Here is a 144,179-nt window from a genome sequence, read left to right as displayed (position 1 = left end):
AAAGTGACCAGTGTTGGGCAAGTTACTTTCTAAAAGTAACTAGTTACATATTACATATTATTTTCAACTGAACTATTTAGTTACAGTTACATATTACCCATAAAATATAAAGTAACTATAGTAATATTACATATTATATTACTTTGTGTCCACAGCCTTAAGCTGTCATGTGTGAAACTACCACTTTATCACGTGACATGATTGCATTGTTGGACAACGTGCAAATCTTGGTTATAAGTAAGAAGCTGGTGAATAAGCTTCATTCAGTAGGCTTCATTACTTTGTTGTGGCTAGGCGTTACTCAGTGGATTACTAACGAGATTAGTAACTTCGTTACTTGTTGTAATAATATTACATAATATTAGATTCGTTACAGTAACTATATTACTTAGGTAACGCGTTACATTTGTAGGTAAAGTAACTTGAGTTATATTACCTGTTTTTATAGTGTATTTCGTTATATTACTTAGTCACCACAAAAGTAATACTTTTTACGTAACGCGTTACATAAGTAGCGCGTTACTCCCAACACTGAAAGTGACATTCATACAGTTCACTAACACATGTAGTACACTTTACCAGTTATTATTTCCTGAGGCTCTTATAGTAGCTGCCTCTTGTAGGTGTTTACTAATTGCCATGGTGATGACTTGTAAGCATAGCCCCTCCTCCATCACCATACTCTACAACAGGTAACCATGACAACACATTACTATAGCAATTATCACTACACTACACTTCACAGGTCTACCAATAATGTACAGGGCAGACTCACATGCGAGACAGACAGACGTACAGACAAATATATGGGACAGCCATACTCACCATTATAAGGTTAAGGGCAGCAAGATGTACACTATAGCTGAGGTCATCAGCTTCATCTGATACAAAATCATTAACATCACTAATCCATGTCTCCACCTGTGAGGTTATGTGATGTCATATTACATCAAATGATGTCACAATAACACATAGTAGGTTATTATCTTGACAGAGCCTGTGAAAACAGGACATGTGGCTGTCTACTTGTTAAACTTTCATAACTCACAATCTTTTAGTGACATCACTGAATGGCTATGTAATTTTCAACAATTATTAGGTAACTGGCTGTATAATATAAGTTACAGAAGACAAGTATTCTAGTCAAACAAAGCAATTCTTAGTGTGGAAATTTGTAATGAGTATTATGGTGTTAGCGAACTCTTTCTGTGCACAGTTACAAAGTAATAAGGATTATACAAGCCAATGTGTTTGCATCCATTATTTCAAAGGGCTAAATGTACTGTGCATATACACACATATTTTCAGATCATTTATTATGTTTGGTGGACAAAGTGGTACATGTAATAGTTTTAATACAGGCATGAGGGCTTTGCCTGATATGTATGCCTGACCAAGGGCATCAGAGTAGGTGAGACCAGTGAGGCCAGAACCTCACCACTTTTTGGCTGAAATAAAAATATAAAAAAACTTTTAAACTTGATGAAGCCAAAACTAAAAGTACAGTAGTTAGCAAACAATACTTGGCATTCATGTGATGGCAACAATGGACAAAAACAACACTTATCTAACCTCTCTTTCACTTAAAACAGCTTCATATAGACTTCGTTTGCATTAAGCGCCTCTAGAAATAATTACAATTGTACTAGCTTTGGCTTTGTTTCTTTTTGTAGCTGCTTTGGAAGTATTCCTAGAGTCTATCTCTTAGTTAATAAACTCAAATGATAAGGTTTTAACTCGAGGTACTTTTTGGCCAGTCTCCAATTTTATCATTGAACAACTATCAGGTAGCTACGTAGCTAGCTAGCTAACTAACACTTGCATACAGTAGTGACAGTACTACAGCCCAAAGAGTGCCTCCAAATAGCATCTCAAAATGTGTAATTTTAAAATTTTCCTGGGGGCATGCCCCCAGAATGAGTGAGCCATACCACTTTCACTTTTACTTTGATGCCCCTGTGCCCAACTGCCCAGGGCTGCAGGCCTGAGGGCAAAGGGCACACACATCAGACAAAGCATGAATGTCCGTGTAACTGTGTTACAGCTATATAATATGTAACACTTATTAGGCTGATAGTCTGTACAGGGTGATCAATCACCCAAGCCAATACAAATGCAGCCACTGGATGTATTATATATGCATACCTAAAATTTTTGATTATGGGTTAACAGCTAGTACGTTCTGGTTACGTTTGGTTATGATAAACGGACATATCCTAGAGATATCACAGAAATTTCAGTTACGCGAATTTAAAGCTTTAAGCAGTGCTATCGAATCGTTTATAGAAAAATTAAGAACTTCACTAAAGGTCCAGACAGCTTCTAGAGTGGTTACTACATGCAGAGTAGATGCTTTGCAATGGGGGAATGTCTGTATTTGAAAACGAGCGGAAACAATCAATAAATAAGTTATATCACTAGTTTTCACCATTTTTCAACTCGTAGGATGGCGAGGATAACAAAACGCTTTCCATCTGAATGGTTTTAGTGGCAAAATCCAAGTTGTGCATCCTAATCATGTGAGTATTAATCGATCCCCACAATCAGCTTCGGCCTCGACGTCTATATAATTACTGCCCAGTTGTGCCCAATCTACATTTTGTATGTAGCCCGGCTAGCTAGGCTACATACAACATGTAGCCCAGGCGGCTCCTATGATCTGAGGTGTGAAAATGTTACATGGAAAACACAATCATGACATCACATGACATCACACAAAATCACATGACATCATACAGGATCACATGATATCCCAAATGATCACATGACATCACATGATCACCTGTTGTTCAGTTGGTTGCATGTAGCTGACCAGCAGGTGTATGAGGTCATTCATCACCGTGGCAACCAGCTTGTGTAGTTTCTTATGTTCAAAGCAGGCCAGTGTCTCAATAAACTTAAACACAGCAAATAAGACTTGCTCCATCCCACGACACTCTCCTAATATGGATTACATGTGTGTAGTGTGAACACAGTGAATTCTTTAACAACTCTATTAAGACAATACACAATGGGGTAATATAAGTGTTGGTATTGATATTGTGATATTGGTGAAATGTTGATTTTTAAAGCAGATACACTGTATTTAACTCAATTAGTTCAAGTATCAATTTTTAAAAAGAGAACGCCAGAAAAATAAACTTGTGCAAAAGTGGTATTAAGGTCATGTGCACAGGAAGTGAAAAAACCTTTATATTCACTGACAGATGTAACTCACTACTACAAATATCGGGCTCAGTAATTGTGTAGTCAATTATCAGTTATCAGAATATTGACAAATTTCCATATTGGTACACCTCAGTGTAGAATAAAGACTTGGTGTTCCAAAGACAACATACGGGTTATGTGAAAAATAAACACACTTATCTGAATGAACACTGGTTTGTATTTTATATTATTGTTATCATCAGGAGTGCATCAAATCCTACAGGGATGGACAAGGGATGGACAAGGGATGGACAAGGACAAGGGAGCATGTAACTTTGTAAAGAACAAAATTCAAACATGGCTGACGTATACTATAATAAATAACTTTTAAAATTTCCTAATTAGGATATTATGTGAAGGAGCATGCTCAAATACATCACATCTCCGCTGCAACGAAGCAAAGTTATGGAAACAAAGTTCAATGGCATGACGGAGGAATAGTAGCACAGGCTTGGCAGGACAGTCTTTCTACAGTCGATAATCACGCAAAATTACTCCACTTGACTATTCCAAGCTTTACTTTTGACTTGACGATCTTCCTATCAAAGCAGCTTTACTACCTTCACACTAGATGATGGAGCAGCAGCCCATTCAGTGTATCCCTGTTGCGTGTAAGAATGATGTAACCAATTATGTACAAAGTAACACTGGACGCCATGTTTGAATTTCGCCTGTAGTATTTATTGGTAGTGTGCGGAGTTACATGCTCCCTTGTCAATAGGATTCGATGTGTTCCTGTTATCATACAGTATGATAGTACTGTATATTAGCAAGAGTGTATAATAGTAACCAAGAGTATCGAATGGGTGATTCAGCCACTAAACCAAGTGAAACATGATAGTGTTAAAGGGAATTGGCTAATATTAAAGTTCTGGCACTGCCAAGCAGATCTCTGAAGGTGTGGCAACACGCTTGTTTGTGCAACCATTGTTTTAGCGAGCTGGAGTTATCTTGGGTCCTTACTACACTTTCCTTGTACAATAACTGTTGATTACTTTGTTGAATAAGATGGAAAAACTGGTGTACAAAGACCCGTTGCCATGTACGCATTTCAAATTATCATTTCGCATAAACGAACAATTACTGAAATATCCATGTTACTTTATGCAATCATTAATCACGAGCTAATACACTGTTCGACACTCTTGGTTTCTATTATATAATCTTGATATTAGGATCACGAAGGTTTGGGCTTTTCTGGCCAAAACTATCACCCTAAAACCAGCCTCACAATACACCTTGGCAGTATTGGTTAGGCATAACCAAGCCCAAAAGTGCCTTCAGTATGATCTGAAACACTTCCAAAAAGTTGCTACAAGTTTTAATTTAGTGAAACTTTCTACTGACTGATACCTTCAGACAAGTGTAACTCAATAATGGCTAAGGACAGGCTTGATTTTTTTCACTATTTGACATCGCTTTGGCCCAATAGATACCTTTTAGCTACCGCAGTATGTCATCATTTACTCCTTTGTATCCCATTTCTGTTTGCTCATGTGTCGATTTGCAGTAGCTCAATGACTTACTGTGTTTGTATACAATCCAATTGACTCAGATGTTTTACTATCACACAATACTTCGACTCCATCTTAAAGATTCAAACTGTGTTCACGTGTATCTACCGGAGTTGCGAAAGGGACTTCCCTTAAATACATCACGCGATCTCTATCAATTGCATGCTTTGTCAGTATGTAACTAGAGATGGGCAATAGCAAAATTTTCACAAGACAATTGATAGTAATGAATACAAGTATTTCAAAAAAAATTAGAATTTTTAGGGACCATAGCACATCGATAAAAAGTACTGAAACAAGCTGGAGTAGTGCATGATATTAAATCGCAGTAAAACAATACAAAGCGTTATATCCCTACTGTGTTCCAAGGTACCATAATGGAAATGCACAGTAGGGATATAACACTTCTTATTGTTTTACTGTGATTTAATATCATGCACTACTCCAGCTTGTTTCAGTACTTTTTATAGATGTGCTATGGTCCCTACTCTAGTTGAAAATTCCAAATTTTTTGAAATACTTGTTTGTTAACTTTTTGTAAATAATATCATGATGATTAGTGAACCCATGCATACTGCATTTGAAATGGCATCACATGCCCCAGCTACGTATATCGTCTGAAAAGTGAAGTTTCCATTACGCTTTGTTGTCAGCTATGTTCAACCCGTTACACAGCAGTATTCAAAAAGCACCTCTGCAACCCAAAAGAAAGGGTTGTGTTGGTGACGCGCACCCCACTTATATAAATTATCGTCTGAAAGGAAAGCATCCATTACGCATTACGATTCGTTGTTGGCTATGTTCAACCTGTTACACAGCAGTATGAATCAAAAACTGTTCAAAAAGCACCTCTGCAATCAAAGTAACCACTATGAAAAATACGGATGATTTCCATTACAAAGGGAAGCCATCACGTGCTACCACCAAATCGTAGGCCTGAGCCTATTATGCTTTTGAAATTGCCTATTATGCTTTTGAGCATTGCTCCAGAATTTCCCCTATTATGCTCCAATTATGCCCAGTTGTGTTCCATTATGCTCCAAATATGCTCATATAAAATTTTGTCTTGACTGCTCTATTAGAGTACCAAATGCATCTGTGAACGTTCTATTAGAATATTCATTATGTGGTGACTGTTCTATTAGAGTATATTGATCTTTAACTAAACTTTTCTTCACAACGTATCTGTAAATCTGATTTTTACCATGTTTGCACACTATCCCATTCTGCATCATGCAAAATAGGCAGATTTTCAGCTTCTCTGATAACCAATGCACAAAAATTTTGCCCATTATGCTGGCATTATGCTGATGCTTTTGGTTGCCTATTATGCCCCAAATTATGCTGGCATAATCGGCGCAGGCCTACCAAATCGACACCAGCAAAAATGAACAAAGGAGGACACTGGTAAGTCCATGAAGAATGCATTGTGCGTACTGCGGTATGCCAAAAGGCACCTGTCGGGCCGAAGCGACGTCAAACAGTGAAAAAGTCAAGCCTGTAGGCATAGCCGTTATCAAGTTATGCTTGTCTGAAGGCATCAGTCAGTTACTTAACTTAGTCAGTAGAAAATTCCGTTAAATAAATTATTTTTAAAATTCCATAGCAACTTGTTGAAAGCGTTTCGGGTCGATCTGAAAGCTTTTTTGGGCTTAGTTTTACCTAACCAATACTGCCTCATTGTTGTCAGGGAAAATTTGAGACTGTTTTTTGGGTGATTTTATTACATGGGCCACGCCTACTCCTTTGTGGTCCCTACTATACAGTACTATCATAGTGTATGATATCACGATAACGATATGTATCACAATAGTATCTAAATGACAGATCAGTAGTTAGCTGATAGTACATTAGAGAAGTTTGTGAACAAATTTACTAATTTAGACATTGTTTACACCTAATCATTGCAAGACAAGAATATGGTTCATGAATAGAACTGCACTGTACTTTAGGCCACTCCAAGTCATATCTTATAGTATGTTCACGTTGAGCTGAATCCTGAAAAACAGCTAAAAATTAGAAATGGATTTTTCTCAACAGAGTTAACATTTCAGCTAACTAGATGATTATTAGTAACAGCAAAGTTGTCAACAACAGACATGTACAGTTTGGCTCCATTACAAGTTCAGGAAAGGGCCGTAATGGACACTGTACTTATATGGCTTCCCCATAGGAAATGTATTGTGAAAATTTTGATTGGCTGTAAATATAATGTCAAACATTTGAACAAAAAGATTTTGAAATATTTTTAGTGGGTCAAGCAGTACTACAAATGAGCCAAATTTCAAGATCGTGTGTAATTGCACCCATGAGTTATTAAATGTTTTTGAGGATTCAGCTCAACGTGAACATACTATAGTTTCTGGTCACTTCCTAGCCAACAAATGGATGTGGGTGAGCGGATGATCAGGAGTTCAGGACTATAGATACATCAGTATTGTATACTGTGATGCCAAACTGTATTGATTTACTCAATTTAGCAAAATTTATGTTGATTATATTTTCAGTCAAGCCGTTAACCAACAGCACCAAGTAGTTATGCTTCTGGCTACAAAAATGCTCTATAGCTAAAAAATTTGTTGATGGATCATGGCTAGCTACGTACACTGCTTTAAAAAACTGATGTTAATTTATTATTATTACTGAGCAGCTAGCACTGCTGATGTGCTCAGGGAAAAATCATACATGTACATTACTACAATAATTAGAAACATTAACTGAGAATGAGTCAAAGTCATTTAAATCAATTAGGATGTATAGCTAAGTACTCACTGAAATGTCTTGCTCATCATAGCTATAGCTACTCATGTTTTCCAAGTGAAATGTCTCAATAGCTATATCAGGAAAGTATTAGCTACTATAATTAATTAGCTAAGTTGTTCAAATGATCCAAAATGAAATTAAACTACACATCAAAAACTCTTCATTCAAATGTGAAGTCTTAGCCCACTATACGTTTCCAGCCTTCTATTCAGTAAACATAACTGTCAAAGTTTTGGGTTATTGAGTAGTGTTCTTCAGTGATCATGACGTGGGAAAGTTAATGTTTTAAGTAAGGGTTTCTACTTGCCAATTCAATCTTGGACCATACAAATTTAGTCATGGAAAAGTTGAAGGTTGAGCTCACCAAACATTACCGACTTTCTATACCAGATAAGGAAGTCAAAGTTTAGAAGTCAGAGTTACTAAACTGATCATTAGAGGACCATTACTGTTAGGAACGTTAAAGCTATGGCCTATCTGATGTTATTAGGCTAGTGGTTAATGCTACTGAAATTACTTTTGCTACTGGTAACAGAAGCATTAATAATAAAAGCTATGTAATCAAGGACAAACCTAGTCAGAAACATTTTATTAGTGTGGCCTAAATACCTAACTGTTTTCTAATATTCAGGATAGTACGACTGCTCTATTAGAATCTCTGACTGCTCTATTAGAGTATCTCGATCTTTTGAAGTAAAAAATCAGTGTCTTGCTAGGTCACGTGCACTTAATCACCTGTAGTATTAATAACAGTCCTCATAAATTGGGGTTCCAGGTTTGCCATGTGGTTGGGTGACCAGAAACTAAAGTTTGACTTGGTGTGGCCTTAGTAGTCATTTAGAAGTGTTACATCCGACCATAAAGGAGTAGGCGTGGCCCACGAAATAACATAACCCAAAAACCAGCCTCAATTTTCCCTGACAATGATGAGGCAGTATTGTTTAGGTAGAACTAAGCCCAAATAAGTTTTCAGATAGTCCCAAATGCTTTCAACAAGTTGCTACGGAATTTTAAAAATTAATCACTTAACGGAATTTTCTACTGACTGACTGATGCCTTCAGACAAGCGCAACTTGATATGATAACAGCTAAGGCTACGGGCTTGATTTTTTTCACTGTTCAATGTCGCTTCAGCCTGAGAGGTGCCTTTTGGCATATACCACAGTACGTACAATGCATTCTTCATGGACTTACCAGTCTCCTCCTTTGTGTCCCATTCATCTTTGCTGACAGCAAAAAGTGTCGATCTGGTGGTAGCATGTAACAGAAATCGTCCGTATTTTTCAAAGTGGCTATTTCGATTGCAGAGGTGCTTTTTGAACAGTTCTAGATCCGAAATGCTGTGTAACGGGTTGAACATAGCTGACAACAAAGCTTAATGGATATTTTACTTTTCAGACGATAACTGATATAGCTGGGGCACGCAGCCCCATTTCAGATGCGGTATGCGAGGGTTCACCAGTCACAAAAAAGGGAACAAACAAGTACACAGAAAAATTTGGAATTTTCAACTAGAGTAGGGACTATAGCACATCGATAAAAAGTACTGAAACAAGCTGGAGTAGTGCATGATATTAAATTACAGTAAAACAATAAGAAGTGTTATACCCCTACTGTGTTCAAGATACCATAATGGAAATGCACAGTAGGTATGTAGCATTTCTTATTGTTTTACTGTGGTTTAATATCAGGCACTACTCCAACTCGTTTCAGTACTTTATATCGATGTGCTATGGTCCTTACTCTAGTTGAAAATTCCAAATTTTTCTGTGTACTTGTATTACAACTAATAAATGTTTTACCACTAACTATTGTGTTCACCAGTTTCTTTACTGTCACATGTTTATTACCATCTTTACTGATTGATTGTGGGTTTTGGTTAATTGGCTAATTTGTAACCAATACCGATATTCGAAAAATTAGCCAATATTGGTTGGTACCTACTGATCAATAATTATCGGTACAACACTAATACCCATGACTGAATTAGGGATTAAATGTCCACTAGTATATCGGTGACCCCTACTTTTTTCTATAATCCCTAACCGAACTTAAATTCCTAATATATACTTGTACAATAATAATGATATACATGTACCACATACATCTGATAATCACGTTCAACACAGACAGACACACAAACAGACTGACCATCAGAGTCCACCATTTGAGCTGACCCCATCAAACTGTTCACCTCACAACAGACATATCTAATGTTGCTAAGGAGACCAACAACACAACACTACTGTTGCCATGGATACTCATTAGTGCTACTAATCACAATATTCCAGATGGGTTGTAGCACAGTTGCTAGGTGACCAGCCATCATTTTGGGGAATTCCCTCAGTAAAGTGGTCAATGAACTAATAACCTCCTTGTGGATCACATGAGCCGTGTCATCATCATGTTGCCCTGAGGGTGTGCTCAACAACATAGCAAAAGTCTCCACATACTGGGGGATTACTGGGTTGAGTAGTTCTTTAGGGGCAGCCTGTAGTATGGGAACAGGGAATGGAGTATAGGAATGAATATAACAGCACGTGGTTGTATGAAATTGAAAATCAAATAATTGTTCAATTAGAATATTTTGAAAACACACTTACTGGGAACACATCACTCATAGTATAGATCAGTTCAGCACAACTTGTAAAGATGGTGATAGCCCTGCTCCTTGTACGACTACTATACACCTGTTGGTAAACCATCATCATGTGATCATCATGTGATTAACAATGTTATGTATACTGTCATAAAATGAAATTACGTGTATGTGCTAAATTAAAATCTTGTCAATATAATAGCAACATGACTATTTTTCTTTATCAATACGGGAGTACTGTTTAAGTAGTAGAGTGGCTAAGTAATAAATTTTGATGAAATTGTTCACATTGTGATAACAGCACCAAATTTTCTGTGGACGTTGAGTAAGATATACTAAATCATTTGAGATATGGTGCCACATGCCACGTCAAAATCATTACATTAGGAACTTTTAAATAAGAATATTTCTAGCTGATCAGGAAACCATACAAGTACATTAAGAATCTTGTTTGATAGCATGAACATTTTAAAAATATACAGGTGTAAATCTAAACACTTCTAATGGAGACAACACTTTAGTGGAAAAAGTACAGGCACAATGCAATATGAATAATATATTGCACATCTATGACTTTGCATACCTTAAGATTTTCCGTATTCTTTTAAAAAATCATCAAAACTTGAATTTTTGTCTGCCAGCCTACCTGCCTGACCACAGTCGCAAGGCTGGAGGCCAAACAAAGCAGCACAAAGCCACCATTTTATTAAACTCATCAGTGGTGTGTGCCTTACCAGTGCGTACATTGTCTTTCCTTTATCTTCAATCAGGCTGGTCCGTTGTCTTCTTTGTCCAATGAAACCATACCAAGGCATTAATTTTCTGTATCAACACTTTCCTTGAGCAGCATATTCAGATGCCACAAAATTATTTAAGGCACTTACCAAGTACTAACTGTAACATCACAATACATTTGAGATTACGCTCTTGGTTGACTAATAACAATTGGGTACGGAGACCTAGCAATCTATTTACTCGATCATGATGACCCCACCCCTCATTGTTGGTCTAGCTGTATTTTATAATGCTAGCATAGAAATAGCAACACATACACACACACACACACTCACTACACACACACACACACACACACACACACACACACACATACACACACACACACACACACATACTTAACTATGCACAAACCCTGCAGCAGGGTGTGCGCATGGTTATAAACAAAACATATAGGAATTTTAAACTAGAGTGGGCAGTAGGGACAATGTAATATCCAAATAAAAAGTCTGGATTAGAGTATTGTGTAATGTTCCCGCATTTCAATCTTCACAACACAGTAAGGATATGCTTCTTTTGTTGAAATTCCTAATTTTTACTTATACTTGCTATACATCCATCACCACATGAACTACACACAATAACTGACACAAGTGACATTCATACAGTTCACTAACACATGTAGTACACTTTACCAGTTATTATTTCCTGAGGCTCTTATAGTAGCTGTCTCTTGTAGATATATACTAATCGCCATGGTGATGGCTTGTAGGCATAGTGATGTCAGCCTTTCCTCCACCATACTCTACAACAGGTAACCATGACAACACAATGCTATAGCAATTACTACTACACTACATTTCACGGGTCTACCAAGAAGGAACACACACGTACAGGACAGACTCATACACGGGACAGACACACATACAGACAAATATATGGGACAGCCATACTCACCATTATAAGGTTAAGAACAGCAAGACATACACTATAGCTGAGGTCATCAGCTTCATCTGATACAAAATCATTGCCATCACTAATCTATGTCTCCACCTGTGAGGTCATGTGATGTCATATTACATCATAATAACATAGAACAGGATATTGTCAATTCACAATATGTGACAGCCTGTGAAAACAGGACATGTGGCTGTGTAACTTTCATAACTCACAACCTTTTGTGCCATCATTTAATGGCTATGTAATTTTCAACAATTATTAGGTAACTGGCTTTGTAATAAGTTACAGAAGTATTCTAGTCTAATACTGATATATGATCTGTTTTGTAATGAGGTATTAGTTTGTTCCCACATGACCTGTTTTTGTATACCCAGTCACACATATCCTACACCCAGAACAAGATGCAGATAGTAAAGATGATAATGTACACCGGTGGCCTAGCAGTAAAGATTTTCTCCAAACGAAGCAATGATTTTGTCAGGAATTTCATGGTGAGTATCATAAATTGTAAGGGTTTATATGTAGTTGTATCTATTATATTTGACATTGACTGTTAAAGGGTTAAATGTACTATGTGTATACACAAGTGTTCTTTGATTAGAGATTATAGAAAAACAGTAGGGAAACAATTTGCAAGGGAGGTCACCTACACCTGCAGATATACTAGTGGACTAGTTATCTGAAGGTGTAGGTATCCCAACTTTTTTTTTTCATGAATCCTTAAGGTTACGGTATAGTCACGGGCAATCATTCAAAATTTTGGATGCCTATCGATTCTTTTTTAGAAGCCTATAAAACCAGTCTAGCAGCGTGAAAAGTTTTAAATGAAGGTGAAGCCCTTCATATTTAATGTTTTTATGTAGCTACAGTGTAGTTTGAGGCAGGTGGAACACTACAATTTGTTGTAGTAACACAAGTAAGCTAGCCCTTACACTGCTCAGCTCCAGCTGTCACTACCATGATTTTCTGCCGCCAAATACAGCAAAAGCTGTAGGCTCTATTGGCTTTTCTGGGGCATAGTGATACTGTATATTACATTTATTAGGTCCTGTGGAAGCGTTTTTGGTGTGTGACTCAGATACAAGCCTTCAAAGCGCTTGTTTCACTCGAAAAAAACTACTAAAAGTTCAATAAAATGTCTATACAACCAGTAACTTAAAAAATCGCTTCCACAGGACCTAGATATTTAAATTGTTTAGCCACTTGTGTTGAAATTATAAGGATTCAGTAATCTGTTAGTCTGGTTTTTGGCGGCGCGTTTTTATAAAACATCGCTCTATTGTAGACCACACACCCAAGAACAGTCGTTGTTCTGTAGTAAAAACAAACAAGCACAATTAGTTGTATTGCTAACACAACACAGTTGTTGAAATTATTTATCCCTGCTTGGGTTAAAGCAGGTTTCGTAGTTTGTTCCGCCCACACATTTTAAACTTGGAATATAAATTCCTAATCTTTCCCTACACTTGTTTGTTCACTTATTTTGTATATAACTGAACCCACTCATACTGTATCAAAAGAAAGGATGGCACTGAAGTTAATGTTTTCGTCTGATCACGCACCCCAACTATCAATTATTGACTCAAAAGTGAAGTGGCCATTACACTCCACTTTCAGCCATGTCCAGACTGTTACACAATGTTACAAACAAAGACGCTTCTGCCAGTCTGGACAATTCCCATTAAAAATGGGAAGCCATGCATCCTGCTACCACCTTGGACAGTCAACAAAAAGAAACAAAGAAGGACAAAGGTAAGTCCATGATATGTGCATTTTATGTACTGCAGTATGCCAAAGGCACATCTAGGACAGTGAAAAAATCAAGCCTTTACCCTTAGCTGTTATTGAGCTACAGGCTTGTCTGAAGGCATCAGGCAGGCTGGCAGGCAGTTACTGTATAGCACGAAATTTTTGTACCATAAAATTTTTGTTAAATTGATATTGTAGTACATAAATATTTCATAGGAAACAATTTCATACACAGCTGCCATCACTACGCATGAGTTTCATTGATTCAGCACTACGAACTACCATGCCAACAGGATTCAGCTCTAACAATGGCTAGTTTACCTGGAGAATTAATTTAGTTCTTGTGTGAGAGGACACCACGTATATCAGGGCAGAAGATGGTTACTGCTATGAGATGAAATGCTGGCTTTCCAACATGAGACAGGTAATGCGTATGATCCATTTGCAGTTAAGGCAGTAACAACTAGAATTATCATAGGGCACATTACGAGAAAGATTAGCCGCTCTGCATGCTCTTTATTTTTGAGACATGGAGTAGTAACAACTATACAGTAGTCAGTCAGTAGAAAATTTCATTAAAAAATATGTCTTTTTAATTTTGTGGCTACCTATTGGAAGCATTTAGGGTCATACTGAAGGTACTTTTGGGCTTGGTTATACCAAACCAATATGCTAAGGCATCATCATGATGGTATTGTAGAGATGGGTTTTGGGTGATCTTTTTGGCTAGAAAAACTCAAATCTCCATGATCCCCAATATACAGTACTTCCACATTGTATGATAAACATTTAATAGTTTCAGATCAGAGGAGCCTCAGGTGCTACTTGAAAATATTACCTTAATTGCATAGTTTAATCACGTGAACCTCAATAGTCTAGTGATTGTAGGTAATCGCTGATGATTGCTAGATATTTTGGTTGAGTTTCGTGTGAGGATTAAAATGATGTATTTTGCTTTGTAAAAGTGCTTAGTTTTCTAGGCAAAACTGATGGAACAATATTTCACGCATAACAATACTAGCACTAGCAAGGTATTTATATTTTAAACCAAGCAATGATGCCACACTTTGTTACATTGTCCACTCAGAACCTGATCAGTTTTGCATAATTCATTTTAACGGCGCTTAAACCACTTCCATCTTCCTCTGGTTTCAGATCATTTCTTATGTTTGGTGGACAAAGTGACACATGGACAGAAATCATGACATCACACAGGATCACATTACTTCACACTGATCACAAGACATCACATGATCACCTGTTGTTCAGTTGGTTGCGTGCATGTACCTGGCCAGCAGGTGTACGAAGTCATTCATCACCGTGGCAACCGGTTTGTGTAGTTTCTTATATTCAGAGCAGGTCAGTGTCTCAAAAAACTCAAACACAGTAAATAAGACTTGCTCCATCCCAAGACACTCTCCTAACAGGGATTGCATGTGTGAAGTGTGAACACAAGATTGTTATTTAAAATATGTATATTGCATACAATCCACTGAGGTTAAATATATCAGTATTGATATTGTGATAATGGTAATATTGGATAATGCTACTTTTTAAAGCAGACATTTAACTCAGTTGTCCAGTGTTACTTCTGGTGGACTGTGCAGTTCAGTAGGTAAAACAAGAATTGTAAAACAAATTCAAAGCATATCATGGTGGTTAAGGGTTCAAGTATCAAGTTGGGACTATTTTCCTGTGAACACAACCTTAACACCACTTTTACTCAAGTCTATTTTTCCTGTTTACTCAAGCTTTTAGCCATATTTTACATTTTTGTAGTGTCCATACTAAAAACCTTTTATGTTCAGATGTAACTCATTACTACAAATATCAGAATCAGTAATTCTGTAGTCAATTTATCAGTTATCAGAATATTGACAATTCCCATATTGGTACACCTCTACACTGGGGACCAGGTGGTGTAGAACAAAGACTCCATGTTCCTGGTGTATGGGCTATTAGACTTGTTATGTGATAAATGAATACAGTTATCTAAATATTATACTTCGTAAGAACACTGATTTGTATTTCATAATAATTAATAGTACCACACACTTCTGACAACTACAACACACACACACACACACACACACACACACACACACACACACACACACACACAGACTGACCATCAGAGTCTACCATTTGAGCTGACCCCATCAAACTGTTCACCTCACAGTGGACATATCTAATGTTGCTAAGGAGACCAACAACACAGCACTACTGTTGCCATGGATACTTGTTAGTACTACTAATCACAACATTCCAGATGGGTTGCAGTACAGTTGCTAGGTGACCAGCCATCATTTTGGGGAATTCTCTTAGTAGAGTAGACAATGAACTAATGACTTCCTTGTGGATCACATGAGCCATGTCATCGTCATGCTGCCCTGAGGGTGTGCTCATCAACGCAGCAAAAGTCTCCACATACTGGGGGATTTACTGGGTTGAGTAGTTCTTTGGGGGCAGCCTGTAGTATGGGAACAGGGAATGGGGTATAGGAATGAACATAACAGCACACATGTACAGTGGCTTTAGGGCTATCTGAAATCGAAATTCAAATGACCATTCAATTAGAGTATTTTAAAACAAGTTGATGTTGTGCTACTTTCAAAAACCGGTGCTAGATATATAACTGGAAATATATTGTAATAATGCAATTATGCAGTTTTGTAATTTCAGATTTCGTAATTGGTGAATTATTTTGTAATTCTCTAATTACATTACTATGCATTGCAAAGGAAGCGAATTTCGAACAAACCACTTTCAACAACTTATTACACAGAGAAGTATCTCCTCAACCATTTTATACATATAGTGTTTTATCCCACAAATTTTCTCTACAAAACCTCAAGGCTACACTTCATTTTCGTATGCATACATATAGGGACACGCTCCATTTCAATTCGAAGAGATACACATTTCCTAGTAGCCTAAGAGACCTGCTATGGTGTTTTATGGTAGTTAAATACATGAAGAGCCAGTAGTTAAATACATGAAGAGCCAGTAGTTAAATACATGAAGAGCACAATGGGAAGGTAGTTTATGAAGTTTGTAGAGAATCTCCACACTTGTATTTCAAACCGGCAAAAAGAAACTGCCTCAGTGCAAACCTTGCCTATGCTCAAGTATAACACGGGCTTCATCTAGCGTACAATTTTCATAGGCTGACTGCTTTTACCACTAAAAGGATTTGCTCATGTGGGTGTGTACAAACAAACATAGATAGGTAGATAGATATATATACATAGGTAGACAGGTACACACATTTTTACAAAAACAATTTCAGTAAACCAGGCACGTACCCACAGCCCGCCTTTGGCTGGCTGTGGGCATGCGCCTGGTTTAAAAACACCTGTATGCATTATCGTACAGTACAACAGTAACCGTAGCATACATTAGGGATCATTGAGGATAGGGCTATCTTGCACTTTCCTTCACGACAGCTTGACAGTAATGGTTAGGCATGACCAAGCCTAAAAATGTCTTCAGACCAACTAAAAAACTAGTTTCTATAAATTTTATTTAAAAAATTCAACTGAATTTTCTACTAACTGATGGCCTGCCTGACTAACTGACTCCTCCAGTCAAACATACTCCACAAAGGATAAGGAAACAAACTTGATTTCTTCACTATTCGATGTTGCTTGCCCTGAGACATCCATTTTTTCAACCTCAGCCCGTACAATACACACACCACGGACTTACCTTTGTCCTCCTTTGTGTTCCAGGTCTTTTGGAAGGTATCGATTTATGATAGTGTGATATGGCTTCCTGTCTGTATCGACTAGCTATCATGCTAAATGCCCATATTTTCCATTGTAGAGACACTTCTCATAGTGTTCTTCATTTGTAATGTTGTGTAACAGGTGGAACACTGCCAAAAATGAAATGTAATGACCACTTCACTTATCAATAATTGATTGTTGGGGTACATGTTCAGATGCACAATTAATTTTTTGACGTGCTTGATGAAATTCTTTTTTAAAAGCAGTATGTGTAGGTTCATCAGTCATCACTAGGTTATAGTTTAAGCTAATCAAAAGAAAAACAGTAGTGAAACAAGAGAGGCTGTCTATGCCTGCAGACATACTAGTGGACATATAATCCCTACTTCAGTTCATGTATATAGACTAGACTAGGGATAAAATGTCTACTAGTATGTCTGCAGGTAAGGCAACCTAACTTGTTTCACTACTTTTTTTATCCTTTGACCCTTATGATATGTATGCCCTCAGCCCTCGGGCTGTCAGGCATACATACATATGTACATATGTACATACAGACAACACCATCATGTCCGTGTTACAAATATTACATATACACACTTACTGGGAACACATCACTCATAGTATAGATCAGTTCAGCACAAGTTGTAAAGATGGCGATAGCCCTGCTCCTTGTACGAATACTATACACCTGGTAGTAAACCATCATCATGTGATCATCATGTGATCAACAATATTGTGTATACTGCATCTTTTCTGTGCATCTACGTATCAGTTTCATGCAAATTTTTCCACAAACTCTCAAGGTCCCAGTTCACATTCAGTGACATCTAAAATATGCTGCTGAAAGAAAGGATTGATACAGAAAATTAATACCTTGATATGGTTTCGTTGGATGAAGAAGACAAGCAGCTTGAATGAAGATTAACGAAACAACAAGGCTTAGAGGGCCTACACTCATCAGAACCCCAAAAGGCACATCCCACTGGTGAGTTTGCTATTGTGGTGTAAAATAGTGGCCACGTGCTATTTTGTTTGGCTCTAGGCTTGCCCTTGTGGTCAGGCAGTGAGTGAGTGAGTGAGTCAGGCAGACCAAATTTCAAGTTTTGGTGAGTGCAATGAATAAATAGTGTTGAGCTAGCTACTACTTATATGATGGTTGGACAAAAGTTGGTGATGGTCGGGCAAGGAACTGTGACAGTTGGCACAGGCACATGCGCACATACCCACACACACGCAGACCATCAGAGTCCGCCATTTGAGCTGACTCCATCAAACCGTTCACCTCACAACAGACATATCTAATGTTGCTAAGGAGACCAACAACATAATGCTACTGTTGCCATGGATACTCGTTAGTACTACCATGACAACAATAATAATTACACACAATTACTTACCATTGTTACTGACATGACTTTGTTCATCACCTAACCCCTGAGGTAGTAGTTGACATGTTAGTGCTTTCACCTGTGAAACAAATAAGTGTACACAATTCACAGAGGAAGACTCAGTAAATAATTCTAAGCTATGAAGAGCTACACATGAAATTCAAATAATAATTAAGCAATTATAGTACGCAGTGTGCACACATGTCCTACCTCCTCTGGACAAGGTAATCATGGAGATAGACCTTATTGGATGAATGTTTATACATACCTTCTAAACTTCCTTAGAGACATAAGGACTGATTATCATGAGAGGTAATGGACTAGAGGTATATAGTGTTAGTTTAGTATGGCTTAGGCTACAGTTTAGTGCACACATGTAGTATTTTTTAGGCTACACTGTGTACTACATCATGTGATGTTGTTGTGTTAGTAAACAATGAACAGAAATTATGTGATAAATGTATACAGTCCAATATGACACTACAACATAACCACGATAACTACTGTGTCCGGCCATTACTCTCCTTTCCATCAATACTTTACAATGATCATGTATTTACCAACATGAAATGTATGTTTTGTGTGGTCAGGATGGTTTTCTGTGTTTGGGTGAGAAGAGTTCTCCCCACTCAATATGAAAGGGAAGTGGTCTACAGAGGTTACACAAAACTTGGCTTGCCATACCCCTCCCACATCACAGCCTGTACAGGATGTTATTCTTACTACAGGTATGGCTTCTGCTGCTGGAGTTTATTAGACACTTTATACCAGTGCTGCACCACAGATTGTTTTAGTACACAGGTCAACTATAGGGGTATTACCATGGTAACAGCACTATCACTACAAACACACAAAAGTTGTCACATAGATTAATTCATTGACTTGCACCCTCTCTATACAGTATGAAGGTGGATAAACTGTAAGTAATGTATAGAATGTTAATATTGAACAGTGTCATAATTCTAAACCAAATTCTTAGTATTTCATACAGGCATATGTGATTGTCTTGGCAAAATCCCAACTTGTTCACACAAGCAGAAAAATGAAACTTAAAAATAATTCATAAAATTACACATCCTACAAAGAAAAAAATGCAAGTTTTTATTGGACCATTACTCGAAGAAGGAAGACTCAAATTGATTAAACTATACACCATCTTATTCACCTGCTAATGGAGAGTTTGAAAATCTTTGTTTTGTTTCTGTAACTCAAATGGTATGTGTGTCACATGCATTTTGTTTACAATGCGGTAAACGTAAACAAAATTGTTATCATTTCTTCTACTACATCACCTTATACCCATATGTGTGAGTGCCTACAGGGCTAACACTGTACCTTGGCTGATGTGCTAATCCATGGTGAAAAATTTAAGCCAAATTGCAACGCTGTAGACTAATGCTTACAGAAGTTATGGCTGCAAATGTAAGCACTTGTAGTTTATTTTCAGTAGTATACATAATTGCTGTACAAATGGATTATCTTGTTCTTCCTACTGTCTAGCCAAAACTACTCACCTCAGAAGACTGAAACTTTGGTGATCCATTCCTTGGACACTGCAAATAATGTCGAGTAAATCAAACAAAAATCGAAATTGTGTAAACAAGTCGGGTTTTTGCTGCTATGCATCCCAATCAGGCAATTAAAGTTGTTATGGGATATAATCATTTCCAGCTTTAATATTAAACCACAGGCTATTATAAAACCTCATCTCTTGGATGAGGAATCATCGTTAAAACTCACCTCATGTCTACCACAAGCTCCATTATAACACTGTGATGCTTTAACACTTCCACACTTGTAACTCTCAGTATCTGGTGAACATAGGATTATATGGGAAGGGATTCACCAAATAAAATGGCTCCACAAGACAATAGAGTGGAACATCCTCACATAAAGGACCCTCTGGATAAAGGACACCGTATGTATCAAACAGTATGGTAGTACTGCTGAAGTAGGGATCACCCCTAAAGTGACAGGCACCTCCTTACAGGCTGCACTTAAAAATCATCCTAGAGACATCTTATGTAACAACGATAATCACCTTTATGGAATAATATTAGTCCATCTAACATCAAAATTAATAAGAAAACAATTACATGCAGTTGGGTTCTAGAATTTTTTTTAAAATCACCATAACTGGAATTTTGGTTGGTCGGTCGGGGCCAGCCAGCCAGCCAGCCAGCCAGCCTAATCACAGTCGCAAGGCTAGAGGCTAAACGAAGAATGCACAGGCACCGTTTTACGATCTTAACAGTGGGATATGTGTGCCCTCTGTGCCTTGTCTTTCCTTTTATCTTCAATCAGGCTGGTCATCTTCTTCATACAACAACATCATATCAAGACATTAACTTTCCATAATAAAACTTTCAGCATATTTAGACACCTCAAAATTATTAAAAGTACTTACACTACTATTAGGAGTATATACATGTACTGGACAGCCAGTAGATACCTGTAACTTCACAACAGGTTCAAGATCATGTCCATTAACAACCTTGGCTGATTATTAACAATCAAGAGTGGAGACCACACCTTTTAACAATCTAATCACTCGATCATGATGACCTCACCCCTTGGTAGGCGAAAAGCTAACTCAACATACACCGCACCCTAATACACAGTCATGTATGATATTCTAACTGAACAGTCACACATGTACAGTTGTATGCTAGCTCTCTTGTGTCACTACCTTTTAATTGCTTGGATCCATTTAAATTAATAATAATTACATCTAATAGTTTGCTTAGTAGCTCAGTGGGAAATCCCTACTTTGGCATAATTGCTATAACATGCAAATGTAAGGATTTTCTCACAGAGCTGTAGTACCATCATTCATCTCTTGTTTCACTACTTTTGTCGCTTGGATCCCTACTTAATTAAATATACCGTAATTTGCTTCTTCTTTTTTTTGTTGTAAAATAATTTTCATATGCAAATCTTGTACGAAAATTTCTTACACAAGATTCAACTACTTTAATAGAACAGTCATTCACGTAAATCATATGAAAACAAGTATTTCAAAAAATTTGGAATTTATAACTAGAGTAGAGACCATAGCACATCGATAAAAAGTACTGAAACAAGCTGGAGTAGTGCACAACGTTAAATCACAGTAAAACAATAAGAAGTGTTATATCCCTACTGTGCTCCAAGATACCATAATGGAAATGCACAGTAGGGATATAACACTTCTTATTGTTTTACTGTGATTTAACATCATGCACTACTCCAGCTTGTTTCAGTACTTTTTATTTCAGTACTTTAAAATATCAATGTGCTATGGTCCCTACTCTAGTTATAAATTCCAAAATTTTTTGAAATACTTGTTTGTTAACTTTTTTGTAAATAATATTATGATTGGTGACACATACTGCATTTGAAATGGCGCCATGCACCCCAGCTATGTCGTCTGAAAAGTGAAGTATCCATTACGCTTCATTGTCAGCTATGTTCAACCCGTTACACAGCAGTATGAATCAAGAACTGTTTGAAAAGCATCTCTGCAACCCACGCATACTGAAAGGGTTAGTGCCGCGCACCCCAGTTATATAAATTATCATCTGAATAGTGAGGTATCCATTATGCTTCGTTGTTGGCTATGTTCAACCCGTTACACAGCAGTACGAATCAAATACTGTTCTAAAAACACCTCTGCAATCGAAGTAGCCACTATGAAAAATACGGATGATTTTCGTTACGAAGGGAAGCCACCACGTGTTACCACCAAATCAACACTTTTGCTGTCAGCAAAGATGAATGGGATGTGAGGAGAACATTTAGGATGTGAAGCATAGGAGTTCCCTCCCCCCCTTGTATGTATTTTAAGGGATTACATGACATCAAGGGATCACATTACATCAAGGCATCACATTACGTCAAGGGATCACATTACATCAAAGGATCACATGATATCAAGGGATCACATTACATCAAGGGATCACATGATATCAAGGGATCATATTTAATGATTATAGAGAGACTAAAATTAATGTACACCCCATAGTACCGTAGTTCGCTTTATTTTCATACAAACGAAAAAAATTGTGATAAAAATTTTCATGTAAAATATCATACACTACAATAGTAGTGTATAGTAGGGACCACAAAGGAGTAGGCGTGGCCCACAAAATAACATCACCAGAAAAACAGCCTCAATTTTCCCAGATGACGATGAGGCAGCATTGGTTAGGTAAAACTAAGCCCAAACAAGCTTTCAGATCGACCCGAAACGCTTTCAACAAGTTGCTACGGATTTAAATTTTTTTTATTCAATGGAATTTTATACTGACTGCCTGATGCCTTCAGACAAGCATAACTCGATAATGGCTAAGGCTATGGGCTTGATTTTTTCACTGTTCGATGTCGCTTCAGCCTGAAAGGTGCCTTTTGGCATACCGCAGTACGCACAATGCATCCTTCATGGACTTACCAGTGTCCTCCTTTGTGTCCATGCTCCACTGAAAACATAGCAGAAGCCATAATATCCAAGATCCCAGCTGTACACATGTTGTGGATCGTTAGGTGTGTGCCTAGACTGCATGTTGCAGGGGATCAAATCACCACTGGGTGTGGGATTTTTTTCTGCATTCTTCATGTGTTTTGTTACATGTTCTGGCTCCCTGTATTTACAGACTACAGGCCGGTATTAACAGACCTTCCAACTCACCAACATTTAGGGCTTTTCACCCGCTCACCCACACAAATGTATTTGTCATGGACTGACTGTATATAGCGTAACGTAATGTAATATTATTAGTAAGATAGGCCTTATTTAGAATGTATGAGGTAATTGCTAGCATGTGTTTACTATACAATAAGATGGAGTTGTAGTGTGTTCCTTGCGGTCCGATGTATCCGTCTGAGACGAGACGATCCTTCCTGAGATTAACCCGGAACCTGTATATACTATTGGGCCACCCCTCATAATACTGGTGCTGTGAAGGAGTTATCCCATTACTGGTGCTGCGAAGGAGTTACCCCATTCAGCAACATTTGTAAACTGAGACGCAAACGCTGTGGTACCGTGGCATTGGACTTTCTACTAACGGTACCCAGAGAGGCAAGCACCCGCGTAACTAAGACAATTGTTTGCTGTTTGTATTTTTCAGTGGATTGACTGCCACGATGGAAGAATCGGCTCGCCTACGCACCTCACAGAAAGCATACCGCTCGCACGTGACTAGAATTCTGAACAAAGTAGAAGAGACACTAGCCAACGATATTGATGAACTGGCCCTGACCTATCTGAAGACCGCCATGACTCAGCTGGAGAAGAAGAAAGAGCAAATCGCTGCCATTGACCAACGGATCATTGAACTCACACAGGATGCTGATGAACTAGAAACAGCTATCCTAGACTCAGAGGAACTACAAGACGTGATTTTGGAGAAGATCAATGAGCTGAACCAACGAGTGGAGACACTATCGAGACAACCTCGTGTTAACACTACTCCAGTCGTATCAGAACACGAATCAGGGGAAGATGTAACCCCAGAAGCCTCCCAAGAGAATGCGAGTACCACAACAAGCACACCACAATCAATTAACACAACCCCCAGTGACACACCTGCAGTTTGTGCTAGTGCTGTAGCAGTTCATAACACTGCTCCAATCACTTCAACAACATTTGAACCAGTTGTTCCTAGTACATCATCACTCACAACCACATTGCTTGAGTCGGCCCCACTTTCAGTCTCATCAATTTCTCATCCATTAGTGACCTATTTACACAGCTTGGGACCTCCTCCATTGATACCAGCTTCTACAGATACCTCTATACTGTTCCCACAATTATCAAGCCTGAATCTTGGGGGTCAGCAGTTCACCGAGCCTTGCAAGAATACCTGCAGTAACTTCTCCATCATTATTGGGTACTAGAACCGCAGATCACAATCAGTTTGCCACAAGCAGATTACCAAAGTTGACCTTACCAACGTTTTCTGGAAACCCCCTCACCTGGTTAACCTTCTGGGATTCATTTCAGGCTGCAATTCACTTGAATCCTACACTCAGTGGGGTACAAAAGTTTAACTATTTGAAGGCTCAACTTCAGGAGGATGCTGCACGAACAATTGACGGAATTCCACTCAGTGATCACAACTACCTTCATGCAGTCACCTTACTGCAAGACCGATTTGGGCAAACCCATAAGTTAGTTGCTGCCCACATGCAAGCTTTGTTAGAGGTACTGACCACAAAAAACAATCTAGCTAGTTTGAGAAAATTCCACAACACAATTGAGAGTCATTCTCGTGGTTTATCCTCCCTTGGGAAATCCGATCAGACCTATGGTGACTTGTTAGTGCCGATTATTCTTGGCAAGCTACCCAAGGATATCAAACAGAACCTGGCAAGATATTCCCCAAGTGCAGAGTGGGAGTTCTCACAACTGATGTCGGCTATCCTCAGAGAAATTGAAATCCTAGAAACTGGTAGTAATAACTCGTACAGATCCCCATTTACAGCTGCATTTACGGTGAACTCCAAACCACCTGGAAATCACAAACTCCATGACAAGGGACCACAATCTTGTGTGTTTTGTAAGGAATCCCATTCAGCTAATCAGTGTACCACAACTGACCACCAACGAAGATTAGAGATTGTTAGAAAGAACCAACTTTGTTTCAATTGTCTGGGAAAACATAAGGTCAACACCTGCTCATCAAAACATCGCTGCTGTAAGTGCCATCGCAAACACCATGCCAGCCTTTGTAGTGAAGCCACCTCTTCTAAGAAAGAGGAAAATGCAAAGACAACCCCAGTCACCCAGGAAGGCTCTTTAAGTACAGTGGTCTCCCAACCAGTGACAACAGCTTCACTCCACTTGGCGAGTTACCAGACCTGTCTACTGAAGACTGCAGTAGCCACTATTTCAGCTGGTGGCACCTATGTGGAATCAAACATTCTTTTGATGAGGGATCGCAACGTTCCTTCCTGGCCAAGGGACTTGCAGACTGTGTTCAAGTGCAGCCACATGATACAGTACTATTGAACTGTCACTCTCAACCTTTGGCACTGGTACTAGTCATACTGACAAGTTTGATGTAGCCACAATCAATCTTCACACTATTTCTGGCAATTTGATACCGCTAACTGTTTTGATCGTACCAACCATTGCTGCACCGATACATACAGTGGATCAGAGGTCAATCACTAACCTCCCTATCTGAATGGACTACGTCTGGCTCATCCACTTTCTTCAGCAGAGCAGTTCTCCATTACCCTGCTGAATGGAGCAGATCAGTATTGGAAGATAGTAGAGGACCATGTGATCAGAGGCAATGGTCCAACTGCCGTAGGATCAAAACTTGGTTACTTACTCTCAGGTCCACTAGATACACCCACTCAAGGAAAGATGGTCACAAACATGTTTCATGTAGCAGCCCAGCCGGCTCCAACTCCTGATTTAGAACAGTTCTGGGATGTGGAGTCAGTGGGAATCATATCCAAGGATGAGTCAACAAACAGTTTTCTTGACTCCTATATCATGCAGAGTGTCGAATGCTTAAGTAATGGTTCCTGTTGTGCCCATTTTCCATGGAAGGACAGTCATCCTCCTCTACCAACGAACTTTTCTGTGCTCATCGTACCAGATCATTGGCTCGCAAACTGGCACTGAATCCTACATTGCTCACCAAGTACAGTGACATCTTGGTGGATCAGGAACACCGTGGTTTCATTGAGCAAGTGCAAGATCCAGTTAGTACCACAAGATGCCATTACATTCCACATCATGCTGTCCATAAGGACTCACCTACAACCCCAGTACGCATCGTGTATGACTGTAGTTCCCATCAAGCAAAGAACCAACCAAGTCTGAACAATTGTTTACTAACAGGCCAACCCCAACTCAATGATCTGTGCTGTATCATTTTAAGATTTAGGCTACACCCTGTTGGAATCTGTACAGACATCGAGAAGGCTTTTCTGCACATACAACTTCGTGAAGATGATAGGGACTACACCAGATTCCTCTGGTTAAGTGACCTACAGGATCCAGACAGTGAGTTTGCTACTTACAGATTTAGAGTCGTCTTGTTTGGTGCTGTGTGTTCCCCCTTTATGCTGAATACTGCCTTACACTGTCATCTAGCTCAATACAATTCACCAACTGCACAGAGCATGCTTGCAAACTTGTGTAACAATTGTTGCTGATACCAATAACTCACAACTCAACTGACTGACAAAAGCATGTGACCTACTTTTACATGTGCATGTGTGGCTATTTACAAAAGAGGTGTTGATCATCATACAATACTAATAGTATTTATATATCTATTACATCACTACATAGCTACATCATTACACTTGTACGTAGACAATGTAGTATCTGGGTGTCCATCAGAATCTGAAGCTATCAGTTATTACAATGAGGCTCGTTCCATAATGAATGGTGCCCACTTCAACCTTAGAAGTTGGGCCTCCAATAGTTCTCAACTTATGGACCAAGCAAGCAGAGACAAGATTTCAGATATCAACAATCCAGTCAACGTTTTAGGGCTACAATGGAACACAAAGGCAGATAAATTGTCACTTACATCTAAGTCTTCCATCCCCAGTATCACCTCACTGATCACCAAGAGAGAGGTCTTGAAGGAATCATCCAAGGTATTTGACCCCCTGGGACTACTTTCTCCAGTGTCCGTCAAGGCGAAGATCTTCATGCAGTCACTATGGCAACGTAACCTAGACTGGGATGAACTGTTATCTAATGAGGACCAACAACAATGGCTCAGTATAGCAGAGAACATCCAAGAGGCCAGGTGTCTACAGATTTCAAGACAGTACTTCCCTATAGTCAGTGCTTCAGAACAACCTGACACGTTACACATATTTGCTGATGCGAGTCTCACAGCTTATGGTGCCGTAGCCTTCCTTTGTAGTGGCAACAATACATCCTTTGTTATGGCAAAGTCCAGAGTAGCACCCCTCAAACCACTGACCTTGCCGAAGCTCGAACTGATGGGTGCACTCACAGCAGCAAGACTATGTGACTTCATTGTTCAAGCTCTACGTCCTCTCACTTTGCTCACTCATTTCTGGTCAGATAGCCAGATTACTCTTCATTGGATTAAGGGAGAGAAACGCACTGGCACCTTTGTCACTCATGGTGTCACCGAGATCCTCAACCTCTCAAGACCAGATCACTGGCAATACTATCCAACACAGGACAACCCTGCAGACCTTCTCACCAGAGGCATTACTTCTTCACAACTGAAGTCATCTACATTGTGGAAGCAGGGACCTCAATGGTTACCATCCAAGGACAATTGGCCCACTGAGCTTCTCGCCAACCATTGAAATGCAGGCACTGGCCGTCACCACAACCAGTTTTACCCCATCAGCTACCCAACAACCTTCAGGTACTATACACATCAACAATATTATTGACATAACTAGTTATAGCAGATTGTCCAGACTTTTGGCAGTTACTGCATATGTGTGTAGATTCATTACCAACTGTAAGAAGCCATTGCAGGAATGGGTAACTGGACCGCTAACACCAGCAGAGCAACACCACACTCTAATCATTTGGGTGAGGCAGTGTCAAGAAGAGATTACTCGAGATCACTAATCGTAATACAAAGTCTGCAAACAGATTACCACTTGTCCGCCAACTACGTTTGTTTTTGGATGCAGACCAGCTAATACGCTGCGGCGGAAGAATACACAATGCCCCCCTAAGTGATATGGCTAAGTTTCCACTATTACTTCCACCCAAGTATTCGCTGACATCGCTGATCATTCACAGTGTACACCTACGGTTGTTTCATGCTGGAACCAATGCTACGTTAACAGCAACAAGACAGAGGTTTTGGATACCTACTGGTAGACAACGGATCAGATCTCAACTACACCAATGCGTCATCTGCCGTAAACATAGTAAAAAACCGTACCAGATACCAGATCCTCCACCTCTACCATTGATTTGCACTTGTGCTTCAATTCCCTTTACCATTACAGGCATTGATTTTACTGGGGCTCTCTACGTATGCAACAATCACACTGAGGAGAAAGTGTACATTTGCTTGTTTATTTGTGCCACAGGCCATGCCATTCACCTTGAGGTCATTACTGATTTAACAGTGGACACATTCCTTCTGGAATTCAGGAGATTTGCTAGTCGTAGGTCACTCCCACAGATTATTGTATCAGATAATGCGACTACTTATCAGGCAGCTGCAGATGAACTTCAGCGGCTTCTACAATCAAAACATCTTACTGAGGCACTGGGAAGGCAAGGAGTACAGTGGCAGTTTATCCCAAAGCGCCCCCCCCCCCCCCCCCCTGGTATGGTGGAAGGTGGGAACATCTTATCGGTTTAACGAAGATGTCCTTGACGAAGGTTCTGGGAAGATCAAGAATTAGTTTAGTTGTGTTGCAGACACTAGTAGTGGAGGTAGAGGCCATCCTCAATGACAGGCCTCTCACACATGTTTCCTCAGACCTAGAAGATGCCGAGCTACTCACACCAGCACACCTTCTACATGGTCACCGCGTCACATCATTGTCCCACACAGTAGTGGATGAACAGGACTTGAATGATCCTACCTATGGTTGTATGACAGATGTTACCCAGAGAGCTCAACTGCAGGAATCAGTTTCAAGCACGTTGGAGATTTGAATACCTAACTTCCCTTAGAGAATATCACAGAACTACTGGAAACAACAGCCAGCAAGTCAAGCCAGGAGACATTGTTTTGGTGTACGATGATAGTCCAAGAAACACATGGAAGTTAGCAATTGTTGAAGAACTGATGACTGGGAAAGATGGACTAGTACGTGCAGCAAAGATCAAGACAACACAGGGGGACTAACCACCCCATAGCCAAGCTGATTCCATTGGAAGTATCAACACCAATTGTTCCAGAAACACATGGACCCAACAGCACTGCCCAGCAAGAGACACCGGGATACAGTGGAGAGACGACCACACAGGGCAGCTGCTCAGAGAAGTAGAGAGAGGGTCAAGAATTGGATAGAGCAGCTTGGCGGGCCCCCGGAAGATGTCATGGACTGACTGTATATAGCGTAACATAATGTAATAATATTAGTAATATAGGCCTTATTTAGAATGTATGAGGTAATTGCTAGCATGTGTTTACTATACAATAAGATGGAGTCGTAGCGTGTTCCTTGCGGTCCGATTGTATCCATCTGAGACGAGGCAATCCTTCCCGAGATTAACCCAGAACCTGTCTATACTATCGGGCCACCCCTCATAATAGTATTATCACCTGTATGCCAGCCAGAAACTCACTAGAGCCTTCCACTATAACACGAGAACATTCAGGACTTTCTGAAACTAGTAGATATCATGTGAAACACTATTATATGATTGTGGGTTTAAATTGTAATCACCTGTAAAGATTTTAAACAGTATGCCGATGGTGGGAGTAGTTTATGATGAAGATATTCGGCAGTTCACAGTACATGATAATGTGTAATAAGGATTAATACTGAGAGGAATTCTAAAAAAAGGAAAGTGCAGGTGTGAGCTATGACTATAGAGTCTCTGAAGCACTTTGTGTAAAAGCATAGCTGGAATATTACCTGGTGAGGGGAGTTGATAAAGGTGAAAGTCCAGTTGTATCTTCATCATGTGATGCAAACCGGACCGTCATGCAGGATGGAAAATGGGTATAATGATTGTAGTCAAGTTGTGCAGTAGTGAATCAGCTGCAGTTAACAGCAGTGTATAGGTTTAACTGGGGGTAATCAGGGTATTTGATAAGGCAATACGGTACTCCATTGGCCCAGTGTGAACACAAAATGACCCACACAACTCATGGCTACTGCTCCAATTTTCTCAGCACTAGTCCAGCTTTGTCACTAATACACATCAAACATAAGCTGATTGGCCCAGTGGTATACTACTGGTGGAGCAAAAGATATCTGGGTTGGGCCAGTTTGGCTCAGAGTTGAAATACGTACTTATCAAAAACTCTGGGGGCAATGCATTTTAGCCAACCAATTTGTGTATGAATACTTGTTTTAGAGCCCTCATCAATGTGGGCTCTGCATACACTTTGCTAAGTACAGGGAGCTGAGGGTAGATTCATCCACACAAAGTTTTTCAGCAGTTGAAAATTCTGGCTTTAAGGTTACGGTATAGTCACGGGCAATCATTCAAAATTTTGAATGCCTATCGATACTTTTTGAGAAGCCCATAAAACCAGTCTAGCAGCGTGAAAAGTTTTAAATGAAGGTGAAGCCCTTCATATTTAATGTTTTTATGTAGCTACAGTGTAGTTTGAGGCAGGTGGAACACTACAATTTGTTGTAGTAACACAAGTAAGCCAGCCCATACATCGCTCAGCTCCAGCTGTCACTACCATGTTTTTCCGCCACCAAATACAGCAAAAGCTGTAGGCTCTATTGGCATTTCTGAGGCATAGTGATGCTTTATTTTAAATTTATTAGGTCCTGTGGAAGCGTTTTTGGCGTGTTTCTTCCCAGGGACTCAGATACAAGCCTTCAAAGAGCTTGTTTCACTCCAAAAAACGACTAAAAGTTCAATAAAACGTCTATACAACCAGTAACTTAAAAAATCGCTTCCACAGGACCTAGATATTTTAGTTGTTTAGTCACCTGTGTTGAAATTATAAGGATTCAGTAATCTGTTAGTCTGGTTTTTGGCAGTCGTTGTTCTGTAGTAAAAACAAACAAGCACAATTAGTTGTATTACTAACACAACACAGTTGTTGAAATTATTTATCCCTGCTTGGTTTAAAGCAGGTTTCGTAGTTTGTTCCGCCCACGCATTTTAAACTTTTCCGTAACCTTAAGCCTTCTCACAGTGGCCTAACATTATATTCACAGAAAAATACCCATCACTCATACATATGTAATTATGTTTGTGTTACAATGTTATACGCTATTTTAAATAAACTTACTCCAATCAAATTTTCTGATTATTTTCAAATAAATGGTCTTCCAACCCGGTCTCACCCTTTGACAATTCGTTGTTTACCCTCCTCTATCAATGCTTTCCGCCATTTATTTTTTGTCAATTCGACATTTATATGGAATTCGATCCCTTTTGATGTGTTGACAAACTTCTGTTAATCATTTTAAGCTAAAACTGAAACATTTTTTTTAAATTCTGATTAATTTTCTGTAACTTTCATCTTATTGTTTGCGTGTGTATTTGTTTTTGTAGCTGTTTGTTTCGTATAGTTGTATGTTGTGTGTAATTTTTGTGGGGAAGCACCCTGTACAGGCTTATGCTTTTTGTGTGACCCCTGTCATTGACAATTAAAAATTGATAACGAATAAATAAAATAAATACGTACCGTGTGACTGATGAGGTCGATAGCAGGAACACCAATGTGTCATCACCATTCTTTGGATCTAACTGTACACCTTGTAATTTCTGGGACTGAGACGAGAGGACACATACTTCCAAATAATGCACATCAAAACCCTGGGTACAAAGCAAACGCATAACACTATACCTGGAAGCACCGTTTACAACAAGGATGAATATCAGTGTGCATTAAACATCTTCGCCGTACGTCACGTGCACTGTTTCAGTAAAGAAGGGTGGGGCACCTGGCACACAACGTATTGAATTACTGTTCACATGTTAGAATGGCTGAAGTGAGGATCAATGCAAGTGGTGAGTAAGTGTGACACTGTCATATAGACATTATCTATGATACCGTAGGTTGTGATCGTCCTGTATTGAAAGATTTACTAATTCACGTGATACCAAACGCTGCAGACCAGTGGTACGAGTTGGGACTGCTACTACTAGAGCCGAAATATGAAAATGATCTTAAAACAATTGAAAAAGATACAAAGAATGATGCCAGAACATGTTGTAGGAAAATGTTTGACAAATGGCTGACCACTAGTACTGATAAGCTAGCTAGTTGGGATAAAGTGATAGAAGCTCTTACACTTGTTGGACTGAACAATGTGGCCAGTAACATCCAACAGTTGCTAGGAGAAAGTGAGTTATAAATGAAAGCACTTGTAAAGTGCAGATACTCTCCAGTGTGGCTTAAATTGTGAACAAATAAAATTCTCTAGATCTAGCTGTTCCTGGCTGTCCATTGCCCACATCTGGTAGCATAGGCGGATCTGAGGGGGGGGGGGGGGGGGGGGGGGGCAAGGGGTGCTGTGCCCCCCCTGGCCCTTCTCTTGCCCCCCTTGGACTCACTGTACTATATTGATACCAGAAACTGGAATCATACATTCACACTGTATTCAGAAGTATAAAAAGCCAATGGGAAACTGAAATAGAAGAAAACAGTTATAAATGTACTTTAAAGTTATACTGTATGTTATAAAGAAAGTGAAGCAAATAATAAGTTTGAATTTTTGTGCTAAGATCGAGATACTCTAATAGAGCAGTCACTACTCTAATAGAGCAGTCACTACTCTAGTAGAACAGTCACAATTCTAATGTCATTATAACAACAATATCTACACCTTATTCTTGATTTAGTACACTTTACCATCAAACAGGTATTATCTCACTAATCTTTATATGCATTGCAAGCATACACTTCATTAGCTAAATGTTATCAAAAATGCTCCCAAATTCAAACCCAGGAGGTAAAATTTTTTAATTTTTTTTCTCTAACTACAGCCTTAAAACTGCATGTCTATCATTCATCCAACTATACTGAATGAAGTTATGCAACTGAATATAACTTGTGTAATAGAATTCCTCTTAGTGGAATACACACTGTTGTACACTAAAACTTCTTGCCCCCCCTTGGCCCCTCCTGACAATGCCTCCTAGATCCGCCTATGTCTGGTAGTGTAAAATTCATGTTTGTGCAACTTAAAAAGGAAAGTACATGCTTTTATCTTTTTATGGTTGTGTCAGGTATAGCTATAATGCCTTGAAAAGCTGCCAATTGGAAATGAATTGCCCGTCCACATACAAATGCCTGAGTCCAGGAAGAATTAATAGTGGACTAATTTACAAAATGAAATACTACAGTGACAGGTTGTTAGTAATGCTCAATATTGTGTAAGGCCATGTCACCAATAATGATCCTACAGTGGCATAGCTACCATTGAGGCAACCGAGGCAGCTGCCTCGGTAAAAAAATGATGACAGAGTAGTCATCGTAATATACTCTAATAGAGCATTCGGTACAGATTATAGCCACTGTTCTCATTACACTACTTGGTCTAAATCATTTACATTTATGTTAATTGTCTTTAAATTAATTACTTTTCAAAACTTCCAATGAGTTAACTGCATGGCATTGCATTGAGCTACTGAATTGATCACATCATGCATTAGCAGTTAAAATCAAAAAAATAGCTTCCACATGCCATTACAAAACATAAATAATTTTCTTTTCCTTGAGGGAGCATACCCTCATACTTCTAGTTTGACATGTAGCTTAATATCACATGAAAGAGATGATCTCTGACTTAAATATCACATCAGATCAATAAAAAGTATAGTGCACAGGGGCGTAGGAAGCTATTTGCTACTGGTCCGGTTCTGCCTGTGAGGGACCTGGGACAGGGTGGATGCTAGGGATGCTCTTTTCATTTGCTCTTTTCGTGCGTTCTGAATGCTTCAGTGGCATCTTTCCAGTTCGAAAAACCCTTGCTAATGAATGATAGATCCTTATTAGCAACTTTTAGCTTTCCTTCTGTCTCTGCTTTACGACATAAGAAACAAAATGCCAGGTCAGAAGCTTCGTCGTAATGCAGCCAGCTCCATCTTTCAAACCACGCAGCTCTAAACGCTCGTTTTACTGGGTTCTTATTACCAAACGTTCTGGTAGGGTAGTTAAAGCTTCTCGGTTGATGAGGCTTGTTCAAAGCTCTAAAAGGTTCACTGACAGCTGTCGACAAAGTCGCAGATTGAGTCGCCATATTAATGCCTAAAAACGTGTAATTATTAAGTGAGTTCATTATTAAGTCATGCGCATGCGCTTGTTGCTGGGCTGGGTAGCTAGATTATGAATGCATTTTTTTTTAAAAGCAGTGAAAAGTGGTCCGGCCAAAACCGGACCAGCCGGACCAATTCCTACGCCCCTGGTGCATGTGCATGACTATGACCTCCATTGCAGTCCATAGATGGCCTGACCTCTAAAAATATCTCTGGAGTAAGTCAGCTTTTTGTGCTGAGTGAAATTAAACTCAGTAGTCTAATAATTAAAGCTATAAAAGCATGGTATACTGTAGCATTAACTAAGCTGGAGCATTACTTATGACATGTAGAAAAACGCTCAGAGTCTTCTGAAACAGTTTCTTCTACCCAGCTAGTCAACCTGCAAATGCCAAACTGGAGAGTGTTTGTGAATCAGTTGAGTCAGACCTTCTTAATTATGTCAATGTATAAACTTTGCCATGGTAAAAATTTTTCCTGGCTACACCACTATCCTAGATATATAGCAATGAAACACTGCCTTCAGTAAAGCTCCATCACGCAACTGAAATATGTTTAATGAGTTACACCGAGTTTTTAACGTCATAATCATGTTTCATCACAGTCACATGATTATTCAGCTAGACAATTGGGTGTCACCTCCTGTGACCACACCACCCCCACCGAGAAAGAAAATACAAACACAGCTATGGTGTATGTATGAGTATAGCAGTGTCTGGAATTAGATGTAGTCCTCCATTGTTTAAAGTGTCCAGAATGTAAAAAGTACTCTACTACATGTACAGTGGCAGATTTTGTGTAAGGTCATACCAAACTAATCATAAGGTTTCATGGACTATTTTCCCTCTTGTAGTGACCTGACAGGTTGAAATTATACCATTTCACCTAAAACTGACTGTTTTAATAGAATATAATTATGTGATAGAGTATCTCAATAAATTTTATAGGTGAAGGTGTTGTAACTGTTCTTCATTTTAAGTATATAGGATTGCCTCCTTTCACCTCAAAGGCATTTGTTATTCCTGGTAGCAAGCAAGGCCAGATTTTCGTTGTTTTACACTTGTATAGCCCATTGTTTTACAAGTGGACTAACTTCAATAAGCCACCTCAAGGCTGGAAAGATAAACAATATACACACAGGTTTTTCAGCTAACAATTTCAGAAAGCCTGCACACCTAGCCTGGCTAAAAAATTATTCAACCTCATTAGCTAATTGCATGTATCAGAGTGGCAACACACATTACTTGTAGTTGGTGATCAAATACTACAATTCCATTTTATTATTTTCACCAGCTAACCATTCATCTACTGATGACTCAACTGATGAACCAGTAGCTACCGAGAAAGGAAGGAAGAAGACAAAGTCAAAGAAGGAAAAGAACAAAAGACCAGTCAGAACTCAATCAGGTAACAATAGAAATATTGGTACTCACTGATTCACAGTGTTAGGCAAGTTACTTTTTAAAAGTAACTAGTTACATATTACATATTACTTGCAACTGAACTATTTAGTTACAGTTACATATTACCCATAAAATAAAGTAACTATAATAATATTACGTAATATATTACTTTGTGTCCACAGCCTTAAGCTGTCACGTGTGAAACTATCACCTTATCACGTGATATGATTGCGTCGTTGGACAATGTGCAAATCTTGGTTATAAGTAAGAAGCTGGTGAATAAGCTTCATTCAGTAGGCTTCATTACTTTGTTGTGGCTAGGCATTACTCAGTGGATTTCTAACGAGATTAGTAACTTCGTCACTTGTAGTAATAACATTACATATTAGATTCGTTACAGTAACTATATTACTTAGGTAACGCGTTACATTTGTTAGTAAAGTAACTTGAGTTATATTACCTGTTTTTATAGCGTATTTCGTTATATTACTTAGTTACCACAGAAGTAATAATATTACATAACGTGTTACACATGTAACGCGTTACTCCCAACATTGCTGATTCAGTTTTCAAACATGCACAAGTTTATAACCATTAATCCTGCAAAGAATCGAACTTTCAGGGAATATGTGTTTGCATACATGGCAACATTAGGTCTCATAGCCTAACAATACACACTGATTATAAGTCTGTTTCACTAAGCTACTTGGAGAAGGTTACATAAATGAACACTGTAACTACAGTGGCTTCCGTACTTGTTATGAAGTGATGAGCAACTAGCAACTAGGAAGCCATAATAGTCCTCACCAATACTAGTTTCCAGTAAACATCACTTGTCATGTATTCACTGATGAACCTGTAAACATTAACATCACTTTACTTGTTGTTCATGTGTGTAGTGATGTGTGATACCACTGGCGGATACAGGGGGGTTGCAATGGTTTCAACTGAAACCCCATCACACAACTGGAATAGTTATGTTAATTTAAAAATGAAGTAGGGAGGAGATGAATGATGGTGTTACAGCATAGCTCGGTGGGAAAGTCCCTACTTTGGCATTGAGCAAAATTATAGCTAATGTGCCAAAGTAGGGATTTTCCCATTGAGCTATGCTGTTAATCCTTCATTCATCACTACTTTTTATTGCATAGATCCCTACTTCATTTTTATATTAACAATTTTTTTAAATACTAGTTTGTTTAGTTTTTGTTGTAGCACAGCTTGTTGCAGTGTAACTTGTGAGCTAGCTATTAAGTTCCTGTACAACTTATTAAAGTATGTACTGTGCCAAAATTGGAAACACATAGGCCTGTAGTAGCATGCATAGTTTACCTTTGATCGTAGTAGCAGTGGCACTCAGATCTATGACCTGTCTTAGTACGATGGTCTGTGTTCTATTCACCCAGGCCGGAAGTTGTTCGAATGAACAGGCCCTTTAAGTTGTCTGGAACTTAGTCTTGACTAACAGGATGAAGTAATACAATTTCCACTTGAGTACTATCTAATCACTTGCTGATCTCACCACCCAGCTGAGTCAGTGTGTTCAGAGGAACAAGCCATCGAGTATCAGTCCGTCAACAAATCTCTTTGTCGATTGCAGTCCAGGCAGTGGCAAAAGTTGAAGTGACAACTCAGCAGCCTTAATGTTTCACCATAGATTTCACATGCAGCACTTGAAATTATAAGCGCCCGCTCTTTCAGCAGCATAAGTGCTTTCTGAAATAATTTTGTGGTGTCTACAGAAAAGTGTTGATGCAGGAAATTAACACCTTGGTATGGTTTCGATGCTCGAAGAAGAAGACAACCAACCTGATTAAAGATAAAAGGAAAGACAAGGCGCACAGGGCGTACACATGTCAGAACCCCAAAAGGCATATCCCACCAGTGAGTTTATTATTGTGGCATAAAACGGTGACTGTGCGCTGCTTCATTTGGGCTCTAGGCTTGTGACTGTGGTCAGTGAGTGAGATGAAATTTAAAGTTTTAGAGGTTTTTAAAAAAAATTCTATATCTGTTCACCAGTAAGTGTTTTCTTGTTTATCGTGTTAGATGGACTAATATTTTTCTATAAAGATGATTTTCGTGGTGTAAGATGTCTGTAGGATGATTTTAAAGGTGGTATTTTAGGTGACGCATGTCATTTTCGCGGGAATCCCTACTTAAACAATACTACTGTACTGCCTGATACTTTTAATGAGTTTTTAACATCATAATCATGTTTCATCACACGTGATTATTCCGCTAGACAATTAGGTGTCAACTCCTGTGACCACACCACCCCCACCGAGAAAGAAAATGCAAACACAGTTATGGTGTATGTATGAGTATAGCAGTGTCTGGAATTAGATGTAGTCCGTTGTTTAAAGTGTCCAAAATGTAAAAAATACTCTATTGCATGTACAGTGGCAGATTTTGTGTAAGGTCGTACCAAACTAATCATAAGGCTTCATGGACTATTACCCTCTTGTAGTGACCTGACAGGTTGAAATTATACCATTTCACCTAAAACTGACTGTTTTAATAGAATATAATTATGTGATAGAGTATCTCAATCAATTTTTATAGGTGAAGGTGTTGTAACTGCTCTTCATTTTAAGTATATAGGATTGCCTCCTTTCACCTCAAAGGCATTTGTTATTCCTGGTAGCAAGTAAGGCCAGATTTTCGTTGTTTTACACTTATATAGCCCATTGTTTTACAATTGGACTAACTTCAATAAGCCACCTCAAGGCTGGAAAGATAAACAATATACACACAGGTTTTTCTGCTAACAATTTCAGAAAGCCTGCACACCTGCCTGGCTAAAAAAAGTATTCAACCTCATTAGCTAATTGCATGTATCAGAGTGGCAACACACACAGGGGCAGATCTAGAAATTTTCAGATGGGTTTCTGGTTCTCAGGAATTGCAACTTCAGCCTAGCTGCAAGTTGAAGACCAAAAAAAAAGGCCACTACATGCTTTTCAATGCTGTGAAGGTGATTTCAAAGGTAAAAGTATAAAATTTTGCCAATAAAAAAAGCCATAAAATGTATAACACTTTGTAATTTTTATCACCCAAGGGGCACGCGCTAGTTCAGAGGGGGTTTCCGGAAACCCCAGAAACCCCCCCTAAATCACCCCGGACACACATTACTTATAGTTGAATTATTACCACAATTCAATTTTTTTATTCTCACCAGTTGACCATTCATCATCTACTGATGACTCAACTAATGAACCAGTAGCTACTGAGAGAGGAAGGAAGAAGACAAAGTCTAAGAACAGGCCCGTAGCCAGGGGGGGTTCGGGGGGTTCTGAAGAACCGCCCTCTTGGAAAAAAGGTCCACAATTTCAGTAAAAGGTCCACAATTTTAGCAAAAAGGTCCACAATTTTAGTATACAAGTCCAAATTTTCAGGAGCAAAAGCCCATTAGCTACAGTTTACTAGATACCACTATAATAAGAGGCTAAAATAAGTGCTCCGAGTAACTCATTCAGTGCTTGCATTAAATGCAATGCAAGATCGAGATACTCTAATAGAGCAGTCAACCACTCTAATAGAACAACCACTCTAATAGAACAGTCACAATTACATTTTCTTTTAAAAGCTACTTAATTTACATGTAGATTGTCTAAGCCGAGCTTTCATTAAAATATAAGATTTTGGTGGACAAGCCCCTCCATGCAGAGCCCACGAATAGCATCCATGCTTCAACTCCATGCAATGTGTAAATTTCATTGTTTAAGACACCCTTTGTTCTGCTACACTGCCCCTGTTGATCATGGCAGAGTGCTCAATCTTTCCCATTCTTATTCATTGTGACATTCCAATATATTATATTTAGACACATGCATGTGCAGATGGTATAATTACAGTAGCAGTAGAGATATTTTTCCAGATATCATTCATACAGCTGGTCTTCAGTTTACCTAAAAAAAATTGTTATTTTTATTGACTGAAATGCCACTAAATTCAACCTTTTAGTATCTGTTTTCAAAAAATTTTCTGGGGGGGCATGCCCCCAGACCCCCTAGATTCAGTACCTTTATTAATCATCATGCAAGTAAAGGTCCACTTTTGGTCAAAAAGAACCCCCCTTTCAAAATTCCTGGCTACGGGCCTGAAGAAGGAAAAGAAGAACAGACCAGTCAGAGCTAAATCAGGTAACAATATATGTGACCGGATTTGCGAAAAGGTACCTTTTTCACACACAAAATTTGACCCATTTTTTGAACTTTGAAGTTTCATAACTATTGTATATTTGTATATAATTGCCGGAAATTTTCCATGAGTGCAGCTAAAGTATTTGGCTACATTTTGAAACTAAGAGCAAGTTAATCAGTATAAGGAGTCAAGCATTACATCATTTTGTTTGCTGGCATGTAAAATGTGTGGAAAAGGTACCTTTTCGCAAATCCGGTCACATATTATAATAGAAATATTGGTACTCTCTGATTCAGTTTAACCATTAAACCTGCAAAGAACTTTCAGGGAATATGTGTTGTATACATGACAACGTTAGGTCTCATAGCCTAACAATACACACTGATTATAAGTCTGTTTCACTAAGCTACTTGGAGAAGGTTACATAAATGAACACTGTAACTACAGTGGCTTCTGTACTTGTTACGAAGTGATGAGCAACTAGGAAGCCATAATAGTCCTCACCAATACTAGTTTCCAGTAAACATCACTTGTCATGTATTCACTGATGAACCTGTAAACATTAACATCACTTTACTTGTTGTTCATGTGTGTAGTGATGTGTGATACCACTGGTGGATACAGGGGGGTTGCAATGGTTTCAACTGAAACCCCATCACACAACCTAAATAGTTATGTTAATTTAAAAATGAAGTAGGGATCTATGAAATAAAAAGTAGTGGAACAAAAGATGAATGATGGTATTACAGCATAGGTCAGTGGAAAAGTCCCTACTTTGGCATTGAGCAAAATTATAGCTAATGTGCCAAAGTAGGGACTTTCCCATCGAGCTATGCTGTTATTCCATCATTCATCACTACTTTTTATTGCATAGACCCCTACTTCATTTTTATATTAACAATTTTTTTTAAATACTAGTTTGTTTAGTTTTTGTTGTAGCACAGCTTGTTGCAGTGTAACTTGTGAGCTAGCTATTAAGTTCCTGTACAGCTTATTAAAGTATGTACTGTGCCAAAATTGGAAGCACATAGGCCTGTAGTAGCATGCATAGTTTACCTTTGATCGCAGTAGCAGTGGCACTCAGATCTATGACCTGTCTTAGTACGATGGTCCATGTTCTATTCACCCAGGCCGGAAGTTGTTCGAATGAACAGGCCCTTTAAGTTGTCTGGAACTTAGTCTTGACTAACAGGATGAAGTAATACAATTTCCACTTGAGTACTATCCAATCACTTGCTGATCTCACCATCCAGCTGAGTCAGTGTGTTCAGAGGAACAAGCCATCGAGTATCAGTCCATCAACATATCTCTTTGTTGATTGCAGTCCAGGCGGTGGCAAAAGTCGAAGTGACAACTCAGCAGCCTTAATGTTTCACCATAGATTTCACATGCAACACTTGAAATTATAAGCAGATTAAGCACCCCGCTCTTTCAGCAGCATAAACGCTTTCTGAAATAATTTTGTGGTGTCTACAGAAAAGTGTTGATACAGAAAATTAATGCCTTGGTATGGTTTCAATGCTTGAAAAAGATGACAACCAACCTGATTGAAGATAAGGGAAAGACAAGGCACAGAAGGTGTTAGAACCCCAAAAGGAACATCCCACTGGTGAGTTTGTTGTCGTATAAAACGGTGACTATGCACTGCTTCGTTTGGGCTCTAGGCTTGCAACTGTGGTCAGTGAGTGAGACGAAATTTAAAGTTTTAGAGGTTTTTAAACAATTCTATATCTGGTCACCAGTAAGTGTTTTCTTGTTTTTAGTGTTTTCTTGTTTATCGTGTTAGATGGACTAATATTTTTCTATAAAGATGATTTTCGTGGTGTAAGATGTCTGTAGGATGATTTTAAAGGTGACATTTTAGGCGACGCATGTCATTTTCGCGGGAATCCCTACTTAAACAATACTACTGTACTGCCTGATACTTTTACTGAGTTTTTAACGTCATAATCATGTTTCATCACATGTGATTATTCCGCTAGACAATTAGGTGTCACCTCCTGTGACCACACCACCCCCACCGAGAAAGAAAATACAAACACAGCTATGGTGTATGTATGAGTATAGCAGTGTCTGGAATTAGATGTAGTCCGTTGTTTAAAGTGTCCAAAATGTTAAAAAATACTCTACTACATGTACAGAGACAGATTTTGTGTAAGGCCATACCAAACTAATCATAAGGCTTCATGGACTATTACCCTCTAGTAGTGACTGACAGGTTGAAATTATACCATTTCATCTAAAACTGACTGTTTTAATACAATATAACTATGTGATAGAGTATCTCAATAAATTTTATAGGTGAAGGTGTTGTAACTGTTCTTTATTTTAGGTATATAGTAATGCCTCCTTTCACCTCTAAGGCATTTGTTATTCCTGGTAGCAAACAAGACCAGGTTTTGGTTGCTTTACACTTGTATAGCCCATTGTTTTACAATTGAACTAACTTGATCTATTTTTTAATAAGCCACCTCAAGAGGGTAGAAAGATAAACAAAATACAATATACACACAGGTTTTTCAGCTAACAATTTCAGAAAGCTTGCACACCTGCCTGGCTAAAAAATTATTCAACCTCATTAGCTAATTGCATGTATCAGAGTGGAAACACACACATTACTTGTAGTTGGTGATCTATTACTACAATTCAATTTTTTTTTATTCTCACCAGTTGACCATTCATCATCTACTGATGACTCAACTGATGAACCAATAGCTACTGAGAGAGGAAGGAAGAAGACAAAGTCTAAAAAGGGAAAGAAAAATAGACCAGTCAGAAATCAATCAGGTAACAATATATTATAATAGAAATATTGGTACTCTCTGATTCAGTTTAACCATTAAACCTGCAAAGAACTTTCAGGGAATATGTGTTGCATGTATGGCAACATTAGGTCTCATGGCCTAACAATACACACTGATTATAAGTCTGTTTCACTAAGCTACTTGGAGAAGGTTACGTAAATGAACACTGTAACTACAGTGGCTTCCGTACTTGTTATGAAGTGATGAGCAACTAGGAAGCCATAATAGTCCTCATCAATACTAGTTTCCGGTACACCTCACTTGTCATGTATTCACTGATAAACATGTAAACATTAACATCACTTTACTTGTTGTTCATGTGTGTAGTGATGTGAGATACCAGTGGCGGGTACAGGATGGTTGTAATGATTTCAGCTGAACTCCCTCTGTAAACAGTGCACACACCTCAAATTTATTTATGGATCATGTGGGTAATAAAATTACCAAGAGCTTTACATTGTGTATTATATTGGACTTTTATACTACTGGCCAAACTTCATACTTTTGCCTTTGAAATCACTGAAAATGCCATTATGGCGTTTACGCATGTTAAGCGCCTCTAAAAATAACTATCGATTTAACAAGTAAAAGCGTTGTTTCGCTTCAAAACTTTCTCCGAATGCCTGGATTGGTAAGATTCAACTGTGAAACAATGTTGTGGAGTGACTTTTACTTATTCATTGCTAGCTAGTTTACACCACTGAGCAATCAAGTTAACATTCACCCCAGCTGGGATCACAAGTTATTGAAAACTTCCTGAACCTCAAACCTCCTCTGAAAATTTCTATACCCTCCACTGAAATATTGTGATACTCTAGTTGTATCATACCACAATTACTGATATGCATGCTCACATCTTGAATTTTGATTTTGTAATTATGGAAATGTATAAAGGTCTGTTTTTGTGCATGTAGAACAACAGTGTAGCTTGGTTGTTTACCAGTTTCCTAGACTCTTTAAGCTACTTATAACAATAACTATAGTACTAAACAATGAAACAATATTGGATGACAACACATCTAATATGAAGGTCTACATTATAACAGTGTAGCTGGGTTACTTACTACTTTCCTGGACTCTTTAAGCTTGTTATCCTGTAACAGTGCAATGGGCGTGAATAGGGTACTAGCTAGTACTTAGCTTTGGAAATGTGTTAGCAGCCCCTCACATTAAATGGCACTTAAAAGATGAATCATATCATATCAGCAACTATACACAGCTGTTACACTCTTTCAGGTATATCACACATCACTACATGATGTAGTACTAAACTCAAAACATACTACCATATTGTGGGATTGTCTTGTGGACAAGTTTTTGTGCGAAAGTAAACTTATATGACACTTATCTCATGAGGTGATAAATTCACAAGTTTAAATTCCTCTTACACATTTATTACTTGTACTAATAAGTGTTCACTACAAGATGAAAAGCTAATGAAATTTTTGAAAATAGACATGTTTCCCTGTAACTGTTGACGTGTATTTATTCAGGTACCTGAAGCTCATAGAGAAATAGGGTAGCAGGGTAGTTGCTTTGTACTGTTCAGTGATGTATAGTGAAGAAACACTTGTTGTATAGGGGAACGAGCAACTGATTGAATTGTTATGAATAATCAAAAAGCTGTTATGTACATAACAAACACCTGGTTTGTTGATGAATATTCCACCACAAAAGTTAAAAGCTTGCAACAAACAAAATTGTACACAAATATTAACTAGTGACAATTCAAACAAGGTGAATTGTCACAAATTCAACTTAACAAGGTGAACTTGGTGTCACTTGATCTTGGCACCAAATTCACCTAAGGCCACTCCAAATAAATTCTCTGTTTCCCGTCCTGGACTCAGGCATATTTGCATGCGAGCGGGCGGTCCATTTCCATTATTTCATTATAAATATTTGCAGCTGTTCAAACCATTATTTGCCTGGAAAAACCATAAAAAGCTGCATAAAAGCTTGTTCTTTCCTTTTTAAGTTGCAAAATAGTACAAACGTGAAGTCTGTGCAGACGTGATAACTCTGCTGACAAGTAAGCTGACACTGTTTCAAGTGAGTCTGTCAGTATGCAAAAATAACCGGAAAATAATGGAAGAATACGGAATGATGGAATAATTAATTTTAGAACTGAGAGTACCAGATGCGGGCGGTGGACGGGAAACAGAGAATTTATTTGGAGTGGCCTAAATTGTTGTTATTAAAGGTATTGTCACTAATCTACCAACACAGCTATGTCTTGGCCACCACATTGGATTTCACACCTTTTTTCATCTTGCCTTTTTTGGGGGCTGCATCATTTCTATACAGAGTAGTTGTTTTGGTATAGATTACATAATACATGTCCTGTACTATAACACTTCGTCTTAATGATGTCTGTACGTGCATAGGTCCTGTAGGAGGTGGTCAGTTACAACAGGTTACTGACAATATCAAGGCAAGGTACCGACGTAAAGGATTAGTGAAATCTTCAGCAGAACAAGACCCATGGCCTCCATTTCATGCTAAATCCTTCACCAACTTAGCCCTAGTACATCAGAAAATATTGCAGTTACAAACTAAACAAGACACAACAATAGCAGCTAGGATACGTACTAAGGGAGACATACACAAAATACCTGAACTAACATCATCAATTAAACTGGAAAATATCCATCAACTATTCACTCCTATCACTTCAGATGATCAATGTCTCAATAGTATCCTAATAGAGGGTCACCCTGGAATTGGGAAGACAACACTGGCTAAGGAGATCTGTTTACAATGGGCTAACAATAAACTGCTCACATCAGATAAACTGGTACTATTACTGATGTTAAGGGACCCCAATTTACAGAAGATCACTAGCACAGAAGAGCTAGTGAAATATACACTACCTGCAGATCAGGTACAACCTGTTTTGAGCTACTTACACACCACTAATGGAGCTGGAGTAACCTTCATCATTGATGGATTTGATGAACTCAGTAATAAACTACGCCACACATCTTTCTTTAGGAAACTCATTGAAGGGGACACTCTACCTAATGCCCGAGTAGTGGTGACATCAAGACCATCTGCTTCAGCTTGTCTACATCAACATGTTGACAGAAGAATAGAAGTTCTTGGATTTGAGAAATCTAGCAAGGAACAATACATTGATGATGCTTTGAAGACTTCTCCTTCTAAACTACAAACATTAAAGAGACATTTTCAACAATATCCCAACATTGATGCAATATGTTACATACCATTAAACATGACAATCATAGTATTCCTGTGTCTACTAGGATCCCTGCCACCAACTGCCACTGAAATGTTTGCAAGTTTCATCCTGCACACAGTCTGTCGTCATCTTAAGAGGACAGGGAAGATTGCTGAAGATGCGCACATCAACAAAATGGAACGCTTACCACAGCCAGTCCAACAAGTACTACAACAACTACAGAAAGTTGCATTTGATGGTCTTGTAGAGGACAAAATAGTATTCACAATGGATGACTTACCTGACATGTGCAGGGATGATCCCACTTGTTATGGACTATTACAATCTGTTGAATGTTATTGTTCAGATGAAATTGGTATTCCATCCAAATCCTTCAACTTCCTACACTTGGGAATACAAGAATATTTTGCTGCCAAATATGTAGCAACCTTACCAGAGGATGCAGTGTACACACTAATGAAGGAGTCATTTCTTGTTACTGATAATTATGACCCTGATCCTGATAGTAAGAGTGTCCGCCTCTCCAACATGTGGATCATGTATTGTGGTATAACCAGTGGACAGTGTAATTCTTTAAGACACTACCTGTCAAGTAATCATGACTATACTGATAGATATAGTTTATTATATAACGATAGAAATTACGACTTCTTACATGATAATGATTATGAAGACAATGACCAATATTATAGTATTGAAGAAAACACAACACAATCATCTGGTGATGATAACTCAACTACATCAGACCATCAGATCACTCCTACACATCATCCATCATCATCCATCACACCTGTGATGTCACACTGGTGTGATTCGCTACAAATATCATCCATTAGTTCCCCTTCACTGACTCCTCCAACCCAACCAGTCAGGTACCCACTAACATCATTAAGAGGTCAACACTTCACATCTTACCCTCAACCATTAATGGAACACCACAATGTGTATCATCCTTACCAACAACAACAACTGGGGTATCATCCTGTATCCAGTCATCATGATCCTAGCAACAGTGAACATGTTACTACTAATATTAACACACAAGTGGCCTCAGGAAAGATGGCTGCTCCATCCCAACAAGGATCAACTTCTGATCAGGAAATATCCAACATTCTAACTATCTCAAGAGACATCCTGAAGGACCCAGTAAAGGTCCTCTACTTGTTCCAGTGTTTCCAAGAGGCTCAGGGTGACAAGTTATGTGACATCTTATCCAAATCATTTGATAGTGGTAAGATTGACCTCCATGACTACAGGCTCCTCCCACACCAGGTGGTGTCCCTGGGATTCTTCCTATCAAGATCACACAGGAAATGGAAGGAACTAAATCTGGATGAGTGTCTGATTGGAGATCATGGCATCAACCTACTACATCACTACCTTTGTGGAGATAAAACAAACAAACAAGAAATAACAACAATTGATCTTAGTAGGAATAACCTCACTGTAGCATCATCACCTCTCATTGGTGACATCATCACTCACCTTCAACCACATACTCTGAAGTTAAATCAGAACAATATTACTAATGTGAGGGACATCTGCACTGCAGTAAAAAACACTAACACAGTCAAAGTGTTAGACATGACGAGTAATGACCTCACAGCACAAGAAGCATCAGCAATATCTGATATGATGACCTGTTTGGAGGAGTTGGACATCAGTAACAACAAACTTGGTGATGATGGAGCAGATATAATATCAAAAGGAATAACAAAAACCAACACACTGAGAGTATTGGACATCAGGAACGATAACATCACATCCACAGGAGCTATAGCAATTGCAAACAGTTTACTACACAACACCTCACTGGAGGGACTAAACATGAATTACAATGCTATAGGTCAAGATGAAGCCACAGCAATTACTCAAGCCATTACTAATAACAAGACACTAAAGAAACTGTTACTGTTTGGTGATGATATAGTAGATGAACAGTCAGCCATGATAATAATGAGGAGCCTACACCATAACAACTCTATCACTATGCTGTCGCTTCCTTTTACACTAGTGGAAAATGATAACGTGAAGACAGAAATTGAAGACATCAATAGTACAAGGAGGAAATGTAATATACAAGAATTACTATTAATTTATGCTCTAATTTGTAATCTAGGTACCAGTGTTGGGAGTAACGCGTTACATAAGTAACGTGTTACGTAATATTATTACTTTTGTGGTAACAAAGTAATATAACGAAATACGCTATGAAAACAGGTAATATAACGCAAGATACTTTACTTACAAACGTAACGCGTTACCTAAGTAATATAATTACTGTAACGAGTCTAATATGACGTAATATTATTACTAGAAGTAACGAAGTTACTAGTCTCGTTAGTTATCCTCTGAGTAACGCCTAACCACAATGGAGTAACGAGGCCTATTGAATGAAGCTTATTCACTAGCTTCTTACTTATAACCAAGATTTGTACATTGTCCAACAATGCAATCATGTCACGTGATAAGGTGGTAGTTTCACACGCGACAGCTTAAGGCTGTGGACACAAAGTAATATAATATGTAATATTATTACAGTTACTTTATTTTATGGGTAATATGTAACTGTAACTAAATAGTTCTGTTGCAAGTAATATGTAACTAGTTACTTTTACAAAGTAACTTGCCCAACACTGCTAGGTACCAACTGCTCTACAAAATCAACACATCACCATAGTAACCATTAACAAGTTATATTACACTTGTACAGATTTTTATTCTTCACACAATTATTAAATTTTTATTATTAATACATGTTAGCCATCATAATCTAATACAAATTTTACTTGTGAAAGTTTCTCATTTATAAAAACATGTTCCATACACAGGTCAAATTACAGTTAAGTTCATATTAACAATTTTATTACCATAATTTGTACCAATGGTCCAAACATTGTCAGTTCCAGTGTTCAGTAGACATTACTAGCTCTATCACAATTATTATCATACAGACTATCAATGATAACATGGTTATACAAGTTGTATTATATCAACATTCCATTACCAGATATTGTGTGACTGTTCTATTAGAGTAATCTTTGTTGTACTGACTACTAAAGGTAGTAAGTCACCTGACCTTGAACCTGAAATTAAGCAGTAATATTGTATTTAATATTTGAAATTGAAAATGAAGTGACAACAAAAATTTTTATAGTATATAGTGAACCTCTCTATCACAGACATTTTAGGATCCAGAATTTTTGGCCACTTTTTGCTGTAATATAGAGGTGTTCCTCTTCAAAGGCAAAAAATATATTAACCAGACCTGTTGGGACCAAAATTTTTGCCATTGTTTTTTTAATTTTTAGTGTCCTTAATTCAGGGAGTTTGTTAAGAGAGGTTTTATTGTACACCCAACAATGGGAGCTAACATCATAAATATAAGAAATGTTTTGTTTATAATTAATAGTAGTCTAACTATGTACAATATTATAATATATTATTCAAAAAAGAAAATTAAAAATATTATCTCCACTACATATTAACAGTTAATGCCAATAGTGATCAGTGTCTTCTGCTCCAGTGTTGTTAGTTGGGTAGGTCTATACTGGTACTCCAGAATGAGTTGGTGGAAGAAGTGCTCCAAATGAACCTGTAGACAACAATAATGATAGTAGCTAATAAAAATGTGACTGCCTCGCTGTGTTTTTGTTTTATTAGCATTATCTCTAGTGTCCAAGGAATATATGACCAGTTTCAGCCTATTGTGGTACAGTAGACCCTCACTTATCCGACCCTCGTTTATCCGTACCCTTGCTTAGCCAAAATTGTAAATGACTGTTCTATTAGAGTATTTTGAGTAAAAGTGTATGCTCTGTTAGAGTAATTCCAGAGGAGGAAGGGAACGAATTAGCACCACTAAAATGAATTATGCAAATGGTCGTTTTCTGGAATGAGGTAAAATATGTGAATGGCATCATCGCTAAGTTAAAGAATGGTTACCAGGCTAGTGTTAAAATATTATACGTGAACAATTGTTTATAGATTTCACATAGAAAACCAAGTGCTTTTACAAAACAAAATACATCACCATGTTGCTGACACAAAGCACAATCCGAATATCTAACAACCCCCTGCCATCCCCACCATTAGCTAGTTTTGCATTGCGACTACTGAGGCTCACGTGAAACTCTATACAAACTAAGCAATTAACGAAATAGTTTTAAGTAGCACTTATGAAGCATTTCCAACCTCCTCTGGAGGAATTCCACAGCAGAGCTCTGTATATAAATGTATGGGCTTCAGTTATCTGAACAATTCACTTATCTGAACACCTTTACCATTCTCTGAGATACATTGAGGTTTGGATAACTGAGGTATGATAGGTCATTTGTTTCAAAAATAAAATTTAACATTTGATATAAAAATTTTATTTAATATTTGATTTTGTACTACATTGTAATATTTGATATTGAACATTTGTTATTTGATATTTACTATTTAATATTTGATGTTAAACATTTGTTATTTGATTTTTATTATTTGATATTTAATATTTTGTTATTTGATATTGAATGTATTTGTGACTGAATTTGACAAAACAAGGCTTCGACGCACAAAGCTTTGTTAGGAGATATGGCGATTTTAAGGAATCATTGTGTAATAACTTCCCAGTGCCTACAGCTGTGCAAACAAAATTTGCACCAATTGTTCATCTGTTCACTAGCTATCACTGAGTGGGTGTATACATTTCTGATACCCAAAATTTGCCCTGTTTTGAGCAGCTTTTTTCGAGCGGGTAATAATATCACAGATGGCAGTAATAGGGTGGGAGGGTGGGGGTGGATGGTGGTCTTAATATACGGGTATAAAATGGAGTAAGAAGACGATTGGAATCCAGAGGCCAAGTTTGGGCTCTCCATGGCCCTCCATGGCCCTCAAATTACTCCAAATTGACTGAGAACACTATTGGCGAGCTCTCTGTGAAGTCCCAGCTCACTACACACCATTATCACAAAGCCATGGCCATTTAATGGTGCCAATCTCACACTCGTGGCTTTGACAGGGTCGGAAGAAAGCTGCTACAGAAACCAGACTTGTCAGTGCTGAAGGAGGTACAGTGTGAAATATGATAGTGTATTAGACCAGCAATCCATTTCTGGTAAAATCGTAAGTTTGATTTTGTGTGTGTGGAAGCCTGGTTTTGTGAAATCCGGTCACATTTGTTATTTGATTTTCCATATTTATTTGAATTTGATATCGTTATGGGTTATCGATATGGATACAGTATCAGTTTATATTATCGGTTTCTAGTAATCACGAGATCCGTCCAGTTCTTAAGATGCAGGTTAGGTGATCCCGGCACGGCATTTGTTCGCCAGGAAGCACGTGTAGTCAACTGGACCACCGCCGGGTGTTAATCACCCTCGATTGACAGCAAACACTATTACAGTCTTGTTAAATTCTCACCTCGGATAGAGCTTCATTATTATCCGCACTGCTCATGTTCACACCTGCACCTCGCGAATAACTGCCGTGCCGGGATCACCTGACCTGCATCTTAAGAACTGGACGGATCTCGTGATTACTAGAACCCGATAATATAAACTGATACTGTATCCATATTGATAACCCATAACGATATCAAATTCAAATAAATATGGAAAATCAAATAACAAAATATTAAGTATCAAATATCAAATAATAAAAATCAAATAACAAATATTTAACATCAAATATTAAATATCAAATAACAAATGTTCAATATCGAATATTAAAATGTAGTACAAAATCAAATATTAAATAAAATTTTTATATCAAATGTTAAATTTTATTTTTGAAACAAATGACCTACCATACTGAGGGTCCACTGTAATTAGTTTTGGAATTATACCATAGACAGTAGGAAATAGCAAAGTAATTGATGACTACACTGAACACAAGTTGATGTTATGCTGCTTATAAAAACCAGGCGCCCATGCAATAAATACTACTGTAATTCAGCATATTTCATAATTTATGAATTATTTTGCAATTTGGTAATTACATCGCTATTAGTGCTGTAAACCAGTGTCCAATTAACCAGTTATTAACTGGTGTTGTCTAGGTCAGCCAATAACTGGTGAAGAAACCTTTAAACCAGATATTGCCCACCCACTTGGTAAACCATAAATTACCCCTGCTGACAAGTGTTAACATCATAACATAACCTCAAAGTATGTGTAAATATGTGATTGTAATAACTGTTATTGCAAGACAGGATGTTGATGGTTAATTTGGCATGGGAGTGTAAATGGTGGAATACTGGAATGGTGGAATAGAATTTTTAAAAGTTTTTTACATCCAAATAAGTACAACTCCTCCCCTTAAGTAAGCAAATAAATAGGATTCCTTTTGAAGTCAGCTCTTTTAGCATACTTTTCCTCACCACAACACTTGTATGACTTACAACTCAATACTTTATTACTTGTCTGAAACTAACTGTCTTAATGAAGGTTCAGTTCAGTGTACAACGTGGCACTACCACAATGAACTTTGGCTTAAATTTTGTTTTTTTTGACATAATTGTGGAAATGGCTCATTGTAAACACTTACAAGATAGTCCCGTTTCACTTTTCCCAAAGATTTTCACTTAGGCTCCAAGGTTAGTGGTAAACACCTCATACAGGCTCTGCCCTTTGTGTTCGCCCTCAGTGCCTAACTGGTAAAGTTGATAATAAATAAACAAATACTTCATTATATAGTGCATGTACTTTTACAATGCACACATGTAATCAACTAGCTAGCTAATATTTATTGGGAACAAGGGTTAAGTCAGGAGTCTTCTTGGTATTCATAATAAACTGCTATTGTGCATGTTCATAACTGACATTACATCATTACATTGGTAAACTTTGTCTATAATGAGGTGAATTATGCTAAAAGAGCTGACTTCAAGGGAAATCCTATTAATTTGCTTACTTAAGGGGAGGAGTTGTACCAAGAGTTCATAATATATATAAGGAAGAGAGAGTGTCGAACGCTCAATAGACCCCATACAAACACACTGGGTAAAATATAACTCGTAAATTATCGTTAAACCCCGTTTTTTGTTATCACCTTACAGACTTGACAAAGGCTGTTGATAAGCGATGATAACGTTGAAGACCTTCTCTAGTGTATGGCTTTCGATAGCCGATACAGCATTCAGTGGAATTCCTTTTTACGATATGAGTGGTGAAGAAACTCTGACGCCTAGGCGGTTTGCTTCGGTCAGCAAGCGCCGTCGTTTGGCTGATAAGGAGGACCTAGTAAACAGTAACCAAGACAGCAACGCTGGGGTTAGTATCAATGTAATCGAAGAAGAAATGTATGCTCTGTTCTAATCACACAGCTCCGAGACACGTGCCGTGACTTCTCTGCCGCTCCACAGCACCACGAACAGTCAAATCCTGCGGTGTCGAGTTGTCAATCCCAGATACAGCCATTCGAGTGGCGGCCTTCAGTACCCAGTCAGCATCTACACGGATTTACTGGACCACAAGCTGAACAGATTTATTCAACAGAGGTAATGAATATTGATTTTAATGCACAGCCATCGCATTTTTACTATTATTTTTTCTGCTCATGTACAGACTTTCAGCACTGTTCAACCAACATTTCTGCTTCCCCCAAGTATTGCAGAAACCCCACAGCAATGGCCATGGTCAATGCCTGTTATAACAAAATTTCCACAACTTTTACAGAATGGTACTTCAAGTTGTCTGGGGTATGGACCATGTAGTCTGCAGCCTGACCCATCATCAGTTTCTACCCAACCTCCACATTTATCGAACGACACTGAACTAGTAGCCAATCAATCCAGCTTAGAGGAGTCAATGCAGTTACCTGATGCTTCAGAGAATGAACCAACAGAATTGTTGTGTTTAGAGAGTGCTGTCACCAAGGGCCAGGCCACTTATCCAGAGTTGTTTTTCTTGAAGAAAGATTATAACAGAAAAGTTAAATTGGAAGTGACACCCAAGAGAATGCACCATGTGTCTGGAAGTGGTCTTATATCAGTAGCCAGGATCACATTCAATCAAGTAGAGCCGTCTGGATTTACTTATGATTTACAAGTCCTCTTCTCATCAATAGAGACTGGAAGTGTTGCTAATTTGGACGAATTTATGTCAGTATGCAGCAAATTATCAACCGATGCTCAGTACAAATTCTGTCCTGGTTTAAATGAAAAGTTCTATTATGACACTTTCTTTGCTACTATTCGCTATCATATAAAAAGTGTGAGGATATGGGAAAAGCCTTTTAACCGGATTGACTCGAAGAATTGTTCCATGTGGCATCAGCTTTCAAAGAATCAGAGTAAAGAAGAAAAGAAATCGCTAGAAGTGTTGTGTGGCAGCTGTAAGCGTCTCTGTACCAACTTGGAATATCGAAAGCGCCAAACAGATGTTAGCCCAGCCCGGAAAGTTGCCCGGCAACAGTCATCATCTCACTTCAAATTGAAATATCTATCTCCTCTAAGTACAGCTGCAAGGAAGAAGGCTGCTCAAACAGAACGTTCAGCTGATAAGGCCAAATTAGCAAAGCATGAGGAGTTGGATGTACCACTAGATGATGACCAGTCTGATGAGCTTTGCGATGTAATAAAAAGGATTGAAGAGACATGTCCAAACGAATTGGACAAGATATTTCAAGAAGGAGATGACCATGCAGTGGGTGATCTTGTTCGCAACTCTTGGGAAGCAGACAAACTAAATGGCAAAAAAAGTTTTTTTAAGGACCAACACAAGAATGGTAAGTTCGGTGATTTTTTTTGTTGATTTTTGTTAGTGGATGAAAATTGTAGAAAATGGAAAGCGCTGTAATCGATGGAGTTTAGTTACAATTAGAGTAGGTAAGTAGTTGCTTGTCTCATGTGTATGTTATTAGCAAACCTTCTTATATGTAGCTCTAGCTGTATTTGTTCGCAGTCCTGCTGCCTATGAAGCTCTCAAGAGTTTCAATATTTTGCAGCTTCCATCAAGAGCAACTTTACAATCATACACAGGGGCATTTTTAGATGAAGCAGGAGCATACCGGGAGGCAATTGGAAAGCAAGTAGAGAAGTACGGAATATTCAAGGAAAGTTGTAAGGCTGAAGGGAAGTTGCTGCCAAAGTCTGATGGAGTAATAATCTTTGATGAAGTCAAGGTAGTATCTTCACTGATGTGGAACTCGCGAAACCACAAAATTATTGGCTTGGCTATGACAGAGGAAGATCAAGCATCGCTACATGATGTTTTTCAGTTATTCGACAAGGATCGTCGGATTAAGCAAACAAAATATATGCTCCAGTTTTTGTGGAGAGATGTTACATCTTCTTTTGATATTGTGGGGCCATATTTTTCCAGTGAAGATTCGATGAATGGGAAGTTCATTTGTTCATGTGTTTTGGAAACAATAAAGCTTTTCCATGTAAGTTGGTGACATATAATAATATTTGTACTGTATATATTAAATCTAGGTTCATGGGCTGCGGACAGGTCTCCTTATTTGTGATGGAGCTGCTACAAATCTGTCAGCATTAAAAGCCACACATGGACATTATGGTATGTATGGCACCGGGGATGGTCCAGACACTTACATGATCAAGCCTTGGTTTGTCAACCCATATGATCCTTTGCGTAACGTCTACTGGCTAATATGCCCTAGCCACCAGGTATGTTTAGTAAAGTTGTGTGATGGTTTTATATTTCATATATTAGTTGAAGAATATGATCAACGCTCTGTTCTCGTCCCAAGATGGAGGAACAAAGCGTTTTACCGATGAAAATGGTACTAATTTTGATTGGAAGACCATTTTAGACATGTACTCGCGAGAATGTTCCAGAAGAGATAATGGAAATGCCCGAATGGTACCCAGGTTACGTGAGGCTTACATACTTCGTGACTCATGGACAAAGCTCAATGTCATGCCTGCTAAGATTATGCAAGTAAGCACGAAGCAAAATTGTTTGGTTGTCATTCTCAAACCTCTAGCAAGAGAATGTTTTGTCAGAATTATACAGTTACACAATTCAAGACCCTCCACCTGCTGATGTTGAGAGTGTCAAAGCTACATTGCATTACTTGGAGGCCTGTCAGAAGTTGTTTGAAAAGGGGCTACTTAGTCATGAGAAAGTTTGTGATATCGACAGCAAGGTAGTGAAGTCGATTAAAGAAGGGTATTCATTCTTTGTGAACTGGCATACTAACCTCTCAAAGGACGGTAAGCTTTTGTATTCATGATAATTGCAACTATAGTGTTAGTCTAGCAGCACCCACCCTTTGCTAAAATCTGGTGACCATAGCATATGGTAGTTGAGTGACTGGATATTGTGTTTGCACGTCTCGTTAGACCCTTACTATTAGCAAAGGGGCACGCAATGCCATAGTGTGCTATTAACTACAAGAAACATTTCTGTTATGTATACAATTGGTTTCTGTTATATAGGTGAATTAAGTGCACAAGACAGAAGGTTTATTAGCTGGCAAAGTAAGCACATGATTTATCAAGTTTTGCTAGTGTCATGTTTTTAATCATGTATACAGCATTTGATCTTCTCAGGGTTTGTGTCTATGGGTTCATAGGCTACACAACCTGGTTTTTGGAGGAATATCCAGATCACTTTGTCAGCCCTGTAAGATTGTCAGGAAGTGCTGTTGAAACTCTCTTCAGCCAATTTAAACACACACGTGGAGGTAAACTGAGTGCCACTAACTACTCTACAGCAAGAGCTGCACATCTTGTGAAGCATTGTGTAACCTTCCATGATGGATCAAAAGGGTACAGAGATGTTCCATTGGAATTATCGGAGTGTATTCTGGAAAAAAAGAAGTACAAACGTAATGACAAATAATTCTTATTCATTCATTATTGTAATATTGCACTTCTAAATTTATCACAATTCCCCAAATATTTCCCATGTGAATTTTCATAAAAATTTAACTATACAGTAAGAAATAACACAGACAAAACACCTCAGTACAAATCAGTTATTTTATTTTAGTTTTAAGGTTTACATGATGGCTTAACAACAAGTCTCGTAAGTTCTGTCTTGCCAAAGTACCGCTTCCTTTACTGGAAGCTTCTGTTTGTTTGAAACTATCTAGATATTCTTGAACTCTGATATGACACAATTTACGAGTCAGTTCTTTAAACACTCCATCTAAGCAAGATGAGCTAACATCTCTCAACTCTGACACTTTTGACAACACAGAATTTACAAATAGCAACCAAAGATTGGAATCTTTCTCAATAGATACAGCCAGTGTGGTTAACAATTTTGATCCTTCACGTCTAAACATTTCATCTGTACAGCTCTTAGTAGTGGCAGTGTCAACAGCTTTCAAAAATGGCATCAGCTCTTCACACGGAAAATACATGTATCCACAATCCCTGTATTTCAAGTAGCTTGGAATGTGAATTTTCTCCTCAATTTTGTGTATGCTTAATTTCTGCAGAACACTAATCTCTAGAGATACTCTTTCCTTTAGTGATAATCCACAAGACTTTATTTGTGAGTACCTGTTGTGCAACATGCTTGATAGGGATGCCCCTCCAAAGCGATAATAAACATCATCACTATCTTCGAAACATGTTGGTGTAGGTTCCTGGTGAACTTCAATGGCTGAATGACAAGTACGGAGAAGCTCATCATAAACACAGCTGCAAAACAAAATTAAAAATTTCTTTGCATCATCTTTTGTCAAAGAATATAACATCACTACACGGTGCCACTGGGAGCGGACTGACACAACACAACATCAACTGCAATGGGGTCATCTGGGTGCAATCCGATCAGTGATAACTCACGATTGTAGTCTACGAGATAGTAACTGCAGTGCTGGTGCCATTGGAGTTGAAATTTTAAATATTTGTCTGCCAATGTTGAACAGTCACTGTACATTCTTACAAATTGCTTCTTTAATTGGTCTGCTAAACAGTGTAGTGAACTCAAAGGTACGGACGCACAAAACTGTTTGAGTTCTTCACTAGCGTTGAGTGGCAACTGATGTCCTACTGCTGTCATTGCAATGACAGAAAGCGTTCCACTACTGTAAGTTTTCACTTTCTCTGCGACGTTCGACTTTTCCGCTTTAGTCAAGATTCTTCGCTGACGAACCTTACTATTATCTTGATGATTTGCAGTCTCTTGAGCCGTTTCACCTCGCGCCATTTCACAACTGTCAACTCTGTCTTGTGCTCGGACTTCTTGTGTCTTGGCCGTCTTCGCGGATACTCTGGCTTGCTTTTTCTTCTTACTGGCCGTGGTGGTAGAAGGCGCTTTCCTCTTCGTTTTTCTAGTTTTCACACTCCCTGTTACTTCGCTCATTGTCAACGGGAATGAGTATGGTCTCGTGATTCAATCAGTATCGATATCAAGTTTTGGCTTTAAGCGCACTCCTACTGCGCTACGATAGAATTGTCATTTGCCGATGCTCCAGTGAAGTGTATTCGACACGTCAGAGGTGTTAAACGTCTACTTTACCCAGTGTGTTTGGTGGAATCAATACCCGTTCGACACTCTCTCTTCCTTATATATATTATGAACTCTTGGTTGTACTTATTTGGATGTAAAAAATAATATTGAACTTTAAAAAATTCCATTCCACCATTCCAGTATTCCATTCCACTCCACTGTTTATACACTCCCCTTTGGCACCACCCTAAACCTTCCAGCAGGCTTGTTGAGTCACATTGTCTGCCAATATACAAACAAACCAATTAACAGGTTATTGGCAATTATTGGTAGGCAATCAACCAGTGAGAAAAATTTTGTAGGTATACAGCACTAGTTGCTATGCACTGCTAAGGAAGCATCAATTAAAATAAACCACTTTAAACTGCAAATTACACACATGAAATATCTTCTCAACTACTGTATTTTATAGTGTGTCTATTGTTTTCTCGTGCGAATTGCATAGAGAAAGCCTCAAGGCTGCCCTTCATTTTCATCCACATAAGTACGGGTAACGTCCCCTTTTAAGTCAAAGGATACGCTACCTCTAGTAGCCTGAGGCCTTTAACATTGTTTTAAAGTTGTTAAACGTCCATAAAATAGAACGGGAAAACCATTACAGTACACACTACAGTACTTGATAATACTGTAATACTCTTCTTCTCCATGTTCTGCGAATAATTCTGAACAAATAGTAGACTAAGCAACGTATCTACTATACCTCTAGCCATTACTCTGCTTACTGGTCGAATAATTTTTTTGTGCATGGTGTAAGGACTTCAAGAAGAAACTGTTCCGCTGTTCTGCATTGCTCTTTCATCCCATGCTCTGGCTTTAAGGTACGTAGTTTAAACCATATACTAATAATTAGACACTGCGACCAATGGAAACTAAGTGATTTAGTAACCCCTCACAGGGATGTGCCCAGGTTTAGAATAGTGGTGGCTATAAAACAGACTTGAGGTTTAGGATGGCTATAATTACAAAAGTTAGTGGTGCATTTGTACTGAATGGTGAGTAATAGTGGTGGTTATTTTTGGTTGATTGGTGGCTATTTTATCTGAGTGGTGGTTGGTCCCGACCACTGCCGACCATTGTGGGCACATCCCTGCCCTCAGGCCCTTAGTAGTGCCCTCACTGCACTTGGGACGTTACAGCCTCAGGCCATCGAGGCTACTAAATTGTTTAGTTCCCTTGGTCTTGGTGTCTATTATGGAGTGCAATTAATCCCAATCACACTGGTAGTTTCTAAAATTGCACTGTTAATCTGACAGTATGGTGTGCTTCTATTGGAACCAAATGACGAGTGGTATTGCCATAGTAATAAATTCCCATAACAACAGAGTGATTGCTTAGCAACATTTGCTAGGTAACTGTTGCTAAGTGTGGGTACCTTTTGCCATGATTAATTTTCAAATTTCTGAGTAACAGTTGCTAACGTGGAAGGTGGTCACTATACGATTAGTAGGTAATCACACACATTTTCGTGCAATTAGGGAATAATTGTACTTGTGGCTGTTACTTGTACAATTATTCTCTAATTACACTCAAATGTGTGTGATTACCTATACTTAGTGTTTATAACTAATAAAAATAAATACATACAAAAAAAAAACAACAACAACAACTGGTCAGTAGATATGGCCCATCAATACCTGCTTTGAGTGGCCAATGTGCCGCTTTGGTCAGATATTGGCTAATGATCAACTGTTATATTGCACACTGCAGGGTGATATTATTGGCTGGAACACCCCAGTTCTACATGACCCCTACTATACAGTACTACTGTACTGTATGACCACTGTAAACTAACTGAATGTTCTATATACATATTAGACTATTTATGTTTATTAGTGTATCTTGATACTTTCTACTTTAGAACTATTACTCAACAATTTTAATCCTATTTCAACTAAACCACCATTAACCCTGAAACTTGCATAGTCCAGGATTTGATTTTAATGAAACCAACACACAATAATTTATGCCAATGGTTTCAAACAGCCATATCTGATCCAGTCCCTTAGAAATACAGATTTTATTAATTGGCAAGGAGCAAGATATCTGTGTATAAAGTTTTAACATACAAGAACCCACCCACTATGAAGTGTTGTTTTCTTTCACCTTCGTGTCGTTACTGCATGTTCTTGTCAGCAATTTTAATATATCAACTGAATTGCCACCACGTACCAAGCAACATGACGTCAAGAGAAAGTACATGGGATGGCCAAGTTGTGGCCTTTTGTCTATCGTTGTGTGAAGAAGAAAGATGTAGAAAACTTTTGTAATTCTAAGGCAGTGTGAAACTCTGGGTTGGAAGGATGCGATGAACAATGGGACAAAATTTAAAGATGAGTTAAGGGGTAACTGTAGGTTTTAGATACGTAGCTTCAACAGTTCTTATACTATGAGAGTTTGTTTTAATCCTTAAACCTGCATAACCCATAAAACTGGATTTTAACCTTATAAATATGTGCACCTTGCACAAAACGCTGTATCTTTAAAAGCATCTGTCCTAAGGCTACGCAATTTATGTCATTCTACTTGTGATGCAACAAGGATTAAAATGATACCTAGGGTTTTACCCACTAAATGGTGGGGGCCAAACTAGCCATGTCAATACGATTTTGTAAGGAAACACACAAATGTTTATAAAGTGGTTCATGACTCAATGGTGGCTGCTTTTATCACCTTGTAACAAGTTCCCTTGATCCTCCATTAAAGTTTCTATCATGCCATATCTATATATGACTCACACAAGTAAACCCACAATCGAAAGTAAACACACAACAAGAATTTTAAACATGGAGATGTGACTTGTTGTTCATCAATAACAAGTAAACCAATGTAATTAACCTTCTCCAAGCCAAGCTGAGCCTTTGTCTGAAATAGTTTACCTGGTAGGCATGACAACAAACCATTTTTATGGTATACATAAAGAGGTATACATTTCCCCAGTGTAAGTATATTTACAGAGACAATTGTTCACCTTAACATCAATATGACTTATGGGGTCATCCTTAAACTGATCATCATCATCATAGTCATCATCACACATGTCAAACCCTACCATCATCATAGTTACAGAAGGTAATACCACACGACCTCACCAGGGAAGGAGCTAGCAGGAGCTAATAACTCAGTGATGTCATCATTGAGGTCTTCCCAACCATCCTCCTCCTAAAACAGTAGTGGGGAAGTGTTTAATGGTGTGACATGTGTACTGACAGGTATAGACCATGTGCACACTAAGGCGTGACACTTTATTACATCATCAAAATAACGCATCAGCCATTTTTGAGGGCAAAATAAGTATACATTCTATGTCTAGGAAACTTTTTAATGCTAATACGAAGGAATCATACTGAAAGATAGAGTAGCACTGGTATAAAGTAAGTTACTAGGTAAAAGTATATAACATACTTGCGGCATGACAAATTATTCTGCTTAGGGAAGGTTCTTGCAACAGAACACTCGATGCTTTTGCCCTTACTTTTCTCACAAACTATCGTGAAACTTGAAGCCATAGCAACTTTCCCCCCGTTTTTGCCTGACCACGCCTTAGGTCTATAGCACTAGATAGTAGGAAGATCACTTTGTACAACAACTCTACTGAAAATAAACATTGGTGGGTTTAGTGGTGTTTGTTTTTGTTTACATTTTAACTTCCGTTTGCATTAGTCTACAAGGTTAGGATTTGTCTTAAAGTGTTCACCTTGGATTGGCAAAACACAAGTGACTACAAGGCTAAAACTACAGTATACCTTGGTGGAATCCAATTCATGGTGAACATTTTAAGCCTAATTCCACTTTGTAGACTAATACAAGTGAAATTATGGCTGAAATTCAGTAGTACAAACAAGTATTAAGATATTTTATGTTAATGTCTACAACATAATAAACACACATCACATGTATACCATTGGGGCTATAGTAACAATACAAAAATATTCAAACTCCTCATGAGCAGGTGAATAAGATGATGTATAGTATTGAGTATATTTCCCTGAGAAATGGCTCAATTAAAAAGTTCCATATAATTCCTTTGTAGCATGTATATTTTGTTAAAATTTTTTTTAAGTATGCTGGTATGAGCTTTACTGAAATGTACTGGTTTACCTCAATATTTACTAGTTAGCTGACCTCAGAGCTATCATCACTCCCATCATCACCATTACCATGGTTACCAGTAGCCTGTGTAGCCTCTAGAGTATTCTCCAAGTCCTTCACTAACAACTTGAACAATTTTGATGGTAGTGGAATAGTAGTGTATTGAACTATATGGTAGAGAATAATCTATGGTTTAAGCTTGGTAGTCATGGTGATAACAAGTGAACTATACAAACTACTGTAGTAACAATAGTACATCCCAGTGTGTGGGAGTATCAAAGTGCCGCGCTGGGTTATAACTACCATACAGCTAGACAGAGCGGCGCTGCTCCTGTACGATATATTAGTTATCACCCAGTGATAACTAACTTATCACCCTGTTGCGGAGCCACTCAGTCTCTTTCGTGACATCATAATAACCGCGAATGGCATTGTTTACCAATGGAACAAAGAGCCAAATAAGAAAATATCCAAAACACACCAATACAGCTGATTACAGCACTTAAAACTAGCAAAATCTTACAAGAAAACTGTTAATCCTTACACAATAACACTACAAGTTACCAATATGATAGTTTAACAAATGTCAAGAATAGTCCGTGACGATTTTCGCTCCAGCAATCACTCCCAACGGTCACTATGGTGAAGAACTAACTTCCTCTAGCTTCATCGTTCTATCTCGGACTATGGTAACCACTTGTTGGTCTTTATTTTTCTCTTGCACACCACGCGACACCACCATACCAACGTCTGACGAAGGCGAATCGTACCTGGAACCGCTGCTTCATAACACCGCCCTTCACTACAGTTTGTAGGCAGTATGTAAGGTCTCTCTTGTAGCTACGAAGTAGAATCTCCACACAATTCGGACGAAATCTTGACAGGAACTCAAACCAGAACTTAATTTACTATCCGTAAACTTCTGCGCACTCCCGTGCACTGGGATATAAAATAGTTATATCCCGTATACTCGGATGATATCATTGTTATTACACTCGTCCTCGGCTCCACCTCGGACTCGTGTAATAACAATGATATCACCCTCGTACCGGGATATAACTATAACTAATTTATACTATAGCTAGTTGTACCAGTTATCTAGTCATAGTTAGATTATCATACTATACATGTGTGACCAGATCTACAAGAATCCCACATGTTAGTACAAGCCTAATTTTACAGTAAATGCAATAAATGCAATGGGTGAAGTGTTGACGAAATTGAAAAAGCTAACAATTTTGAGCTGTTGTTTAACGAATGAAGGTGATATCGGCACAATCCTTGGTAGCATCGTGATCACCAAAGCAACAAAATGTTTCATTCCTCTGGCTATTTAGATACAGAAAATGTAACAAAATGGAATTCTACAGTTATCAGGATTAGCTGATATTAGGCCTGAACCTGACGATAACTTCACCAGATATGTCTTATTTTAATAATCAGTAATTCATAACAACTTCACCTTGTGCTTTCTTTGATCTGGTTAAAACACCACCACCAAGACCATGTGATCTCACCTCCTCTCCCTCCACCATAATATTACACAGGTCCTTGTTGCCATTGGTAACACAGTATAGTAACAGTTGACACATAGCAACCATACTAGTGTGACACACATGGTAACACAACACCACCCCTCAGGGGTACAATAATAATGATCACCTTAGCTTGATATCATATTGTCCCATGAAATCATGGTGGGCGTGGCACCACTGGGTGAGCACAAATTGGAGTGATGAGTTACCAGTGATGTCAGGTATTCCACTGAGGAAGGTGATCACCTCCTCAAGATGACTGGACTGGAATAGGAAGATGAAGGTGAGAAGCAACGACTATTGGAAGGAGAAATATTTGTAGCATATTTCAACACATAATGAGCAAAAACTGTAAGGAAATTTTATATCTGATTAGGTACTTCACTAATAGCTCTGTACTTGACTGAAGTAGAGATTAAATGTCCACTAGTATAGCTGCAGGTGTAGATGACCACTCTTGTTTCATTGATTTTTGTTATATCATGTAAAAAGTTTTTAATTTTTCCTTACACTTGTTTGTTTAATATTTTTGCAGTAACACAATTCATCAAGCTAACCAATGATTCTCTTCTCATACGTAGTTATGAACAAGTTAACTGAGGCCAGGTAATCCTTACAGCATGCTGTGTTATCATGCAGTTAAAAGCCACACCGGAGACTACGCTTGAATGCCTGTCACGTTCAGTCATTCAAGAACATTCTTGGAAATAGTAAATCACTTACAACAACAACATGTTAACTGTGATGTAAGACTCTGTAACATTGTCTACTGTACAAGAAGAAAGAACTAGTGGATCATATAGGAAATGTTTGTAACACATGTATCATGATTCTGTCAACTATTTGATCAAATAAACCTTCATCAATCACACATTGACTGAGAAGACTCTCTGAAGTTTCTCATGTTCCTCCTTAGAAGTGCCTCAACTGGTTTAAAAATGCACTTAAGTTGGAATGGATTTGATACACAAAGTACTAGTGCCTTAACACAGTGTACACAGCACATAACAACTTAAAATAACAAAGTTACTGTTGTTGACTAACTAATGTCATGTGTATTATCAAATTCAAATCCCATTCACTCACTTGTACAATGGTTGGTGTTTGTACAGACTGGATCTTACTGAGTACTGCTCTGAGGATGGTCTCCAGGTGGGCACCTAATAGAGTACCCAACTGACAACAACATGAGGTGTGCACTTATTAGAACCACTAACTTGTTTGATTAGTGTTATAATTAATCGACCAACAAACGAAGCGGCGTATTCTGATTGGCTGGGAAGTAGAATGTGTAGTACCACGCTGACTGCACAGGCGAGACCTGATTGGCCAGATTGGTCATGCCTAAGGAGGTGTATACATGATTATATGACATAGTACAGCCACACCCACTAACCATTCCAGTAATTGTTGAGCTGCTACAGACAAGTAGTATTGTATACAAGTACCACCACTCTGTAGGGGAGTAATATGTGTGTGTCATAGTCAGTCAATCACATTTAATACTGTTAGACATAGTGTTAGAGAGTATGGTATGTAAGTATACAAAGTAGTTACTATTTAATAGTTATACCATGGCCATGAGGAATTAGCATGATACATATGCCCAAGCCTGAGGGCCACAGGCCCAGGCATATGTACAAGATGAATCCTGAATATACCACTAGGGTCTGCTCACCTAATAGGTGAAGGGAGACAAACCTGCATTCACCTCATTACTTTTACACAGAGGTTTGTAAACATTGATTGTGGGTTTAAATTATGGGCACAAAATGAAGGTTTCGCTGGTTGTAGTGATACCCTTTCTAACCAATATCTACCTTGTGGATACTTAAAGTTTATCAGTGTATATCTCAACTTATAGCACGTTCGCGTTGAGCTGAACCATAGACTCCACAATTACAGCTGTTTATTTGTACATACCATTATAGAATTTTCATAAAGATCAGGTATCATTTCTTCAGCTTTTTCTAGATACATTCTGCATTCCTCATCATGCCCAATAATATGAATCACACCACATAACTTTGAGTAGGTCATAAATGTCAAACGCTTAATCTCATGCATGCCCGTAACATGAGCTTACGAATAAATGCGTCATGAACATCATGTTTAAAGCCTTTGATCTTGTATGGCTCCTTAATCAACAACCCAGGATTCAGCTCAGCGCGAACGTACTATATTAGCAAGTACTTCGTGCAACATTTCAGTATTCGCTCAGCTGATTGCATGTGTGATACAATACAATACACTACACACACAACTCACACGCACGCACACACACACTACACGCACACCACACTACACACGCACCCACCCACCCACACACGCACGCACATACATACACACACACCCCCACACGCACACACACTACACAAACGCGCAACTACACTACACACACAACACACACGCACACCACACACGCACCCACACAACACACATGCACCCACACACACACACACCCACGCAAGCACACCCACACACCCACGCAAGCACACACACACACTACACTACACACACTACACACACGCACACAAAACACACTACATTCTACACACACACACACACACACCCACACACACACACACACCAACACACACTACACTACACACTTGTAATAAAGCAGAGTCATCACTTCTTAGTACAGCAGACACCACAGCAGGGTACAGGGTGGTCACATACACAGTTGGTAGAGGAGCTGGTAGTCCCTGTAGTATCTTACACAATATGTCCAGTACTGCCTGTAGTAGTTGATGACTATATCATATTATATTATTAGTGTAGTAGTCACTAACTGATACTGTGCCTAGTGGCATCTGAGAGGATTCTGTTGAACTGAGAATTGACATAGCTGTTGGTAGGAACTTCTCACTGAATTGCTGTGGAGACAACATGTGATCGCAGACATTTGGGTACTGCAGAGTTAATAAGCCTTTTCCATAATGATGACAGAGCAAAAAAATGGCAAGCTCTACTTGGGGAGTACTCTAATGTTTTCAAGTACAGGTGGAATTGGGTGACAAATGAAGATCAATTGTTTGTGTGATTCAGGAAGATCTCGAGCAGGTATGGGTATAACGCATTGGAATTAAATTGTTTAGTAGAAACAACATTCCTTCATATAGGTTGTAGTCATACCAGCTTCAATATCATGTTTATTAACAACTAAATGGTTCATGAAAAACTTGTTGTCATAGAAATCAATACTCGAAAATACAAGAGTACCCCAAATAGAAAATTGATGTGATGTCATTATGGAAAAGGCTTATTGACATTGAAGAGGTACCACAATGGTTTACAAAATACTTGGGACATAAGTAGATGTGTGTATGTTCTTGTAGTTCATGATTTTGTAAACCCACATATATACTGCATTAAAAGAAAGAATTGTGACAGGTTTGTTGTTTTCATCTCAACACATACCAACTATCAATCACTGAAATAGTAAAGTGTCTATTATACTTCATTTTCAGCTATGTTCAGCCTGTTATAGTGTTCAGCCTGTTACACAACATGTTCAGCCTGTTACACAACATGTTCAGCCTGTTACACAACATATTCAGCCTGTTACACAACATGTTCAGCCTGTTACACAACATGTTCAGCCTGTCACACAACATATTCAGCCTGTTATACACAACATTACAAATGTAGATCACTAGAAGAAGGACATTTGCAATCAATTCAGTCACACAGAAAATTCAAACAATTCCCATCACAAACGTAGGAAAGCCATCAAGTGATGCTACCACAAATTGACACCTTCCACTATACATTGTATGTACTGCGGTACAACCCGTATGTCAAATGGCACCTCTTAAGCTAAACCAACATCAAACAGTGAAAAATCAAGCCCGTACCTTAGTCATTATCGAGCTATGCTTGTCTGAAGGCATCAGCTGGACAGCAGCCAGTCCACTGAATATCTTAAATTGTAATAGAAACCTTTTGGAAGTGTTTCAAGTCTGAAGCTGGCTTCTGGTGAAGGTACAACCTCAATGATCCCTAATATACAGTACTACTGTACTGAATGATACTTGTATTACATAAATACAGCTACATTACACCATATCATGTAGCTTCTGAATTGTTACTACTAAAGATTCCCCAGACCCCTCTAAATAGACCATGTTGAGTGTGATTCACTCACTTGCTAATTGTGACCATCTCAGCGAAAACCTGTCTAGTTCACACAACCTTCCCCAGACCCCTCTAAATAGACCATGTTGAGTGTGATTCACTCACTTGCTAATTGTGACCATCTCAGCGAAAACCTGTCTAGTTCGCACAACTATCGATATTTTTTTTAAATTTCTCAGTATTATCTGCATTGTCCAAGGAATGGTTCACCAAAGTTTCAGCCTTCTGTGGGGAGTAGTTTTGGAATTACTGTGCTAGAAAGTAGGAAGAACAAGAAAATCGATTTGTGCAGTGACTATACTAAAAATAAATTACAGAGGCTTGTATTTGCAGCCATAACTTCCGTTAGGATTAGTCTACAAAGTTGGAATTTGGCTTACAATGTTCACCATGGATTGGCAGATCAACCAAGGTATAGTTTTAGCTCTGCAGTCACTTGCGCATAGGCGTATGAAGGCAGTTTTGTTGAATAAATGTCTACCACATTGTAAACAAACACACGTGACATGCAAACCATTGGGGTTACAGAAAGATTTTCGAACTCCCCATGAGTAGGCGAATAAGATGGTGTATCGTTTTAATTGATTTGAGTCTTCCTTCTTCGAGTACTGGCCCGATAAAAACTTTCGTATTTTTTCTTGTAGCATGCGTAATTTTATGAATTATTTTTAAATTTCAATTTTCTCAGAATTCATGCTTTTGCGAACTAGACGGGTTTTCGCTGAGACGGCCACAATTGTGAATAATCCACTTATGACGTAGACAAAAAAAAAGTAAACAAACAAGTACAAGGGAAAATTAGGAATAAGTTTGATTACAGATAAAAGCATAAAAAAAAAAACAGTACAACAAGGGAGGACATCTATCCATACACTACGTATGATTACACCTGAAGAATTAGGAGATTAAGTATTGTATATCTTCAGGTGTAGCCGTGTAGGTGACCTTCCCTGTTTAACTACTTTTATTTCTAATCAAACTTATTTTCCTTGTGCTTGTATGATTAATACATAAACATTGTGAAGCATACAAAACGTCAGGTAACTACAAGATCCTGGGTCTGGTCTCTTGTTTATATCAAACCCACTCCTTCCACAGTAGAACAACAACACTTAGTACAAGCTCACCATTTGACAAGAAGGAGTTGATGACAGAACTGCAAACAAATCCTCCACTATCGGAAACTGACCAGGATCTAAGGGGTGAAATCATGTCAACAAGGGGAAACCCCTTATTACATCATCACACACTTACCATGAGCATATTTGAGGAATAATGATATCGCTAATGGTGACAGGTGGGCTTCATATTTCCCACCAAGAAGTGGGTCAACCTGTGGACACGAGTATAAAACAACCAATCACAGTTCAGTATATTGTACTGGATCTTAACCACCAACTTATTTTATCAATTGGTGAACAGGTGATAGTCAACATGTGGTTATAACATATTACAGTAGGGTTTGAAATCCAACAAGTACACAAAATATATAATATTCTCAACTAGAGTAGGGACCATAGCACATCAATAAAAAGTACTGAAACAAGCTGGAGTAGTGCATGATATTATAATAAATCACAGTAAAACAATAAGGAGTGTTATATCCCTTCGTCCTCCTTAGTGTCCTATTTCTTTTGCTGATAGCCTAAGGTGTCAATTTGTGGTAGCACGATGGCTCCCTCAAGTCTGTAAAGGGATTTGTCCATATTTCCATGGTGACTGGATTGATTGCCAAGATACTTCTTGGAGTGTCATTTGTTTGTAACGCTGTGAAACAACCTGAACATAGCTGAAAGCAAGGCGTTATGGCCACTTCATTTACCAGTCAATAAATGCGTGTATTCACACAAAAACATTAGCTCTAGCACCATTCTTTCTTTTAGTATGCATGGGTTTACCAATCATGATAATGTTACAAACAAGTAATCAAACAAGTATAAGGTAAAAGAGGAATGCGATTTGCGATCATAGAAAAAAACATACGTAAATGAGGGAGCCACTTTTGATATTTACCCTGAACTTTTTACGGGACCCTTTATTCACAGCATAAATGATTTGGTCAGATTTTAAATAATGCCCACCTTCAATATCATGATCAGTGACTCCAGTGTGTAAGTTAACACATCTTCTGTAAACTGTGTTGCCATGGTGACTAGTCCTTGGGCCATGTGATCAACATATGGTGACAATAGTGCAGTATTATCAGCAGCTGTCAACTCCTTACAGAAACTATAGGACAAGGTGGAAGGACATTATTAAAATTTGAGGCTTATAAATAATAACAGATTAATAGAACAGAAAATAAACACCAAACACTCTACTCACTTGTAAGCTGCCATTGCTGCACACACCCTTACAATTGAGGACTGTGATTGGTTCAATCCACTGGAACAAGCTTGTAAACACCTACACACACAAGATCACATGATCACTGCTAACAAAAGGGTGTGACTCACTGTAGCAACACATCCTGCTGCAGGAAGCCTGCTAACTGCCCTGAGGCCCATAATGATCTGCCAACCAGCAGCACATGATCTGTGGTGAAGCCATATGACTCATAAACACACACACACACACACACACACACACACACACACACACACACACACACACACTATATGTAATATGATTACAAGTAAATTTAAGTACAAGTAGTTTAAGACTACACAAATATTCTACCGTATACGTACAAATTCTGAGGCACGTAATTTTTGTGGATCAACTGCTGTCAGGATTTACGCGGTTTTATTTTCAAGGATCACTCGTTTTTCACTGAGGCTACCATTACAAAGCATAGAGCTATCATTCATTTTCAAGGATGAAAATTATGCGGAAAGCCAAGCAGCCGTGAAATCCACGGAAATTACGTACCTCAAAAATTTATACATATACAACATCTGAAAGTGAGGGAGCACTACTAAAGTACAGTGGAGAAAGTTGACCACACACTGACCTGGAAAATCACTTATACACCGTCCCCAGGTGTAAAGATGATTTTACATTATTTGATATTACACTGGTCTCCAGATGTCCATATTACACTGGTCCCAAGGTGTCCATATCACACTGGTCCCAAGGTGTCCATATTACACTGGTCTCCAGATGTCCATATTACACTGGTCCCAAGGTGTCCATATTACACTGGTCCCAAGGTGTCCATATTACACTGGTCCCCAGGTGTCCATATTACACAGCCTTCATACCAATGAACAGTGTCCTGATTTTCCGGGTCAGTTTATGTACTAAGGGATACTTTGTGAATAAGTGTCTGGATTATGAAGGTGTCCTCAAGTGTCTACATTAACAGGTTCCAGTGTAGCACCCCATACCTGTACCACACTCCATACCCCATACCTGTACTACACAACATACCATTGGATGACATTCCTGGTAGCACGACAGTCTGCATGAAGCCAGCAACATCAAAAGAACACTTTCCACCCTTCAAGTAACCAACAAATGCCTTCAGTAGGAACATACAGGCTTCATGTAGCTTCCACCTGTGAAAGAGGAGGCAAAGAGATATTAGACACTTATTAAATACACAAATATTAGGAAAATTAAGAATTTTAAGTTTCATTAGGGATCATAGAAATAAAAAGTAGGGAAACAAGGGAGGTCACCTACACCTGGTGAACCCAAGCATACCACATCAAAAGAAAGGATGGCACCACAGTTAATGTTTTCGTATGAACGAGCGCTCCAGCCATGTATTACCAACTTGAAAGGGAAGTAGCGATTACGCTTCGTATAGGTAAAAGAGAAACATAATGGCCACCATTCAATTACGAGTAGTTTGGGCTTGGGAATGTCTCGAGGCAGCTACTAGAGAGGCAGGAGTACCTCTGCAATCAATATTGATTGCAGAAGTACTTTTCCAACTATTCTTCATTTGTAGCACTGTATAACAGGTTGAACATAGCTAACACAGTGTTACAAATGAATGAGAAGCATCTCCAGAATCAATCCAGTTGCTACAGAAAATACAGGTAAGATACCAACACAACCACAGGGAAGCTGCATTGCACTATTGCAAATCAACACCTTGTGTTGTTAGCGAAAAGAATAGAACACAAAAAGGACAAAGGAAAGTCCATGATGCATATATTGTACACACTGTGGTTGGCAAAAAGGCACATCTTGGGAAAAAGCAACATCGAACAGCGAAGAAATCAAGCCCGTAGCCATATCTGTTGTCGGCTGGAGGCATCAGTCAGTTACTTAGTTAGTTACAGGGATTTGCGAAGTTCTTGCAAATCTGTAATTTAAAACGTACGTACATGCGCATTACTTTACAGTTGAATTATTGGCACGAACACTGGTCTTTGTACGCGAATCGAGAATGGTATCTTGTGAAAGTAAACTATTGCATGCATATAGTGAAGACTTACGATGGCGAATCATTTGGCAGAAAGAAGCACTGGGATATGGTGATGCAGTAATCGCACAGAATTTAAACATTGATCAATCTACTGTTCGTAGGGTTTTACAACGATTTCTCAGCACTGGAACTGTAAGCAAACTTCAATATCCAACAGATAGAGCTTCTAAAAAGCTAACAGATCCCGCTCAGTTACTTACATTGCATCTTGCAATGGGAAGGCCAGGAATCAAATTACAAGAAATACAGGAGGAACTATTAAATTCATTGTCAGTAAACATTCACATTTCAAACTTATGTAGATTCTTGCAAGAGTGGATTTACAAAACAGAAGCTGAGGATCACTGCTACAAAAAGGGATGATTTTTTGAGGCAACAGTATATATCAGAGGTGTCCATTCACAGACCTGAAATGCTGATTTTTCTTGATGAGACTGGAACTGATCGAAGAAATACATTACGGCGCTATGGCTACAGCATGAGAGGAAAGCCAATTGTGAGTCATCAGCTTTTGATCAGAGGAGATCACCTATCTGGCATAGCTTTTATGTCTGTGAATGGTTTATTAGATGTGAAGGTTGTGCGAGGTGTAACCAATGGTGATGTCTTTTATAGCTTTGTTGAAAAACACCTTTTACCTTGCTTATTGCCTTATGATGGAAAAAATCCACACAGTGTGGTAATAATGGATAACTGTTCCATTCATCATCTAAGTAGTATAGTCAAGATGATTGAAGAAGTTGGTGCAATTGTGCACTTCCTTCCACCATATTCTCCTGGCTTTATGCCAATAGAATTGGCATTTTCTAAAGTGAAAACTTTGATAAAAGTAGATGAGCACACAAGCATGGATGTGGAGACTGCTTTATTAGCAGCTTTTGCAACTATCACACTACAAGATTGTCAAAACTGGATTTCTGAAAGTGGACTGTATAATTATAAATAAGTAATAGTTGTACATGATAACACCAAAAATTTGTCAAAAATTATTTATGTAGCTGAAATGTTTTCTATACACGCAGATCAAATGCTTATAGCTTCCTTAATGATGACAAAATACAAGTCTTTTGTTCTGAATACTCACTTTCATTGAGTATTCCATCTTCAAATAAACTTTGAAGATATCGTAGCTGTTTTAGGTTTTTCATCCGTAGTTGAACAGTTTTAACAGGAGATACACCCATCACAGTAGGAGTAGGCTCACAGTGCACTTCACTTGAACTCGCATCAGGTGCTCCAAATGTTTTCACAAGAGTAGCTGCTGCTCCTGTAATAGCATCTGCAAGTGACTCTTTACGTGGCTTTTTAACACTGGCTCCAAAAGCAGGAACATCTGGTGGTTTGTCCATGTCATCGTGTATGCCTGAACACACCATTCTTGAACATAGTCTCAGCTGTGGCACAGTGTACTTTTCGTTATGTTTAGACTTGAGATCTGCAAATACATTATCTACCTGGTCTTCTCTTTCTTGTTTCTGTTGACCTGCTGCTTCTAAGCCTCTCTTTCGACTGCCACGGTTATCTTCTATGCACACCATAGAATTATTTCACCATCTAGTTTGTATTTGGAATACATCAAGCTCAAATCATCTACATTAAACAGTGACATCTGGTGTTTACCATCAATGTAGCCAACATTGAACTTCACAGAATCTGGTACCTGATCATCGAATTCATCTATCATGCTCACTCGAATGGCAGTGACCGTCGAAAATCGAGAGTGGTGTCGGTGAAGCTGGCGCAATATGAAATCACTCTTTTTGTTGGGATTTATTATCCTAACTTTATAAGTATAAGGCACTTGAAATGGAAAAGAGACTCATTAGTGATTACATGAATTACTTTACCTGAACAGTCTTACCTTGTCACTGGCTACAGAGCCTCGTACTGAGTCACGGTTATTAGTAATTGGAACCCCGAGTGGAGTAGCCAAGGGAATAACACTGGCCTGGGAACCGGATGACGAAGATGAGCTCAAAGATGAGTGTAACACTTGTACTGTTACTGATGGTGCCGAAGATACATGTTGTTGGTTATTAGTACACTGATTCATCACTGATGCTTTCACTGGCATACGCACAAGCAGTTGGCCACCTTTACTGTTAGTTGGCGCCAATAATTCAACTGCAAAGTAATGCGCATGTGCGTACGTTTTAAATTACGGGTTTGCAAGAACTTCGCAAATCCCTGTAGTCAGTCAGCGTAAAATTCTGTTAAATAGAAAAATTTTAAAATTTCATAGAAATGTTTTGAAAGGACATTGGGGTTGGTCTGAAGACATTTTTGAGCCAATGCTGCCAAGCTGTGATGAAGGGAAATTAATCATGGTTTTAGGGTGATTTTTATTATTATTTTTTGCCAAAAAGCCCAGTTTCTTCACAATCCCTAATATACTGTATGATACACTAGTTCTTCAACTGGAATTCTATTACATTATGGTAGATGTGTTAATTTTATTGCTCATTTGAATTACTGGACAAGCTCACAAGACATTATCCAAACACATCCTTGGCTCTAGATTTTGAACCAAGATGTTTCCTTTGTTGGAATTCCTAATTTTAACTTATACTTACTATACATCTATTACCAAATGTGACCGGATTTCATACAATTTTATGAATTTGGAAGATCATAACTTAGTGTTCAAGAAAGATACAAACCTCCATCCAACAACCTATATATGTTGATATTGCTCACTACTGACCAAATTTCATGTCAATAACTTTTTCCCATCTCAAGTTATGAATAGTCAAAGTTTGTAAAGTGGATGTGTGTGGAAGACTCCTTTTCGCAAATCCGGTCACAAATTTCATGACACATTTACTACTACACACAATAGCTGACACAAGTGACATTCATACAGTTCACTAACACAGTAGTACACTTTACCAGTTATTATTTCCTGAGGCTCTTATAGTAGCTGCCTCTTGAAGGTGTTTACTAATCGCCATGGTGATGGCTTGTAGGCATAGTGAAGTCAACCCCTCCTCCATCACCATACTCTACAACAGGTAACCATGACAACACATCACTATAGCAACTACCACTATACTACACTTCAGTGACCAATAAGGAACACACATGTACAGGACAGACTCAATATGGGACACACACACAGGCGGACAGACAAATGGGACAGACATACCATTATAAGGTTAAGGGCAGCAAGACGTACACTATAGCTGAGGTCATCAGCTTCATCTGATACAAAATCATTAACATCACTAATCCATGTCTCCACCTGTGAGGTCAAATGATGTCATATTACATCACATGATGTCATAACAACATACATGACAAGTACAATATAACGGTCGGCCATTTTCCAACCAAGTGACGCTGTTGACCGATCAACGTAGCCATTGGTTGGCCATTTGTGCCAATCAAATTTTTACAACCGTAATTCTTTATTATTAGTCTTTATAACATGTATTATTATAGTTATTATTATTGTTGTATCGTTACCTTTCCTTACCGAAGCTATTTAATCGCTACATGAAGTCTCGATCCCGTTGAAGCAGCAACTTAATGCGCATACGTAAGCTAGAGCACTGCACCTCGTATTTATCCCAATTGTGGCACGTTCCAGGAGAAGAAAAGAAAGTAATGTTTGTGAAGTGGAGGTACGATATTAAGTATAAGATGGCCATTTCGTGGTTAGAATCTGTAGAGAATGCACTGGCTGGAGAAAGTGGAATGAAAGTCAGGTGATAAAAGTGTTCTGCACACGGAAAGTTCGAGAGTAAGTTATGATCTATTGCTATTCACAAGAGAAACTTTAGCAATAGCTAGTTGGATAGTTATAATATCAATCTGTGCTGACTCAACACCACTTATAACAAAGCATTTAGCCCAGCTAAGTCTACAAACTGGCTGTACAATATATACATTGATTCATAGTTTTTTTTTGTAAAATATGTATGCAGCAACACAAATTTTGTACATGTATTACTCAATAAACACAATTAATTCTCTGTAAAATCCATGTGCATAAAGTTCAGTGATAAGTAGCTGAAAGTGGTCTCAGATTCAATCTCAGAGTGATCCTTTTTCAAAAATTTCCTGGTGGGGCATGCCCTCAGACCCCCCTAGAAGGCTTGTGCTTCACACTGCAGGGTGTGCTTTGCACACCAGGATAGTACACCTCTATCTTATGGCCACGCAATTTTCAGAAATGGCTAATCAAATTTACTTTTGATCGGCCATTCTGTCCGAGCAATAATTTTCACTTATATTGTACACCGCATGACTCACAACCTTTTAGGGCCATCATTGGTAACTGGCTGTATAATACAAGTTACAGAAGACAAGTATTCTAGTCCAATACTGAGATATGATAGAGGTATAGTTTGTGCTCACATGACCTGTTTTTACATACCTGGTCACACATATCCTACACACACAACAAGATGAAGAGTGTCAGAGAGAAAAGATAATGTACACTGGCAGCCTAGCAGTGAAGATTATCTTTGAACAAAGCAATGCTTAGTGTGGAATTTCATAATGAGTATTATGGTGTTAGTGAACTCTTTCTGTGCACAGATACAAAGTAATAAGGATTATACAAGCCAATGTGTTTGTATCCATTATATTGCACTTTGTCAAAGGGCTAAATGTACTATGTGTAATATACAAAACATTTTCAGATCATATATTATGTTTGGTGGGCAAAGTGGTACATGGTAGGGCTGAGCGATACTACCGTTTTAGCGATATATCGCGATATTTTGAAAGTATCGATATCGCGATATTTTGTTATTAACTATCGTGATACCATGCCTGTACATTACTGTCATTAAAAAATCCATTTGTGATGCAGTACTAGGCTAAGAATCCTTGTAAATGATAAAGTCCACCCATCTGGTTTCCCCTGCAGAGAGGTGTGAACACCATAACAACCTCAAAGCATGTGTTACAATAACTGTTACTGTAAACAAGGATGATAGTGGCTAGTTTGCTATCACATATAAGGACTTCCTGCAGGAATGCTGAACAATATGCTATGTAGCACCAGCTATGATTGACTTATTTGTAAGTATCGTGAACTATTCAGTATCGTGAATAGTGGCTTTAGTATCGATCGTGATACTAAAATGGCAGTATCGCTCAGCCCTAGTACATGGACGGGTAAAATCATGACATCACACAAGATCACATGACATCACACAGGATCACATGACATCACATGATTACTTGTTGTTCAGTTGGCTGCATGTAGCTGACCAGCAAGTGTACAAGGTCGTTCATCACCGTGGCAACCAACTTGTGTAGTTTCTTATGTTCAGAGCAGGCCAGTGTCTCAATAAACTCAAACACAGCAAATAACACGTGCTCCATCCCAAGACACTCTCCTAATATGGATTACATGTGTGTAGTGTGAACACAGTGAATTCTTTAACAACTCTATTAGTACAATACACAATTGGGTAATATAATGATATTGGTGAAATGTTGATTTTTAAAGCAGATACACTGTATTTAACTCGATTAGTTCAAATATCAAATCGAGACAATTTTTAAAAAGAGAATGCCAAAAATATAGACTTGTGCAAAAGTGGTCACACGGTCATGTGCACAGGAAGCGAAAAAACCTTTCATGTTCAGATGTAACTCACTACTACAAATATCAGAATCAGTAATTCTGTAGTCAATTTATCAGTTATCAGAATATTGACAAATTTCCATATTGGTACACCTCAGTGTAGAATAAAGACTTGGTGTTCCAAAGACAACATACGGGTTATGTGAAAAATAAACACACTTATCTGAATGAACACTGGTTTGTATTTTATATTCCTTGTTATCATCAGGAGCGCATCAAATCCTACAGGGATGGACAAGGGATGGACAAGGACAAGGGAGCATGTAACTTCGTAAAGAACAAAGTTCAAACACGGCTGCCGTGTACTATAATAAGTAACTTTTAAAATTTCCTAATTAGGATATTATGTGGAGGAGCATGTTCAAATACATCACATTTCTGCTGCAATGAAGCGAAGCTATGGAAACGCATGACGGAGGAATAGTAGCACAGGCTTAGCAGGACAGTCTTTCTACAGTCGATAATCAAGCAAAATTACTCCACTTGACTATTCCAAGCTTTACCTTTGACTTGACGATCTTCCTATCAAAGCAGCTTTACTACCTTCACACTAGATGATGGAGTAGCAGCCCATTCAGTGTATCCCTGTTGCGTGTAAGAATGATGTAACCAATTATGTACATAGTCACACTGGACGCCATGTTTGAATTTCACCTGTAGTATTTATTGGTAGTGTAAAGAGTTACACGCTCCCTTGTCCATAGGATTCGATGTGTTCCTGTTATCATACAGTATGGTAGTATTGTATATTAGCAAGAGTGTATAATAGTAACCAAGAGTATCGAATGGGTGATTCAGCCACTAAACCAAGTGAAAACATGATAGTGTTAAAGGGAATTGGCTAATGTTAAAGTTCTGGCACTGCCAAGCGGATCCCTGAAGGCATGGGAACACGCTCATTTGTGCAATCATTGTTTTAGCGAGCTGGGGTTCTTACTACACCTTCCTTGTACAATAACTGTTGAATACTTGGTTGAATAAGATGAAAAAACTGGCGTACAAAGACCCGTTGCCATGTACGCATTTCAAATTACCATTTCGCGTAAACGAACAATTACTGAAATATCTGTGTTACTTTATGCAATCATTAATCACAAGCTAATACACTGTTCGACACTCTTGGCTTCTATTATATACTCTTGATATTAGTGATCATGAAGGTTTGGGCTTTTCTGGCCAAAACTATCACCCTAAAACCAGCCTCACAACTTGGCACTATTGGTTAGGTATAACCAAGCCCAAAAGTGCCTTCAGTATGATAATATCTAAGCTTTGTTGTACTTGTTCGTATTCATTGCTCAACAATGTGGTATGTGAGCTATCATAGACTGTTAAGGACTCGTTCATTTGCTGTCCAAATCTACTGCAGCAAATAACCAGTGTTGAGCTAGCTACTTATGATGGTTGACCGTTCATACCCACCCTTGGCTACTCCACAACTAATTGTGTGGACAGCTGATACATACACACAACCTGCTATAGCCTTGCAGCCATACTTTTCAGACAAACAAGCCTTAACAGTTATATTACATCTAATAAATATTTTACCCCTAACTAATGTGTTCACCAGTTTCTTTACTGTCACATGTTTATTACCATCTTTACTGATTGATTGTGGGTTTTGGTTAATTGGCTAATTTGTCTGCTTCATAGCCAATACCGATAGTTGCAAAATTAGCTAATATTGGCTGATACCTACCGATCAACGACTATCAGTACAACACTAATACCCATGAATGAATTAGGGATTGAATGTCCACTAGTATATCGGCGACCCCTACTTTTTTCCTAACTGAACTTAAAATTCCTAATTTTCCTTATACAGTGGAACCTGTCTATAATGGTCACCTTGGGACCAGATATATCTGGCCTTTATATACAGGTGGCTGTTATAGAGAAAACCTGCATAAGGTGGTCAGCAGCATTTTAGTGGCTATGGCCATTATAAATGAGCGATTATTATTAAGAGGCTCACGCCAACCACAATGCAGTAATATTTTTAGTACAGAAAGGACAAGGTGAGCTTGTTATGAATGTTGGTTGTAGCTATTGAATACGTTTAAGCAATGAAGCCTGATAGATTATATAGTATTCATTGAACGGCAGGAAATGTGATAATTGCGCATTAATTGAAACGGTGCCGTGGTGCCAGACAGTTGGCTTAACAAGCCACCATAAAAGGTAGCGACCGCTATATGAAGGAGAAAGTTATGTATACAGTGATTCATAGGCGAATTCTTGGTTGGCCGTTACGCGTTAGACAGGTTAATGCAGACAACAATGCATACATTTGTATGGGAAAATATTTGGGACTTCGTGTCCATGGCCGTTATATGCAGAGGACCGTTTAATCCAGGTGACCGTAACACAGGTTCCACTGTATATACTTGCACAATAGTAATGATATACATGTACCACACACATCTGATAGTCACATACAATAGACAGACACACAAACAGACTGACCATCAGAGTCCACCATTTGAGCTGACCCCATCAAACTGTTCACCTCACAACGGACATATCTAATGTTGCTAAGGAGACCAACAACACAACACTACTGTTGTCATGGATACTCGTTAGTGCTACTAATCACAACATTCCAGATGGGTTGCAACACAGTTGCTAGATGACCAGCCATCATTTTAGGGAATTCCCTCAGTAAAGTGGTCAATGAACTAATGACCTCTTTGTGGATCACATGAGCCATGTCATCATCATGTTGCCCTGAGGGTGTGCTCAACAACACAGCAAAGGTCTCCACATACTGGGGGATTACTGGGTTGAGTAGTTCTTTAGGGGCAGCCTGTAGTATGGGAACAGGGAATGGAGTATGGGAATGAACATAACACCAAACATATACAGTGGTGGTTATATGAAATTGAAAATCAAATAATTGTTCAATTAGAGTATTTTGAAAACACACTTACTGGGAACACATCACTCATAGTATAGATCAGTTCAGCACAAGTTGTAAAGATGGTGATAGCCCTGCTCCTTGTACGACTACTATACACCTGTTGGTAAACCATCATCATGTGATCAACATGTGATCAACAATGTTGTGTATACTGTCATAAAATGAAATTACGTGTATCTGCTAAATTAAAATCTTGTCAATATAATAGCAACATGACCATTTTTCTTTATCAAACAATACGGGAGTACAAGTAGTAGAGTGGCTAAGTAATAAATTTTGATGAAATAGTTCACATTGTGATAACAGCACCAAATTTTCTGTGGACGTTGAGAAGATCAAATTTAAACACTTCTTATGGAGCCAACATTTTAGTGTAAAAAGTACAGGCACAATGCAATAAGAATAATACACTGCACATCTATGACTTCGTACATCTTAAGATTTTTCATACTCTTAAAAAAATCACCAAAACTTGAATTTTCGTCTGCCAGCCTACCTGCCTGACCACAGTCGCAAGGCTGGAGGCTAAACAAAGCAGTGCACGGCCACCATTTTATTAAACTCATCAGTGGTGTGTGTGTCTTACCAGTGCACACCTTGTCTTTCCTTTATCTTCAATCAGGCTGGTCCGTTGTCTTCTTCATCCAATAAAACCATACCAAGGCATTATTTTCCATACCAACACTTTCCTTGAGCAGTATATTCAGATGCCACAAAATTATCTAAGGCGCTTACGAAGTACTGGACACCTAGTAGATAACTGTAACTTCACAATACATTCGAGATCACGCTCTCGGTTGATTAATAACAAACAAGTACACAGAAAAATTTGGAATTTTCAACTAGAGTAGGGAACATAACACATCGATAAAAAGTACTGAAACAAGTTGGAGTAGTGCACGATATCAAATCACAGTAAGAAGTGTTATATCCCTACTGTGCTCAAGATACCATAATGGAAATGCACAGTAGGGATATAACACTTCTTATTGTTTTACTGTGATTTAATATCATGGACTACTCCAACTTGTTTCAGTACTTTTTATCGATGTGCTATGGTTCCTACTCTAGTTGAAAATTCCAATTTTTTCTGTGTACTTGTTTGTTAACTTTTTTGTTAATAATTATTATGACTGGTGAACCAGCATACTGCATCTGAAATGACGTCGCACGCCCCAATTATCACCTGAAAAGTGAATTATCCATTACATTTCGTTGTCAGCTATGTTCACCCCATTACGCAACATTTTGAATCAAGAACTGTTCAAAAAGCACCTCTGCAATCCACGCATATCAAAAGAATAGTCTTGCCCCCAGACCCAGATAGGGGCTGGGGGCGAGACTATCAAAAGAAATGGTGACGTGCGCCCCAGTTATATCAATAATTATCGTCTGAAAAGTGGAGGTATCCATTACGTTTCGTTGTCGGCTATATTCAACCCATTACACAGCAGTACAAATCAAGAACTGTTTGAAAAGCGCCTCTGTTTTCAAAATAGCCACTATGACAAATATGGACGATTTCCATTACCAAGGGAAGCCATCACATGCTATTGCCAAATAAACACTTTTCGCTGTCAGCAAAGATGAATGGGACACAAAGGAGGACACAGGTAAATCCATGAAGAATGCATTGCACGTACTGCGGTATGTCATAAGGCACCTGTCAGGCCAAAGTGACGTTGAACAGTGAAAAAATCAAGCCCGTAGCCTTAGCCGTTATCGAGTTACGCTTGTCTGAAGGCATCAGTCAGTCAGTTACGCAGTCAGTAGAAAATTCCGTTAAACAAATTACTTTTTAAATTCCATAGCAGCTTGCTGAAAGCGTTTCGGGTCGATCTGAAAGCTTGTTTGGGCTTAGTTTTACCTACGTAACCAATACTGCCTCATCGTCATCAGGGAAAATTGCGTTGCTTTTTGGGTGATTTTATTTCGTGGGCCACACCTACTCCTTTGTGGTCCTACTATAATGATTGAGTACAGAGACCTAGCAATCTACCGTATAGCGGGAAATTTTCGAAAGGTTAAATTTTCAAAAAAATTCGAAAATAACTATGTGTTTTCGAAAATAGAAACTACATCCCAGCCTTGAAGTGACAATCAAAGAAAGTATAGCTAGGTACGAGAGCACGCATGCAGTTTCTACTAATATCAGTTAACTGTAGACCTAATGTATTATAGCTATAGGCACTGGGCCACACACAAGCCCACACAGGTAGCTAGCCATGGAGCTACCACGGGCACGCATATGAGCGAGCATGAACGACACCACGAGTCTTAGAAAGACTATAATTATCAGCAACATCTAGCTAACTATATGGGCTGAAAAACGCCATGAAATCTGCCAAACAACCTACAAAGGAAGACCCTAGGATAGCTAGATGAGATTCTATCAAATCCAGATTCAGCAGATTGGGCATTTATCTAGCTGAATAACCAAAGCAGCAAGTTCTAGCTATGCATGTGATCAACGCAACCACTGTTAGCTTCCTCCGTGAATTATCTATGGTGCGGTGCGGTAAAGAGGCATTGTTTCGAAAATATTTTTTCAAATTTCCAATCAAGCACTCTTTCGAAAATTTAGCCTTTCGAAAATTTCCCACTATACGGTATTTACTTGATCACGATGACCCCACCCCCTCATTATTGGTCTAGCTATATTTTATAATGCTAGTATAGAAATAGTGACACACACACACTGGTACGTAGATAAAAGGCTCCAATACAGAAGTCACCCTTATAGAACAGTCACACATATACAAAACATATTTAAAAATAAATGATGTAGTGTCTCAAGCGATAAAAAGTAGTAGAGATGAATGATGGTCTTACAGCATAGCTTGGTGGGAAAATCCCTACTTTGGCATTGAACAAAAGTAAAATGCCAATGTAGGGATTTTCTCACAGAACTATAATATCATCATTCATCTCCTGTGTCACTATTTTTTATCACTTGGATCATTTTTAAATTAAATGCACTAATTGATTCTTCCTTTTAATTGCTTAAGGTTACGGGATACCCGCTACTTACCGAATATAACAATAACACGATGGAAAATATTTTTTACGTAATTTGTGCGCAAATCTATATTTAGAGACACCACGTTGGCACTGTTTCAGTTCGAGGGTTCTGAAGAAGTTGATATTGTACAAGTAATAGTAATAAATAAAGTGATAACAAATAGATATTCTACGTGAATTAGTATGATTACAAGATTATATACTATTATGAATTAGTTTGCAGTGGAATACCGGCACACAAAGCCAACTTTCTATCCCAATCTACGGCTACGCAACGAATCTACGCCGGCAACACAGGAGTCGACCAACAGTTAAGAAGAGATACCCTCAACCATGCCCATCCAGTTGTCTTCGTCGTCTATCCATTCCTTGGGCTCCCGTATTGGCTGGCAAGAAAGGGTCAGTTCAGGCAGAATGGCACAGAAATAAAATCGCTTCAACTTCGGAATAACTTTGGAGCAGAACCCTTCGTCGTACTGGATCCTCTCACAGTGGCTGTCCTTGGCTCGAATGAAAATGTCACACCATTTCCTGCCCGTACAAAACATGGCGAACTGGATCTGGAAGTGATACTCGTGGCTGCGTTTCAGTGATAACGAGCCGTCGGCCTTCTCCAAACAGTTACAACGTTTGCAGTCTAACGCTTCTTGCAAGAGCAAATCCTTATAACTATAGGGATTTTTAAACTCAACCAAGCCTTCTGGTGGTGAGGCGGATGGATCCTTGACCCATGCGTCTGGTGTTGCAGCTAGCCATGAGTGAGTAGCTGATATGACTAAACCACAATTGCAGTTGATTGTAGCCCCAGCAGATCCACTTTGTTTCAGCCATTCCAAGTACTTGATAGAGCTGACTCTTTCCTGTGCTAAACCATACCGGGTGGCTGTGTTCCCCTTGAAGTTGCTGTAAAGCAGTCGCTGGACAAGTGGAGCAGAAGCAGTAGTTGATCTGCGTTGGTCAATATTCTTAACGTTTGAAGAGGTGATGTGTAGCCTCCTTTCAGCTTTCCAAATTGCCCTTGCAGTGTCATCATCTCCCTGTTGTGAGGTAAGTAGTTCAACTCTCTTCATGGCATTGGTGTCAATGAGTATCTTGCTTCTGTAGAATGCCAATGACAGTTCCTGCAATCGGGAGCATGGGAGGTGGCTGGGAACATCATCCACTTCAGTTTCACCATCATGTCTAGATGGTAAAGGATGGTATAAAAGGATTTGTGTAATATTTATGAAAAGTATAGAGAAAATGGACACTACAGGGTGGACATATTTTTGAAGGACAACTTCTATGCTATAAAGTGGGTGGTGTGTACAGTGCGTAAGCTTCTACACAATTTACAGCATGTCAGTTGGCAAATTTCATTGTGATTCTAATGCTATTCTGTATAATTTTAGTCACTATGCAGCAGAACCTCTATTTAATGGACACTTTGGGACCAACTGAAATTTTACTGCTATAAGGAGGTTGCTCTCTGTCCTCTTGATAAATTAAACATACAGTGTCCTCTACAGGGAGTATCCTTTAAGAGTGATTCTGCTGTAATACAACCAAAATTGTTTGCTGGTATGAAACTTAGGTAAAATGTGTGTTCCCTTTAACTGGTATGCATATTCTGCAATAACTAAACTTTTGTATTACCTGGAGTATGCTCTTCGTGAGCTTATACTGTTATCAACAGATGCTGTACAGTATTTTGCCCGTTTCCTCCTTTCTTTAGACTCATCAGTAGCCTTCCGCTTCCTATCCTTCTCACAGCATTGTACAGCATTCTGTCCAGAAGCCACGAAGACATCAGGTGGAGCGCCAATAGCCTTCTCCCATGCCAGTGGTCCCCAAGATGGTCCCAAGTTGCAGCGTAGTCCAGCTCCAGCACAACGGCCTTGCCAGGAGCCGCTCTGGACTCTATTGATTTGCTTCCCACCGTCAAACTTCGACCTGATATGCATCCAGCTTTCTGCCAGGTTGGTCGTAAAATTACCTGTAGTGTGTGCATACTGAATATTAATTCTCACAACTCATTTTAGCTTACCAATTAGCTGTGGAGCCTTGCTCACCAATCTACTAACAGCTCGCTGGATATCGCATATCATTCCCATGTCAATGTTTTGCAGATCTTCTTCTGGGATGTCTCTCACTTCGTCCAGACACTCATCACTTGTGGCATATATCCAGTGCTGTGCCTGTTCAGTCATCAGATCATCAAGGTCATCTGGACATTCATCAGGTGGATGGAGGCCAGAAGATGATGCTGAAGCTGACAATGTGGTAGGAAGCAAATCAAGTTGTGGAGTATTAGTACTGCTGTCTGATGGTGCTGGGCTAGTGGATGTAGTGGGCATATTAATAGCTGGAGTAGGGGTTGATATTGTGGGCATGTTAACAGCTACAATCGGGGGTGATACTGATGCAGCGGAAGTTGATGGTGAGTTGTTGGTGTTTGTGTTCTTATGCTTTTGTGCTGTTTTACAGAAATCTATGCTGCAGTTGGTGTGGCACCCAAAGCAGTGGAGAGGTCCATTCATGAGGTCTTGTTGCAGCTTGATAATGGCAGTTGTCCTGTCTGGCTCTTTGCTCCTCATCACGATTGCACAGCGAGCTGCTCTGGTGAGTCGTTTCTGCATTGCCTCCGTTAACTTTCCTCTACCTTTGTAACTAGGATTGTTGGAAACTAAATTCTCCAGTTGTGTGCGAAAGCACTTAACTGAGTGATTTGCACATTCCACTTTCTCAATGGCGAAACCCCAGGGAACTGCAGAAACCAGAGTTGACCAAACAGAGCTGTCACCATCACCTATGAACTTGCTGTACTTCACCCCATGTTGCTGTATACACTTCTGAAAGCCTTCAGCAATGATGCTTTGTAGAACCCCAGTAGTACCTCCTACTCGAAGCCCAGGTGGCCGCAGCCGAGCCTCCGGTTGACACACACAGTATATTATTTAATATTAGCAATCTTAATAAAATAATATAACTGAGTTCATTATCTATGATCCTAAGAAAAAGCAAACTGTCACTGAATAGAGTCGAGCTACAACTCCTGTTGGCCCTCTGCTCGACTGGCTCTTCCAAACACCTCACGTGAGCCTATCGACTGTCCATCACGTGACCTCTTACAACTTCCCCCTCCTTTAAAAGATTGCCCATCATGGCGATCTTCTATCAGTCTTGCTGGTCTTCTAACTGTCCGTCCTGATCTTGTTCTATAATCAATAGCACTGTCCTGCACATCAACTTGAGCAGACTTAGATTGGCGAGGTTTAGGTTTTCTTACAGTTCTTCTTTTTCTGAGTTTACCAGATTGGCCTAACCATGGTCTTGCTTTAGCCATTTGTACACTACATTTAGAAAGCCTTTGTCTAGACACAATCATCGTCTCACCATCTTCATCTCCCTTTACCTGTATGACAGCATTCGTATTAGTCAGTGACACAATTACAAAAGGTCCCTGAAACTGTTTGTCAAGTTTGAACTTTGGTTGTACCTTAAGCATTACCAAATCTCCAACCTTGAGATCACTGCCCTTTGCCTTCTTATCATAGTATTTCTTCTGTTGCTTTTGAGAAGTTTCCAGATTCTGTTTAGCAAGTGATCGGGCATACTTAAGCTCTTTTTCCAAAGCAACACCGTAATCTGTTTCTACCACAGGGAACTTAGTCACAGGTACATGAAAATTCATTGCTGTTGGGAGATTAGGCTCTCTGCCATACACCAAGTAGAATGGTGTTTCACCAGTTGATTGGTGTGGAGTACTCCTATAAGCAAACAAGACAGCTCCAAGCACTTTATCCCAATTACGGCCTCTTCTGGTCACTACTTTAGCCAACATTTGTTTTAAAGTTCTATTAAAACGTTCTACAAGACCGTTTGTTTGAGGGTGTCCACCAGAAGTAGGCAATTGAGTAATTCCCATTAAGTGAGCTGTTTCCTGCAACACATCTGATAGAAACTCTGGTGCCCTGTCATGTATAATTCTGTTGGGAACTCCATGCCGCCAAATCAGATCTATTAAACATTGAGCCACAGTCTCTGCTTTGTGATCAGACACAGCGTACACTTCAGGCCATTTAGTTAAATAGTCCTGAAAAACTAAAGCATATCTCTTCCCACTTTCACTTAAATCAAGCTCAACAAAATCCATACCAAGGCATTCAAATGGGCCTCCCACAGGAACACTAACTAGGAGTGGCTTACCCACAAAACTGCAACCCTGTACAGAAGCACAACTCACACAAGATTCACACTTTTTCAACACATCAGCATTCATACCTCTCCAGTAAAAGTAGCGTCCAATTCTCTTGCTCATTCTCTTCACAGAGAAATGACCTGCGAAGCTTCCATCGTGATGTTCATCCACAATCTTCTGGTGTAAGTGAGCTGGAACTACCAGTCGACGCTTGGCTGGAAATTCTCCTCCTTCATAGTAAAGAATTCCATCAACTAGAATAAAACCCTTCTTAGCTTGACCCACTACGTGTCTGGCAGCTTGTACATTATCAGGTAAGGACCTATCCTCTAAATAATTCATGAGCTGTACCAATTCCTGATCCTGTCTCTGTTCCTGATGAACAAGTTGTAACAGTGACTCATCACTCTCAGAAATCTGCAATACTGCGACCTCAGTAGCTGGTAGAGGAGCTCTGGAAAGACAATCAGCCACAACATTTGCTGATCCTGGTTTATATTCAATTTTCATCTTGGGCAAAAATCTAGATATTCTCAAGTACCATCTTGCGAGTAACCCTTTAGACTGGTTCTTCAAATGGGCAAGAAATGCACTGACCAGTGACTTGTGGTCAGTATACACAGTAAAGTCGTTACCCAACAGGTAAACCTCAAAATGCTCCACTGCATAAACAAGTGCAGCCACTTCTAGCTCAGTAGGGGCATAACTGGATTCAGCTACGTTAGTTTGTCTACTAGCATAGGCAATTGGATATCTTCTACCATCATCACTTTCTTGTTCTAATAAGGCTCCAAATCCTTTACCGCAAGCATCAGTCCACAAAAAGAAAGGTTTGTCTAAGTCAGGTGGATGTAAGAGGGGTGCTGAAACTAGCATCCTCTTGACTTCTTGGAAAGCTGACTCACACTGACTATCCCACACAAACGATACTGTTGACCCTGTCTCCTTATCTTTCCTTGTCAATGCAGTGAGTGGTCTCGCTACCACGGCAAGGTTTGATAGATGGCGTCGATAAAAGTTCACCAATCCAAGAAAGCTCTTCACTTCTTTACAACAGGTTGGTGTAGAAAACTCTTTCACAGCTCTCACCTTACTATCATTTGGTCTTACTCCTTGTGGTGATAGGGTATGGCCCAGATATTTGATCTCTGATTGTGCAAATGCACACTTCTGAGGTTTCAGTCGTAAGCCTGCTTCCTGTAACCGATGTAACACTTTCTCAACATGAACAAGATGTTCCTCAAATGATTGGGACACTATTAGAAGGTCATCAAGGTATACAAAAACAAAACTCCAGTCACGACCACTAAATAACTTATTCATTAACCTTTGAAAGGTTGCTGGAGCATTAGTCAAACCAAATGGCATCCTTCTGTATTGGAATAATCCCAAGTGACAAGTAAACGCAGTCTTATCTCTAGAATCAGGTGCCATCTTAATCTGGTGATATCCCTTCATTAGATCTAGTGTGGTAAAGATCTTTCCTTTACATCTACCAACAGCATCAATTAGGTCGTCAATTCTAGGGATCGGATATTGATCAGGTATTGTCTTCTTGTTAATTCCACGATAATCAACACAAACTCTTAGGGAATCATCCTTTTTCCTGACTAAAACCAATCCTGAAGCAAAAGAGCTTCCTGAGGATTCAATACAACCTGTATCTAGTAAATGTTGTAACTCACTCTCAAGCTCATTGCGTAGAGCATATGGCAGTCTTCTTGGTGGAGACTTAACTGGTGTAGTGTCGCTCATGTCTATGGAGTGCTCTACCAAATCAGTTTCTCCAAGTTCCTTGTCTGTTAAAGCGAACACATCAAGCTTCTTCTTCATCAAATTAATAATGGCTACTCTCTGGTCAGGTGTACAGTTTCTGCCAACAGTTAATTGTGTCTTAAGGAGATTCTCACGGTCACCATTACCCATGTTCACTACGGCAACAGTTCCAAAGGATTCATCTTTCCAAACATTGTCATCCATCTCAACTACAGAAACAGTATCAATAACTCCAATGACAGTACCTTTGGTGAGTACAACTGGCTCCACACCCCAATTAGTTACTGGAATGTTAAAATCACTCTCTCCAGTCCAGTATCCTTCCATAAAGTCACAGCAATCACTGGCCAATACAGACTCATCAGGAGTCACTACTCCTACTTGGCTGCTTACATCTTCATCATCATTGGCACTCAGCTCTACACGAGCTACTCTAGTCTGTTGTGGTCCTAATCTCAGGGTTTGAGATAAAACAACTTGTCTTACCACTGCTGACTCTGCGTGACTGCTTGACATCACTGGCTGTCCGACGCTGTCAATTATCTTGTAGCCCAAATCCTCCATGGCATTAGTACCAAGGATCAAACAACAGTTCTGCAGTTCGCCCCTCCAAATAGGCTTTGAAGAGTCTAGAATATAGCAGGGTACACATTTAGAAACATTAGTACCTTCAATTGTGACCTGTAAGGCCACAATACCCTTAGCACCCAGTGATTCACCACCAGCACCCAAAGGTTGTCCATCTAGTTTGAAATTTCTTTCTCTACACTGTTCTATGGACCAGTTACTCTTCTGCTTAATGTGAGGTAGTAACTGCTGTCGAGCCAAAGAAACTTGTGCACCACTGTCTAAAAGAGCTCTTGTCTTAATTCCGTCAACCACAATGTCTACCTTATAAGTTGGGCCTTTCAGTGCCACTTGTAATGCTACTGCTTGAGTATCAGATTCAGATAATATTGTACGCATCCACATTTCATCATCCTGATCTACTCTGGACTCAGATTCTTCCTCAGTCTCCGGACTATCAACGTCAACCCTTAAGGATGATTTGGTTTTAGACTCTGTACAGTTCCTGGCTATGTGCCCTGTTTTCTGACACTTAAAGCACTTGACACCCTTCATGAACATCTCTACTTGGTTCTTAGGCTTTGTTGGAGTACTATTGCTACTATTCTTGTCTTGAGAGACCTTGCCAAACTTGTTGTAGACAGTTTCACTCTGCCTTTCCTTCTTTGGAATTCTCTCACCTGAACCACCCCGTCTAGCTCTCTCTTGAATAACTATCTCGGCACGCAGCAGTCTCTGTAGAAGTTCTTGTACAGAACCAGCAGGAATCTCTCCCAACTCTTTTTGGAGCTCTAGTGGAACCTTATTCCACAAAATAGATTCCAGGGTTTCATCATTTAACTTACGAGGTGCCATGCGCTGGTAATCACGCATTGCGTCCAGCAGACCTTGAGCTGACCCAAACTGACTGTACTGTAGATCCTGGCATCTCTGATAGGCCGTGCGTGGGTCGAGGTGAACACCATACTGTCCACGATAGATCTCCACTATCTTTGACCATGAAGCCTTGTCGCGTTCCTTCACAGTATGTTGCCATGTCGCCTTCGCAGGACCAGTCAAAACCCATGAGAACCAACGGGCACGTTGCTGGTTACTCCACCCACAGTTGTTGGTTGCTTCAGTAAAGTCTAACAGCCATATCTCAAAATCATCGTCACCCCGTTTGCCACTAAACTTGTCTATTCTGCTAGTAAGAGAACGAAATCCCGGTGGATGAGGGTCACACTTTCTGCTCTGTCTATTCGGCAGATGACCTCTCTGATTGCTACCACTAGCATAGGAGGCATCACTGCTAGAATCACTGCCATCACTGTCGTGGCTACCTTCTGTCTGGGTCACTGGTAAACTTGTATCTTCAGTGGGTTTTTCTGACCTTACGACCTTGTCCACAACTGGTTGTAATTCTGCACCTGCAATTTCAGCAGACGATTTGCCCTTTCCCCGAAATGACACCATTTGTTTAGTGAGGACCTGTATCTCGCCTTCCAGACTTGTCTGTCTGGTAATGAGATCTTTCTTCTCATCACGTAGCTCCATAACTAGAGCATTAAGTTCGTCGACACGTTGCGCGCTGGCCAGCCGCTCTTCGTGTCTAGCATCTTGCGTACGTGCAAGCTCAAACTCTGACATATGCAAACGATTTGTAATCGTGCCCTTTGCTCGACAAGGGGTGCAAACATACAACACTGATTTAGACCGACACCCAACCAATGCATCATACAATTCATCGGTCAGCTTATCACTACGTTTTAAACAACCTACATGTTCCCACTTGTCGCAAAGGTCACACGCCATGGCCTTCTCTTCCTCCGTAACCTCTCTCTTACAGGATACGCAGGCGTCCATAGCTCCTTCACGTTCCTGTCTGCTTCTTCAGGATCTCGGTAGGACCTCCAAAGTTGTAGAACCCCAGTAGTACCTCCTACTCGAAGCCCAGGTGGCCGCAGCCGAGCCTCCGGTTGACACACAAAGTATATTATTTAATATTAGCAATCTTAATAAAATAATATAACTGAGTTCATTATCTATGATCCTAAGAAAAAGCAAACTGTCACTGAATAGAGTCGAGCTACAACTCCTGTTGGCCCTCTGCTCGACTGGCTCTTCCAAACACCTCACGTGAGCCTATCGACTGTCCATCACGTGACCTCTTACACTTGATTCCATGGCAGATGAAGAGCCATCCCAATTCTTGTAACAAGAATGTAGTGGAGGATCATCAGTATGACTACATATTGAGCAGTATTTGTTCCGGACACCCATGAACAATATCTTCTGTGTCTCTAATCCAATGATGACTCCCACCCCACTTTTCGCATTGTAAGAATGTTTATGGGCACGTTTACTCCACCCCCCATCTAAGATGACTGTGATGGCTGGGTCACCCAGACAAGTGCGATTCTTGGAAATTGCTATCTGCCGCTCTTCCTGGCCTGCCTGTCTCATGGAATCTTCAAGAAGAGTTGACCACCACTCTCCGATGCGTTTCTCAGCAGCAATAAAGGATCGCTTTGTCATGGTTGGGACTCCAAGAGTTGCCATAGACTCCTGTAATGGGGCATGACCACCACCCGTTGACATCTGGCCCCATACTGCAGCTAAATTACTCTCCCAGTACTGACCACCGGTTGGTCCACTGACTCTAACAGATGTGGAGAAGGAGAACTCGGTATGGCAACCAGCACAACGGGTGGTAAGAATTGATGCTAGTCCTTGTCTGCGTTCTTCCCTTACAGATATTATGTGGTCCTGCGGAGACTTCTGTTCACAGGGTGAGCAAGTTGCTACATGGTGAGCTATAATCTGTAAATGTTCCTGTAGCTGTTGTAGTTTAATTATTCTACTATCATTAACTGTCTCTGCTGTGCTGTTGTTAACTGTTGTGTTATCTTCTTTTCTAGCAGATACTCTCCTCTTACGATATATGCCACAGGAAATGTGTCTGTCAAGTTTGTTCCTTTTGTTAGCCGTTGTTCACACTACAACTGTAATTTAGATTTTTCATTTTAAAAATGTATGTATGTATAATAATATTACCTTCAAACACACTACAAGATGTAGACAAACTTTCGCGTAACGAAAATTGCAACACCAACACGTGTAGAGGCAGCTGGCTGCGTTATTAGTATAGTATCTATGCTTAGATATACCATAGATACACCGCGAAACTCTTGTACGCATGCGTGTTATCAGTCCTAATTTACATTAAGGTGGCTTGTGTGCTCGCGAACCAAAATTCTAGACATTTGCCACTCTCTGCTTAGTAAAGTAGACACCAACGGGTTAACAGATAAATTTAGCAGTGCAACACGGAGAGTTTTGTTTTGAAAAGGATACATGGACCCGGTTGTGGGGCAAAATTTTCGACAATTGTCGATTGAAAACATCGTAGTGATCATAAATTTTGCCGTCAGTTTGTATTCCTTGACGCGACTACTTCCTTACTTTCTGGAGACCTAAATACTATGAAATACAATGATATTATGTAAAAAGTACGTTTAAAATAAGTGCACTAAGATACAATATTTGGCACGCCGATTGTCGCACTTTCAAGGTTAATAGTGCAGTGTCTTCTAGAGTATCCTCCGTCACCGTCGTTCTTGTAAAAGACAATTATATATGTGATATGTTGACACTATAATTTATATTCAGCATGCGTAAATGGACGATTTTTTTGGCTTCAACCGTAGTAGTAGTATCCGGTATCCCGTAACCTTAAAATAAATTTCATTTAAATACATTTCTGCCCCTAATAACACTCCCTTCCACCCTCACGTCTCTAGCTACCTAACCTACAAATCACCACAGGATCATATTACAAGTTAAAGGTTACAGTAGTACATTTGACAAACTGTCTGTTACACATCTAGTGGTTATGTACTCACTTGTGGTTGAGTGATAACTTGTAGTAGCTGCGGGAAAATAATAGGAGCAACATGAGGCATCTGCTGATCCGTGACTTCTTGACAAAACTCTATGGTAACAATGACACAATGGGTTACATACACACAGAGGGGTCAACCAATCATATTACCAATTATTCCTTCTTTTTTTTCCCACCTGTAGTTAGTTCAGTTTCTTACTTTACAAAGAAGTCATTAGTAACTAGCTGATCTTAACACTTGTATATCATACAGTACAGCAGTGCTATATATTATTAGGGATCATGGGTTTTCTGGCCCAAATAAAATCACCCAACACAAGATCATCCTGACACCTGGTAGTATTGGATAGGTATAACCAAGCCCAAAAGTGCCTTCAGTATGACCCTAAATGCTTCCAATAAATTGTAACAATTTTTTTCCAATTGGAATTTTCTACTGACTGACTAACTGCATGCCTGCCTGATGCCTTCAGGCAAGTGTAACCTGATAAATGGCTAAGGTTACAGGCTTGATTTTTCACTGTTTCAGCTGGACAGGTGCCTTTTGGCATACCACAGTACATACAATGCACACATCATGAACTTGCCTTTGTCCTCCTTTGTGTGCAATTTCTTCTTGCTGACAGCCCAAGGTGTCAATTTGCAGCAGCATGATGGCTTCCCATAACAAAAATGGTCCATATTTTCCGTGGAGACTGGATTGATTGCAGAGACGCTTCTTCTACTGTTCTTTGCTTGTAACTCTGTGTAATGGGCTGAACATAGCTGAAAGCAAAGTATAATGGCCACTTCACTTTCCAGTTAGTAACTGATAGCTGGGACACACGTTCATACAAACCATTAACTCTGGTATTCTTCCTTTTGATGCAGTATACACATGTTCACCAGTCATAATAATGTTCAAAAAAGCAAACAAATAGTTTTATTAGGGATCATAGGAAAAAGTTGGGAAACAAATTTTGCTTATACCTGCAGATATACTAGTGGACATTTAATCTCTAATTCAAGTCATGGGTATAGACTGAATTAGGGATTAAATATCCACTACAAGTGCAGGTGACCTCCCTTGTTTCCCTACTTTTTTTCTATGATTAACTTAAATTCCTACTTTTTCCTTATACTTGTCACAATAAGGGATATCAGTTACACTTTTGAAGTATTGGCTGTGTCTATGTATTGGTAATAGAATAAATATCAGATATTGGATGTTATAATGTGGTATTAGTACTAGTGATGCCATGATATATCGTATATAGCAATAATCATAACACAAACATTTCATAATAATCATGACATTTCATGATAGAATTAACAAGTTGATGTTAGGGCGTCGCTATTCAGTGGACTGGAACACTGGACTGGAACACTGGACTGGACTACTGGACTGACATATTTTTGGTTTTTGCACATTCTATGGTTGGATTTATGGAGTCTTGCTAGTAAGAACCCTTTAGGCAGCTGCAGTCCACTTCTAAACACTGAAGACAAACAGTGGAATATGCGAAAACTGTCTCTTAATAATTTCGCTACTGTTCATTATGTCACTATACAACACTTATTCCTTACCTGGTGTGTAGTAATGCTGCAGGCAGTGCAGGGAATTGAATGTGACAGCAATAGTTAACCAGCAATCAACTAGCCAGTAGACAACATCCTTCAAGATATATCCTTAGAGCAAGCTTGAGGAGCAAGCTAGTATCACTACTCTTGCTCTCACTAGTCTCGCTGTTTCAGTGTAGGGGCTTATCAAATAAAGATTATAAGCGCCCATGCTGAAAAATCTCTAATTGGTAAGCTCCTGTCATGACTAGAGAGGTCTGGCCATGCTGGCAAGACTAGCTTACTCCTCAAGGATATCTCAAAAGATTGTCTACTGGCTAGTTGATCGCTGGTTAACTATTGCTGTCATATTCAGTTCCCTGCACTGCCTGCAGCATTACTACACACCAGGTAAGGAATAAGTGTTGTATAGCTAGTGGCATGATGAACAGTAGCGAAATTATTAAGAGACAGTTTTCGCATATTCCACTGTTTGTCTTCAGAGTTTAGAAGTGGGCTGCAGGTACCCAAAGGGTTCTTACTAGCAAGACTCAATAAAACCAACCTCAGAATGTGTAAAAACCAAAAATATGTCAGTCCAGTAGTCCAGTCCAGTAGTCCAGTCCAGTAGTCCAGTCCAGTAGTCCAGTCCAATAGTCCAGTCCACTGAATAGTAACCCCCTTGATGTTATGCTACTTCTAAAAACCAGGCAGCCATGTAGTTAATACTCTCCCATTCTAAGCAATTAACCAACCATGTATATTTTATTCGCTATTATTAATTCAGCTAGATAATTGGATTTGTAAACACTGTAATTTAGCACATTTCATAATTCATGAATTATTTTGCAATTCTGTAATTACGTTGCTATGTGCTGCTAATGAAGCGTAGCTATAACAAACCACTTTAAACAGCTAATTATGCACAGAAGTATCTTCTCATTGTTTTTCTCACAAATTATTTAGAGAAAGCCTTGAGGCTGCTCTTCATTTTCATTCGCACAAATACGGGTACACTATCTCTGGTAGCCTAAGAGGCCTTCAACATTATTGCTTTGGAGTTGTTAAACATCTATAAAACCAAAAAGGAAGACTGTTCACAAAGAGTCACCATACCCATATTTCAGACCATCAAGAAGAAACCACCGCAGAGGAAAGTTTAGTTCAATACAAACTTAATTTAGCTTTCAATTCTTACATTTTGGCTGCTTTTGACCATTAACAGTTTTCTCAAAATAACATTATATAAGAATTTGACTAGCTTACTGATTAAAGAATTTGTGTGATTGGCTTCTTATGATAAGATTACTTTTAGAAAGATATTCAGGAAAAACTAATGAGCCATAATCTTGTCCCCAGCCATCCACATGTTCAATCACACAAAGGTCATCTGATGACTTTGGTCCACTTTGTCAGACCTAGTGGAATATCAACAGCTAAATAGACATTTAGAAAACTACTACACTAGTTTTTCAGGCATATACTTTTATTAATGCACACTTTCTGGGCCAAGAAGTTGGACTATTACCAGACGACTTTCGCGTGATCACGCACGCAAGCAGTTACTGTGCTGATAAGGTCAAGTCCTTTATTATGATAACACACAACTGATGAGGTGTTAAGTTGAATGTATTCCATTAAGTACTCTACCTAACATTACAACTCTTGTTTTGTATTACAAACCTGTTAGAACTCTCATTGCTCCATGCACAAGGCATGGGTTGCCACTAGCAACAGCCTGGACTAACTGGTTAAACAAGTTTGGCCATTCATCCGGCCAATCCCACCGTGCCATCGCCGATATGGCATATGCCTGAAACACACATACCCTCACATTACCATAGCAACAATAACATTTACAACCAATCACTCACCACCATTGCTCTGACACGACTTTGTTCATCACCTAACCCCTGAGGGAGTAGTTGACGTATTAGTGCCTTTGCCTGTGGAACAAACATATTTAAAACACTTGCAATTGCTTAGTGTACAAAAAGTAAAACAATTTAATAATATTCACAGATGACTTAATTCAGTGATTAAATCTCTTCAATTAACCCTGTAAGATCCAAAGGCTAATATATTGCCAAAGATGTTTTTATGGGTGCCTTATATAAATGGACCCATAACTCCCTTACCCTAGGGGCTACAAAGCTCAAGTCATTTAGTGGGCCACTAAAGTTTAGCACAAAGTGATAAGAAGCACATATGGAACTATTAGCACTTATTAACACAAAAACATATTAAAAACAATTAAAATTTGATAACTTTTGCTGTGGGCATTGTACCATGTTCTAATTGGAATAAAACTCTCACGTGATGAGGATTCTAAATAATGGCCCACTTTTTTCTTCATTTTAAACCATGTGAGTTATGTGTTCTTATAAGGTGTTTTAAATGTTTGGGTAGAACGGAAGAGGGGTTTCGTATGTTATGTAGCTTTCTGTGTCAATTAACAAGTACACAGAAAAATTTAGAATTTTCAACTAGAGTAAGGACCATAGCACATCGATAAAAAGTACTGAAACAAGTTGGAGTAGTCCATGATATTAAATCACAGTAAAACAATAAGAAGTGTTATATCCCTACTGTGCTCAAGATACCATAATGGAAATACACAGAAGGGATATAACACTTCTTATTGATTTAATATCATGCACTACTCTAGCTTGTTTCAGTACTTTTTATCGATGTGCTATGGTCCCTACTCTAGTTGAAAATTCTAATTTTTTCTGTGTACTTGTTTGTTAACTTTTTTTGCAAATAATTATTATGACTGGTGAACCCACGTATACCGTATCTGAAATGGCACCACGCGCCCCAATTATCGTCTGAAAAGTGAAGTATCCATTACGCTTCGTTGTCAGCTTTGTGCGACCCGTTACGCAGCATTTCGAATCAAGAACTGTTTGAAAAGCACCTTTGCAATCCACGCATACTGAAAGAAATGGTGCCGCGCACCCCGGTTATATCAATTATCGTCTGAAAAGTGAAGTATCCATTACGCTTCGTTGTCGGCTATGTTCATCCCGTTACACAGTAGTATGAATCAAGAACTATTTGAAAAGCACCTCTGCTATCAAAATAGCCACTATGACAAATACGGACGATTTCCGTTACGCGGAAGGGAAGCCATCACGTGCTATCACCAAATCAACGCTTTTCGCTGTCAGCAAAGATGAATGGGACACAAAGGAGGACACTGGTAAGTCCATGAAGAATGCATTGCACGTACTGCGGTATGCCAAAAGGCATCTGTCAGGCCGAAGCGACGTCGAACAGTGAAAAAATCAAGCCCGTAGCCTTAGCCGTTACTGAGTTACGCTTGTCTGAAGGCATCAGTCAGTCAGTCATTAGAAAATTCCATTAAATAAATTATTTTTAAAAACTTGTTGAAAGCGTTTCGGGTCGATCTGAAAGCTTGTTTGGGCTTAGTTTTACCTAACCAATACTGCCTCATCGTCATCAGGGGAAATTGAGGCTGTTTTTTGGGTGATATTATTTTGTGGGCCACGCCTACTCCTTTGTGGTCCCTACTATACAGTTACTATCGTACTGTATGATGAGTGGGTCTACACGTATCACACAAACACCGCTCAAGATATAAAATACCTTGCAGTTTTACTGTGGAAAAAGAAGCTGTCTGTACCCAAACATAAAGCAGTCTGTATGGCCACACAAGACTTTAATGGGCTTGTCACCCCCCCAAGTGCAAGCATGACAAATTTATACATTTAAAATTTATATTACTTACCGCAGGTGGAGTTTCTGGCGGCTGAAATTTATTACAGCCACTATACCAATGTTGCTCCACATATTGTTTGAGTAGTACACCGGCCAACTGTGGAATGGGTGACAAGAACACACATCACATAAAGTGAAAACACTTTATATCATCACTAAAACAAGGATATCACAAGGTGCATATATGGGCTTGTGCAATACATACAGATTGAGAACTTCAAATTTCAATGGTGTAATTACAAAGACACAAAAAGGAGAAATGCCATGTTTACGAGGAACGTGTCTGAGAAGTGGAACATGGAAGTTTTATACCCCTTGTATTTTCCACATCTGGCGAGCAGCTACCACCACTTATAAACTTGTAGAAACAACTTTTAGCACTTTTCGCCTTGTAAAAAAATCATTTAAACTAAAAAAAAAATTCCGGATACAAGGAATGGTATCTGCCAACCCCCAAATGTTATTGTTGATGGTTGTGGTCTCATATTATATGCACAGATAATGCAGTGCTCGAGGATTAGAGAATCAGCGATGTGGAGTTGTCACAACTCCACTACCCATGGTAAGGAGGTGGTGGACACTAACTGGATAATAGTTACTCATCATTCGTAACTGTCAGCACAGGAGAATTAATATACAGTACCAAGGGGTGGGACTGACAATTGTCATACGTTTTCACAAAGAACACCAGTCACAGTGTTAGGGCATTTAGTTGTCAAACTACACTTGACACCCACCCCAGAGGCTCCAACCTTGGATCTCTCTTGGAGTGAGACTTTTGACAAAGGTGAACAATGGAGATGCAGTCCTTCAGCCGCACACATGCAATTCAACAGTTATATTATAACCAGCACTTCAGGATGTCATGACATTATAATAGAATGGCCTCCTTGTGCTAGTTATATTTGAAAGTGTTTGCACATAGTTACACCATTGAGAAATTGTCTTTTACTAACTACTAGTGTAAAATATTAATAACTGCAAGGTGTGTGTGTGTGTGTGTGTGTGCTAGCTACTGTACATTACATTACGATTCCATGACAACCACGTGATCCGCTGGAGTACACACTTCAATAATAATGTTCTGTGTCTACGAGATGTCTTGCCAGCTCAACAGCTATCTAGCTTCTAATCATGTCCACACAGGTTGTAGCTATCTTGCAGAAACAAAACCCCAGGAATAAAAATAAACAGAATCACTGAACTTCACGATTTATATCCCACCTGGATTCCCAATGAACTTTCAAAGTTCCAATACACTACTTGCACACTCAGTCGTTGTCTAAAAGGAATCAGTCAACCCGAACTGCCATTAAGAACTAAGACTGCCAAAAGAAAGTTTGAATGAGAGATCACGTGACTGCTGAAGCATTACTTACATAGATAACCTGGCACGCGCTGCAACATTCTTAGCTTCAGAAAGCTTTGAGTGAAGCAGTCAGCATCGGAAAATTTGGGGAGTGAGGATTACTTGTAGGCGTGAGAATACAAATTGAAGGCCAAATCGTGAGAGTCACACCTAGGGTGTGAGAGCTGGAGCCTCTGCCACCCTAGGGATGGAGTAATAGGTTGTGCATCATGCGGCAAACTGTACATGGCGCGTGTTGAAGGTCGTGCAAATAACAAAATGTACAAATATGAACTTTTATTGGAGCACAACTAACACTACACGTATCATACCTGTCTAGCGTGAGTAGGGTAATTCGTTGATATTGTAATGTTCGCTAGAATCACTCCAAATCCTTGACGACACACGAATGAGGTTCGTTTTTAACGCGCACCACACAACTAGAGCTTACCATCTGTGGCTTCAAGCGCCTTCAACTCCTGCTCGGCTTTGCTTCGTTCATCACCGACCCCTGTACTGGTGAATATTGAGTCAAAACAGCCTAGAATGGCCTGTCTGAGGTGGTCGCCCGCCAAGTCCATTATGTCATGCGCGCCAATTACTTCAAAGTTTTCCACATTGTGATATACGCATGCGTATTGGTACAAACAATATTTTATTACAAAAATCAATGAATTAAAAATCTGAGTCAAATAATAAATCAGGATTCTCTCTCTGCAAGTTGATAATCTCATGAAAATGTTCTCTTCAAATTCACTTTCAGAAATTCAGGCTTGTCTTTTTCAATGATCTCTTGTCTCTCACTCTGTAAGACAATGATAAAGGAGGTACAGTTTTTTTTGCATTTTCGTATATGCAAGACTGACTGGTTTTATAAGCAATTTATCTGGACCACAATGGTGGTGGATGCCCGTATCGTGCCTCAAACTGTTGTATACACAACAAATTTCTTTAACAAATGCGGTAGCATAGGTTATTTCATTTTGAGAATAACAAAACACAGCAGATACAGATGTGCAGCCACATCTATGCATTTCATACAAAATTGCAAGAAATGGTGAAAACCTCACAACACACATTTGACTTCTGAAATCAGGACACCTCACTAATAAGGACATCTTGAGACACTTGTCCATGGTCCCTTTGCATGGTATTAGTGTACACACATTTAGACCCCTGAAATCAGGACACTCACTAATAAGGACACCTTGATAATCAGGACACTTGTCCATGGTCCCATTTGTACAGTAGGATGCACACAATTGAGATGTTTCATGAACACTGTTCCAAGTGTATGTCATAAACCATTCATTGAAATATGGTCTTGTCATGAACATTCATGAACCGGTTAATTGACTAAAGTTGCATACACTGTATAGCCGCACAGCTGTTTAGAGTTCTGTTGCTTCTTTTCATACCATTACTTTGGCAGGACTAGAAACAACAGTCACTGTAGTTCATAAACACAAAGCGAGCAAGTAAGCCTTTATGTATGTTCATGAAATATTTAGTCCATGCTTACTCTTAACTGTGAACAAAAATAAATTCTCTAATGGTGACTGCTTTAGAGGTGAATACACACAATGATATCAGGACACCTCTCTATTAAGGACATCTCTCTAATAAGGACACTTGAACAAGGTGTAGTTCCACCATGTACACACAGCTCACCTCTTCAATGGCATCAGATCTTCTCTTGAGGTGCAGGGCCAACTCATTGTTAGGAGTGGATGATGAACGTGATGAGTTTTGTTGCTCCCTGATTGGACCAATCTGTCCTTCCGAATCCGGACGTCTCCTTCGTAGCACTCTCTCCAACTCTGATGGACCAGTGGATTGGAACCCTCTGTGTGTGAAGTGGAATGGGTACATACAAACACAGATAAAATACAGGATTCATGATCTCAGCCAGGTGGCTCATTTGAAGTAATTATGTTGGTTGCTGTTCTACTCCAGCTGTTAGCACTGTGGACATTTAATTCCTACTTCAGTTATGTGGCTACAATATTGAATGTCAACCAATATAGTTGCAGTAGGTGACCTCCCTTGTTTCAATTGCTTTTTATTTCTATGATCCCAAGTCAAATGTAAAACCATTTGTGGAACAATGCATAGACAGACAAAGTTCAATGTGGTTACACTCAAAATTTGTAACAGATTAGGGCCAGGAATAACATCTGGTCATTACCTGACAAAAAAATTCCTGAAGACAGGCAGAATACAGTAAGTTGGAGTGCAGAGTAGGGGGACAAGAAAACTGTCGTTTACTATTGATTATTTTGCAGTTCACACTGCTATGGTGTATGTCTTCTCCTACAGTCCATCTGGAACAAGATACTGTATAAGCTCGCTAATGTGCACAAGAAATGCTATAGACAGGATAGAAATACTACCAAATTTGGTCAGTTAGGTAAACAACTGCTATAGATTCACAAATAGTAATATTGGGACAACCATCATTTTGATAAAATTTCACTGCACACTGCACAACAGGCTCGTGCTATTATTATACACAAAACACAGGACAAACACAAATACACACATTTCTGCTTGTCTGGAGACCATCATCTCTTGAGATCACCATCTCTGACCAAACCTTCTATGGAAAGTACATTCATTCAGCCAGGGGACGCTGAATATCCCATTTACTAAATGTTAGGAGAGAGAACTCACCTAGCCAAGGGACGCCGAATAACCTACATGGGGTGTATATACAAGCTTTTGAAATTTAGACCAGCATAATGTCTTTAAAGCCCTCTAACACAAGGGGATCCCCTCAACCTACCTGGTCTTCACCACATGGATGTTGCCATTAACCACATCACCTACAAATGATGTGTTACCATGTCTGCCATACACGCACGCACACGCACACACACTACACGTACACACACACACACACGCACACACACACACCTAGCATTGTTAAATTTCAATTCCTTGTGGAGCTGTACATGAGCAATGGAAGCTCGGTGAGGATTGGGCAGTTTCTTTGGTTCTATCTGATGACAGTCCTAATACAATACATAACGCATCTTTCATTTCCACAAAGTATAGTTACTACACATGCAAAGACTGCCATAATTTCTATCAAAAGTACATCAATGCATTGTATTGATCTGTTGATGCACACATATCTTAAAATACCACAATGACAACTAGTAGACCATAGATTATGTGCTTCAATACTTTTACAAAGTTTTAGTACACGGAAGGTATGTATGTACTGTGCAGCTAATAGTTTTACAATCATTACAATGGAACTTGAATACTTGAAACACCAAAGATTAAGTATTCCCTCTGTGATCAATGCATACTTAAATACCATGACTGCTATCACATCACAATTAACAGTACTGCTATTCCACAGGGGAGTACTACAAGAAGGCTACTTGGGTCTACGATTCTATTTTGTATTCAATAGGTTTAATGTCAATAATCTGACTCTTTGTCTTCTATTGTATGTGATGAGCCCCACCTACCTCTGGAGTCTGTGATAGTCTGGTTAGGGGGAGTGAATGACGCTGCTGTACTTGCTGACCACTACCATGTGGTGTGTCAGTGTCGTTACTCCAGGAGGAGAACTGCTCTACGCTCTGACGTGTACTACTGCTTGAAACTCGTTGTTGGCTTTGCTGTAAATCACTGAATGCTGTAAGATTAGGATGAACATAGCGTACAGACATCAAACAGACACAGACAATTGCACAGCATCACACACACACACACAACACACACAAAGCAAAAAAAAGTAAAACTTTCAGGTGCAGTTACTTCTACCCAGTGAACCAGCACTGGGACACTTGTGCACTACTCAGGTGCTCTGAGACAGTGCAGAGAAATCCTCCTGGTACAGGACTAGTAACCCACAGGAGACACAAACACATACCAGGTGCTTCACTGACAATATGCCTCAATTCATCTAGAGTCACCCTCTACAACAAGGGGACACACAGTAAGACTTAAACATTATGACATAACAGCACCTTATTATCACCAGCATCAGATATTGACAACTGGTACAGTTCCTCTGAAAACTCTGGATCAACATATCGCTGTAATAGGATTATATAGTAGATTTGCATTTCATGACTATAGTTGAATTTCCCATACATAGCTGGCTAGTACCTATAATTGCAACTCTTTGTAGGGAATGGAGTGAAGCTTTCCAACAGGGATGCTTGATCTAGTATAGCAGCGTAGCCCCCAAAATTGGCAATATTGTGCACTTTTTCATAAAGCCATGAAACTTTCCACATAAATAGTACTCCTCAATACATGTATTTTTAGATATAGTGCCATCGCTGAGTTGATCTTTGGTGACCTTTACGGCCATTTTTGTACAGAAAATTGATCATTTTTGTCTTTAATTCCCTGAGGTAGTAATTAACTTGTTGAAACATGGTACCAAACAAAAGATCTTGCTGATAGTATCAACTTGGTTTTTATTTGAAGTCAATAGGTGATTTCATTACAAAGTTATAATCATTTTTACTAGCTACAAATTTTGATAAATTAATTTACCTGCCCTCGAGGTGTGAATCACCTGTAGGCAGATAAATTTATCAAATTTTACACCCAATAAAAATATTCATAACTTAAGAATGAATTCACCTATTGACTTCAAATAAAAACCAAGTTGTTACTATCAGCAAGATCTTTTGTTTGGCACCATGTTTTAACAAGTTAATTATTGCCTCAGGGAGTTAAAGACAAAAATGATCTATTTTCTGTACAAAAATGGCCGTAAAGGTCACCATAGGTCGAATCAGCAATGGTACTATATCTAAAAATACATGTATTGAGGAGTACTATTTATGTGGAAAGTTTCATGGCTTTATGAAAAAGTGCACAATTTTTGGTTGTGCCGCTATACTAATCCTATGGTATGTTCATGTTGAGCTGAATCCTCAAAAACATTTAATAACTCATGGATGATGCAATTACACACGATCTTGAAATTTGACTCATTTGTAGCACTGCTTGACCCGCTAAAAATATTTCAAAATCAATGTTTGACATAATATTTACGACCAATCAAAATTTTCACAATACATTTCCTATGGGGAAGCCATATAAGTATAGTGTCCATTAAAGCCCTTTCCCGAACTTGTAATGGAGCCAAACCGTATGTGTCTGTTGTTGACACCTTTGCTGTTACCAATAAACATCTGGTTGGCTGAAATGTTAACTCTGTTGAGAAAAAATCCACTTTTAATTTTAAGCTGTTTTTTCAGGATTCAGCTCAACGTGAACATACTATAGTCTGGCAGCATCCATCTCTTTGAATTATAGAGTAAGGGTTTGGTGACCATAGTATATGATAATTGTACTACTACCACTATTGTGGTAGAGCCAATCAAATCACAGTTTAAAAAAGTATTTGTGATGTAAACCGTGTAGTTTATGTCATGAATAAAACAATAACATAGTTGGAAAGCACTAAGCAGTTGATACTCTCAGAACGGGATTCTGAGATACACCCACTGTAAAGATCCAGCTCAACACGTACATACTATACCTGTTCTACCTTAGCGCAAAACTTCATGCTTCTCAACATACAGTAGTAAACATGATCATGAAATTTGACTCATTTCTAGCACTGTTTCAAATGGCTGACACAATTATATGGACCTTATCCACAATGACGTTACAGCCATAAAATGGCAGCGATAGTTGTGGGACTTTCGTAAAATTTGTATGGACAGCTTTGGGAAGAAAATTTTTAACGATCATATCTCAGCCAAATAAGAAGATATTGAGCTCTAACCCTCAGGTAATTATAAGACATTACAATCTAACAATAGATTATTATTCATTCAGTTGCCTTATAACCATACCTGCAGGTTAGAGTTCGATATCTTCTATCTTGGCTGAGATATCATCGTTCAGACTTTTTCCTCCCATATAATTTTATAAAAGTCCCACAACTATTGCAGCCATTTTTACATGTCTGACGTCATTGTGGATAAGGTCCATATTTACGGTCAGACTAATGTTCCACCAAATATTTCCTATGCAGAAGCCATAAAATGTAATAATGTTGTTACAACCTTTGTAATCACAGGTGACAGCAGTCACCACTGACCATCTGGTTAGCTAAAATGTGAGAAATTTTCATTTTAACTGTTTTTCAGAATCCAGCTCCAGCTACACATCAGGACACATTTGCATTCCATACTAAAGGGTCCAACACGTATGGAATCTAGGATAAAATCCTTTAAATTTCACGGGCTGCATAAATCTTCTTAGAATTTCCTGAAAATCTGTAAGATACTAAGAGCAGCCAACTGTAGCAGTCGTAACGAATATTCATTATGTTAAACAGATATTGAAGAAGAAAAGCTATATATAATGACATTCAGAATTCTTCAATTTAGAGATCTTGCATTGTCAATCTGTAAGTAGATAGTGTTATATTTCAAACCATTTGGAATACTTAAGTCCTGTTCAAAATCCCAAATCCCTGCTTAAATTTTGCTAGGACTTAATCTAAGGTCTTCTGTGTCAGACCCAAGGTCAGACCCCTCATTCCACACAGGATACATTTGCATTCCAGTACCATATACTATGGTCACCAGACTCTTACTCTATGTAAAGGGGAGGACTAGCACGACCCCAGGTTTAATTTGAAGAAGTTGAACATATTCTCCAAGTATCAGATCTTGTAAAACTTTTTGTGTCCAATTAGTAGGGTCTATACCCTTATAAGCTGGAAAGGCCGTTCCACAACAGCATACAGCTCACCTCCAGGTAACTACGCGGCACGTATCCATATTCTCCAGTCCTGAGTGAGTGTGCCGCCCACCAATTAAGGTCTGTCTTTGATGTCACCTCGAAGATATCCCCCTGTTGGAAGCTCAGTACATCGGCCCGTTCCTTCTCGTAGTCGTGTAATGCGATATACTGCTCCATGTAGCCTCAAAGGGTGCTAAACCAACAACATTAAATCGTAATGGATAAAGATTATATCTTAAGTGAGCCATTAGAGAAGTTTAGTGAAATTAAACACTAGGTGCTTTATAATTCACGGCTAAGGTCAACTCTTAATGCTCACCGTGTCTTGATCTCTTCTCGAAGGTACACCAAGACGTGTACTACACTACGCGTGGTGCAGCGTCAAACTACACTAAATCGTCTGCACAGCAATAAGGGACGCGTTCGCCCAAATGATTACTTCTGCTGCCGTAGTAACACACGCGCATGAAATAATTTAAATGATTCCAGCTAAAATACTAAAATACACATAAAATTAATGAAGATGTACATGAAATGCTTCTTCTTGTAAGTAAAATTGCAACAGCATAACTTAACATGGTGTGTCAGTGTGTATCTTCAGGATAGCCCAGCTTCCATTGTGTTCACTGGCTTGTACTCCTTCCTACGCTTACGCTTGTTCATGTATGTCGACACTGACTCCCTGATCTACAGTGATAAGTGACATATAACAACAACATCCTATCTGCATAATACAACCTTAATAACTGTGGGATGATTGCTACACTAAAGAATTATACTGGGCCAACACCTCAAGTACTTGATGGACAAATACGAACATCATAAGGGAATCAAAACACTTTACCCTCAGAGTGTTTTGTGTTTGGGTGTGTATTTACATTACCCACCAACAACTGTGCTACAATCCCACCTAGCATGGTATTCGGTGTAATTAAGGAGGAGTTAACATTGATAACCACTACATTACCCCTGTTTAGGCAACACTGTTATGTGTACAGTGACAATTCAGTGATGATAAGTAGCATAATAAAACAGAGTTTGTTTGTTATCATCGCTTCTCAGAGGGATTTAGCCATGACAAAATAACTATTTCACAGAAACTGGGGAAGCAAATGCTCAACTGTCCATGTCTCATACAACAGTTGAAGGTCTGTACAGCTCTGTGGTGTTGAATAAAGACCTGTGCTGTAATTTTCTTTTCATTTAAGCCAGTATTGATCTGAATGGCTCATAACTTGACCTAATTCATCCCTACACCTTCCTTTTCAATTTCTTAAAACAGCCTCTTGTCCTCCTTTCGGGTCCCCGCCTCCCTCCCTTTTGGAGCTCGCCTGATACAGTCAACCTTGGTTTAAAAATGGCGGGAAACTTAGCTGTTGGCTACTTGTACATGGAAAGTAAGGAAATGTGTAAAACATGTGAAAATTTGGTACACATAGCTTCAACCATTGGTGAGATAAAAAATTAAAACTGACATTTCTTGATATTTCTAAATCCAACTGGGTCACATGTTGTTGCATTGGTTTATTTCTTAAAACATACAAACATACCAACTGACCCGAGGCTAAAACAAACAACAGTAAGTTGACAAATCTGGAAAGCTCTACAACTAACAAGGCACCAACAAAACTAACGTACACCCCAGGTACCCTTCTTAATCATCACAAGTCAGATATCATTCTGATTACCCAATCATTTCAATACGTAAAAGAAATACTGAGAACTAAGATACACATCTACTATTTTTATACTAATCAGTGTATCACCACACAATTCATTTTAGTTTGTACTTGAAACAAGCAGACAAAATTGCTAAGCAGTGTCTGAACAAAACTATGGATGTGAATTTCTACCATCAGGGAGTCTGGCTAAAGTGGAACATGCTCGGGAGAACACCAATTTCGGTCAGCTGCCCTACCAATTATTTGAGAGCTTCCTATTATCAAATGATATGCTACACAAATGCTGCCTGAGATAACATACAATATACACCCCCAGTGTGTGCTGTGTGCATTATTCCCAACAACACAAAGTAGAACTACACAATTTTCACTTTTTTGTAAGTGTAAGTTTGCAACAACTCTCAGACATAGAGAAACACATAGTGTTTTGAAAACTTTGATCCTGACACAGTACACCTCTATGCCACACAAAAACAGCCAAGCTGTGAAAAAATGGTGCGGCCTTAAAAAGCTGGGTGAAAAAAGTTGACCTCTATACTATATACTTGACATGTCATAAGACTACACTTTGATAACCTAACATCATTACTAATCTAACACAATATTTCAATCACCATGAATACAAAGTTGGTTGGTAGATTTTATTAAGCCAGGAGCAACCCACAGCCAGGAGCTGGTTGTTAGCAATGCACATGCCTGAATTCTGGGAAATTTGTGTGTGTTCAGAGATATCCAAGCAAACTTCAAGCCACAGAAAGCAGATTACCCCTCGCTCCCTTTACAAACTTTTCTCCATTGTCGATAAGACCTAATCCATACCAGGTGGCCAAGGTTCTAGGAATAGATACAGTACTAAAAGCTATCATGTACACGTAAGCCTAAAGGCAGATGAACACCACATGGCAGCTATTAGCACATGTATATGACATCTTATAGGGCAGTGTGGTGAAGTCATCAATTGGCTATCAGTGATGACCACAAGAATGTGACACAGCCAACACACCTGCTGCTGTGTCATTGTGAGGTCATATAATATCTGTCACCTGCTAATCTAGTGGAGCCTGTCAATATAGTCAATTAAGAACACCTACAATGGACACTTGAGGACGGACACCTGGAGTTTAGACAGTAAATTTAGTATTCTTATTGTAAAGAGCTGCAAAGACAATATAAGTGCTTTTTTTCAGGTGTTGTTGTTCACTGAATAAGCCTTTTCCAAAATGATGTCACGCCAATTTCTATTTGGGATACTCTTATATTTTCGAGTACTATTTCCTATGACGCAAATGTTTTGATTCATTATTACCAGATTAATAAAACCTATATCAAGGTACAAAGATCAGGTATGGTAACTGTGTCATTAATAGAGTAAAACTTCCACTCTACTTAGAAAACTAGCCGAAAATTTTGTAAGTAGCAAAAGCGAATTCCGTTCATAGCATTATACTCATACCTGCAAGTTTTACCATGATATTTTGTTTCTGGATTACACAAACAATCGATCTTCATTTACCACCCATAGGATCCAATACTCAAAAATATTAGAGTACCCCAAATAGAGATCACTATTTTTAATTGTGACGTCATTATGGAAAAGGCTTATTCCTAGTCACTACACTCTAATAACTGCAATTGACCATGAAGTTTACAATACGGCCAGAACAAAGGTAAAATTTTACTCTCTGAAGCTTCTTGAAAGAACTACACAGAGATGTAAGATACATGGTAGAATACTTTTACATAATGTAATTTTCATCAGCAAAATCGTGTGCATCATGACCCCCTATACCTACACTTTTTTTCTTCTTCCTAATATTATAGGTAATATTGTCAAAGCGGGGATACTTAAAACCTGAACAGACCAAAGGTCCATTTGCCAAAAATTTACATCCTGTATAGCGCTTATACACTCCTGAACTTGTAACATTACAGGTTATTCCCGAAGAAGTTTAATTTTCGAACTATTCGAAGAGAAGTGGTTCTACGAAAATTTAACTATTCAAAAAATGCTGATTATGCACAATCAACTAGCTTAAACTTTTATGTAGCTAAGCTGGCCTGGAATTTGCTCACTACTATATGTGTGAAGTTGGAACTTGTGCTACAGAACTGTGTAACTGTTGAGCCAACATGTCACGGCTTTACATTGCTTAAAGCCTAGTAAGTGATGTCCCTCCACATGTGCCAGGACATGCACAATGATTCATGCTCTCATTATTTCAGTCTCATCTGCAAAACAAAATTCCCATAGCATATAGTAGTCCAACATTACATCCCCTTATCATTTGTATTGGTGTCCTTATCATTTGTATTGGTGTCCTTATCATTTGTATTGGTGTCCTTATCATTTGTATTGGTGTCCTTATCATTTGTATTGGTGCCCTTATCATTTGTATTGGTGGTACACGTGGTTGTTATCTCAATAAATGTGCACTACCAAATTTATTTTTGTTGGCACTACGTATGATGTCTTGCACCCCCGTTCACACTAGCCCAGTAGCATGGTTCGGAACGGTACAGCTCGATAAAAAGTGCAATGTGAACACCGTCCGCACCGGGCCCAACCGGACCGAGCCAGCCCACCCAATCGAACCAAGCCAGCACGGTACGGTACGATAATTACGTCACCAGGTGCACAAAATAATAAAATCATCCAATGAAGAAGGACCCAGAAACACTGTTCGACACGAAGTTCAGCACGAAAGAAAGTCTAGTGACAGTTATGAACTAATTGTTGTGCCAGTTACTGTTTCACTCACTTCCGATTCGTGACGCGATTTCTGCAGCTTTATATGGCCGCCTATCTATTGCTGTCTTGTTGAAATGAAAGAATCCCAGCACAAGACTTGAAGGGCAAGAGCTGTATCCAATTTTAGTAAGCAAACTAATAAATATTTAATTGTGCGCTTATGGAAACCGGATGTCTTAGCGAGCGAGACTGCGTAGTGTGAACAGAGGCAACAATGGGCCGTACCGAACCGAACTGAACCGTGCTAATGTGAACGGACTGTAAGCATTCGAAAATAAAACCTACAAAATTGATTTTACCAGCTTTTCTTCAAAAATTTCCCATTCAAAATTATACAGTAACAATGTAAGGTAGCAACTATGTCAAGAATGCAATCACGATGGTTGAACAATACAACTATCACTGTAGAACAAACAAACTACTTTACTACATAATCACTATGAGTTATACTTGCATATAACATACGAGTAGCTGCCCGAATTTATTAGAGTGTGCCATACAAAACTGGCATTAACATCACATAACAACATTATAATTTTGGGAATGGATAACTTGGATAACTAAATTAAATTATTCTAGGGTAGACTTCTAGAGTGGGGTTAACAAATTCGGGCAGCTACTCATGTGTGGTAGTTGTTATATGCAAGTACTGCTGCAGGAACAACTTGTAGTTTTGTAGTGATTATGTAGTAAATTTAAAATAGTAAACTTAAAGAATGTTCTACAGTGATAGTTTGTGTTGTTCAACCATCAAAATTGCACTCTCGGCAAAGTTGCTATCTTGGGTGAGTAGTGAATAAATGCTATAAAAGATATAAATATTATAAAAACGGAAGCTTGACAAATCAACTTTTGATCTGGGCTGCACTATGAAGCAGGTACCAATGCTACAACGGTATGTACAAATTCACGTCATTTGCTGTCAGCATTTTAAATGATTTTACATATATAGGACAGGTGCTACCAGCACCATTTGTACCTGTGTGGCAAACACTCTAGGTAGACACAATATGCTACATGAACCTTATTGGTATTACATTCTTTTCTGAATGTGTACCTTGAAGCATATCCATATGCTTAAAGTACTACAGGTGTAAGTGATGCTTTATACTTGGGTTTCCAATGCTGTGTAGGAATTTTTGTCACTAGATATAGCTACATGTACAGTGTACGTACATCACTCATTGTAAACAATCTGCACCGTAGGGCAGGTACCAGTGCTAGTAAATATTATAAAAACAGAAGCTTGATGAATCGACTTTTGATCTGTAAGGCATAGATAAAATGATTAACACTGCTCTTGCACAAATTCTATCAAACACTAGGAACCTAGAATAAAACTGACTTAGAAAAGCATCACAACTTTCACACTCAAATTCTCTTAACACTACACACACACAGGCAAACATACCTTCTTCCTGTTAAGTGAAGCAAGATATATACCAACTCCCAGGAACAAGATGAAGAGGAGCACAGCAGCAAAGTGCCAGTAGCTATAGCCATCATCATCATCATCATAATCATAGTCGACATCAGGTTTACCACCATCTTTACTGGCATCATCTTTATCAGCATCTTGACTCTCTTTATCAGCGTCTTGATCACCTTGACTAGTACCTTGATCTTGACTCTCTTTATCATCATCTTGATCACCTTGACTAATACCTTGATCTTGTCTCTCTTTATCAGCATCTTGGCCATCTTGACTAGTACCTTGATCTTGACTCTCTTTATCATCATCTTGATCACCTTGACTAATACCTTGATCTTGTCTCTCTTTATCAGCATCTTGGCCATCTTGACTAGTACCTCCATCAGTATTTGTTTCATCATCTAATCTTCTTGGAGGTGTGATGTCCGATTCTCCACCTTGACCATCAGTGTCACTGTGCACACTAGGACCAGTAGTTACATGAAATTGATTATTAAGTTTATCAGTAGTAGTAGTTTGCTTATAAGTTTCACTAGAGGTTGATTGTGAAGAATCTTGGTCTCCATCTGAACCAGTATCATTTGAAGGTAACGATGGTGTAACAAAACTTGGGGTTGGATCCTCTAGTCTTCCCATTTCTTCATTGCTCCTATTCTCCTGATCAGAATCATCCTTGTTCTCATCGTCAACTTTGCCACCATTAGTGTCATTGTTTTCACCTTCATGACCATCATCATTACTGCCGTTATTCTCAACTTCCACATCTTTGTGACCATCCTCACCTTCAGATTCCTGGGGAGTATCTGGCTTTTTGTCAAACAACGCCGTCAATTGCAAGTTAGGAGTAGGTGTACTAGTGGTAGCAACTGATTCAGTGGTGGGTGGTTGAGATGTAGGAGTGGGTGGTGTGTTCACGTGATGTTTCATAACAATGTTCACATACTCACCAAAAGCCCAACACAATTCGTTACTACCACTAGTGTCATTGCACATGTAGCCACAGTATTTGAGGATAAAGTTCGCTACTTCAATAATATTGCTGTGTCCATCAAACACATCAGAATCATTCGCTAGTATTAACACGTCAAACATTCTACCATCTTTACAGAAATTCTCACTAGGGATGTTGGCTAAGGAGTCAAAACTACACGAATCTTCACTCGCCATATTGAACACTTCAATAAACCCAATACACATCACATTAGCTGCTGTCTTGTTCACCATGGATTTGAAAGAGTCATTGTTCGTGAACATTTTCAACAAATTCTCGTCCACATCGCATCGCTGGTCTCCCACGAATTTTGAGAACGACGCACCGCCAAACACCTTAGGATCACACAGAGGACTTGTAGAATTGTCTTCTCCTATCGCACACCAGCAACTACCCAACAAGAAAACGAGCGAAAGCACACCTTTCCTCGCCATTTCCAATTTAAAATTCACGTGCGGTTAACATTACGTCGTTTTATCACAATCATTAAACAATATACGGTATAGTAACACGGAAACTACGTGCACGTTTAAACTATTTCCTAATAACCTGTACTGTTGTTTACTAGTAACGTTACACGGGAACTGGAATTGAGCAGGAAACCATAGCAACCCTGCAACTTCAGCTGATGAGAAATACCGCAGCCTTAGTTTGACCAGCGAGTCTGCAGACTTCTTTCCTCCAAGTAGGTATTCCCTGAATGCTTCTTCAAGGTTGCCATCACTATTACACTGTAACACAGATCCAGTTCCTTCTACATAGTGACCATATGCTTTGGTGAAGCAGCAACACTGGGTGGAGTCCTCTTGTACAATATCTAGTATACTAGCATAACGTAACAACACCTCTGGAGGTACAAGTAACTTGTCTTCTTCACTGCAAGACATTGGCTGAATAAAGTTACACAGTGGTGCCACACATGGCTCAGTTATACCATCAATACCATCTGGTAAGATGGTCATTGGTTTATCAGTGGTGGTGAAATGAAACTTTAGAGGTGTTAGTTTTGCTAATAGGTAATAACGCATTCGAGAATTTGGTATCCCAAATTGTGTAGGGGTCAATAAGAACTCCTGATAAGTGTACCTACATTTCATCAGTACTGTAATGAGGTGGTCTCTTGTTGCAGACACTTCAAATCCTTGTACATTCTCTATCAGAACATGTCCAGGCTTGTGAACTAGCTTTAGAAGGACGTCCAGAAGATGTAGAAAGCTGTTCGTGCGATTGTCCTTATCATCAGCCTTATTTCCCTGTCTTGTAAAAGGCTGGCACGGTGGAGACATCAAGAAAACGTCCCCTCGTAATTGTTCAATATACTCCACTGTTAATCCACAAATGTTTCGTTGACATAATGGAGTGCGCGGAAAATTTGAGCGGTAGACGTGATTAGCCGATGTGTTGATGTCAAACGCTGCTACTACACTCGCCTCAACTCCACTAGACATTAACGCGTAGTGCAGACCCCCTATCCCGCTGTAGAACTCTAGCACTCGTAGTGGGGAGTGCTCCATTTAGAATCAAAATCCCACAATGTATTGTTACAGGGAGTTTAAACTTGTGCTGTAATACAGGTACTTGTAAATATAAGTATAATTTTTTAGAAAAACAACTTTTCTGTTACAGTGATGTTTTGTTATAAAACCGAAATGAATTCTTTGAAGACAATGCACATAGTTACACAGTCTCATAGTCTTCATTCACTACAGTAACTGGTCTCCCATTGGCCACAACATATGCTAACGCTGCAGCAAATACTATTAGGGATAATATAGCAAGACGAACAGAGTCTTCTCCCAACACTGACTCATTGTATAGTGGACCAACAGATGCCTCATCATGAACTATGCCTGTCTCTTCAGAATCACCATCATAATATAAAGTATCCTGGGGCTTGTCATCATATGGTCCTGATTGTGTACTGGAAGAAATTGGCGGGTACAGGTCAGTAGCAAGCTCCTCAGTTGGATGGTCAAGTTTTTGACTGCTGGAGGGTACAGCCTGGTCTTCTCCATCTAATGGTGGAGTAGGATTATTTGAAAATGACGATGGTGTGCCATCACTCAAGGTTCGATCATCAAGTACTGTTGCTGAGGCCACGTCTGACATGTCTCCTTTGCTGACGATTTCTTGATTATTAACACCCTTATTCTCACCACTATCATGAACTTCAACACCAATTGTATCAGTTTCACCCCAGTTACTATTATCTATTATTATGTCAGCAACACCATCGTCATTCTTAATGTCCAGATTGTTTCCATCTTCAGACACTTTGGGAGACTCATGTTGCACATTGTCACTACTGAACATCGCCATAAAGTCAGGGGTAGGTGGAGGTGGGGTGGTGGTCACATGAAGTTTCTTAACTATCTTCACATACTCACCAAAAGCCCAACACAATTCATTACTACCAGTAGTGTCATTACACATGTAGTCACAGTATTTGAAGATAAAGTTCGCCACTTCAGTAACTTTGCTGTGTCCATCAAACACACCAGAATTATTCGCTAGTATTAACACATCAAGTATTTTATTATCCTTACAGAAATCCTCACTAGGGATGTGGGCTAAGGAGTCCCAACTACACGAATCTTCACTCGCCATATTGAACACTGCAATAAACCCGATACACATCACATTAGCAGCTGTCTTATTCACCATGGATTCGAAAGAGTCATCGTCCATGAACAGTTTCAAAATTTTCTCGTCAACATCGCATCTCTTTTCTGTCACGAATTGTGAGAACGACATACCGCCAAACACCGTAGGATCACAGAGAGTGCTCCTTTCTCCCAGCGCGCACCAGAAATTGGATAACAACACAAGGGAGATATATACACCGACCCCCCACATCTCTTACACCTAAGCTTTCAAAGTCACTGTACACCTCGCTGTACACAAAATTCCAAGCAAATTCTTGCATGTCTACACCGATTGTGGGTTTCGTAATTTAATTGAACAGACTTCACGTATGCACTAGTCACGGCGAGTTACGCGCCGTCGTGCTCCTAAAAAATTAGGGCAGGCTCCACCAAAGAACCATCCGCAACATCTGCCCAGGGGCGGATCCAGACTATTGGTTCCATTTTTGGAATTGCAACTTTAGCCTGGCTGTAAGTTGAAGACCAAAAAAAAAAGGTCATCACCTGCTGACAACAGCTGCCCCTCACCTTTACCAACTATATTTCCTTAATATTTACATAACTTGCTACACATTGACTCGTATAAATTTTCCTTTTTCCCCTCTGCAATTAAACTTTGGAACCCCCTCCCCCCCTATATAGTTAATTCCCCTTCCCTGGATAATTTTTGTAACAACTTAAGTAATTATATCTGTGCATTATAATCATTTGTGATTTCTGCACAGTAAAAACAAATAATAATAACTGCTCCCAAAAGACTACTGTGACTGCTCTATTAGAGTATCTCGAGTAAGAGAGGCTCTTTCAAAAAGGGGGTTCCATGGAACCCTTGGAACCCCCCCTGGATCCGCCCCTGCTGCCACTCTTATTCATAGGCGGCGGAAAGGGGGGGGGCTAGGGGGCTAAAGCCCCCCCTCGGTCTGCTGAGGGGGGGCTTAGCCCCCCCTCAGAATGATATCACACCGAAATTATCTTTCTTGGAGTGGGGCTGAAAACCGTGATAAAGATCGAGATACTCTAATAGAGCAGTCACTCTAATAAAGTAGTCAGTGTGTAGCGAGCTATGAAAGGATTTTTGTGTAGTTTATCAGCTAGAAATGGTAGCTGGTGAGGTGGAAAGCTCTTGTCAGTTGGTTGCGACCTTTTTTTTTTTTTTTTTTTTTTTGGTCTCACCTTACCAAACTATAGAAATAAGTCTGGGTCAGCCCAGCCCCCCCTCATATCAACTACTTCCTCCGCCGCTGCTCTTATTGATCATACCATTACTACTCCTAATGTTAAGGTCAATTCTGTTCATCAATCTGTTGGTATAAGTGACCATTTAGTGCAGTTCTTGGATGTGGACGTGTCGATTGTTGGGCCTACTGTTTATGCGGTCCGCCCATTCAGAACGTGTGATTGAGATGCTATTAGAACATGCCTTGCTTCTACTTAGAGACCCGCCGATTATGCTCATAATTTTACCTATTATGCTATGCTGCACTGCTCAAGAATTCACCTATTATGCTTAAATTAATGCTCAATATTTACCTATTATGCTCGATTATGCTCAATGTTCATGCCTTAGTTCATATGCTTTGCTACTAGTTTAACACTGTATAGAAAAAAAAAGGAGTGGCTGGAGCATAAATAATAAATTCTTGCTGCATATAAGAGAAAAGATCGATATACTCTAATAAAACAGTCAGTTTGATGATTGTTCTATTAGAGTTACTGACTGCTCTATTAGAGTATATCGATCTTATTTGCAATTGTCAGTTTTCCAGCAAGAATTTATACTATCGTACAAATATTTAACCTATTATGCTGGCATTATGCTCAATGCTTTTAGGTACCTATTATGCTCAAAATTATGCCTGCATAATCGGCGGGTCCCTACTTCTACTGAAACTCCTTGGCATATTATGCAGGGGAGTACAGAGGGGGTTTCCAGGGGTTTCAGGAAATCCCTTTGGATTTCACACACTACTTGAAACATTAAGAAATTGAAACTTCAGGTTTCCAGAATCTGAAATCTATCATGGAACAGGACATATTTTATTATGTTAGTTAAATAATAGTTTCTAACATGATAGCAACACTTATAGCATTGTTCTGAATTATGATTTTGGGGAAAAGATCGAGATACTCTAATCATAGGGTAGGGTATATACTATCTATGCTCTAATAGAGCAGTTATATATATAACAGTCACTTAGTTGTAGTGGAAACCCCTTTTCAAAATTCCTGCGTACGCCCCTGTTATGGATGTCTTTGACGATAAAGATGATATGTGGCACTTTTTCAAGTCCTGTCTGGTACGGTGTACTTGATCAATATGCTCCTCTCAAGGTAGTACCATTTCTCCTGATTCACTGAATGCATGAGTTTTTCCGTAATGTTGCAGTTTCTGAAGCTCACCAAACAGCATGCAGACCACTTTAAGACTCCATCTACTTCACCATCTACTGATCCCTTCAAATTTTCCACCATTTGCTCTGATTCTGTATACCATATGCTCCAACACCTTGATGTTCATAAATCTACTAGACCAGATGGTCTCTCAGCACGTTTTTTTAAAAAAGAAAGTTTCAATTATGATTACTGATCCTCTAACTAAACTATATAATGCATCCTTACGCTGTGGGTCTATCCCTAGTGATTGGAAAAAGAGTAATGTTACTGCTGTTCATAAATCCGATTGTAAGGATGATCCTTCAAACTTTATAGGCCAATTTCTGTTGTCCCTATTCTTGCTAAGATACTAGAGAAGCTGGTTGCCTCGCAACTAAGTATTTTGAGCAACACCAACTCCTGAGTCAACATCAGGGAGCTTATCGTACAGGTAGATATACTGAGCAGATTCTCTTATTTGCCATCACACAAGCCTTGGATGCTGGTCAAGTAGTATGTACTGTTTTTCTGGATCTCAGAAAGGCATTTGATTCACTGGATTATGTTATACTCTTGAAGCAGTTGTGCGCATTAGATGTTCATGACATCGAGCTGACCTGGTTCACCAACTATCTTTCACACCATATACAACATGTCCGACATAAGAACATGATGTTATCTTGGTCTCCTGTTAAGGGTGGCATCCCACAGGGTAGTGCACTTGGCCCATTGCTATTTCTTGTTTATATTAATGAGATGCCCTCCCTGCACGGTCATGCACAGTAGATTACTACAGTTTGCTGATGATACTACATTGATATGCTCTGGTGAAAGTCATGCATGCATGAAGTTGTTAAGGAAAAATTGTGTTTTGATCTACACAGAATCCAGACATGGATTGTATCAAACAGAATGAAGCTAAAGGTCAAGACGTCTAGTGTCATGTGGTTTGCTCAGAAACATGCATCTAATGTGGTTCATCCTGCAATCCTTATAGATGATCACCAGCTTAAGGAAGTGGATAAACAAAGGTATTTAGGAATTATTTTTGATAGACATTTACAATGGGGTCCTCAGTTGAGTAGCGTGTGTAGTTTAGTATCATACTTACTTAGCCTCCATTGGAAATCTTTAATTTTGATGTTCTTAAAATGTTGACTGAATCACTATTTTTTTTCTAGGATTGACTATGCTCTCTACCTGTGTGGGGTCCTCCTCTTAAGCAGTCCCAATTAGCATGTCTACAATGATTACAGAACAGGAGCATTCAAGTTACTAAATGTTTAAGGAAATGCGATCATGTTTCAGGACATGGTCAACAATTAAACTGGTTACCTGTGTGTGATCAAGTCAAGTTTAAATCTACTTGTGCTATGTTTCGTTAATATAACAGTAACAGTAAGCCCTGCTTAGTCCTTGATCCACCAATCCTATTTGGTCCCCAACATAATTACCACACACGTTGCAAGGACAGCTTTGCTAACCTACAAACTTGCAATTGCAAACTTGTTGTCTCTCCTCTACCAAAAAGTTTTTCCACTCGTCAGCCACTGCTAGGTGGAATTCTCTTACTGTAGCCACATGGGCTACTTTTAATTTACATCCTCTGTTAAGGACGTTTACCTGAACTTTACTCGTAGCTTATTTTGTATTATCAGTATGGTTGTATAGCTTGTAGTTGTGTTTTGTAGTAGTTGTGTTTATTGTTGTATGTGCTCTGGTAGGGAAGAACAGCTTTTGCCAACTACCATGAGGTTAAACAAAATAATCAATTGATCAATCAACTGTATGCCAGATCTGGGCTGCCTTCTGTGTTCACCCTTCAGTGTCTGATGATCATAGATATACTAACCCCAGGCACTATGGTCTGACTGGTAGTGCACCATGTATATCATGGAAGGTTATTTCTCTTATCCGGACTTGCTATCTGTATTATGTTGTTATTGTAAGTAAGTATCTAGGGGAAACACCCTTGAACTTTTTTCACAGCACTGCCGGTTTAAATTTTGATATGCTATACAAGTATAGATCCTTTACTAGTTTAAAGGATTTATGTTACAAGCAAACAAAGACAAAAAATAATGACTATAAATTGTAAGGATGGAGATGCTCCTTGTATACACAACAAGGTCAATCATTGAGGGGTCACGCCGGTGTCCAGGGGAGGAGCGGCAACTACACAAACACAAACTTGAACAGCTGAGCGCATTAAAGAAAATCCCATATGACATTGAAGCCAGCAATGCACATGACTGTAGGGTTTTCCCAGCTGAAAAGACAAACATGAATAGACTGAACCCTGTAGGCATACCTTAGTGTGTGAAGCATGAGTTTCTTCGAACAATTTTAATTCAACTGTTGTAGTAGAAGTGACTGCTCTGTTAGAACCAGGTATATCTTCAATTCTTCATCTGTTGATATTTATGGCAAACTCTTGACTATAAAGTTACTATTGTCCAACATAATATTATTACATGTCACCATACTGGTTTACCATTTTTTTTAAATGTGGAGGGCATTTTGCCATTTAAAATGCCATCATGCAGCCATTTAAAAGTATGATTTTAGCTGACTGCTTTTACTGTGTCAGTACAGGCAAGAGTTCATTATGAACTCTTGGTAGCTACAGGTATAAACTATAGTAGCTATTAAAATCAGTGTGACTATTCTATTAGGATAATTCAGTGACTGCATGCTCCATGTAAAGTATATGGATGAACCTTTGTGATTAATTGGCTGAATATATTTGACCAGTTTCTGGAAACCTGCAGAAACCCTACTGGATTTGCATCTATTATACAGCCTGTACAATAGTTCACACCTATATGTGCACCAAATTAAATTCAATAGTACATAGCTAGACAGGAACTTACCTTTGAAAATGCTAACAAACTCTGAATACTAAAAGGCTTATGTGTTTAACAGATTTTGGTGCTTATAGCTATAGTTATTTTGACAATCAAAGAAAAGTTTGTATTAAAGTATTGCATACATTTGTTTGATTATGTGACGCTTTCAGATATATCTGAAGGGGTCAAAAAAGGGACATGTGCCACTTTAATTTTTTTTAATTTTAATGGTCTGTTTTCATGATAGTCCAGCACATAAGCCACAAAACTGTTTCACTTTTTGATAAAAGCACCAAATTTCTTATGGGATTTGTAGCATGTGTACTAAGTGATTTTAGAAGGGGAGGCATGTAAATAGTCCTTTGGAACCCTACTTTTTGGACCTTGACAACAAAACTATTTGTTTACATGGAAAACAATCAGCTGGATCTAGTATTAGACCAGTACAAAGCCTACAGCTGCGAAATGATAGTCTATGCATTAAAATGCCACATGAAACAAATCGTTTTCTCAGCCTGGCAGTAAACAAAATGACTAGAAATGCTATTTTCAAGGGGTTCTATTAAAGTTTTGCATTTCCAATGCACACAGTTCTGTAGTATCATGTACAAGGATCATCCTGATGTGTATCATTTCTTTATCGAAGGTGTATAATAAAAGTTATTGAATGATGAAGTTTTAATTGGTTACAGGTGGACATAAAATTATTGAAATCCCTCTGTATATGCATAAATCAAGCAATTATCTCTGCAATGTTGATCAAATCTAATTAGTATTGTAGAAATACCTTGTTGTTTAGTGTATACTCTGATATTTCAATGATTTTGTGTCCACCTGTAACCAATTAAAACTTCATCATTCGATAACTTTTGTTATTCACCTTTGATAAAGAAATGATACACATCAGGATGATCTTTGTACGTATATGATACTACAGAGCTGTGTGCATTGGAAATGCAAAACTTTAATAGAACCCCTTGAAAATAGCATTTTCAGTCATTTTGTTTGCTACCCTGCTGAGAAAACAATTAGTTTCATGTGGCATTTTAATGGGCTATCATGTTGCAGCTGCAGGTTTTGTACTAGTCTAATACTAGATCCAGCCTTTAAACTTGATTGTTTTTCATGTAAACAAATAGTTTTGTTGTCAAGGTCCAAAAAATAGCTAGGGTTCCAAAGGACTTTTTACATGCCTAAAATCACTTAGTACATGTGCTACAAACCCCATAAGAAATTTGGTTCTTTTATCAAAAAGTGAACAATTATCTCATTTAGAGGGTCTTAGGCACTGCACTATGATGTGAATAATGTTATCACTAAGTAATTATAAACAACATGCAGATCAATCATGTCCCAAAATTTTGTATAATGTACTATATAGGTGGTCATCAAATGGCACTTATCCCCTTTTTCCGCTGGCACCTTCATAAATTTTATATACAGCACAATTGACATGCACACTAAAATGTTTGGAGGGGGGTTCAAAAGCCTCCTAAATCTGCAGTAGTGCATGAGTCATGCAGCCAAAAAACCAGCATGCCACACTGTGGGTATACTGACAGGAATGGTTTTCACACATATTTAGCTCCATGCTCCCTTCTCCAAACACAACACTGCAAACACCTTGCATCCATGCATTTCAACAAGGTTGCCTTATGCATTCTGCATGAGATATAAGTCGTTATAAAGTTTGGCATTTTTTCCTTGATCCTTTCATATACACAAAAACCATTACAAAAGCAATTGCATAACTTTATCACCTTGAAATTTATAAGGACATACTATGATTAATTCATGCAATAAGTTTAATTAGGATTGTTTTCTTAAAGAACAACATAGTTTGTCATAACTGCAGGGTAAGCCACTTATGGTAATAACTTGAAAATTGGTCTGTGCATATAGGTTGACCATCATACCTTAAAAACAAATTGCACAGACAGACTGCAGAGTACAGGGAGAAAACCAACCTAGTATAAGATCATGGGGTCGAAACACTCTAATAGAACAGTCACTGAGAATTTGAAATAAGGATAAAAGAAACTTGTCCAGGGTTCAAACCAGATTCCCAAACCCTTCACCACTGAACTGCTGATGTCAGCTGCAGCTGATTAGCTCAAACCTTATAAACAAAAATTACTGTGTATAGTAAAAATTTTAATTTCACAATAGAGATTGACATTCTACAATATGTGTGCTCTGTTAGAAGTTCCGGGAAAATGTGCACTCTATTATATAAGTCACTAAAGTAACTTCTATCTTTCACAATCATCATTATAGTACTCACAGTAGCAGCAGATATCCGTAGTCCGTAGATTAGAAGAAATTGGGTCCAAAGCCAGTTTATGATCATGCAAAATGACAAGCTATGAAAAAGACTTCAGCCTTCAAAAGTTTGGGTGCATGATGGCAGCCAAGTAATGGTTGCAATGATTCCAATGTTAATAAATAATGGCTGTATATATGCATTATATTTATTAACAGCCATTTCTTGTCTGCCATCATCCAAACTTTTAAAGGCCACGCCCTTTTTCATAGCTTGGATGTTTTTGCATGGCTTTAGGTATTAATTCAAACACTCCAAAATTATTAATAGGGTAAGGCCTACATACATATCACAAAACAAAAGGAGCAATTGTTCAAACTGAAGTCCAGCTTCAACAATATGTGCATAAGAGAGTGATTTGACTTAGCTGTGACCATGGTACTTTGTCTTTGAATGAGGTATGGTCAATGTTTAGGCAAACTCAAATAATAAAGAATTTTTTTCAAAAGAGTGGTAATACGGCTATAACTGTCATGGGTTTAGAAGAAAAGCAAAAGGAGAGGGAAGTGCTTGAAGTGCTTGCAATTGTCAAAATTGAGATACTCTAATACAGTGAGCAGACATATTACACACAGGTAATTAATACACCCTGAAATTTACATTTTAATTCATGAAACCTGATTATTGATTTATCAGCACAATATGGCAGAATCAAATATAAACACCCATAGCATCACTTTCTATATTGTCAGTTTTGTAACTTCTGTCAAATGTCTTAGTAGTCCTTGTACTAGCTTATATCCTGTAGTGGTCATGCTCTTAAGTGAACAAGAGCAGGGATACTAGAGGACACACAAAGAAGTTAGACCATAGGCGGCGGAAAGGGGGGGGCTAGGGGGCTAAAGCCCCCCCTAGGTCTGCTGAGGGGGGGGCTTAGCCCCCCCCTCAGAATGATATCACACCGAAATTATCTTTCTTGGAGTGGGGCTGAAAACCGTGATAAAGATCGAGATACTCTAATAGAGCAGTCACTCTAATAAAGTAGTCAGTGTATAGCGAGCTATGTAAGGATTTTTATGTAGTTTATCAGCTAGAAATGGTAGCTGGTGAGGTGGAAAGCTCTTGTGAGTTGGTTGTGACCTTTTTTTTTTTTTTTTTTTTGGTCTCACCTTACCAAACTATAGAAATAAGTCTGGGTCAGCTCAACGGAGCCCCCCCCTCATATCAACTACTTCCTCCGCCGCTGAGTTAGACCCACCACATCTAGACAAAATTTATTCAGCCACAGAGCTACTGTATAGCAGATTATTTCAAGGGGGAATTTTGTGGATTCCACTATCCAAAAATTTCAAGGTTGGAAATTTTCACTTCTTCATGATCTTTTATGTATAGCCGGTGGGATGTATAGCTAGTGGAATGGGATATTTTCACAAATTGGCAGCTATCCACAAAAACTTCTCCCTCAAAACTGTTTGCACAATGATATACAATATAGTAGATGAAGGTATCCACGCTAGCTAGCTATATACATCACAATAGTTTAATATTGGTGGTACAAACACACAATATAGTCTAGCTACTAAGAAAGTATCAGGTATGAGATGCAAATGATAAACTCTTTGTGGTACATTCTGGTATGTTAATGCAATCAGGCGTTAAATTAATTGCGTCATTAGATCTTAAGTCATGATTTTGAATTTTTGACATCAGTCACTATCAGCCATTTGTAACCTTAATACACATCCTGTTGACTTCTGCGTCCCTCACCTCCTGCCTAGGCCTGCATCAAATATACCAGCATAATAAAAAGCATAATAGGTTGAAGTGCTATGCCAGCATAATGCTAGTATATTAGGTGGATATTTCAAACTATGGAACTTAATTCCATGAAAATAGATCAATAATCACTAATAGAGCAGTCAGTGCAGAGCACTCAAATGCATTGTACATACCTCCTTAGATTGATACTCTCTAATAGAACAATCACTTTGTAGTGAAATACTCTAATAGGTTAGTAAGAAATGTTGTTAACCTAGGAGCATAATGCAAGCATAATGGGAGCATAATATATTTATACAAAATTATTAATATTTGTTAATTGTGTAAACGTATAGCTAATACATATAGAATGGACTGAAATAGTTTTTCATCATTAATTTTGTGATTATAATTATATATCTTTATTCAAAACACATCATCCGAATTTGGCCTATAGAGTATCATCCGAATTTGGCCTATAGAGTACATGCCCATAATTGAACAAATTAAAGTTTTTAATATGTACACAGTAATGTTTTTGCACTATATTACAGGGCCGGAGCCCACGGTCCGGCCGGTCCGGCATTGGCCGGACCACTTTTCAGCCACTTGAATTTGCAAAAAGATCGAGATACTCTAATAGAGCAGTCATCGCATTATACTCTAATAGAACAGTCATGGTGATAATTAGAGCATTCGGTATACAATATCAATACTCTTATTACACTGGTTGATCTAAGCCATTATATCCATTTTATTTGTTTTCAAATTACTTTCTAATGAACCATCTGCATAGAATTGCACAATAGGCTAATTGATAATGCATGTTATGTATTAACAATTACAATCAAAATTGCTTCTGTATCTCAAAAGAACTAAACTCACTTTGTATCATGAAAGTAAAATTAGCTACTAGCTATATATGTGACTGGATTTGCGAAAAGGTACCTTTTCCACACATTTGACATACCAGCAAACAAAATGATGTAACACTTGTTTCCTTATACTGATTAACTTGCTCTTAGTATCACAATGTAGCCAGATACTGTAGCTACATTCATTGAACATTTCAAGCAATTATATGCCACTATCAAAGAGTTATGAAGCTTTAAAGTTCAAAAAATGGGTCAAATTTTGTGTGTGAAAAAGGTGCCTTTTCGCAAATCTGGTCACATATTAAATTGAATTAATTGGTATACAGTAGCACAAAATTACCTGGATGTATTCTTGGTGTAAAAAACAGAAAGAGACCGTGTATGTAAAATAGCTTCCAGATGCCATTTCAGAACTTGTATTTTCAAAAATTTTTCCAGGGAGCATGTCCCCAGACTTCCTTAGCTTAGCATGTTAATACATGCTGTAGCTAGCACACACAAAATACATTACAGTAGATAATGTGATTTAAATTTCAAATCAATAAAATGTAGTGTGCATGACTATGACCTCCATTGTAGTCCATGAATGGCCTGACCACTCAAAATCTCTGGGCTCCGGCCCTGTATATATTATATATATTCAACAGGGAAGTAGGAAGATATTTAACCTATGGGTGCTCAGTGGTAAAGCTGAAGATCAAAAAAAAGAAAAAAGGTCTCAAGCTGATAGCAATGGCTCCATATATTCTACAAATTCTACAATATTTATAACTACATAGTTGACTACACCACTCTGAATGAATACTGTGACTGTTTTATTAGAGTTATTGAATGCTCTATTAGAGTATCTCGATCGTTTCAGTAATATGTACAGTGTGCTGACACCTGTTAGTTACGCCACTGGAAACGTGCCCAAGCACCACCCATGGCACCCATGCTTCCTACGCCCCTGTTAGTACAAATGGCATCCTGTAAGCTGGAGCAGTGTTCACTTAATTTGCTAGTTACTTTTGTGGACTCTCCCTTTTTAACAATTGCAATGTACAGTGGCATAGCCAGGAAAATTTTTTACCGAGGCAAAGTTTATACATTGACCAAATTGAGAGGGTCTGCTTCTGACTCAACTGATTCACAAATACTTTCAAGTATGAGTGGTACAGCATTTGCAGGTTAACTATCTGGTTGGAAGGAGGAAACTGTTTCAGAAGACTCTGAACATTTTTCTACATGTCATAAGTAATGCTCCAGCATAGTTAATGTTACAGTATACTATGCTTCAATTATTAGACTAGTTTAATTGCATGCAACACAACTTACTCCGGAGATATTTTGAGCGGTCAGGCCATCCATAGACTGCAATGGAGGTCATAGTCATGTACCCTACTTTTTATTGATCTCACTGTAAAAACTGCAAGGTAGAAATAACCACAATGGTAAAAACTACCTAGAGAATATATGGTTAATGCAACATTAAGTGAGTTAAATCTACTTTGTTGGATATATTTAACTATTTGAGTAATTTCAACCCATACTTAGTAGAAATAACTTTCAAACAGATTGGTTGTTTATCCTTCTTATAACTTAGGTACATTTGACTGTGTAAATAGGTTAAAACAAACTACAAAAATGTCAAAATAACCAAATTAAAAGTTACGTTCATATGATAGTTAGGTTAACTAAAAATCAAATGTTTCATGGTTATGTAAGTTTCAGATCTTCCATCAAAGAGTTTGTGCCCATGAAGTACAAAAGGACTTAAAAGATCTTGAAGTCACACAATCGACATATTTGTGGTGTCACTGATGACATAAGAATGAAAATGATCGTCAAAGTAAATAGTCTGACAATGGTACACATGTAGCAGTAACAAATCACCCCCAACAACGTAGACATCAATTAAATGACCAAACAAGGGATCAGTTCCATCTGTCCCTATTATAACATAGCAATTGTTATTGCAATAGTTTATACTGTTTTTCTTAACCCACTTAGGATGGAAAACAGTGGCATCGTTGCTTATTGAAGGTATGGCTCGCTGGATGATGCTTCCTAGTTGGTGTGGCTGTTGTCCAATTGTACTAGGGCTACTGCCCGGACCACACTCAAAGCAAGACTGAAGCATGTTATCAGAAGTCAACTGATAACACATCCATCGCTGATGTCGACTTGCTAATGTGTAAGCAATATTCTTAAAGTTCCCCAAATGAGAAGCCTTTTTAAACAAGCTAAGTTTAGCTTCATGCCGCATAGTCCAATACCTGGTCATTGGTCCGAGTGCAACAATTTGGTCAGGATAATGAACAAGAAAATGAAACTTGGGTGTAATCATTGAACTTGAATGTAATGACTTGAAAAGAGAATGATGCTCTGCAATCAGTAGTTTTAGGACAGCACAATATCCCTTGGGTACAACAAGAGAAAACACAATATCAAAAATTTTTAGCAGTAAAAGAAAACACTGCCAGTGTTCATCTCCTTCAGGAACACAATCTCCCATTATCAAAGGGATAATTTGACAAAGAAGTAATGTTTGGGCAGCCGATAAATGAAATTTTTTATCATTAGACCCCAGCAATTCTCTAGTTATTATTCCTGGCCTGTCCATCTCATTTTTGCCATAATCAAAATTCTCAATACGGTGATTATATTCAGCTACAGTAATATATTTCTCATTCACACAATGTTTAACCAGTAGCTTGACCTCAAGTTGAGCAACACCTTCTAGGATATCATGCATAGCATCATGTGGTAAACCACCATCAAACATGGAAAAATTTTTTGCACACATCAACTTACTACGACGATTGATTCCATATGTTTTAGAGTAATGATCTTTTAGATCTCCTTCAGCTGCATCCAACTCATCACATTGTCTCTTGTGTATTTCAGCAGTTCGTTGACAAAAATCACTTGACAAAAACTTGTCCTTATATGATGTAGTTTTGACCATACAAGTACGACAAAATCTATGTGAAAAAGAAAAAGACTCCTTGAATCCTCCCAAAAGATTACTAGCTAGATTATCAGCCAGAAAACACATTAAACCTCCTTTAAAGTTGCGCTGATGGCCACTGATGTTAACATTAATACCATGCGTAGTTAACGTATTCAAATCTTTTATAAATGGTTCAAGAATAGTGTCAATACCATATTTCTGAATTACAGGATGTGTTGCACAAGCAACTAAATTAATGCTCCTTAATGTAGATCGAAATTTAGGTGGAATGTTACCGAGAGTGAATAAAATGATGCCTAATTTATGTTTCTTGGTATGTGTGCCTAGGGGGTTACAAACTTCAAGCTCATCAAAGTAGGCAATTACTTGAAGTGCAAGTGGATCATTTGAAAATAATGGGTGATTGCAAGCTAATTCTCCATCACAAAAATCTTCAAGTTTATCATCTGATCTCCTGTGAGGATTATCAATGAATTCCAACAGACTGGAATCTCCCAGTAGTCTTTCAAGCGTCTTAAAAATAGGAATATATTGAAAAGAGTCGCGTTGTTCTACTAGCGATCTCTTAGTTCCTGAAAACCTTGCAGCATAAAAAGGTTCACCAACTAAAATCTCCTCTGGTTCCTATAGTAAAATAACAGATTGGTGTACGTTCATTCACCGTCCTTAAAACTTTATGTTTATAAGTGAATTTACCAAAATACTTGCATTAATGCATTTACCATAGTAATCTTAGTTACTGCTTCAACAGAGTATTATGTACTAGTTCAAACTTACCACTAAGCCAAGATCTTCTACAAAACACTTCTCTTGTTTATATCTTGTTTCCAAGCCAACAAAAGGATCGGCTAAGTCTTTAAACACACTGTCAATTTGTGTATCATCTATTCCAAGTGAAGCAAGCTTAGCACGAATACCACTGTGAAGAATTTGCACTGTGTGGGAAAAAACAGTCTTTGACCCTTCCATAACATCATCGATCGCTGTCTGAGACAAACGATGGTTTTCTTTTAATTTCAACAAATAAAGGGCGCTGGCTTTCTTTTGACGAATCGCATCAATGCCTAGCAAATGCTCCAGATCTGGATTGAAATCTTCATTTCCTATATACAATGGTATTTAATTAATGATTCATTAGAATGTGATGCCTTTATTAAAGCAATTGGGATTAGTTACTGCATCACAAGTTGCATGAGTGCTGCTAAGTATTCACAAAAGTTGGTTTTGCCACAAGGGATCATTAAATCCACTAGCTACTGGAACAGTAAACTATATGATGTGATCATCTTTACGACCCACTTTTATAACTCTATGACAGTATAAAGCAATAGTTGCAATGCATATGTACTCCACTATTAACTTTGACACAATTAATGTACTGTACAGCAAGCACAAATTATAATATATGTGCATTGTGTGTACACTATCGCAGGAACCATATTAGACCACCGTTACTGCATGGGAGACTGACATACAGTGTATAGCTACTATATACACAAACCTTGTTGGAAAGCGTCATCGTGAAAATTGAAAGAGGATATCTCAGGTTCATCGGAACAATTCAACTGTTGCGATGCTCTATGAACTCGAGACTGAATTATGCCGGAATCTTTATGCTTTTTGTAGATATGTTGATAGAGAGCTGAATATGACTTGGAAGTATTACTGCAACCACCGATTCCACACACAACTGAAAAGCGTGGATCACTGGAATGAACTAGTCGTAGGTGACTTAAAACTAGTCGTATATTAAGTGCCTGGAAAACACAAAGGGGGCACTTAAACCTTGCATATTGCCCGCTGGTACCGGCGCTAGAACTACTCGCCATCTGGAGTTTCTATCGGTAACACGACAATCATCACCACTGCTCTCAGGTAACTATAGGCTACCATGCACACGTGATAGCTAAAAAAATTGGCGGTGCAACTTGGCGCTCATATGGTGTTTGCCGCCTTTTTTGGTTTAGTGCTTTCAAGTTTGGTAGATTTGTTCAAGCTTGGTGGCCTCGTTGGTAGCTCAATAACGTCCGAGACGATGTCGTCCACTGACGTTGACCAGCTTCAGAGCGAGATTCCGAACGAACTCAACGAAAGTATGTCAGTTGACGAACTTGTGTTTTACCTGAACGTAAACCAAGGCATTCCGGAGTCTTTTTGTGAAATTCTGAAAGGTACGTAACTAGCTAGCTACTAAAGGTTAACTCATTTGGCACACAGCGAGGAACGGCGTAGCTGCAGACTATGTCTGTCTAGTTGAAGTGACAACAGCAGTTCTAATCTTAGTCAAAACTTACTAGCAGCCCTGTTGGATGCCCCGGCTGTACTCTCCAGGTCTCATTAACGGACTGGATTGCCTAAAAACATTGTACAGTACCCGGTCTTGTCACATAGCTTTAAAAATTGTTCACACAACTTGCCATCTTTCACGGCAAGTGTCTTCCACTTTGTCACTATACATGTAGCTTGTTGATGTGTACAGCATTATACAGCAATGTGATTTTTTATTTTTTTTTGTAGAGAATTACATTGATGGTAAAGAATTCTTACAGTTGAGTCAGCAGGACTTAAAGGAAATGATACCTGCCATAGGCATTGTAAAGAAGCTGTTGAGGCTTATTTCAAAGGTATTTTAGGTGTATGTAGTAGCCGTCTTATTTATAGGTATATTTTTTAATTTATTTATTAATGTTTTACAGTACAAGTATTCACTGAAAGCCATAAAATTAATTACAGTATCGGAAAAAAGAAACAAACTATATTCCAGTGTAAAGCCATACTTAAGTAACCTAATTATTGCATCTGTGACTGGTCTCATGGGCTAGGCTTGAAACAGACTCTCAACAATTAGACAATGGCATGCAGAGAATGCTTTGAGGTATGCAGGGTTTTTACTCTGGTAAGACACCTTGCCACAAACTTTGACACATAGATTACATACTGGATTCCTAACAAGTTTAAGATTTCAGTCACATGGGCCATTGTCTAAACAGCTAAGACATGCATTGCTAGGATTCTCCCTCAGGAATGATGTAATAATCAGCCTCGGCTCGCATCAGTGATTATTCTTTGGGTTGTTTATCCACTGAAGAATCCTAGCACTGCATGTCTTACCTAGGCATTATCTGGTTCTTCTAAAGCTGGAGAAACTATTAACTTACAATTTTTGTATAAATCAAAAAGATTGCATGTGCACTAATTTATTAGAATATTTGCAAAGCACATGTAATAGTGGGTGATACATGGCTATTCTCAGTGTTAAATTTTTAGCTATAACCAATAATCGTCTTCACCAGGGGAGATTTCAAGATGTTCTAATAGAGCAGTCCAATACTCTTATAGGAAAATCATTGCACTACCATGTATTTCACAACCACTTAGCAAGATCTTGAGAATTAGCACTGACCCGTACTCTGTATTTGCAATAAATGGTACTCATGTATGATAATTTTATGATGTTTAGGCATCCCACGTAGCTACGTATATACATTGTGAGTTGAGGCTGTATTTGATTGCTTGAAGTTTAATTGTTGACATAATATTATGTATGTAGTGTTCATGAAAAGTTTGCAGTAATTGTAAATATGATTTTTATATAGGATGATATTCCTGCTTTGTCATCTGTTGATACGTACAGTCCAACTCCATGTAGTGATCAAGGTTCGACATGTTCAACACAGTCTGTTGCTTCGTGTACATCAGGAAGTCTGTCCGCAAGCAGTTTTGAAATACCTTCTCACTGGAGACCAGAGACGGATGCCTGTATTAAGAGAAAGGAGCTAACACGAGAAAGTCGGAATGATATTGTTAGAACCTTGGTTACTCTTACAATTTCTAAAGTGGGTTCGAAGCCATCCAGAAGTAACTGTGAGCAGGTTGCCAGACTCCTTATCCTTAAATATCCATATATGAAGGATGATATAGGTGATGGCTATGTAAGTTATGTTATGCAATTGTACACATATTAAAGAGTATAATTTGTACATTTAAATAGCAATAACTGTCTATTTTTAATTTTTCCTATCCTGAGTGCTGTGTTTTCCATACAGCACGAATTTGTGGTGCTTTAATTAATACTTGGATGGTTTTGCATGGGAGGAACAATGGGTATAAATACTCGTGCATATTATATGCACTCATTCAGAGATAAAACAGTTTGTTTACCACATATCTATGGAATAACTGCCATATTAACAAAACAACACACATTTTGTCATTGTATGGCCAATGGAGTACAACTGCCGCCGTTGATCCTCCCGTGCAAAGTACACAATATGGTAGTGATTTTTATAACTTCACGTGTGCAATCTAAGTTGCTATAGTGCATTAAATTCTGGCATTTTCTAGCAATGCATAGCATTTGCCACATGGTTATATTCAGCTGAACACTGGTGGAATGATTACTAGATGATGATGTTTTGTCCTCCAAGTTTCCATCCACTGTATTTGTACTTGTATTTCGTTTTTTGTAATTAGTTTGTGTACGTTTTTGTATGGAAGAACAGCTATACCGAATATTGGAGCTAAAATAATAAGCAAGAATACAAGTACTGTGGACTGTATACATGTACTGCAGATTTACGCTACAGTGGATTGGTTGCTTCTTGCAACATTGGAGAGTAAAATGCATAGAGCATGGTATGGCTTCTTACGTGGCAATTAGCCAACTGATACAAAAATTTTGAACCAATCCGATATATTCCGATATGTTGAATCTAAACACCGATACTGATCTGATATACCGATATAAATTTAGAAACCAAATGGAGATGTCAAATTAAACTATATTTATGCACTTATAACCACTGTAAGATCACTGGCAATGCTTCGTTGCCTATGGTGGTGTGGCCTCTATTATGTGGCCCAGACAACAAATATTTTAATGGATACTCCTGCTAAGATTACTCTCCATTTTAATGGCTGGTTGTTCTAGGTTGTATTCTCTGGTTCATTCCATGGTTGCTTTTAAAACTCACTAATTTGATTGTTGATTGTATGATTGGTAAACGTTATAACAATAAAACAGTAGCCATGTGTGTGCACTTAGATGGCTTCTCGTAGCATAGTGTTTTGCAATAAGCAAGAAAGTCACTGTTTCCCAGTCTTGTTAGCTGTATTACATCGCATAGTCAGTGCACACTGTCTTTAAGACAGCCCAGTTGTACTGTATATCGGTATATCGTATCGGTTTTGGCAGTAATATTGATCCCTACCGATATTGACAAAAGTCTCCGTACCAGCAACCGATATGATATCGGTGTATCAGTACACCCCTACTAGAAACACAATTTTAATAATAAGAACTTTGTACTTCGGCCATGTACAGTTAAATCTTTAGCATATCTCATGCTTATTTTGACAATTTTCTGAAATTTGGTGGCATCTTTTAAAATTATATTATATATACTTCTTGTATTTGTATGATGTATGAATTTGCTCTTATGTGAAAGTTTATTGCTGCAGACTTCATGGGTGGACAAAATGATTGAAAGAATCCGAAATTTAATCAAACTGGACAGAAAGAGAGGAGCTTCCATTGATCAATCACCTGCTCCAAAAAGAAGTAATAACAAGGACAAACTTCAAAGAAGGTACCCACTAACTCAGAACTCACCTATTGTGGATTTGGAGACTTTTGAAGAACACAACAAGGCTATGGTGGAAGAAATGAAAAATCGTACTCCTCGTGACCGGGTATTGCTTCCATTAATGAAAACCACTTTTCAGAATCGATGGGTTTATGTACGGAAAGATGCCACCAGTGTTAAGTCTATCATTACTGAATATCCATGCCTCAAATTTCCAGCAATTGTAAGCATATACAGTAATATTGTTAAATGTTTATGTTGTTATTGTATACAGTTGGAGCAAGAATTAGCTATGATAACAGGGAGAGCAAATGTAAAAGATTCTTTTCTGAGGGAATGGGCTCGATATGTTCCAGCTATCATTGCATTGGGCAAAAAAAGCTCTAAGAAGAACGTCAAAGAAGTGCTGAAGACTGCTCGTGAAGAAGGTACAGTGTGACTGCTATTATTGCATATCATAGAAGTCTGTATTTAAAGTAATATCTTATGACCATGTCTGTTGGTAGTGATCCACCAATAAGAGATTTAACCGATTATCTGATACTTGAATTACATACTGGCCGATACCGATAACCGATCCGATGTTTATATTTACTCAATTTCTACATGTTTTATGCAATATTGCAATATATTTCCTTAATTTCTGTCTTGATTTCTTAAATATAATGTTGTTAGGGTCAGCAAAATTAATCTGCCAAAACATCTACTAATAATTACCGATATTTCCAAAATTTGGCCGATAAATCGATTTCTGATGCTTTACCGATTAACCGGCGCATCACTATCTGTTGGTACAATTCAAAGTCTCATTTCTTGTTGAAGTCATGTTGTTTTACAGAGTTTTAATAGGTACTTGGTACATGAGGTTTAAAACACAATTTGCAAATAGTATACAGTGAATGTGTTTGAAGTCTAAATAAAATTACTCAGAAGGTGTCAAACTATTTTTATGGCCAGCTAGTAGGTCTCTTTGTGGATTGTAAGATCTCAGAGGAGGGTGGACAAGCGCACGTGAGTGCATACATTTGTATTAAAAGTATAACCAAGCCTTCAGCGAAGTTTAAATGGGTACCATTCGAAAGTGTGCTTCACGTTTAGTATATTTAGCCGGTCTGCCCCACTCTTCCCCACTCTTCCCCACTATTCCCAACACGTAAATCGCCCTTGAATTTATAGAAGATCACGTGTGCAGTAAGTTTGTCGGTGGAATCGATGCGTTGCACTCTAGCGACACCTTATAAGCTTCTATTCGAGCCCAACAATCGTTGAAGAAGGTATTATGATATACAATATGCCTCCTATGCTCGCTCCCATGGAATTAAAGAAAGGAAAGCGGACGCCGCTAGCGTGTCCTCATGGAGAATCAAGCAGGAAATGGGACATCTTTGTACTCATTTTCTTCCGTTTGTCACAAGAAGCACAAGATAAATTAGTGTGGCTGTTGCTAAACAGGTTTTATCACTTCATTTTAGTCTTGGTATTAGAAATATTCAATTAACGGTAATAATTTTCAATAGCGCTTATATCGTGTCCACCCTCCTCTGGTAAGATCTCTTTGTCTTCCAATGGTCAAAGCACACTATGCATGCCATGTTCTAAAGCACATGACCATTGTCATTAATGTATTTTTATTTCTACTTTCAGATGGTGATGATATTTTAGCTCTGAGCATACTAGTGGAGTTGTTAGCTCCGAAAAATGCCAAAGAGACGATCAAATTTGTTTACACGGAGTATCAAGTATGGTTCTATGAATAATGAAACTGCAACTATGATATTTATTGTTTCTTGTGTAGATATCCACAAAAGTAGAGGATGCAGCAAAGTCACAGACATCATATGCAGCACCACGAATAGGAGGGTACCTTGGTGTAGGTCCAGATGACCAATTTTTTGTTTTTGTGGAAAACATGACTCTCTGTCAGTGTTCAACATTGCCAGATGCCATCTTTCTTACGTTTTCAGCATACTATTCATTTTACCTTGAGTACTCAACCCAAACCAAAAGCTTTATGTGGTTTCTTCAGGATTATATCTTCTCCTATCCTGATAATACTGACCGCAGTGCATCATATTTGGCAGTCACGTCAGATATTAAACGTAACCTGTGAACATAAATATATCTATTGACAAACAAGACTGTACCCATATATAACATCTTTACAGGCTGTATTAGTTATGTTACGTATATGCCATGTTGTAAAAGTCTATATATTTGTTCATGATTACTGTTACTAAGAGATAATATTATGTTGTCACTATGTAAACAATTACAAGACTGTTTAATCCTTGATGACGATTTGTGACTTGTATACTATGTGTGATAAATACTAAAGGATTTATAATATGCTACCAATTCACAGAAAGCAAACAGTGGTGAGGCAGGTTATCATCTAGGTACAAACAACAACAACACAACCAATTGTAACAGTCATTATTACCAACCATATGGTATAAGTAACTTTCTGGATGGTTATCATAGCTAATTATAAGGAAGGTAAATAGTTCATTCTGTAAGTAGTAACTAACCACTGGTACTGTGGTTAACACCACCACTAACTGCAGGCTTTTTAACCTAATACTGAAGTGGTTACTTTAATTCCTGCTATAGTTAAAGCAACACCTGGTGGTTATTATTACCTACCTTGATGGAGGTACTTTCAACCCACACAAAGTTGTTATAACATTTTGGATCTTGGTTGATGTTACCAACCTTAGGTTAAAGTTACCTCTTCACATAGATGGTTCCTATAACCTTTGAAATAAATGGTTGCTTCTACCTAAAATTTTGGTTACCTGAGTTTCTGGTAAAACTACCCATTTTTTTGGGTTAAATCTACCTTTCAGTTTTTACAGTGCTGATGTGATGTTTAATTCAGAGATAATTATTTCTTTCATGTGACATTCAACTGCATGTGCTAAGCATATCAAGCTAGGGAGTCTGGGAGCATGCTCTTTCAAGGAAATTTTTGAAAATATATGCTTTGAAATGGCATGTGGAAGCTATTTTTTTATTATAACTGCTAATGCATGATATGCATGAGCAATTAGCTCAATGTAATACCATGCAGTTGACTCATTGGAACTTTTGAAAAGTAATGTAAAGACAATTAACATAAATGTAAATGATCAAGCAGTGTAATGAGAACAGCGGCTATAAACTGTACTGAATGCTCTATTAGAGTATATTACAATGACTGCTCTATTAGAGTATCTCAATCTTTTACAAATTCAAGTAGCTGAAAAGTGGTCCAGCACCATATCACCAGAGGCTCCAGCCCTGCTTAGTACTACAGCCATAGATTCTATTTTGTGTGGTACAGTAATGCTGTCTGGTAACGTATGAGTAGAAAATCTGGGGTGCCAAAACTCAGGTCTGCTCAGCCTGTTGTTGAGCATTTTTACCAAGGCAGCTGGTAGCTACGCCACTGATGTAGCTGTTTTGCATGGAGATGTACAATGACATATTGTACTTTTTGTGAATATGTAACAGTCAAGTTTTGCATGCCACAGAGTGGAACCCCTTTCTCATATCTCTGGATCCACCAATGTTACACTCACAGCTGTATACATATTTATATATTTTCTATGTGAAAACAATCAATCTTCATGCGTTTATATAGCTACAACAGAGCCCTGGATTATCCTGTAGCTGTAGACTATCCAAATACATAGATCTCATTTTAGAGTTGTGCAAATGATTTATTAGTAGAGGTTATTGCAAATTTACATACATACTTGTAAATATTGGCAAGTTATAAACATTAAATTGATGTCAAAAGTATCGCATGAGGTAGTTCCTACATCTAGAAATATACTTTTAAACTTTTGCTATTATGTTTTATTCTTGCAAAATTAATGTTTTGAATTTCTCTCTTCACACTATCTTTATGCCTAAGACTACTAGGAAGCCCTAGTTCAGTGACAGAGTCATTGTGCACCAGACTCCTCATCATTATCATGGCTGATTCTTCATTAATTGTATCATCATCATGCAATAACAGTTCCTTTAGTGTCTTATTTTTAGTAATGGCTCAAGCAATCGCTGTAGTTCCACATTCACCTATAGTATTGTTACTCATGTCTAGTATTGTTACTCATGTCTAGTACCTCCAGTGAGGTATTGTGTATTAGGCTGTTTGCAATTGCTGTAGCTCCTGTTGATGTGATTATATTCTTGCCTATCATTGCTTTTGTCAGGGTGTTAGTTTTTGCAATTCCTTTTGAAATTATAACCATTCCATCATCACCAAGCTTGTTGTAATGAATGCTTATCTCCTCCAAACAGGTAATCATATCAGATATTGCTGATGCTTCTTGCGCTGTGAGGTCATTATACCAGATGTGTAATACTTTGAGTGTTTTGGTGTTGATCACTGCAACAGAGATGTCTCTTATTTGAGTTAGGTTGTTATTATCCAACTTCAGAGTATGTGGCTGAAGGTGAATGATGATGTCACCAATGAGAAGTGATGATGCGCCAGTGAGGCCAATGTCACTAAGGTCGATTGTTGTTATTTCTTGTTTGTTTGTTTTATATCCACAAAGGTAGCGGTGTAGTAGATTGATGCCATGATCTCCAATGTGACACTTCAACAGGTTCAATTCACTCCATTTTCTACATGACTTTGAAAGAAAGAATCCCAATGATAACACCTGGTGCGGGAGGAACCAATAGTTGCTAAACTTCATTATATTGCTATCAAATGATTTAGACAAAATATTACATAACTTGTCATCCTGAGCCTCTTGGAAACACTGGAATAAATATAGTATCTTTACTTGGTCCTTAAAGATATTTTCTGAGAGTATCAGTTTAGGAGAGTTTAAAAATGGGTCAAAAATTAGTTGTAGAGATGGAGCAGCCTTTTTCTTGAGGTATTCACATGTGTGTTGATGAAATCTGCAACGCGTTTACAGTTGCTAGGATCATGTTGACTGAATACAGTAATTGGTGCTTTTGGAATGAATGATCGATAGTTTTTTGTTGTAGGGATGGTTGAGGGTAACTGAATAGGACATGTAATGTCAGTGATTACCTGACTGGTTGGGTTAGAGGAGTGAATGGGAAAAGGAGTATCATTCCTAAAACCAGATGACAGTGATATTGTAGGTAGAGTTGATGAGGATGGTTGTGAATGATGGACCCCTTGGCCTGAGTCAATATCATAATTTTCTCGGCTATCATCAATGTTCACTTGAAAACCAACAAGATCCCAAGAATCTTCTCTATTACTTAGTGTAGCATCTTCTTCATCCTGTCCACATGGTGACTGATACTGTCTCAGAGCAAATGCTTCATCTTGTCCATATGGTGACTGATACGGTCTCAGAGCAAATGCTTCATCCTGTTCACCTGGTAATACACCCTGTGTAATTGTGGTATATTCTGTAAGTGTGGTATCTTCTGTAAGTGTGGTATCTTCTGTAAGTGTGGTATATTCCTTATCAGACTGGTCCTGCCCATACGTTGACAGGTACTGTCTTAAAGAATAACACTGTCCACTCGTTATACCACAATACATGATCCACATGTTGGAGAGGCGGACGCTCTTACTAAGATCAGAATCAGGTTTAGGAACTACAGGTTCACTATGTAAAAAAGGAAACCTATTTAAAAACATCACATTATGAACTTTATGAATATTTGCAGTTTCAAAAACAAGTAGAAATGACTTCTTTAAAAGTGTGTACACCTCATCCTCTGGTAAGGTTGCTACATTTTTGGCAGCAAAATATTCTTGTATTCCCAAGTGTAGGAAGTTGAAGGATTTGGTTGGAGTACCAATTTCATCTGAACAATAACATTCAACAGATTGTAATAGTCCATAACAAGTGGGATCATCCCTGCACATGTCAGGTAAGTCATCCATTGTGAATACTATTTTGTCCTCTACAAGACCATCAAATGCAACTTTTTGTAGTTGTTGAAGCACTTGTTGAACTGGCTGTGGTAAGTGTTCTATTTTGTTGATGTGTTCATCCTCACCAATCTTCCCTGTCCTCTTAAGGTAGTGACAAATTGTGTGTAAGACAAAACTGTGATACATTTTAGAAGCAGTTGGTGGCAGGTCCTCTGGTTGGCACATACGAAGGAATACAATGATGGACATTATTAAAGGAATATAACAAATGGCATCAATATTTGGATATTGTTGAAAATGTTTCTGTAACTTCTCCAGCTTAGAGGGACAATATTGTAAGGCTTCATTAGCATATTCCATACGGCTGGTTTGGTCAAATCCAAGAATTTCAATTCTTCTGTCTACAATCTGATGAAGGAAAGCAGAAGCAGTAGGTCGTGATGTTACCACTACCCTAGCTCTTGGTAGAATTACCTGTTTAATTAATTGTGTAAAGAATGAGTTTGTACGTAGCTTGTTACTTAGTTCATCAAAGCCATCAATGATGAAGGTCACATTAACTCCATACGTTTGTCTTAAGTTTTTGTGTAATGTTTCTTTCTCAAAATCTATGAAGTGTTCTATCAGTTGCTGTACATTAGTAATTCTCTGTACATTAGGATCTCTTAACAACAGGAGGAGTACCAGTTTGTCAGAGGTGAGTAGCTTACCCTCAGCCCATTCAACACAAATCTCTTTAACAAGAGTTGTCTTTCCTATTCCAGGATGACCCTCAATGAGGATACTGCTAGGAATACTGCCAGATAGAGAGCTGAATATTTGTGTGATGTCTGTCAACTTTTGGGAATTGATCTTTTCAGGTATGTCAGAAATATCTCCTTTTGTACGTAAGAAAATAGTTTGCGTTGTTTCTGATTTTGTTTGTAAATCTCTCTGATACATTAGTGCTAATGTGATATAGCCTTTGGTTTTAATAGGTGGCCAGGGGTCTTTCTCTTCCTCAAGTTTCTTTAGTCTCATGTTGCAGTATCGTCCCTTCATAAATCCACATAGCCATTCAACAGCTGCGAATACAAACAATAGCACATAATCCTTATACTAATGTGTTGCCTGCCACACACCAAAGTTCAACTAAAATTGTCCCAGCTATTCTTGATATATGTACAATTAAAGTTTGGAGTTTTTTCTTAGTATTAGTTAGAAAGGGTCAACAAGGTTTCTACACTATTTAGAGACCCGAATACAATGTGGGTGAAGCTACCCACAAACTTAATTACCGAGGCCGCAGGCCGAGGTAATTAATTGTGGGCAGCCAAGCCCACATCGTCTAAGGGGCTCTAAATAGCGTAGAAACCGATGTCGACCCATTCTAAGTGATTTAGAAAATTTTCTATGTGTTAAGAAAGAGTGAGAGGAAGTAGAAAACCGTGCATGCTAGCATTGGGATTAATTATCCTTACTAGTTAGGGTTCCCAATGAAAAAATCGACTTTCACCAAATCATTTCTTTACCAGTGCAGGGTGTTTATCTTACTGCCCTGATGCTTGAACCACTATAAAACCAGAGGAGCGATTGTTTTAGTTTGAGAAATAGCCATCTTAATTTTTTGCATGTCGTGGTATTTGCATCAAAAATGTGGTATCGTAAACACAGCTACTTCTGCAGGACAGGATCGGATGTTCTGATTAGCTAAATGTTATCTAGGGTTGCTGTGCTCAACAAACGTGCATAGTGGTGGGTAAAGGTCTAGCTGTATACGCTGCACATGGTTGTTTTATTGGTGAATAATTTATGTTTGAGTTGCCCTGCCATCTGAGAAGAGAGAAGCCAGCTCTTCCTCACAGCATGATGATGCAATTGGATGTTCACTGGGTCCGTATTGCAAGTTTGAAAATAATCTGAGATCGTATGCTATCTGGCTGGCGGCGGTGAAAAATATCACGTCTCTAAAAATACGAAATTCTAAGTTTGGGCTGCTGTGTTACCTGAGAAGAGAAAAGCCAGCTCTTCCTCACAGCATGGTGATGCAATTAGATGTTCACTCAGTCCGTATTGCAAGTTTGAAATTAATCCGAGGTTGTTTGCTATCTGGCTGGTGGCGATGAAATAGCTACACCCACATATTCACTGTGCTATTATTGGCGTAAACTTTATTGCCACCAGCCAGATAGCAAACAATCTCAGATTCATTTCAAATT

The 144,179-nt window shown here is 38.6% G+C and overlaps 14 protein-coding genes across 18 annotated transcripts in view; 6 read left to right on the top strand and 8 right to left on the bottom strand.

Moving 5' to 3' along the window:
- LOC136252615 (importin-9-like) overlaps positions 1–10,174 on the bottom strand; it is an 81,802-nt gene extending 71,628 nt beyond the window's left edge. For both annotated transcript variants that reach the window (XM_066045116.1, XM_066045117.1), the window contains exons 1-3: positions 10,088–10,174; positions 9,746–9,975; positions 9,636–9,694 (exon numbers count right to left, since the gene is read on the bottom strand). In XM_066045116.1, the coding sequence (XP_065901188.1) occupies positions 9,636–9,694; positions 9,746–9,975; positions 10,088–10,105 (307 nt within the window). In that variant the 5' untranslated portion in view covers positions 10,106–10,174. The remainder of the gene's footprint in view (positions 1–9,635; positions 9,695–9,745; positions 9,976–10,087) is intronic.
- Positions 10,175–14,792: 4,618 nt separating this feature from the next.
- Positions 14,793–18,066, bottom strand: LOC136253947 (importin-9-like). The gene is made up of 4 exons (XM_066046604.1): positions 17,860–18,066; positions 15,767–15,997; positions 15,657–15,715; positions 14,793–14,947 (listed from the first exon to the last, which is right to left on the bottom strand). Exons 2-4 carry the CDS (start codon positions 15,931–15,933, stop codon positions 14,793–14,795), a joined length of 381 nt encoding a protein of 126 aa, XP_065902676.1. The 5' UTR covers positions 15,934–15,997; positions 17,860–18,066.
- An 8,116-nt stretch (positions 18,067–26,182) lies between these two features.
- On the top strand, positions 26,183–27,946 carry LOC136253946 (uncharacterized). Its single transcript, XM_066046603.1, has 2 exons — positions 26,183–26,648; positions 26,964–27,946. The coding sequence occupies exons 1-2, from the start codon at positions 26,183–26,185 to the stop codon at positions 27,944–27,946; spliced, it is 1,449 nt and encodes a 482-aa protein (XP_065902675.1).
- Positions 27,947–28,335: 389 nt separating this feature from the next.
- On the top strand, positions 28,336–29,666 carry LOC136253945 (uncharacterized). The gene is made up of 4 exons (XM_066046602.1): positions 28,336–28,890; positions 29,031–29,165; positions 29,215–29,424; positions 29,517–29,666. The coding sequence occupies exons 1-4, from the start codon at positions 28,336–28,338 to the stop codon at positions 29,664–29,666; spliced, it is 1,050 nt and encodes a 349-aa protein (XP_065902674.1).
- Positions 29,667–40,049: 10,383 nt separating this feature from the next.
- Positions 40,050–48,301, top strand: LOC136252608 (protein NLRC3-like). Its single transcript, XM_066045105.1, has 2 exons — positions 40,050–40,065; positions 45,258–48,301. Exon 2 carries the CDS (start codon positions 45,680–45,682, stop codon positions 48,224–48,226), a length of 2,547 nt encoding a protein of 848 aa, XP_065901177.1. The 5' UTR covers positions 40,050–40,065; positions 45,258–45,679; the 3' UTR covers positions 48,227–48,301.
- A 1,167-nt stretch (positions 48,302–49,468) lies between these two features.
- On the bottom strand, positions 49,469–98,110 carry LOC136252606 (importin-9-like). The gene is made up of 26 exons (XM_066045102.1): positions 98,005–98,110; positions 97,814–97,943; positions 94,593–94,681; positions 81,175–81,261; positions 80,821–81,050; positions 80,711–80,769; positions 77,836–77,993; positions 75,788–75,883; positions 75,532–75,644; positions 71,634–71,761; positions 70,718–70,796; positions 70,587–70,667; positions 70,343–70,490; positions 69,516–69,594; positions 69,389–69,456; positions 66,917–67,000; positions 66,734–66,862; positions 65,518–65,576; positions 65,339–65,465; positions 65,208–65,297; positions 64,249–64,418; positions 64,049–64,188; positions 62,620–62,753; positions 61,587–61,656; positions 61,466–61,542; positions 49,469–49,667 (listed from the first exon to the last, which is right to left on the bottom strand). Exons 1-26 carry the CDS (start codon positions 98,089–98,091, stop codon positions 49,557–49,559), a joined length of 2,823 nt encoding a protein of 940 aa, XP_065901174.1. The 5' UTR covers positions 98,092–98,110; the 3' UTR covers positions 49,469–49,556.
- Positions 55,808–56,993, top strand: LOC136252603 (uncharacterized). The gene is made up of 4 exons (XM_066045099.1): positions 55,808–55,968; positions 56,015–56,243; positions 56,469–56,510; positions 56,567–56,993. Exons 1-4 carry the CDS (start codon positions 55,843–55,845, stop codon positions 56,872–56,874), a joined length of 705 nt encoding a protein of 234 aa, XP_065901171.1. The 5' UTR covers positions 55,808–55,842; the 3' UTR covers positions 56,875–56,993.
- Positions 84,244–87,033, top strand: LOC136252602 (uncharacterized). 4 transcript variants are annotated; one of them, XM_066045097.1, is made up of 8 exons: positions 84,244–84,317; positions 84,402–84,943; positions 84,988–85,232; positions 85,290–85,374; positions 85,900–86,143; positions 86,207–86,604; positions 86,652–86,786; positions 86,839–87,033. In XM_066045097.1, the coding sequence occupies exons 3-8, from the start codon at positions 85,170–85,172 to the stop codon at positions 86,889–86,891; spliced, it is 978 nt and encodes a 325-aa protein (XP_065901169.1). In that variant the 5' UTR covers positions 84,244–84,317; positions 84,402–84,943; positions 84,988–85,169; the 3' UTR covers positions 86,892–87,033. The 4 variants fall into 4 exon arrangements, with proteins under 4 accessions (XP_065901169.1, XP_065901166.1, XP_065901168.1 ...); XM_066045094.1 differs by having other exon boundaries at positions 84,249–84,943; positions 84,997–85,232; XM_066045096.1 differs by having other exon boundaries at positions 84,249–84,943; positions 84,994–85,232.
- Positions 98,111–101,820: 3,710 nt separating the features above from the next.
- LOC136252607 (uncharacterized) lies at positions 101,821–108,332 on the bottom strand. The gene is made up of 8 exons (XM_066045103.1): positions 108,280–108,332; positions 107,970–108,153; positions 105,209–105,277; positions 105,112–105,157; positions 104,705–104,874; positions 104,139–104,236; positions 102,894–103,068; positions 101,821–102,027 (listed from the first exon to the last, which is right to left on the bottom strand). Exons 2-8 carry the CDS (start codon positions 108,135–108,137, stop codon positions 101,953–101,955), a joined length of 801 nt encoding a protein of 266 aa, XP_065901175.1. The 5' UTR covers positions 108,138–108,153; positions 108,280–108,332; the 3' UTR covers positions 101,821–101,952.
- Positions 108,333–108,434: 102 nt separating this feature from the next.
- Positions 108,435–115,248, bottom strand: LOC136252604 (clumping factor B-like). The gene is made up of 3 exons (XM_066045100.1): positions 114,105–115,248; positions 113,803–113,996; positions 108,435–108,647 (listed from the first exon to the last, which is right to left on the bottom strand). The coding sequence occupies exons 1-3, from the start codon at positions 115,246–115,248 to the stop codon at positions 108,558–108,560; spliced, it is 1,428 nt and encodes a 475-aa protein (XP_065901172.1). The 3' UTR covers positions 108,435–108,557.
- Positions 115,249–115,278: 30 nt separating this feature from the next.
- Positions 115,279–116,331, bottom strand: LOC136252605 (tRNA (cytosine(38)-C(5))-methyltransferase-like). Its single transcript, XM_066045101.1, has one exon. It carries the CDS (start codon positions 116,326–116,328, stop codon positions 115,279–115,281), a length of 1,050 nt encoding a protein of 349 aa, XP_065901173.1. The 5' UTR covers positions 116,329–116,331.
- Positions 116,332–129,348: 13,017 nt separating this feature from the next.
- On the bottom strand, positions 129,349–132,439 carry LOC136253944 (uncharacterized). The gene is made up of 3 exons (XM_066046601.1): positions 132,035–132,439; positions 131,311–131,636; positions 129,349–131,157 (listed from the first exon to the last, which is right to left on the bottom strand). Exons 1-3 carry the CDS (start codon positions 132,360–132,362, stop codon positions 129,349–129,351), a joined length of 2,463 nt encoding a protein of 820 aa, XP_065902673.1. The 5' UTR covers positions 132,363–132,439.
- Positions 132,440–132,564: 125 nt separating this feature from the next.
- LOC136253943 (uncharacterized) lies at positions 132,565–138,228 on the top strand. The gene is made up of 7 exons (XM_066046600.1): positions 132,565–132,704; positions 133,051–133,157; positions 134,130–134,465; positions 135,994–136,341; positions 136,393–136,546; positions 137,763–137,857; positions 137,914–138,228. The coding sequence occupies exons 1-7, from the start codon at positions 132,569–132,571 to the stop codon at positions 138,226–138,228; spliced, it is 1,491 nt and encodes a 496-aa protein (XP_065902672.1). The 5' UTR covers positions 132,565–132,568.
- A 1,963-nt stretch (positions 138,229–140,191) lies between these two features.
- On the bottom strand, positions 140,192–143,349 carry LOC136253942 (protein NLRC3-like). Its single transcript, XM_066046599.1, has 3 exons — positions 143,304–143,349; positions 141,157–143,045; positions 140,192–140,875 (listed from the first exon to the last, which is right to left on the bottom strand). The coding sequence occupies exons 1-3, from the start codon at positions 143,347–143,349 to the stop codon at positions 140,192–140,194; spliced, it is 2,619 nt and encodes an 872-aa protein (XP_065902671.1).
- Positions 143,350–144,179: the final 830 nt, after the last annotated feature.

This window comes from Dysidea avara, chromosome 4 (genome assembly GCF_963678975.1).
Source record: "Dysidea avara chromosome 4, odDysAvar1.4, whole genome shotgun sequence".
NCBI classification, from domain to species: Eukaryota; Metazoa; Porifera; class Demospongiae; order Dictyoceratida; family Dysideidae; genus Dysidea; species Dysidea avara.
The sequence above is the reverse complement of the archived record's forward strand: the minus strand, read 5'-3'. Positions and strand labels throughout refer to the sequence as shown.

Excerpts from the sequence above, each read along its gene's own strand:
- LOC136253946 (XM_066046603.1), top strand. The coding sequence starts at position 26,183 with ATGGAAGGACAGTCATCCTCCTCTACCAACGAACTTTTCTGTGCTCAT. Across the intron at positions 26,649-26,963 it reads TGACCTACAGGATCCAGACA|ACAATGTAGTATCTGGGTGT; the intron begins GTGAGTTTGCTA and ends ACTTGTACGTAG.
- LOC136252603 (XM_066045099.1), top strand. The coding sequence starts at position 55,843 with ATGTACTCGCGAGAATGTTCCAGAAGAGATAATGGAAATGCCCGAATG. Across the intron at positions 55,969-56,014 it reads TGCCTGCTAAGATTATGCAA|CAAGAGAATGTTTTGTCAGA; the intron begins GTAAGCACGAAG and ends TCAAACCTCTAG. Across the intron at positions 56,244-56,468 it reads TACTAACCTCTCAAAGGACG|GTGAATTAAGTGCACAAGAC; the intron begins GTAAGCTTTTGT and ends TCTGTTATATAG.
- LOC136252606 (XM_066045102.1), bottom strand. The coding sequence starts at position 98,091 with ATGTTTGTTCCACAGGCAAAGGCACTAATACGTCAACTACTCCCTCAG. Across the intron at positions 80,770-80,820 it reads GTGATTAGTAGCACTAACGA|ATATGTCCGTTGTGAGGTGA; the intron begins GTATCCATGACA and ends TAGCAACATTAG. Across the intron at positions 75,884-77,835 it reads TGCAGCCAACTGAACAACAA|GTGGAGACATGGATTAGTGA; the intron begins GTAATCATGTGA and ends TTGACCTCACAG.
- LOC136252608 (XM_066045105.1), top strand. The coding sequence starts at position 45,680 with ATGTTAAGGGACCCCAATTTACAGAAGATCACTAGCACAGAAGAGCTA.
- LOC136252605 (XM_066045101.1), bottom strand. The coding sequence starts at position 116,328 with ATGGAGCACTCCCCACTACGAGTGCTAGAGTTCTACAGCGGGATAGGG.
- LOC136252602 (XM_066045097.1), top strand. The coding sequence starts at position 85,170 with ATGTGTAGCCTCCTTTCAGCTTTCCAAATTGCCCTTGCAGTGTCATCA. Across the intron at positions 86,605-86,651 it reads TGATGCAGCGGAAGTTGATG|AAATCTATGCTGCAGTTGGT; the intron begins GTGAGTTGTTGG and ends GCTGTTTTACAG. Across the intron at positions 86,787-86,838 it reads TTGCACAGCGAGCTGCTCTG|GATTGTTGGAAACTAAATTC; the intron begins GTGAGTCGTTTC and ends CTTTGTAACTAG.
- LOC136253945 (XM_066046602.1), top strand. The coding sequence starts at position 28,336 with ATGGCTAAGTTTCCACTATTACTTCCACCCAAGTATTCGCTGACATCG. Across the intron at positions 28,891-29,030 it reads AGGCACTGGGAAGGCAAGGA|ACACTAGTAGTGGAGGTAGA; the intron begins GTACAGTGGCAG and ends GTTGTGTTGCAG. Across the intron at positions 29,166-29,214 it reads TCACATCATTGTCCCACACA|ATGTTACCCAGAGAGCTCAA; the intron begins GTAGTGGATGAA and ends GTTGTATGACAG.
- LOC136253942 (XM_066046599.1), bottom strand. The coding sequence starts at position 143,349 with ATGGGTCGACATCGGTTTCTACGCTATTTAGAGCCCCTTAGACGAT. Across the intron at positions 143,046-143,303 it reads TTTAGAGCCCCTTAGACGAT|CTGTTGAATGGCTATGTGGA; the intron begins GTGGGCTTGGCT and ends TTGTATTCGCAG. Across the intron at positions 140,876-141,156 it reads CCTCTAACCCAACCAGTCAG|TGTTTCCAAGAGGCTCAGGA; the intron begins GTAATCACTGAC and ends TATTTATTCCAG.
- LOC136253943 (XM_066046600.1), top strand. The coding sequence starts at position 132,569 with ATGTCGTCCACTGACGTTGACCAGCTTCAGAGCGAGATTCCGAACGAA. Across the intron at positions 136,342-136,392 it reads GCCTCAAATTTCCAGCAATT|TTGGAGCAAGAATTAGCTAT; the intron begins GTAAGCATATAC and ends TATTGTATACAG. Across the intron at positions 136,547-137,762 it reads GAAGACTGCTCGTGAAGAAG|ATGGTGATGATATTTTAGCT; the intron begins GTACAGTGTGAC and ends TTCTACTTTCAG.
- LOC136253947 (XM_066046604.1), bottom strand. The coding sequence starts at position 15,933 with ATGAGCACACCCTCAGGGCAGCATGACGATGACATGGCTCATGTGATC. Across the intron at positions 15,716-15,766 it reads GTGATTAGTAGTACTAACAA|ATATGTCCACTGTGAGGTGA; the intron begins GTATCCATGGCA and ends TAGCAACATTAG. Across the intron at positions 14,948-15,656 it reads TCAAATGGTAGACTCTGATG|GAGAGTGTCTTGGGATGGAG; the intron begins GTCAGTCTGTGT and ends AATCCCTGTTAG.
- LOC136252607 (XM_066045103.1), bottom strand. The coding sequence starts at position 108,137 with ATGGAGCAGTATATCGCATTACACGACTACGAGAAGGAACGGGCCGAT. Across the intron at positions 105,158-105,208 it reads CTGATGCTGGTGATAATAAG|AGGGTGACTCTAGATGAATT; the intron begins GTGCTGTTATGT and ends CCCTTGTTGTAG. Across the intron at positions 104,237-104,704 it reads GACTATCACAGACTCCAGAG|GACTGTCATCAGATAGAACC; the intron begins GTAGGTGGGGCT and ends GTATTGTATTAG.
- LOC136252604 (XM_066045100.1), bottom strand. The coding sequence starts at position 115,248 with ATGGCGAGGAAAGGTGTGCTTTCGCTCGTTTTCTTGTTGGGTAGTTGC. Across the intron at positions 113,997-114,104 it reads TAAAGAGAGTCAAGATCAAG|GTGATCAAGACGCTGATAAA; the intron begins GTACTAGTCAAG and ends GTACTAGTCAAG. Across the intron at positions 108,648-113,802 it reads CTTCACTTAACAGGAAGAAG|ATCAGGGAGTCAGTGTCGAC; the intron begins GTATGTTTGCCT and ends TTATCACTGTAG.
- LOC136253944 (XM_066046601.1), bottom strand. The coding sequence starts at position 132,362 with ATGGCGAGTAGTTCTAGCGCCGGTACCAGCGGGCAATATGCAAGGTTT. Across the intron at positions 131,637-132,034 it reads CGATGACGCTTTCCAACAAG|GAAATGAAGATTTCAATCCA; the intron begins GTTTGTGTATAT and ends CATTGTATATAG. Across the intron at positions 131,158-131,310 it reads TAGAAGATCTTGGCTTAGTG|GAACCAGAGGAGATTTTAGT; the intron begins GTAAGTTTGAAC and ends ATTTTACTATAG.